At 46.0% G+C, this 143,727-nt stretch overlaps 4 protein-coding genes across 8 annotated transcripts; 2 read left to right on the top strand and 2 right to left on the bottom strand.

Annotated features, from left to right (window-relative positions):
• Positions 1 to 12,948: 12,948 nt before the first annotated feature.
• KCNE1 (potassium voltage-gated channel subfamily E regulatory subunit 1) lies at positions 12,949 to 22,764 on the top strand. The gene is made up of 2 exons (XM_054839917.1): positions 12,949 to 13,544; positions 20,108 to 22,764. The coding sequence occupies exon 2, from the start codon at positions 20,156 to 20,158 to the stop codon at positions 20,534 to 20,536; it is 381 nt and encodes a 126-aa protein (XP_054695892.1). The 5' UTR covers positions 12,949 to 13,544; positions 20,108 to 20,155; the 3' UTR covers positions 20,537 to 22,764.
• A 25,170-nt stretch (positions 22,765 to 47,934) lies between these two features.
• On the top strand, positions 47,935 to 48,683 carry C1H21orf140 (chromosome 1 C21orf140 homolog). Its single transcript, XM_054809354.1, is given in 3 exon segments — positions 47,935 to 48,071; positions 48,073 to 48,370; positions 48,372 to 48,683. Coding segments are annotated over 3 exon segments (747 nt in total).
• A 9,413-nt stretch (positions 48,684 to 58,096) lies between these two features.
• SMIM11 (small integral membrane protein 11) lies at positions 58,097 to 67,136 on the bottom strand. Of its 2 annotated transcripts, none has more exons than XM_054813007.1 (5): positions 67,086 to 67,136; positions 65,963 to 66,024; positions 61,888 to 62,003; positions 60,048 to 60,227; positions 58,097 to 58,276 (listed from the first exon to the last, which is right to left on the bottom strand). In XM_054813007.1, exons 3-4 carry the CDS (start codon positions 61,906 to 61,908, stop codon positions 60,060 to 60,062), a joined length of 189 nt encoding a protein of 62 aa, XP_054668982.1. In that variant the 5' UTR covers positions 61,909 to 62,003; positions 65,963 to 66,024; positions 67,086 to 67,136; the 3' UTR covers positions 58,097 to 58,276; positions 60,048 to 60,059. The 2 variants fall into 2 exon arrangements, with proteins under 2 accessions (XP_054668982.1, XP_054668981.1); XM_054813006.1 differs by lacking the exon at positions 67,086 to 67,136 and adding an exon at positions 66,476 to 66,984.
• Positions 67,137 to 68,958: 1,822 nt separating this feature from the next.
• On the bottom strand, positions 68,959 to 141,696 carry KCNE2 (potassium voltage-gated channel subfamily E regulatory subunit 2). 4 transcript variants are annotated; one of them, XM_054811984.1, is made up of 5 exons: positions 141,296 to 141,696; positions 140,704 to 140,750; positions 137,917 to 138,144; positions 72,872 to 72,972; positions 68,959 to 69,572 (listed from the first exon to the last, which is right to left on the bottom strand). In XM_054811984.1, exon 5 carries the CDS (start codon positions 69,552 to 69,554, stop codon positions 69,180 to 69,182), a length of 375 nt encoding a protein of 124 aa, XP_054667959.1. In that variant the 5' UTR covers positions 69,555 to 69,572; positions 72,872 to 72,972; positions 137,917 to 138,144; positions 140,704 to 140,750; positions 141,296 to 141,696; the 3' UTR covers positions 68,959 to 69,179. The 4 variants fall into 4 exon arrangements, 3 of the variants coding, with proteins under 3 accessions (XP_054667959.1, XP_054667964.1, XP_054667970.1); XM_054811989.1 differs by lacking the exons at positions 140,704 to 140,750; positions 141,296 to 141,696 and adding an exon at positions 138,293 to 138,422; XR_008575072.1 differs by lacking the exons at positions 68,959 to 69,572; positions 72,872 to 72,972 and adding an exon at positions 134,458 to 135,829.
• Positions 141,697 to 143,727: the final 2,031 nt, after the last annotated feature.

Raw genomic sequence — 143,727 nt, 5'->3', positions numbered from 1 at the left:
TCTTCCAAAGCGTTTTTGTCCAGATCTGAAACTTTACTTTTAGCTATCAGCTTTTCATTTATTGGTACCCTGTTTTCTGAGGAGATTTGCTTTTCAACCAGGAATTTTTAAAGGCAGAAAGACCGAGTAGTTTGTTAAAACATCTCAGTAATGAAGTCCAACCCCTCTACAAACATTGTGATTAAGGTCACCTCACCATTTGCTTGTGCTGGTGTTATGCCTCAACTGCGACTGAGTATGGCTTATCGCAGGCAAGGAGCAAAGTATGGGCAACAGAGGTTGCTTTTTCAGCCCTGACTGAGAACCAGCATGGGCTTCAGCCTTGCTTGTTGACCGAGAAAGAATGGAAATTATGAGTTTAGCAATAGTCCTTTATTTAAAGCAAGAGGAATGCGTGGCAGCCTCATTTAAGGAGGGACAGTTTCACTCCGTGTCTAGCCCATTGTTTTGAGTGGGAGGAAATTAAAAAAACTGGGAAGGCTTGTTTGCTTAGGAGGAAAAGAAATGCCTAAAGTAATGAAAATATGCTCTGTGTGGAGAAAATGTCCACGTGCGGGTATTTAAACGTGTGTGTACAAATATACACATAAAAAGCCCGGGTGAAGAGGAGGAGCGCCGAGGGAGGGATCTGGGCGAGTGGCAGCCCCGATGGGCAGGGCTGGTGAGCGTGGTGGCAAGCACGTCGGGGGCAGCACCTCGCCTGCTGACCCACAGCATCCACGCACGGCCGGCGGGCGCTGCAGAGGGGCAACATTTCTGTTCCCTGCATGCACGTCTTGACTTGGGTTTACTAGAATTTCTTTACAGAGCAAAATTTTATAGATGGTGCAAGCAGGACAGGGCTTTTATTGTCCAGCAGTTCCCCTCTTCAGAGATCATAGCACAAGAAGATTCTTGCTTTCTTGCCAGTCTAGCAGATGATGGTGTAGAATAAAAATGTTTCACAGCTCTCAGAAAGCCATCAGATTATGGGGGTGTGCCCTTCATGATCACAACTGTCAGCCGGTCTTCTGAACTTCAGAGAGCTGGTTCCTTCTCCTGAGCTTTCTGCTAAACTTGCATGACTGATATATCTCTGTTTCTCTTTCTTTCTTTTATATCTGCACACAAAAAACCCCAAACAAACAAACCCCAATATGCTGAGGGGCTGGGTTTTAAGGCTGGCAGTGAATCGTCAAGGCATTTATTTCAGTGGACTGGTATGAAACTCTTGGGCTAGGTTTCAATATTACTGTCCCCGTCACTGCCTTTGACTACTAGCCACGTGAGCCATTAGTTGATATGTGAGCCATTAGTTGATATATTCTCTACCTCTGCCTTGGGCTCATGTCTCCAGATGACTGACAATAAAAGTTTGACTGGAGCGCTGACAGCCTATCTACCACAATTAATCTCTTCCAGCATGCGTTTGAGGTTCGCTTTTAGCAATGTCATTAGGTGGAGCTACAGCCTCTGGCACTTCTCAGAGGCTCAGTCTCTGTCATTCATTCATTCAACGCACTGAAGATGGATGATAACTTCAAAATCAATTAATTATTATCATCATTGCCTCTAATTACATTACGCCTAAACTCTGTGAGAGGTTTTCTAGGTAAGCGAGAGACGAGGCCTCTGCCATGAGGAAGTTACAGTTAACACATGATGCTGATATAGATAAGGAAGAGAAGGACTTGCCTTGAAGAACGGAGCAGCCCAGCAGTGGACCCTATGTGTAAAGCTCTATTTCACTGCTCTCCTCCTCACCTTGGTGTTGCAGGCCCTGCTCTGAGGTAAGGAATTAAGTGCTGATCAACTGAATTTGCGTAACCTCAGCCCAAGGCAAGTAGTTAAGCCTTATGCTTGCAGGCAGGCTGCTTCCCCCCCCAGACCAGCACAGCCAGCTCCTAACCCCCACACATCGCTGGCACGCTCTTGTGCAGTCTGCAGGCAGCTAACTCCAGGTAGGTATTAAACAAGAGCCATTTTATTTGAAAGGGAGGAGAATTAGTTATTGATTTTTGGTAAAAATGGGATTTCTTGTCCACCAGTTGAGCAGAGACTTGCTGCTCAAGCCTCTGCAGCAAGCATTTCTCCTCCAGACCGGAGAACAAACTGGATAGCAGCTGTGTTAGTGCAGCAGACGGTGCTCACGTGCAGCAGGGACAGGATGCACGGCGTGAGATCCGGTATGGGATGGATCTGAACTCAGCACCAGCTGCAATAGCGGTGCTGCCGTACAAAAATCTGCGGTCACGATCTTCTCATTTTCAATGCATTTACAGTCCAGAGGTACTGCGTGATCTGAATGAGTGGGCTCAGCACCACGGCAAAGCAGAAACTCTCAACCAGAGTTATACTCATCCAATGCTACCTCTGTGTTTGCTTTTTTACACGTATTTTTGGTTAGGGAAATGCCTCAATCATTTTAATGTTTTCTTAATTCACATAGATCATCATTGTCTCTAATTTCAGCAGGACATCGGGAATTGTCTAAAAGCATGTGGTGCTGTGCAAGCAGCACCTGCTGCAGCCGTGGCTGCTGGTGGCTGAGAGGCTGTGCCAAAGGCGACTTAGCTTGATGCTGGTTTCTTTACCGGTGTTCGCTAAACGTGTGCTCTGGTCACCCAAAATATTGGGTTAAATGGAACCAACCGGTTATGGCTGTTTGCATGTAAGAGCTGGTCAATGTTTCCTGGAAGAAAAGAATCACAGCTTGTACCTCTGCTTCAAGGCGTTTCAGGTGCTGAGTGTCTTGTCTGATATTCACATCCTCTGAGTCAGCTCACGCACTTTTGCTTTTTCTCCCGTGAAATGTGTGTGTCAAAGCAAAGAGGAAGCTGGCAGAAAACGCTGGCTCCAGGTGGAGTAAAACCACTCTTAGGCTGACTTTTCTGTACTTTCTGTTCCCAAGCCTCAGGATTTAATTTCTTTCTGCTTGGTTGTGATCAGAGAAGAAAGATATCCTATGTGCGCTAACCTCATGTACTAACCAAGGAATGATCCTTGTGTACCTACCAAGGAAGGATCTTGCCCTTCAGTTTATAAAGCTCTAAGCAAGTATAGCCCGAGCAGCTGTCTAATATACAGGGCCCTGTGGCATCACTTCTGTTGAAGAAAATATAGGTGATGGGGCTCACGCTTGCCTTTGATATCTGGTTTAGTTTACAGACACAGAAAGTCTTTTGCTCCTTGACCCGCAGAAGGATTGAGCAGCAGGTAGTTTTCTTGCTCACCACTTCCAAATCACAGGGATGAGGAAGCCGGAGCTGCGTCGTGAGAGGTGCCAATGGGCGGCGGGGTGCCAGTATGGCCGGAGGGTCAGGCTGTGCCCAGCACTCACCCGAGGCGGGGGAGGGCAGGACAGATGCCAGAGAGCAGGCGCTATGTGTTTCTGCTGTGCAGACCCTTGCTGGGATGACGGCAGCCAGGTTCTGTGCTGGCCAGGCTGTTGGGGTGTGGTGGTGGAGACCAGCTTCACTGCCTTGTCCTTGTCGGGCTGATCTGGTTCCTCTGCTGCTGTTTGGGAAGGTATTTCGGGAGCAAATGCAAAAGCTCTGGCTGTGCCCTTGAGGCAATACATGAGGTCTGACTTCCCTTACACTGAACTGGGAGAAAATTTACTCATGCTAACAAGGTTAAATCCATGAAAAATTTGGAGATGAGATGCTCAGTACAGTGCAAATCTGTGCCAGGGCTTCAGCAAAGGCTGCAGGGGTGTAGCTGCATGTCCGGAGAAAGCGCATCCCAGGGGCAGCCCTGGCCCTCTTGCTCTGCCATGGGTCAGTGGACCAGAAACACAAAGGATCTCAGAGGTTTCTGAAGGGTAGAAATTTGCTCATACTGCTCACATCTGGTGTTTGCTCAAGGGGAAAAACAGCACAGCAGGAAGATATGTGCGGCTGCTTCTGGAGACAAGCTTGTCTGTACCTCACTGTAAAACGTGCGGCTTCTTTAGAAGAAGAAAAGGGGCCGGGGGGGGAATCAGGACTAGCGCTGCCTGTGAAAGACTTCCTTGATAACGCAGGCAAGGTTGGACCACACGTGATGTGCAAGTACGGGAAGCCGTGGGTTGTATGGGGAAGAGAGTGAGCATATAGCTTTCATTATCTTGCTAAATTAATGGAAAGGTGTTCTGTACTTTTGCTTCTCAGAATACAAGGTTTCCCTTCCCCCATGATCTGGCTCTTCTGAATGGGTGCATTTTTGAGAATATCCTTCTTAGTGCATGGAGGGCCCTCCTCTCCCAACATTACCTAGCAATTTAGTGCAAATTCCTGGGAGATTAGAGAGGGCATTTGGACAGTTTGCTGCTTCTGTACCATTAGGGGATGTTTGATCTTTCTTTCTTCCGGCAATACTGCCAGCGAAATTGGTTTCAGAGCATAAAACATCTCTGCTTCTTGGTGTATTGGGAGATCTGCTGATAAAAATGGGTATAAAACACTCTCTGAGGAGGTTGGATTCAGTGGAGGAAAAGCCAAATGTTCAATATTATTTTTGCCTAAGCAACATATTGCCAAAGGAGAACAATGCAAACCTGTCAAGTTTTCAATACTTTAAACACTGGGAGGATGACTAAACCTCCAAAAACGTGGTGATGCTGTGGTGGCTTCCAAAAGCCCTTTCTGCTTGACGCCATGGCTCTTAGTGGGTCATTGCGAGTACAAACCCTCTGCTGCCCACACAGGTTTTGGGGGATTGGGGTGGGGCTTTTTTGGAGATCCTATCCTTTAGTAGCTGTCTGCTCTTCAATACTGAGGGATCTAGTTTGATTAGACATACTTTGTGAATATAACCTTTGAGTTTTGCCACCTGAGTCGGGATTGTGGTTTGTCAGGCCCACGGGTTTTCCCCCGAGGGGAGGGGAGCTGGGTGCCACGGAGGGATGGAGTGGTGAAGGGGAGCATCGGCTGGGTACCCCTTGCTCAACCAGGGGTGCTGCCACGCCACAGGGAGAGGGGGCACAAACCACTGACCGCTATCGCGTAGCATGGATATGCTGTGTCCTTTTGGGTGCTAAGCTCAGGTTGTGATGTGTACGGCGCAATATCTGACAACCTCCAGCTTACGGCTGCAGCAGAGGTTGCACAGTGACTTGCAGATACAACCTTAGATGTAAGCAGGGAGCAGGGGGTCAGGGTTTTTTTTCGTACTGTCTTGTCCTTACGGGGTTGAGTGGAACAAGCGACAACGAAACCTGCTGAGTCATATGCTCTCATTTGGTACTTTGTACATCCTGAAACCTGCTTATCGAAGGTGTGTGCTGTCTGTGGAAAAATGCCATTCTGGTTTCTTAATGGAATCAGACACGGGTTTCGACTTCTGTATACTGCAAAGGAGGAGAAAGTTTACAGTATTTTCCACTCAATAATTAGTGTTATCATGACTCCAGCATCAAAGTATGGAGGGGTCTGTGGTGCTTTTCCACTGCACTGTTTTCATAGGCTTTTTTCTCATAATGTTTTATTTTTATAAGTATGTAGCTTTTGGGATTCCACCTGGTTTAAGTGAGATCTTCGGACAGTATCCTTAAATCCTCACTCAAAATATGTCTGAAGTGCTATTTTAGCCATACTTTGCTCAAGATTACCCTTCCTTTTGAAAGATGCATGCAGCCTCACCTTTTTGTAAACCATGACAGCAAACAAGTACCTAATCCCCCTTAGACAACCTGGGGAAAAAGTGTGGAGAGACTCTTGAGCAGATGACTCCTTTTGGCTGTGCACAAGCCATGCAGACCTCCACGATGCTCATCCTCACCTTCCTCCATTGAGGACATAGAGAACAGGACCTTCTAGTGACCTCAACCAAAATGTTGATCTAAGTGAGTTCTGCCCAGCTCCTGCCAAGCTCTGGAGGTGCCCAGCCATGCTCAGCGGCTTCCCAAGGAGATCTGCTGCTGCAGAGTGTGCCGGAGTGGGCCAGGAGATGTGCTCCTGGGGAGAATATGTCTGAGCTTGGGATCCAGAGTCTCATCCATTCTCCTTCTGCCTAAGTCCTGGAGGTACAAGTACAGTCCAGTAGGCATTTTCAGAATACACCTAACACAGGCCAGGTAGTACTGAACTTCTTGTAAAACGTATTTTTGGCTGCTTGCATTTAACTTGCTGGTGGTGGCATCAACAGCAAGTATACAGGAAATGAAAGACAAGGATTTGGTTGCATCCTCAAAAAGTTGCTGACCGTACCACCTGCTTCCCAGGGCAGTGCCTTGCAGCCTGATTTGGGTGTACCTCAGCAGCTCCATGCAAGCTCAGACTCAAGTCACCCTACTGAATGCAAATTTGAAGCAAATGCTAGAATTCAAGTCTCTCCCCTCCCAGGACAGGGTCCTCATCCACAGCTTGCAGAGTAGAAGACCCTCTTCACACCCCTGTGGAGCCAGGGGGATGATGTGACCCAGCCTCAGGAGGAGAGCATCCCACGCACATGGCGAGAGCAGAAGTCTTCTTTGTGGGGCTGTGTCTTAGGAGGTGGGTGGAGAAGGGTTCAAATGCTTTGGGCCAAGGAGACACTTGCCCTGGGGCCTCCCACATCTCTAAGGCTTTGAGTGATGGAGGTCAGGGCAGCAGTGTGACCAACTCTCCCAGGCATCCTCAAGCATGGTGGGCTAGTGGCCATGTGGAGGACATGGGTTGGGACCTCAGAGGCAAGCGTGGCTCCAAGGGGCACTGCCAGCCGGGTGACCCTCACCAGGAACACAGGTGGGGGGTGGCTGGGGGCTGGCAGGAGCAAGGCACCCAACTGCTGCAGGCCATTCTGGGTGTGCAGACATGCCTCTGCTATGGCATGAACAGATCTGGCACGAACAAGCAGGTTAGCCCGGGCACCTCAGTGGTTAAGTAACTTTTTTTTTGTTTAATTGCAATTTGAGTGGGTTTGGGCAACATGCAAAGATCACCTAGGAAACCTCTGGAGGGTTAAGGGGCTCTCAGTCCCAACCCAGTATTTTAAGGAGCAGAATATTCTGAAGGAGGTAGAACTGAATTATCTCTGCAAAGGACTTATTTTTTTTTGTCTCCCAAATGGGTGCAAGAGTGAAACAAAGAAATCCCTGCCTGCACATATGCGGTGGATGTGACAGTGGTGTCATCTTGGTGGTAGGAAGGGGTCCCTCGCCATTGGTACTTGCAAGGTCTAAGACCTGTGTTGAGACAAGGTGAGCTGAAAATGGAGGTTCTGCAAGAGGGGAGCCCCAGACATCTCCTCCAATGGATACATGCAGAGGGGAGATGAGTCAGACGCAGGCGACGCTATCTCGGCTGTTTCTGGCTTGCTGCTGTAATGCTCCTGATCGGTGAGGATCTGACAGTACGAGCAAAGGCAGGCTGGCCTGATCTCCGAATCACCCATGGAGCTGCTCTTTGCGAGGTACCACTGGGAAACACCTGCCTCCGCTCTGCCCCATATCTTCCCTCACCTCGGCACACGCACCTCTCCCGAGGAACAAGTGCCTCTGCGTCAGAAATGAATGGTCACGCCTTTGCAGACCTCTTAGGCAGCATCCATGCCTAACTGGAGTGGGGAACCAGCCCCTGGGCAGCGACCGCTTGCCGGTGTAAGGTGCCCTGTGACCGGCATGCACAGGACTTGTGCGGGCACAGGATGCGTGCCAGGGCAGGGATGCTGTTAGCCGTGCAGGTACCTCTGTTGGTGCAGCCCAGGGCAGCACACATGCCTGAGCCAGCTTCAGATGAGGGGGGAGATGCTCCAGAGCAAACTCAGCCCTTGGTTTATCCCTGCGCAGAACAAAGCTGGAGAAAAATGGAAAAAACAGTCCAAGCATACCTTAGAGCAAAAAAGCTGCCTGTTTCACTGTTCCCTCTCGAGGGAACACATGATAGTTATTCCTCCCCTTTGTTAATGCGCCTTTTTAATCCATGGAGACAGGGGCAGCAATGCACGCAGGTGGGCTCTGTCCTCCTGGGAGCAGGAAGGAAGAAATGCGATGGCTCTGTCATGAGCTGGGCTCCTGTTCCACTGCTTGGGGCAAAACTTGGTCTCCTCTCTTTGGGCTGGCTCCAGGGTGAGGGAAGGATTGGGAGATTGCTTCCCAAGTAAACATCATCTTTAAAAAAATCTTTTTCAGGACTGACTGTTTGTAGGGAATGTGGTGCCTTAAAAAAAAAAAAAAAATTCTCTGTTGTTTACTTAGCAGACTGTACCCATTTGAGGAAAAATATTACCCACCGTTTGTTAAAAAAGGGAATTGAATATTTTGTGAGCAATGCACCCGGCTGCTGGGTGCCAAAGGCCAGTGCTGCTGGTGGCTATTGAGCTGTGGCCACCTGCGTACCCAGCACCGACCTGAGACCATTTAACATGATGACTGTGCTCCTGTCCCAGGAAGTGCTCATTCCCTGGCAAGACGCAGGCAATTGTGAAATAACATTGCTAGCCAGTAGGAACGTGTCTGGGAATGTTATGGCCATCTCTGTGTACCCGTGGAGCATGACTGTGATTTTTTTTTTAAATGAGGTTCTGCTTATTGTTAGGTAACCGTGCTGCTTTCCACGTGTGTTTGCAGCAGTGCCCGGGGGAAACCGAGCGGTGAGGGCAGTAGAGCTGCCCTGCATGGTGCTGAGAAAAGGAGTTGGTCCTTTCCCCACAGGCACCGTGCCGTGCAGAGCACCTGAAACGAAAGGAGCAGGAGCCACAGAACAGGTACTGCGGGAGCTGATAACCGTGGCTTGCTCTCAGGAGACGTAGTGAGGAGTGGATATGAATTTGTAGCTAATGGTATAGCCTTCCCACAACACCCGGCGAACGGTCAGAAGAATAAACTGCAGCATCAGTCACTGTTAAACCGAATTTCCCCTGTCTGGTCATTAAAGCAATGAGTGCTTGCTGATTGCGGATGACTCATCTGAATCATCATAAAAGTATAACACTCCAGCTTTTGTGCCTCTGCCGGCATCTATGAATTACTCTTCAGTAAGGGAATTGCATTTAACCTTGTTATGGGGGTCAAAAGCATCTCCATTCAGTGTCTTTTCCAAATGCTGCAGGTGTCAGCACATTTTTAATTTAACATTGTGGTTTTTTACGGTCTAAATTGTATTTCACTGGCAGGCTGCAAATGGCAAGCCAATTTCCCCAGCTGGTGTCAATCCGCACAGCTCCGCTTACTTCGCTGCAGCTCCCCTGATTTGTGCCAGCTGCAGCTCTGACCTGTGGCATCGCTCCTGCTGCTGCAGCCAAGTGAACCTTTATTTTGCTGTTTCATAATAGCAGAGGTTGTGCAAATGTAGGGGAGCAGGTGGTGCACGTTCTTGCTTTTAGGAATTGGACGTGCTTGCGTTAGTGCTGGGATATCAGCAAGTGAATTAGTGTCACCCTCTTGGCCAGGTTTGCGAAATGTTACATATGATTCCAAGTACTTTTATTTTTTACTATCTGACTTAGGCTGCATTTGAAGAAAGCCAGTGCTGTGGTTTTCCTGAAAGCCCATCCTTTGTAAGATGATTTGGATAAGCCTCAAATCCAAAGTCACTTCTACAGCGTTTGGGCTGAATTGGAGGTCATGTCCCAAAGGGTCCAGCCGGGAGCTTTAGCAATAGAGCCATTTGGTGGGAAGTCATTCTTGAGATGGGGGACGGAGCTGGAGAAGGGTTTGAAGCCCCATTTGTTCCCTCTGCCCTCGGCTCGGCCGTAAGGAAGCAGAGGTGAGCAGGCAGCCCCAGCCTGGTGCCTGCTATAAGCTGAGCCCAGCTCAGGTCACTGTGGAACCAGAGGAGACCAAAGGCACCTTCCAAGTTATTTCTCCCTCCTCCTGGACTGCCCTGAGCAGCCCTTTCATTTCTTGCTCCAGAGCCCAGCAAAACTCTATAAGTAAGGGTTTGCATAACTTCCTGGTGATTTCCCCTGACTTTGAGGGACTAACATGATATCTATGGGAAAGTGCCAAAGATAATGATCTCCTGGACAGAAATATGTTAGACTTCATCTATTTATGTGCAAGAGCCATAGCAGTAATCTTTCTAAGAAAGAGCGATGATTCATTGAAAGAGTAAACTATATTTCCAACTCCCCATACCTACTTCAGTATTTCTTTCCTCAAAACAGCACTAAGACCAATTTAAAAACAAAAGACCTCCACACCTCCACCAGGAATATTGTTTCAAGAAATCTGCAAACTCTCACCTTCCAGAGAAAACCTGCATTTGCTTTCTGAGGGATCCCATCACTCTACATGTCATCATTGTACTGAAGAAAATTAAAACTTTGGCTACTGACAGATCCGGGAGGGCAAAGAAACTTCTTTCCCGGAATGGTATCGTAGCATTAAGCCTCGCCTTTGTATATTGACATTGCTATATAAAAAAAATAATCTCCCTGACAGATGTCCTTTCAGGTCACACCAAAGTCAAACAGAAGTTACACAGATGTTTCTAAAGCAAAACAGAATCTTCTCTCACGTCATGAGGACATAATCCTCCTCTCGGCTGCAATGGTGTGATGGCGGGGCAAGTGAGGTCCCATACAGACCCTGAAATCTCTTAAAAATAATCCTTGCTTTGGTTTGCCCAGCCCCATGGCTTAGCTCCCTCTGGAGCTGCATCAACTGGAGCAGCTTTGCCAGAGGATAGCCCAGCACTCAGTGGTGCGAGGAGGCTATGGGTGAGGGGTTAGTCACTGTATTCACACTTTTCTTCCCATTCACAGGATGTTAGCAGTGGGATCCTGTTCACAGATCTCCTGATTTTAGGAATATGACTGCATATGTCAATTTCCTGTGATATAACAAGAATAAAGTAAGCCCCAGAGGTGCAATGGTGTTTCTAAAGGGTTGCAAGGACGCTCGTTCCTTGTCCCCCTGCAGAAGGGGTTCATTCCCTGCCAGGTGGCCATTGCACTCCTTATCGGGTTGGTAACCTCCCTGCTGTGCTTGGGATGGCAGGTTGACACCCCACCCTTCACCGGCCTGGGTGGTGGCAGGGGACTCAGCCACCAGCTGCTGCTCCCCATGATGAGCTCCTGCCTTCCCCAGGGAAAGTCTGCTTGCCTCTTTCAGCGTGGGTTTGGCAATGCTGCCCCAACTTGAGTTTGGTGATACTGCCCAGCATGGCTCAGGTGCTCTCCATGGCCCATCGTCCTTCCTGCCAGAAGAGTGCCCTGCCTTGGGGACAGGTGACAAGAAATGGGGTCGTTGCCGCTCAGCCTTGGCTCAAAGTACCTTCCATGGGCGCTGTTGCCCAGCCTGCGGCATGTCCCAGCGGCTCCCTCCCCATGTCTGCCTCTCTCCCGAAGGGGGGTCACGGTCACCAGGTCCACACCAAAGTGATGCTCCTCTTTCCCAACACCATCCTGGGTACTCAGCCATGGGAAGAGGAAGGCTGGGCCAGGAAGTGATATGATCTAATTTGTCCCAAATTTCTCCCACAAGGAGGAAGCAGGGCCTGACTGTTCGCTCTCTGCTGTCAATGACCATGCACACTCTCCTTTTGACCTCTTCCTCTTCCTCCTCCTCCCTCATCCCCTCTTGGACCCTCTCCAGGCTCGAGGCCGTGCTTTTCAGCCTGCTCAAGCTGCCCCAAAGTGGAGTGGGGTGCAAGCCTTCATTGCCCTAGCCCTATTTTTGATCTTTCTGCATTTCCAGAAGATTTAATTTGATTTGATTTGATTTGTTTATCAAGCAGTGTACTGTTTTCCTAATTAGCTGCAGCCCATCCTTACAGCAGCATCTTTTCCCAGTAATGCTCCAGTGTTCAGTTAAACTCTTGGGACACCCTTCTGTAATTTGGATGAGATCACACACCCGGGCACGTGATTTCTTTTTATTCCAGTATTTTTGGTGGCCATGCTTGGCCTCAGGCTGGTGCCGCTGCTCTCCTGGGGAAGGGAAACACTTTCCCCAGTGCTGGGAGAGCAGTCCCATGCTGTCACCAACTCCTCCTCTGAACATGGGCCACCCCTTCAACTTCTCCACTTTTCTTGGCCCTACAAACACTGTGCCTCATGACAGGCATTAAAATGCAACTAAAAGATCTCAAAGGGGAATGCTATGTGGGTGCTAGGGGGTGCATGAAAGCATGAAATATCAGATCTGCCTCAAGACTTCCCAGAAGCAAATTGAAATTTAATTCTGCTACCCTGGAGGAGAGAAACTGAGCCCCAGCAGTGTGCAGGAGCTGGACCAGAAGCAAGCCAGATTTTTCCAGGGCTTTGGGCACAGCTCAGGACAGTCACCAGCACTGCCCACCCTCTCCTCCAGTGAAGTCTGCTGTACTCGTAGGCATCTCCCTGCCTATAGCCAGCCTGGGAAATTATCCCATCTTGTTAACAGCCTGCTCCTTCATTCGGATGCAGCAATGAAAACATTGGCTACATCCCCCACCCCACCAAAAACACAGAATAAAGCTCCTGAAAGCAGGCATGCAAGAAAATATCAAGATACTGCTTTCATTCATTCATTTCAATACCTCGATCATTGTCTAAGTTCTCCTCTCTGGCAGGCGTCCTAGCAACAGCCCCCGGTAAACCTGAGGAGCATCAGCCAAGGAAGGGCCGTCCCCACCCCTGCGTGCTGCAGGCTGTTGAGAGTCTCCAGGCAGGGAACTGCCAGGGGCCACACCACACACCAGTGTGGATCTGCCACAGCCCTGAGGATGCCAAGGTCACGTTATCCCACATCACCAGCATCCTCTGAATGAGTTTAAATGCAGCTGCTTTGCAAAGCTAAAAAACTCATTTTATAGGTTACAGATGGGCATTAATGAACCCTTCCTCTGGCTAACTGGTGACTACAGACACTTCTTTCTCTAATAGAAAATAGGGGTTTAGGTTTGGGGTGGAGGGTTTTTTTTATTTTTAGGTGATGGATAGGAGTTAGCCAGTGCTAACTGTAAGCTGTTTGTGTTGCGTTCAAGGAGCAACCCTGGAAATGGCTGCCTCCTTCTTCCTCACACCACAAAGGCTGTAATGTCACTGGAAGATGGACTTCACCTCACATCATAACAGCTCCTAATCTCTGGGGGATTTTGCTGACACTATTGCTGTTTCTAAAAATGCCTCTATATGTGCCTACCTACACAGCTGTGGTCCCTTGTCTAGACCCAAGAGCACACGGAGCACAGTGTGTTTGTGCGCGTGAGCGTGCAGGGTGGTGAGGAGGCGAGTGTCGGGGTGCGAGGGCAGCCATGTGGGGTGAGCAGGGGAAGCCAGCCGGGGCAGCAGGGCTGGCGATGCCCCGACACCCCCCGGCATCCTCCTCCCGCTCCCCTTGTGCTGCCCCCGTGCCCCCTCAGCACCTCCCACCTGTGCGCCCAGGGCTGGAGCCAGCACCTGAGCCTGCAGCGGGAGGGCGGCTGACGGCACCCACGCCACGGGCTCCTGCCCTCCCCCAGCCTGGTGAGTCCGGGTGTTTTCCTGTTTGCCTCTTACCTTTTGCACTGATCCCGGGGACAGGGGCAGTGAGAGCCAGGCTGCTGTCCCTGCAGGAGCCAGCCTCTGCCCGCTCACAGCCCCGGGGTATTACCACGGGGGCTTTCCAAGGCTGACATCTTCCTAATTCTCTTTCCCCAGGAGGGGCTGGAGCCCTGCACCCAGCCGTGCTTTGCTGCCAGGTCTGTACCGACGCTCGGCGCAGAGGGGCTGGGGACAAGAGCCGGGGGTGGTGGGGAACTGGGAGGCTGCAAGAGCCACGGAGCTGCTGAGCCGCAGAGCTGAACTGATGGAGGAGAAGAGGGAGCCGGGGCTCTGCCTGCCAGGTTTTGTTTGCTGTTACAGCCGTGCCAGTGTTTGCCTGCTCTTTTGGGCAGGGTGCGAGCCCAAGGCAGCTGCTTTATCCTCTGGGAGGATAAACTTGGTTGCCTATTGTTTGGGGAGGTTGCTGGGTTTTCCACTTCAAAATAGTATGATACATATTTAGTGTGTGTAAGAGGACTAGATTTCTATCTTGTGATCAGATAAAGCTGGTGCTTTTGGGAAGAAACAAGTGTACCCCACTGCATGAGTGTTGCTTTTTGAGGTGGCACGAGGACCTGAAGTGTTGCTCAGGTGGGTAGGGATGGATGGCCTTAGGACTGGTTGGGAGAGGCTTCAGATTTGCTAGAGAAAGGTGGAGACTGTGGAAGGTGCGTGCATCTTGTGCATAACTGCAAATCTATCCATAGAACCCTGCTTGCTTCTGGGCTGTGCTGTTGTCCCATCTCTGATAGGATCGCAGTGTCCTGGATGTTGCACTGTTGCAAAATTTCAAGGAGCCAGCGGGAGAAAATGGGTCTATCTTGTGCAATGCTCTGGCCACCAGAAAGTTGTCTGACTTACTCATCCCTGCAATGAACAGCCAGGGAAATGGGCCAGGGACATCAGTAGATCCATTGCTTTAAGGTGGTGGTGAAGCATGTCATTGGCAGAAAATGTGGGGATGTGGGCAAGGTGCTGTGCTAACTTTTGCTACTGGCATAGCACGGGCTTCTTTTGTGTGTCATCAGGTCAGTAGAAGTTGCTAGAGCTATGTATTTTCTGAAGGTATGTATTCTCCTAGACTCCCTTGGTTTCTGGTGCTTGGTTACCAATGCTTTTGGCAGCAATATGAGAGAGAGATTGCTGGAAATGTTTGCTTGGTATAAATTAGGTCCTTTGATTTGTGAGAGCCGAGAAAATTGTAGTAGGAGATGAGCATCTGTCATTTAACATCCACCTCTGTCTATGTGATAAATATCACATTTTAACCTCGGCAGGGAAGAAAAGTACAGCTAGCCAAAGCAAATCAGTTTGCCCATCTAAAGCTCGAGGACAAAATTCCCATCGAGCTCCAAAGCCAAGCATCACATCCTCTAGGTACATTACATGACAGAAAATCGCCTCTTTTCTTTTTAAACCTCAGCGGTCGGCTGGGACCCTACAACATCTCGCAGCATGTGCTTCACTGAAGCTCAGCTGTTGGAAACAAGCCCAACTGAGACAGGGTCAGAAAGGACCGTACCGGAGCTGGCAGCTCCAGCTGGGTTGGGTGCAGTCCCCTGGCAGCGGCATCCAGGCTCAGGGAGCAGCCTCCAGCCTGCCTTTGAGCAGACAGACCCATTCTGCTTTGCCTTTGCTGGGAACCAGCCAGGTGTAAGTCAGTTCTGACATTTATAATGTAGACAGAAGTTATATTAAATGCCAGATCTCCACAGCTGGAAATTGCTCTATTTGAACTTGAATGTCAATTTACAGCTCTGTAGTGATATCCCTGCCACAGTCCTACCTCCTAAGCAGCAGCGGTGTGGGTGCCTCAGCACCCAGACAGGCACAGCGTGCTCTCCAGCAGCTCAGCCTGGCCTGTCTTCAGATTCAAACAGGGGTCAGGCTCCACATCGCACAATCTCATGGACTTACATTTTTGCAGCTCTAGCACTCCATAGCTGTAAGCATCTCGATGTTCAAGAGATTAAGAGTATGTTTGTCATTGCATGGTCATACTGGAGAGACATGGCCTCAGCCACGTTCAGGGACAGTTTCGGAGATGGCAGACACGATGCACATGGAACCTATCCACACTTGCCTGTGCATCTCCATCCTCCAGTCCCACAGTCTGTCCTGCTTCATAGCTCCAGGAGTAACTGGTCTTCCCTGAGCTTGGCTGTCACAGCCCTCCATCACGTGCAGCCTTTTTAAACCAAGGGCCTTGGTGGCTTAAAGCTTTCTTCCCTAATTCCTCCTGTTACCTGTTAAAATGCAATCCTGGGAGATGGCCTCTGCCAGAGGCCCCTCAGCCCTCTCCGTCAGGAGGCAGCTCTCAGGGTCAGTGCTGGGCCAGTTTTCCTTCCACCCCTGGGGGAAGATGCCACCATGAACAAAGTGGCTGCCAGAGGTTTGGGGTTTTTTTCATTTTTCCTTCAAGAGAGCAGCTTTCCATCTCTAGTAGGTCTCCCATCCCTTTTGCCCAAGCCACAGAGATTTGGGGGAGCAGCAGGTGCTCCTATAGGGATGGTGGGAGGTGCTGAGGGGTTGAGCAGTGTGAACAGACTCTGGTGTGCTTGGGAATAATCAGAGTAGGACTCATTCTTCTCTATACAAGGACCTTTGGGGTGCATGAGGGAATGGGATGGGGGGTTTGGGTTGTTTTTTTTGCCCACCAGTGGAGTGTGACCACTGCAAGGAACAGCTCACCTGTGTAAGTACATCCCTGGGGAAACTTTTGCATAGAGCAATGTTCAGGTTAAAGGCATCCCAAGCAATATGGGCCAGCAGACTGAGAAAGCAAACATTGTCTAGGATCCTCAGATCTTCACTGAAGTTAGATCAAATGCATGGTTTTACACCTACTGAGAACCCATCCCATTCATTTATAAGCAATATTTTAAAATGCTTTGGAAGGTGTGATTAAGCTGCCTTCAGATGCTTTTCCTCCCTCCACTGACTGTAGAAACTGTAGGCTGTACCCATCTGGCCACACAGAGACATTTATGGTGTAGGTCTGTCTCCTAGAGTCCTGCTTTTGGCCATTCCCCAACTCTGGAAACCTGCCTGTGGCATCTTGCCTGTCATCCTAAACCCACCCTCTCCATGAAGACATCACTCAGAGGAGGTCCTTCTCTACCTCCCACTAGAAATCCATGGCATGAGAAGGAGAGGCCACGCGGCAGGTAGCAGAGAGGACAGGGATAAGTCTCAGTGAGCAAGGGCCAGCTCCAGTGGTGCTGCTCAGCACCACAGACCATGACCAAAGGGGCAGCAGTTCAGGTCATCGTTGACACCTAATGGAAGATGAGCTTGGGCAATGCCAGCAGAATGCCTGCACTGCTGGGAAACCCATGCATTGGGAAGCAACCTGCACTGAGCCCATTGCTTTTCTTTTGGAGATCTATGTCACCTGTATTCAGTGTAATGGACGGAGAAGCAGCAATGCACCTGAGAGCAGGATGTGGCCCAGGCTGCTGCCAACCTTAGGGAATTCCCTCTGAATCCCTGGCCAGCAAAAAAGTTGCTGAACTGTTAAATTTTGCCCCAGGTAATTTTTAACACAGGCAGTTCACTGCTCAGTGCTCGCCCTCTCGAAAGAAGTAGGAGGGGTGACCTCCCAGTACACAATGAAATCTCCTGTGGGATGGTGCGGGAAGGGGACCGCAACCCCAGGTGAGGTCCTGACTTATCAGGATGCAACTCAGGTAAACTGGGATGCTGATTTAGGGCTGGGCACGATTTAACTCAGAGGTCCTCAGGGGAGCCCCATGAGGGGACTGGGGCAGTGGTCGCGATCTGCAGCCCATCAGCAGTCGTCTGGGGAGAGCAGTGGGGAGCAGAAAACCACTTTGGTTGTGGTCAAAACAGAGTTTCTGGGACAGTGAGATGTGACCATCAGTCATGGAGCAGGCCAGTGACAGAGGCGGCTCTTCCCAGTCCTTTGTACTCCATGTCTAAACCAGTCCCGGTGTGGATTTCAGAGGAGTTGCACAGGGCTTCTGTAGTGGCAGATGAGGCCTTTAGGCTTGCTGAGATTTCAGGAGGAGATTTTCTGGGGAACAGGAGTGTGCTCTCTCCCTCCCTTAACCTCTCCTGTTATTGCCATCTGATGTGGTTACAGAGATGGGGCCACTCAGCTCCCTGCCCCCTTCCAGCCCCGCCAGCGTGCAAGCAACCCAGAAGTGGTCAACACTTTGGAACCCTCAGAAACCTCCCAAAAGAGTATAGGGAGATAGCTGAGGGTATTCAGCCTCAAAATGTCAGTTCGTCAGCACCAGAAGTGTTGTCAGTGCTACTGATAATTATTATGAGAAATGATTGCTTGTCGTTCCGGAAAAAGTTGAGAGATCCAGTGAAATTCTTCTTTGTTTTGTCTGAAAGTTATTGCAATGATTTGCAAATGGTTTTACATTTTACAGTGTCGACACGTTCTGTGCGCTTAGGAGGAGTAATCTCAGATAAAGGTTTAAACTTCTTTTTTTCTTCCTTTCCTTCTTAAAGGATCTGAACACAGCTGTGAAATGTGAATAGATTTTAACTATTAAGCCCAAACTGCCAAGATGTTATTTCCTGTAGCTTTGACTCATGCAACTGAAGAAATAAATTGGATCAGAATATTGTTTCATACAGGGGATTTTTGTCTCCCTCTGCCACCCCCAGGCTCAGCTCTATTTAAAGCCAAAATACCAAGGCATAACTCTCATGGGCGCTTATTTTTCCTGCTGGCAAGGCACCTCATGGAAGGAACTGCTTGCTCGCAGCAGGGTGGGTCTGAGCCCACAGGAGCCTGGTGTGGGTGACCATCAGTCACCCACTCACCAGGAGGAGTCTGATGTCATCTGGTGTGGGCTGGTGCCGCTCGTGTCCCTTGGGTTGCATGGGTGAGGAGGACAGGGCTTTCTCCATAGAACTTATCATCCTGGGCTGAGCATCTGACTTTCAGTGAGACCTGGCCCCAAATCCATGACTGCACAGCTGGGAAGTCTAGCAAAAGGGTTCGGACTAAAAATCAGCACATGCAGTTGCAGTAGCTATTAATTTGCATGTATATGTTTGATCATATTCATGTCTGCATTAATTCTGTACTTTATTCGGCCATAACAGCACCTGCTGGCACAGAACGCGCTGGGTAAATAACTGCTCTTCATACAAGGGACAGCGGGTCATAAGATCAGTGTCCTCTTCTTGCTTCCTCTGTCTCAGCATCTCCTTTTACAGCATTTATGCCATAATGAGGTGCAGACAATTCAAAGAAGCCTCCAGATACATCTCATCTACTGCAGTGTCATTACTGGCAGTGGGAGGCTGCGTGCACAGCTAAACTCCCTCCCGTTGCAGGGGTCCTGCACAACATCTATGCATCATTAATGTTGCCCTTCACGGAGGGGTGTAATTGCTGCCTAGGCCTTTCAGTGGCTTTCTGCCCAAGGGTTCATTTCATTCTTGATATATTATAAATTATTACAAAATAGGACCTCTTAAAAAAAATAAAACAACAGAAGGTAAGTATGCTGGAGAAGCTTTTGCTAACATGCTGGCCTGCTCTCACAGATTTAAAACTGTAGAAAGCACTAACAGCCATCTTACGTGATTACAAGATTGCTGTCACAGAAGTCACCTTGAATAACAGTACCTCATTCAGATGTGCTAAGGGCAAAAACAGAGGGAGACTGTTGTCTTAATTTTCTAGAGGCATTTAAATTAGGCATTGTAGTGAGATTGTCAGTCATGTTACCTGGCTGCTGAGGCTTTGGGAATGCAGTGCTAATAGGATTGCTCTTAATAAGTGATATACAGCTGACATTGGAAGGGGGAAAAGGACTCTTCAGCTTCTTGTGTAAGACTGTCAATGCAGAGCGTCAAAGTTAGGAAGCTTTGGACGTTCAGGTGCTTCTTGGTGTTACCATCTCCTGGCCTATTCCTGACCTGCAGGGATGCCAGTGGAAGTCCTCCTAACCAGGCAATGAAACATCGGTTGCATAGCAGTTTAGTTCGGAGGAGAAAGCAGTGAACCACCTGGGGGAGAACTGCCAGTCTGTAGGAGGGAGGATGAAGGGAGATGCTTTTCCTTTCCACCGCTGGGTAGGCAGTTGCTATAGAGTCCCTCTGTATCCGCTCCTTGGGCAAATGCCCACTGGGACGTTGCATTAAATTAGTGTGGGATACATTTCTGTCAGATGTTTGATTGCTTAGTTTTCCATGGTGTATATCATTATGAGAGCTCCAGAAGAAAGGTAAGACTCCTCAACAGGAGTGGACATGAGGAGCTTCCTGCAGGTACTGAGTGGTTTCAGGTACAGAAGTTTTGTTTCTGAATTCAATCCCTAGGCTGAAAGTAGAGGAAAGAGGACCAAGAGAAGCCATGATAACAGTCTTCAAAGCCAGAAGCAGTTGCTGCAGAGTGGGAGTGAGACACTCCTCATGCCTGTGGGGGCTGCCATGGGCTTTAAATAGCAGCATGGGAGCCCTGGATGAGGTATCCATGTGAGTGGCCAACAGCCGCGACAGACAGTGTGTGAGGACTGAGGAGGCTTTGCAAGGCAAGCGTTTATGGGGGGTGGACTCAGCTGAGCTGGCCTGGCTTGGAAACAGGAGGTGAAGAGATCCCTCCAGGCTGGTCCAGCTACCCCGAGGTAGTTTCCTTGCTGAGGAGGGGAACCAGTAAAGGGAGACAGAGAGAATCGCACCTTTATCCAACGATTTATCTGGCATGTCCCTGATTTTTATGCTTTTCTAGAAAAACTACAAATAAGGAAGAAATAAGTGCCAAGGACAGAAGAACAAGATGTTGGTGCTGTCTAACAACACAGCCCTGAATTCATTCCTCTCCAAGCTGCTTCAAGACTACCTGGAGCAGATGAATAGCTCTGCACCTTCCCAGGTCCAAAGTGCCAGCAGCAACCTGGAAATCGTCTACGTGCTGCTGCTGGTCGGCCTCTTTGGCTTCTTCACAGTGGGAGTCATGCTGACCAACATCCTCAGCAGGAGGCTGGAGGACTCCCACGACCCCTACAACACCTACATTGCCACAGACATTTGGCACAAGAAGGACAGGGAGTATTTTCAAGCCAAGCTCACAGAAAATTACAAGCTGTGCTGTGTCTTTGAAAACAGGCTGGCCGTGGAGCAGCCAAGCACGCAGATTCCTGAGGCGAAGTCTTCCTAGCAAAATGGGAGAAAGGATTGCACTTTGCACAGGGGCAACCTGAATGATACCCGGTATGAACCAGGCTAGCTGCTTGCCCGTCTGCAGAGCCGCAGGCAATGGCCTCGATCACGCTGAATAACTGCGAACTGATGGTAAAGCTGATGGGTCTCTGATGGCTCTGGTGATGCAAAAGTGCCCGGCCACTACTACCTTGTTGGAATCACTCTAAGGTCAAGAAGGGGGGACACAGCAGGTGTATCATGGATTCAACAGCTTCACCTGGTGAAAAAAGCAAATGTTGGCCTTCATTGCCAGTGTGAACGCTTGCAGTAGTCCATGTAATTAAAACCAAATTGGATCAAACATATGCTAGAGGCATTAACAGCCAAGTATGGTTTGGGCAATAATTTTCAAGTAAGACCAGTTTCTTCCAAGAAAAAGTAGCTGAAATATTTCATTTGCATTTTTGTCTAGCATAGAATAATAATTTTATAAAGTGTACAATGTTGTGGATGACCTGTTTCTTCCAGAATCATGTACCTCTTTGAGATTAAGTTTTAGAAAAAGATTACAGTTTTTTTGCTGAAAACCATTTCTGTGGAAAAATGCAGACTTTGGAGGGAAATTTTTCTGTGACTGTCCCAAATTCCTAGCAGGTATCCCAGACCGGTCTTGCTCCCTTTTGGTTTTCTTTCTCACGGATAGGGGTTCATTCTGGCAGCAAAACCCACCCTTGTACAAAGATTCAGCAGCCCACAGGGTCTATACCATGCAAGTGTGTAACATTTCAAGAGTTTCAATCACGTTTGATTATTGCACAAGACCCTTGGATGGAATGTGAATTTCCATTCTGTGAAGAGCAGTTCCACAAACTGTCTGATATTTAATCACCTTCATAGCTTATGTCTGTGCTTAACGTGAATCCTGTGAGCACTTGCTCCATCTCCCAGGAGCAGCCTCCTTCGGTACAGCTGTTCATCTATCGCGGTACCCAACGCGAGGTCCATGCCAGCAAGGTTTTCCTGTCCTTGGCCTCCTCGCTCCCTCCTTCGGCGGGGCAATGTCTGCCGAGCCGTGGGGGGACGGCGGCAGCCGAACTCGTCTTGTGTGGCGGCAGCTATCAGCCGTCTCTGTCAAAAGGGAGAAATATGGCTCCCTGGACATTGCGTTACTCAGAAAAGCAACCTTGCCAGCTTGAAGCCTGTTTTCTTGTTTGGGATCAAAGAAGAAATGGTCTGGGTGGGAGGGGGGTTTTATTTCTGCTCTGCAGATACACATCCCATTTTTAGTTTCTGGAGAGGAAAGAGGAGTGGGAAAGGCTTGAAAGAAAGTCATGCAGAGCAGCCGCTTCAAAGGCAAGGCGAGGGCAGAGCGGGGGCAGAGCGGGGGCAGATAGCTACCCACATATTTGGACGGACAAGCGATACAAGTCACGGAACATCCCCTTTCCATACATAAGTACTTTTTTAGCACTGCTCTTTCATTAAAGTAATATTCTAGCCATGTTTGTGCTCCCAGAATACTTAAGACAATTAAAAATGCAGGGTATTTTTTTTTAAAATACATTTATATGATGCCCACCATTAAGCTGAGGAGAAGATACATGTTTGCAGTGTCTTGAACAGCTTGGAAAATCTCCATCAGCTTAATTATCTGAGTCACTTTTTCCTCTAGAGGAATGTAAACCAAAGCCAGGCTTTGGAAAAATGTTGACTTCTCAGCTTGGGCACTGCTCTTTTGGGATCTCACTGTGTAGTCAGTTTATTACTTGCGTTTCCCTCCAGCTGTGAGAGTGCAAATGCTCTTGCTTGCTGGTTCTCCAGAGGCAGGCCTGTGCAGCATTGCTGACAATGTTTAAACTTGCATCAAAAATGGCTTTTAATTACATTAAAACCTTTGAACATTAAGCTTGTCAAAAAGGCTCCCTCCTGCAGCTTCCCCTCCACCCCAAGTGTTTTCAGGTATTTTGGGTCTAGGCACTTGCTGGTCACCTTATTTTAATAGCCTCAGTGTAGTTATTTGTGACAAGGGTGATTGCCAGCATTAGTTGGCTTGCACTTTTTTTTTTTTTTTTGAGCTCTGCTGTTTTATTTATTTAAAAAAGAGAGGAATCACTGTGTCTTAGTCGTAACGCTTTCCTGTGCCACCAGGCTACAAATCACTCTTCAGTGGCAGTTGTGGACTCCCACTGCGGCCTTTCACGTAACTTTTTAGTCCTGTAGTTCTCCTTTTTCCCCCTATATTTTCACTTGTACAAAGCAATAAAATATGAATTACAAACTGTGCTTTTGGCCTCAGATGTTTTTTTCTCTTAAACTCTTTCACAAGCTTGCAGAAAGAGTGCTGATACTCCCCGACAGGCACCCACTCACCTGTCCCCTTTCTAGTCTATTAACCAGGGCCAGGCCTGGGTGCTGGGATATCTCTTGGTATACCTACATCTGGAGAAATATCAAAATGTTAGGAACAAATTCCTCACCTCAAGTAAACTCCCAGGGTTTGCAATACCTCAGGCAAGCTTGGCTCCAGCGTTTGTTGCAGCGATCCCAGCTGCAGCCTTCGAGCACACATTGCACACAGCTTTCCACTGCAGCCCCAGCAGCACCTGTCCCATGGGGGCTCGGGTTTTGTTGCACCCGCCCAGAAATGACACTGAGCCTGGCAAAAGGGGAGAAGTAGCTGTGGGGTAGCAGTCCCCCCAGCAAAGGAAGAAGATCTTGTGCCCAGCTGGCGCCAGTGGCTCTGCACAAGGCATCGGTTGGGTAGCTAGCCTTCATGGGGTCCTCTGTTGATGAGATGTTTTTAAGGCTGGAAAGGATCATTCTGATCACAAGAGATGTAGGAGTACATATCATGAGATCTTAAGGTCAGCCAGGTCTCTTTGCATGCACTCCTTGAAAAAGACTCTGAAATCCATTTCTATATAGCTCTGGATTATGTAATAACAGTTTGGGAGATGTAAAGTGTGAGTCAAGCTGCAGCCTGCATTGCTGAGCATCCTCCAGGGCTTGTAAACACAGCTCCCATTTCCTCTGTCATTAGCACTGATTCATGCAGGATGGCTGACATGGGACCCATCTCTGACTTCATGTAATAGGAGAAAGAGCATTCACTGGCCAAGGAGTGCCTAGAAATGGGTGATTAGTTCACTCGCTCGTCATCTTTGCCATACACCAAAGGCCAGCAACAAACCTCTCATATAACTACCATCACACAGAGCTCACGTTTTCCGATTTCCTGCTTGTTGGGGAGATTGAAGAATCTTAAACTCATTAGGCAAGTGTTGGACTTTCTTTGGCCCAAACTTTAAAAGTCTTTTGCTCAGGAAACATAAAATAGCCAGGGAGACTGTCAGAGATTTATTTTTCTCTGTTCCCCAATAGCTAAAGTCCCTGGCTTCATCAGCTGTGGCTTATTCTAGTCCATAGCCTTGCTGCCAGTTGGCCTAATGTGCATACCTCCAGGCACAGGTATCGCTCTCTGGCTACTTATGTTTTTTATAATAGAAATCACATTATATATAGAAATGCCAGCATTATACAGAAATGACATTTTGAATTTAAGTCCTACATTGTTAACAGCCATATAGTAGTAATGCACAAAGGTCTCAAGCAAAATCAAAGCCCAATATAGCAGGTTTTCTCCTGTATATATTTTGAGAGGTTCTGTTTTGTACTAACCTGGAAGTTGTATGGTGCAAAGCCACACAGATAAAATATTTATAGGTAAATCAGCAAGTTTGCTGACAATAGAAAACTGGAAGGAGTGGCCAACACACCAGAAGGCTGTGCTGCCATTCAGCAAGACCTGGACAGACTAGAGTTGGGCAGAGAGGAACGTGATGAAATTCAACAAGGGCAAGCGTAGGGTCCTGCATCTAGGGAGGAGTAACCCCAAGCACCAGTACAGGTTAGGGGTTGACCTGCTGGGGAGCAGCTTTGCGGAGAAGGACCTGGGACTCCCGGTCAACAACAAGCTCTCCATGAGCCAGCAGTGTGCCCTCGTGGCCAAGAAGGCCAGTGGTATCCTGGGGGGCATTCAGAAGAGTGTGGCCAGCAGGTCCAGGGAGGTTATCCTCCCCCTCTACTCTGCCCTGGTGAGGCCACATCTGGAGTGCTGTGTCCAGTTCTGGGCTCCCCAGTTCAAGAAAGACAGGGAACTACTGGAGAGAGTCCAGCAGAGGGCTGCAGGGATGATGAGGGGACTGGAGCATCTCTCGTATGAGGAAAGGCTGAGAGAGCTGGGTCTGTTTAGCCTGGAGAAGAGAAGACTGAGAGGGGATCTCATCAACGCTTGTAAATATCTAAAGGGTGGATGTCTAGAGGATGGGGCCAGACTCTTTTCAGTGGTGCCCAGCGACAGGACAAGGGGCAATGGGCACAAGCTGGAACACAGGAAGTTCCATCTCAATATGAGGAAAATGTTCTTCGCTGTGAGGGTGACCGAGCACTGGGACAGGCTGCCCAGAGAGGCTGTGGAGTCTCCTTCTCTGGAGAGATTCAAAACCCACCCGGATGTGATCCTGTGCAACCTGCTCTAGGTGATCCTGCTCTAGCAGGGGGGTTGGACTAGATGATCTCCAGAGGTCCCTTCCAACCCCTATCGTTCTGTGATTCTGTGATTCTGTGAACTGTGGTACAGCACAAATGCAGACAAGATTCTGCATCGTACCTCTTGAAGGGGAAAGTCAGTCTTCACGCCTTGGGGGAAGAAGATCCAGCGAAGTTTTTCACTAGGTTATGTGGCCACTGACTCATGGGCAGATGAGGTCTCCCTCTTCTCCCCTTTCCTGCCTGCCCTGGAAACCTGTCTGGGTTGCCCGGACTCTGGGCAACTCTGTGACAGCTGCAGCTCCACAAACATAAAGCATGTCTTCTCGGGCCATGCCTGCAAAGCTGTTGCAGGAATGTCATCTGCAATGCTTCTACCGGAGAAGACTTCCCCAGCCATGTGTGGAGCAGGGTGCAGCATGCAGCAGGGCACAGCTACCCTTCTCTGGCAGCACGCAGTCATTTGCCAGAGTGGGAGAGTGTTTACCTGAGGATACCTCTGCATGGGCTCACACAGAGAGTGCATGGGTGGCCCAAGCTCAGCTTTAAGATGGCCAGATACCAGCTCTAGCTGTAAGAAAGCATGGGTGCAGTGCTGAGGTTCAGACCAATACGCCATAAGCAGCGGCTAGAAGTTGTTTACATCCAGGCAGCACAGAGCCCAGGGAAGCAAGTCTGTGCTGATCTGTAGCCGCTCTGTAGCCTGAAGTGCACAACCTTCCCGTAGGAAGCCCAAACCAAGGGCTCATCCTTTGCCTTCACTGCAGAGCCTTCCCTCCCCTCTCGCCAGCCTAGACAGCTTCAGGCCCTGGTTCTTATTTCCCATCTCATGGAGAACTTGCATCTGCAGCAGCTGGCTTTTCATTATACCCAGTAGAAATCCTTAGGGCTGCAGGTATGAGAGATCAAACCCCTAGTATTAAGTAGTCCATCTGGAAAATACTTTACAGTCAAAGGCAGCCCGAGTGTGCAAGTCTGAAGTGAGTTTTCCCCCCCTCCTCACTTTATAGTTATCAGTGTTATCTTTATTTGCAGTTGGTTGGGTCAGACCTGCTACACCGGGAAACGTGCACAAAGACAAGCAGAAGGAAACTGATAAAAATAGAAGATATGAGCAATCAGAAGCAAGCAGAACATTCTTTACAGGCGATAACTAGAATTATCTTATGTAATATTTCTATGGCATCCTGTTTCATTTTTACACGTTGTTATCACTATGCCAAACTCACTCCCTAATCTCCTTATCCAGCTGGAGCCATCAGCTACGCATGTGAAACCTCCATGAAGCCTTTCTCAAGAAATTGCTCAGGGGACCAGCACAAATACGATTGCTTGGCAGAGGAGGCTGTGAAAGGTCACGCTGTGTTTCACCGGTGAGGTGGGCAGGAGGCTGCTCCCTGAGAGCGGAGCTGCCCGTGCAGCTGGCTTCATGGTCACCTTCAAGCAGAGAAATGGTCCCTGTCAACCGCCTTCTAACGACAAGAAGCAAAGGCCCATACCATGCTGAAACAGGCAAGCAAAGTACTTAATTCTTGGTAGTTCTAGGTCGAGGCTTGCAAGGATAGCTGTTTTTAAAGCCAGCTTTCAACGGCACCCACGAGTGTTCTTCAGATCAAAGAAAAGGGAAGATGTATGTAAATATTGATGGAAAATGCATGGATGCTAAATCCAGAAGTGAACATTGTGACCATCTGAGCTGACTTAGCAGAAGACAGGCCAAAGACTCTAATGCAGGCCCAGAGGTTCTGCTTGGGCTACAGCACATTATTTTCAGAGCCACACTCAGGCTTGCCAGAATAATTCCTCTGCTCAGTCCACAAACTCCACGCACTGGACCAGGGGCCACCAACCTTCCAAGACCAAGAGCCAAGCAAAATAAAATGTGACACCTTAATGTGAGAGCACTTGCTCTAAAAAATGCTTAATTCAGTAGTGGTCTGATGAATGTGATCGCAGTTTTACAACAGGTACACCAAACAACCCGAAACACAGATGACCTTCACAGAAATACGCTGTATGACTTTGACCAACATTCAGTAAATGGATTCTCAGTATATGATAGCTCTGATTTTGTTTCTAGGTGCTGTAGCTTTCATACAAGAAAAGCGTAGCTCGTTAGCCCAGCTGTGAGCATTCATTCTGATTTAATCCCGAGGATCAGGGATTGATCGACAGCTGCTGTTCAGCCCCATCATCAGTACCTCTTCTGCCTCCCACCTCTGCAACAGTCACCCCTGCTCCAGGTTTCCCTCCAAACCACAACCTCTGGCCTTTGGACCCCCAGTCTCCCCCTCGGGTCCACAGGTCCTCGCTCAGGACAAAGGAGCATAACACCTCACCCGAAGGGGCCATATCAGCAGAGGATCTAACCCATTGTTCCCAAAGTCTGAGCTCCAATTTCCTTTTTCCTTGTGACCTCCAGCTTCAAGAGTCAGGGTAATTTGTCAGGGGAACAGTTGATTCAGCAGCCGTTCTGGTTCACTGTTGTGCACATAAGTCTCAAGCCTGTGGTCTTTATTCAGACCCATGGCAACAGCAGGCTTAGGGACCTCCAATCTGATGGGACTTTTTGTCCTGACGATATTTTCTCAAGCCTTTATTATCAGCTTCCCACCTAACAATGCAAAATGAATCTGGGAAAAGAGTGCAAACAATAATCTCATACCTACTCTGCACCTGCAGGCAAGATCCCTTCTCTGGGCTGCTCGAGCCCGAGCTCGCCCTGCAGGTGCCTCTGCAGCTTCACCCCCAGCAGTCCACTTCCCGGGGACTCGGGTGGATCTGACCCTGAGCTGCATGCAGAGAGCAGAGGAATAAAACATCAAATCCTCCCCATACTTTTATTTATTTTTCGCCTCAATATGGAAGAGTTACGGTGCAGGAATAGACAAACACACTCATCAATCAGGCACTCTCTGCCAAGGAGCTACAGAGATTTACCCTCAGGCAGCCCGTGGTAGGACTGACACCTAAAATTAACCCTCTGCTGTGCTTCTATTTATTTCCTCCCCGCAAAAAAAAAGTGAGATCTCTCTCTTTAACAGCAACAGCCCAATAGCCTTTCCATCCAAACCCTGACCTTGCGAAAGGGATTGTAACAGAATAAAATGCAATTTGAATAAAAATAAGCAAATGAGAAACATAGTGGTTCATGCTAATCCAAATTCCCAGTGGTGCTGGCCAGCTTGCTGCAGAATACAGGCAGTAGAAATAGGGCCTTTTTTGTTTACAACAAATTATTTAATCCAACATGTGCACATTAAACAGTCTCTTCTGGGTTTCTTTGTGTGCATGTTGCTCCTTATATCTGTTCATAGAAGCCACTGAAATGCAGAAATTGCCAGCCCCTTTGAATCTACCACCAGGTATCTCAAGGGCAGACTACCCCAGCTCAGATTTCTGACCTATTTTTCTGTCATTTCCCATGTCCCGCCAGGGGAACATGACTATGTCCACCCTGGCTATGTGGGGTAGCTCTTCTCCCTGGAGACCCCCCTGGCTAGGCTTGGGCAGGAGTGGAGGTAATGATAATTTCTCTGCTGATGGCAGTGCTGTCATTGACAGCAGTGGGAACGGGATCTCACCCTGATTTGGACTCACCATGGTCAAGGAAAAGGGCATCACCCTATAGTATAGGACATTACCACATCCCAGCATGTGGCCTGTGAGGGAAACGATCTGGTCTGGTCTGAAGAACAGTGTTATATGATGTAAACTGATACCTTGTGATCTGGCAGTGTAAAAAAATGAGCAAAACTACCTTGCCTTGGTGTGTTTGGCATTTTGTGGCATAGCATACGGAGGCCAAGGCATAACTGCAATAATAGCAGAAGGACTTGTTGGGCAAGTTAAATGGCAATGAATTCATCCAGTAGCTGCTCACAGGGGCCAGCAGCCATGCCAAAACCCCAGACCTGCTTCCCAGCTCTCCCATTAAGACACCCAGGAACTGGGGTACTGGGGACATCATAGCCACACTGGTGGCACCAGCTTTTCCTTCCTTCCTCCAGCTCCAGGTAGCTTTCCTCTTCCCTCCCAGACTTCCTTCAGTGGGAAATGACACAGGCAGTGCATTACCCCGCATCCGGCTTCTCCTCTTTATTTATCCACAGGAGCAGTTGACACTTTTGGGGATTTGCAGATAAGTAAGTAGTCCGTGAAATTTTAGAAAAGGAGAAAAGGGATATTGCAACCTGATGTGTTTATCAGCTGTGTTTCTGGTTTTATTTCACGTTACAGTTTCCATTCAACGAGGAGGACAAGCCTGCACCTACTGCAGGGACCAGATCAGTGCATACCAGTTGGTGGCCAGCTTCTGGCCTCTGAGGAAACACGTTAAACCCCAGCGCAGGTGGTTCAGGCTAACACATTTTATCTGGAAATCTTCAGGGGAGGGGGAAGAGGAAACAGGCAATTACAGCAGCGGGGACAACATGGGGCAACATGTCAATCTGCCTGGCCCGCTGCCATCGTGTGTGGCCGTACCCGGGTGCCTCCCTAGATCATGGCCCTACACAAATACTCCTCCTCTGCTGACATCTCCTTCTCCCATTTTTGGGACATCATGGGCAGATCCCAGACAGCTGTTCCCAGCTGCCCAGCCTATGGTTTTAGAAATGTCCAACTCATGGTCAATGTCTGAGAAGCTCATCACAGTGATGGTCCAGAAAAGCAACACCCTGAAGGGTAATCACCATGCCACAGCTGCATCTCTGCCACTGGCTGCAGTCGCAGGGCAGCAAACACGACTTCTCTTCCAATGCTGTTAGCCCTCTCGGTGCCCTCCTCTTCCCCTGCTCTGATGGCTGACTGCAATCAGGAGTGACACACAGGAGAAAAAAAAGGTCTTTGCGAAGTCTCACAGATGATGCCAGTCTTCAGTGTCCCACTGCACTTGGTTTTTCTGCTCTAGCTCACCTCCTCCTGCGGGGAGGGCACCGCTCGTCCTCTGGTGTCACCAACAGCCAGCAGCCACCGCCACGGGCTGGCTCAGGTTGTCCCAGGGTGATGTTGTCCTCAGCAAGATCTCCTTAATGTGTAGCCTGTGGTGGAAACAGGATGTGAAGCACAGGATGGGAGTGGCGATTACTTTTATTGCAGTCCTGAAGGTGATACTACTCAAATCGTATTACCATGTGTTTTGGACAGGAGCCAAAAACGTGAACATCGGACCACAATAAATGTGGATCTTTTTTGTTTCATAGCTACAATTAAAAGGCAATATCCAGAATTGTACTGTCAGTAGGTGAGTCACAAGTGGCAAAACCTGGATGTGGCTCTGAGACAACCACCTCCTGAAGCAGTTACATCTGTGCAGAGCCAGCACGTGAAATTAATCAAGTGATGAAGCATGGATGAGTCCACATTATTTGCCAATGCCTTTGTACGAAGCGCACTCTGTTGCGAGAGGATGAGCCCCGGCGCTGCCACAGCTGCCTCCTGGTGATGTGGGGTCGCAGCAGCACTCACACAGCATTAGAAAATGAAATTTCCTGGCAAAGGGAGATTCTGAGAATGGTGGGAAAGCAGCAAAAGCTGTGGAGGTCTGCTACACTGGAGTACTGAGAAAGCTAAATGCATTTAGAAGGATTAGTCAATAAAAGTTGAAAAAAACTAGAAAAAAAGCAAGAAAGTAAAGAAACAAAGAGGAGCCTAAGCTTAACTGCCTGAGACTTTTATCGTCAGAATCACTCATAAGACAATCTGTCTAATAACATCATTTTTGCCATCTGACTCACACTGTGTATCTCACAGAAGGCAGAAGCTCTTTTCTTTCATCTGATGTATATTCAGTGTGCAAGTAGCTATTCAGGGTTCACCCCTATTGTTGAGGAGGAGTATAGGGAATATCTAAAGGTCCTGTAGGAAAAAACGGTGAAGAAGGAGTGAGCCACGTGACTGAAGTGCAGTGCATGGGCACAGAGCAGAGACCCCTGAGCAGGTATGCCAGCACCATGCTGTTTCCACTTAGCCCCAGTATACAATCAGGGCTGCAATAATGTTTTGCATAAATACTCAAGGATTTAGATGAGCTTTTTCTCACACCTACACTTGAGCATGGAGAGAGAGAAACAGGTCACCAGATAACCAGGACTAGCCCAAGGCCTCTTATTGCAACAGCAGAATGAAAGCTCTGGCTTGTTCTCAGCCACAGAAACTTGGGCAATGCAATTCGTGACACGGTCTGACCTGTGCGAGAGGCAATGTGCACTGCCTTGCACTGCAGCCATTACCTACAGCCCTCATGCTCAGCCACTGCGAGTGAGTGTCCCTCCTCAGCCTCTTCCAGGAAGCCAAGATGACTCAGCCACCACCGAGAGGAAGCCGGGAGAAGAACACAGCAGATTATCGCCCTGCCCAACCAGGGTCCTAGGAAGGGTTTTTCTATATAAAATAGCCCTATACTCTAAGAAACTCTCCACAGCACTTGCCTAACTCTCTGCAAACTCAATATATTTCTCCTCCAGTGCTGGCTGCTCCAGTCCCCTGCAGAGCAGGTCTCCTGTTGGCGCTGCAGCAGCGTGCCAACCTCCTGGGCATCATGTCCCTGCCTCATGGGCAAGCCAGGCCTGCCTCTGAGATACCTCGGGGCTCTCCAGCCAACAGCAACACCCATGAGGATTGCTGGGGAAGGAGCAGCCCTCAGCATCCCTGTCTTGGGGATGGTTCATTCCTGGAGTAAATGCCTGTCAGGGCATGACCTAGATTTTTTTTGTGGAAGTCACAGGACTAGCATGCCAAGAACCACATGAGGTTGAGGTTCTCAGTACCCCACTGTCCCCAGTGACTGGTGTGGTCTGTTTGCAGGACTCGGCCACGTGAGGAATGCTCCGTCACTCATCTTAGATCCAGACATTCCTTCATCCCACTTCCTGCAAGGCAGGCAGGTCGCCCTGGCTCAACAGGAAAGATGGCTTGAAGACATCATCCATCCCATGGGGGTGAGAGCATGGAAAACAAGCTAGCACGCTGCAGAGGAAAGTGTGCATGGGAAATGTTTCAAGTCTGAAGCTCACCTGGGCTTGTCTAGGCACTTCAATAGCACGATGAATTTTCCATTCCTGGCTTATTATTTTAAAGACATGTCTGCCTGTCTTGGTCATGTCCTGCATGTGCTTCCAGGTGTCCTTGGCCCCGGAACAGGGGGAGCATGGAGACTAGTTCAATTTCCACCAGCCCCTAAACCCTCCTCCAGGGCTTTGAGTCTCACTATAGAGTTGGCAACACTCTAAAATCCAACATTTATGCAAAAATATGACTAAAATAGCCTTGCTGATGTGTATTGTTTCCTTATCTTATCTTTTTAAAAAAATGAAACTTCAGTAATAAGAGAATCAGATCCTCAGCTGATGTGTCCTGCCCTATCCCCTATGAAGCTAATGGAAACTTACTAGCTTATTCTGGGATTCATATGCCTTCATTGAAAGACTCTAAGAATTACTTCTTCTGGCCCTGCTGTTATGTTTGTGTTCCAAACCTGTTCCCTCATCCTTCATTCCTTTTTCAAAGAAAGGTGCCACCTGGCACTGGCACAGACTTCCAGGGCTGTGGGTGGAGGAAGGAGGCTGTCACCATTAGGCAGGTGCTGAGTGCTTGTTCCTGGACAAGGGACGTGGTTGTGGCTGCGTGCCTCTCTCCATCCACACTGCAATGGGATCTAGTCCTCTGACGCACTCCCGCAATTTCCGCCCTCCCCCTCACCTGGATATCTCACGGTACCCCGGCTCCTTCTTTCTCTTTATCAGGAATGGTATCTGGATGCTTCCTCTGGGTGATGTGGGAACTTGCTGTCCTGCCTTGGGAAGGACAAGTAGGAATCCTATATCTGTTGCTTCAGTATGAGTGAGGGGGGAGTCCATCTCACAGCACTTTTACTGTCATCAGGTTAGAGGCTGACGCTAATCACAGTCATTAGAAAGCAAGAGCCTCTGAGGGCATGGTGTGCTGAGAGATGGACTCATCACCGTTTGGGGTTACCTGTCTCTCCCCATTGAATATGGAAGCTCCCCACAGGGTCGCAGGCAGTGAAACAAATCCCACCTTTGGTGTATGCTTGAGCCTGCCCCACTCATACTCCCACATGCAGGGGATCAGATGGCCATCATCACCAATGGGTTTGCTAGCAGTGTTTATACATTTATGTTTCCACTTGATTTTGTTTCCAAGAAAAAGGACCATCAAATCTAGGGAAGAGATATGAAAACAGGTGGTTTTTTCCATCTCCACAGCTAGGTCAAGGGGTGGTGACAGGAGCCACAAAGGAGCTATACTTGATAGGGCAAAAGGAGAAGGTGTGAGCCTCACCTTTCCCTAGCTCCGACCACACTTCCTCTAAAACTGGAAACAAGACAGCAACTTCAGTATAATGCTGGGTCTAATCTGATGAGCCCTACAGAGAAGCCAGCTAATTAGCCATGCTGCAGGACCATGCTGACCCAGCTACGCCGCTCCCTGGCCCTCACCGGCATCTCCACCCAGCTCCGCGCCCCGTCCTGCTGGCTCAGTCGCAGCCAGCCCGGGTCTCCAGCTCTGCCCGGTGCAAGACCGGACAGACAGGCCTGCTGGCGTTTCATGCTCTCCGCTGGGATTTGGCTCTTAGAGGGATGGTGGCTTTAAACCAGTAGTAATCTTTAGCACCATGTTTTGCTCCAGGAGCTGGGGGTTAGCTGTAAAACAGCTCCGTCAGCCTGGCAGCAGTGGGGGTTATACACGAATGGGGAAGGTACATGCGGGAGGTTACCAAACCTCTCTTTCCCCATCGTCCTTGCTGCCTGGGAGACCTCAGGTCTCCTTTCCTCCAACCAGTAACTCCCTGCTTATGATTTTCTTCCTATTTCTGCGTTTGTTAGCCAAAGGTGCAGCAAGCCTAACGAGCTGCTGGTACTTTCAAAGCACTGTGTGTTATCCAGTGAAGATTAGACGTGAAAGAATGAGCAGTTTGAACCGAGTCCCACAGCAAGATTTATGAATCTGTCTGACCGCAATTTAATAGCAAGAGCTGCTGCTGCTGCTTCCCGAAGGCAGACATACCCTGCTGCTGTGGGGCCCTACTCACCCTCGCCTTTAACAGCCCTCCTCCCTCCTGCTTTCCACGGAAGGAAACCAGCTGGCTTTAGCATGAGCTCTCCTCCTCCCTCGGCTGCTTTCGGTTGTTCTGGTTGCATGAAGTGACCCCATGCCAGCAGTCGTCTGCGGCTCCCATGGCAAAGTCTGAGTTAAATTAGAGATGTTGCAAGCCATGGCTGGTGTTATGTGTTGATCCTGAAAGGGGACTTGGCTGTGAAGGGGCGTAACTTGTGCTGTTTTGCCATGGAGAGGGTGTATGAAGGGAATAAACCACCCATGCCCAGCTGGCAGAACAGGATATAAGAGGTTGGGGCAGGAGGATGCAAGATGAAAGATAGCAAGGTTGCTTCATCCAGCATCCTCTTTCCTATTCCTGTCTACTTTCTTTCCCCATCCTTTCACCAGAAGGGTAAAGCAGGACGAGCAGGGATGTAGGTGTGCACTGAACGAGGATGCACAATGGCGTAGCCTCTTTCCTCTGGCACGCCGAGGTGGCATCAGCCCAACGCATCTGGGGGGAACTAGGACACTGCTATTTTCTTTCCCACTTCTGAGAGTCGCTGACTTAAAAAATGGCAGATCTATGACGAATAACCAAAAATCACCCCAGGCCCACAATCTGCTCTTACACGGTCTCTGTCCAGCAGTGAGCACCCACCTGCCCAGAGCATTATGCTTTAATTTGCCCAGTATTGAGGCAACTGAGTCCTCATCCATGTTATTCTCATCCCCTGCACGATAAGGGGAGCCCCCACGTTGTACAAGCCTCACCGGCCCATAGTATCCTGTTACCACATTGCTTTGCTGACACTCCCTCACGCATAATGCGCCTGTGATTACTTGCTAGAGGCGAGAAGCAGAGGCCACTCCTCTCCTATGCTCCTTAAATAGTTAAATGCATTGGTCAGCTGGGAGCAAGCCTGACAGCTGAAAGAGGTGCTGCTCCCTGGACAGAGCCAAGTCTGCATGTAAGTAAGCTCTTTGATAGGTACAACATTTCATCGCTGTTGTTATGGTGCCTGGGGTGTCTGCAATTTCCTCTACATAGTGATAAGTAGGCACTGGTTTAAATTTTCATTCCAATTTTTCCATTACTTTGGATACATTTACTCTATTATTTTTTTCCCCCTAAAGTGCTGTTCTCTGAAAATCAGCTCTGTTTAACACTCAAGCGACTAGTCATTTTTTAAAAAATTAGCTAGATATGACATTATACATGTAGCTCTGTGCGTGTTTTTATATTTTAGCATGTGTTTGTGTGTAGGGAGAGGAGAAGTTTACGCACACATATCCGCATGCATGGACTTATGCCAGCTTATGAGACAGATGATAGTGATGTATATCTCTAGTTGATATGGGGGGGGGGGGGGCACACCTTTGCACACAGAAAATGGTCAAAATGGAAAAACAATCCTTAGGTTGTGGAAAAGCAGTGGAAAGGGGAGTTGTTAGAAAGGGGATGAATCATATCACAGAAAAAAAAGGCTGATTTTCAACCCGTGTATCTAATGTGATGATGGGGAAAAAGCGGCAATACAGATGTTGGAACCCTGGAGGAGCGCTGATGTGGCGTCCCAGTATCTTTCCATCATTGTCTCTGTGTGCGTGGGGGTGAGCGTGCACCTATACACAGACAAATGACACACAGCCTGATTTGTAGAAGCCCATCTGAAGCCTGTTTTCTCTCTCCTAGAGGCCTGGTGTGGCACAACAGCAGCCGCTAATTCTTCCCCTAGCTGCCAGTAAAGGCAGATCCTGCCCTAGACTTTTTCTTTCTCATTTTGGCGTGAATACTCAGATTCTGCCTTTCGGTGGTGTCGCACTTGTGCTTGGCCCCCTCAGCCTGCTGGTGAAAATCCCCAGTGTGCTGTGTGCCCGGACTAAGAAGAATTAGGCAGCCGTTAATGTTAACGGGCGATACTCTGCCCTTTTGGCTTGTTATGTCATTTGCCTCAAGCCTCTCATTATTGTTTTCTGGGAATTGGTACGTGTCATGTCATCTTTCTCTTGCATTTTGTACGGAAGGGAAAACTGTTAGAAAAGCATAAATGCGTATTCCCCCCCAAAAAAAATGTTTTCTGTGCAGACAGGATGTTAATGTAGTGAAGTGGCACATGTCTCAGTGATACCCACACTTGCAGATATTTTAAGTGCCAGTCCAAAGTTTCACTGTTCTAGAGCAGAAAACACTGTATTCCTTAGAAAGCAGTGTCTGAGGAAATGCACATCAAAACACTGTGCTTTTGTATTCAATTTTTAAAACCCAACAATTTGTACACATGGCTAAAGGAGCAGCCCCACTCCAGTGGTGGCAGGAGTCAGGGAGCCCATGCCAAGAGACTCCAAGGGCATCATGGACCTGTGGTTCCCAACCAGAGATCATCTTCCCAAATGTGATAGGGATGGTCAATCTAGCCACTATCCTGTCTCCAAACAGGGCCAACAGCAGAGGTCTGGAGAAAAACTTGAGGTGACCCATAAAGCAATACAATGGGTGCAGAAGAAGCCCCTCAACAATATGTGGGCAGCGGTAGGCACTGGGAGTAATAAACACGGATAAGAGCATTCAAAGCTTAGCCTCACTTTTATATGATAGCAAATTAACATAGTTGTGGCAACTAGGTACAGGATAGTCTGAGGATGGGCAGAGGGTGGGTTGTTTGGGGTTTTTTTGTGGTGGGATTGCAGAAAGTTAGGAAGTCCAGCTATCAAGAAGAGTAAGGACCATTGGTATATCCCTGAACTTTGGTCTTCCACGACATGTTGTAGCTCATCATGGCATTAGCCACAAATCCCAGGGCAGTCAGTAAAGCAGAACAGGCTGGAGAGGCAGGGAAGGGAAATGTGGGTTTGGGGAGCAACAGAGAAAATCTTGTTATCAGAAAGTCAATTTACTTTCAGTAAATCTTTCTCAGAATAAAACTTTCAGCTAGTGTCCAGCCAAGGCATAGATCATTTTTTTTCACATTGCGCCCTCTGAAAGGGGAACACCAAGACAGATTTCACTTCTGCAAATATTATAATCACTGATTTCTACTGCGGCCAAGTAGGTGTCGCCAGATTGGGCTGGAGTGGAGAGAGCAGCTTTGTAATCTACGTTCAGTTTACTTGGATCTGGCTTGGAATCTGGAAGGAATCTTGCCTTTCTATTTTTCTGTATAAAGCAGAAGTTCCTGGTTAGTTAAAATCTATGTTCTACCTGAACCGTGTGGTCCCACACACCCACTGTTGCTGCAATTCATTATATTCCCTGGTACATCTCCAGTTCCCTTGTTGCGGTTGTAAATCTCCGCATGCCTCTGCCAATGGGTCCCGCAGAAGCTCTGCACTCCACTCACGCAGCCTCCCGTCGTGGTTATTTGGCTATTAATAGATTCCAGGCAGACCAGTCACAACCCAGCCAGCAGGGTAAACACATTCATTAAAAGGTAATAGTTGCAAGAAGGAGGAAACCTAACCAGGAATAGCTAACCTTAATCATCCAGGATGTTCAGGCAATTTCAGACACCCGATCGGCACTTCAGTGGTCGGGTGATGGGCTCATCCTAGCTGGACCAGAGAGGAAATGCCTGACTTCCCTGAGTCAGGAGTAGTGAACATCCCAGTGCGAGGCATGAGGAGGGAAGATAAAACATCTCCTGCCGCCAGTGCCTGCAAGCAGGATGAGAAAGGGAAGGAGGCTGCCAGCTGGGAATGCTGGCTGCCCTGACCTAGGGTTCAGGCCACTATCTTTTTCCAAGGAAAACCTTCATTTTAGTACTGCCAAATGTCTCTGGGGTGACCGGCAGGCAGAGCTGCTCTGAGGGAGCTTTCTCTAGTCTCCATCAGAAATTTTTCAGAGCTTTTTATTCTGTTATTCATACCTAGCTCTTTAAATGGTTTCTTGTATAAGATTTAAGGGACCTGTCAAATCCTTAGGTATTGTAAATGACCGGAGCTCTTGCTCTGCAATACGTGGGGTTGCAGCCTCAGTTTGTACAGACCTTTTGCAACAGGAGAGCTACACGCATTAATCAGCGCTGGCTGAAAAGCAAGGAAAACTGCTACAAGGAATGTGAATGACTTTAAATTAGCAAAAGTTGCACATTTGGGATGAAAGTCTTGGCTTCTATTTACAGCTGGGCAAGACTTCATAGGCAGATTTGCACAAAGCTTTTCTAAGATTATCGTGTACTTCCCAAAGAAGGGGATTTCAGAAAACCAAAAATTACACATAAATTTGTATCAAAATTGGAAAATTATTGCTGCCAAAAGAAAAAGCTTATTTTTTGCATGTGGGATTGAGAGATGGAGTCAACACTTTTTGAGATTTTTCAGAATGGAAGGATTTAATGGCTTGCTTAGAGGCAATAATTTAAGTTTCTGTTATGCTAAAAATGCCTTTGAAAAAAAGCTCATAAACAAAAAGGAGACAACCTCAAGAACCATAATTTGGCAGAAAATAATTTCTCTCCCAAGTTTTCCTTCTCAACATGATTATCAACAAACTTACATCAGTTTGGATTCATTTAGTTCCTTCCCACAGCTCTTTTTCAATTCAGCAAGTTTTACTGTGGATGACTTAGCACAAGCGGCCCTTCGACTCCAGAGCCAGAGCTACAATACCAGTATTGTTCTCCTCTCCCCTTAGCGGTGTTATTGTTTGAATTATGCTGGTACCTAAGAACGAGTCATCCTGTTTCCATTGAGATAGTCGCTGCAATTGTCAGTGTTATTCCCACGTCCTGGTTCTGACGCTACGTCACCAGCAAAACAAAGTCAGCCTAAGGGAGTAGTCTGTGCCCCTGCATGTACATGCAGGTCCTTCACACAGAAAGCAACAGCTTCTGATTCTCTGAATTCTTGCACTAACTTGCCACTGACTTTCACCGTGGCTTCCTGCACGCAAGATGTGCAGCTAGAGGATAGCCGAGTGCAGTCAGCTACACAGCAGAGGAGAGGAAACAGTGGGAAGGACCTGAGCTAGAAGACACAAAATTACAGGTGTGCATTAACCAGCTAAGTTGGTTCTTTTGTTTTGCTTTGTTTTGCTTAGCTTTTGCAGCCAGAGTGGAAGCATAAGATGGCTTTCAGCAACCGCACAAACGGCAGTTTGGTCATGCCAAATTTACTCCACATGTTTGTGGAAAAAAAGAAGACCCTTCGGTTCAATAATTTCAGCAACCCAGCCTTGGAGATGCAAGAGGAGATAATGGCCTCATTTTACATCCTCATCATCGTTGGGTTTTTTGGCTTTCTTCTCTTTGTCATGATGCTCAGCAATATTGTTTCCAGCAAGCCTGAAAACTACATTGACTATCTGTATTCTGGGAAGCTTAACCCTCAGAGAAGCAAGGTGGAGCTTCCAGGAAAGGAGAGCAAAGACACTTTCATTATCAACAGCACTGCCTTACTGGAGCTGCAAAGGCAGGACGGCAAAAACAACCCTGGGTCTGAGGCACTGAGCACAGATGCAGTCCTGAGGAATGTATGAAAAAGATTTCTTTTTATTACCATTCTTGTGCTAAAGGAGCCTAAACAGGGATTTTTTTCATTCATAAAAGCAAGAAATGAAGAGCTGCGCCAGGACAGCTACAGACCGGTCTTGTGCAAGCTTCCCACGTGCAGCTGTGAAGGTACCCGAGTGAAACCTGTGTTATTTCAGCCCCAGGCCTTTGGAGAAGAGGCTGGAAATCAAGTCTTTGATGGCCTATCTCTTTCATGGCTGTTCCTATCATGTGTTTTTATAGCTTGCCTCTTGGGAGAATGGAAGGCCTCCCTTTGCATGCTGTTGCTTCAAGCAGGGCCGGTACGTTTCCAGCGGGGGCACTGCTGGTGTGCCTGTTTGCTGTTATTATTTATTCATTTATTTATTTATCTGGGGGGTCTGAGCTGCATGCGAGCCCATTGGGTGGGCACTCTGCAAGCAGAAACAGCCGTACAGCCTCTGCATCCACCCTCACTGCCATGCCGGGCACCCAGAAGTGGAGGCAAGCTGACCCACGTCTGGCCCTTCTGGAAGGAAGGTTATTTCAAGGGTCTGGAGGCACATGTCAGACTTGAACTCGTTTGTTTGCTTGGCAGGCTTGGTCTGCAGCGGGTTTTTGACAGTGGTCATGCATTTCTCAGCAGCTTTCTTACTGCATATCAGCCCTTTAGCAAAGCCCAGGACAATGAGGAGGACCACAACATCCTGACATCTCTCAGGGTTCCTCCCAGGGCCCACCTGGACAGCATTGGGGCTGAGAAGTCACAGCTGTAGCCCTCAGGGTTGTGCCACCGTCGTGTCAATAATCCCCAACAAATTCCTTCAGTGTTTAGTGCCAACCCCCTCATCATGAAATCCCACCAAGCCCTCAGTCCTTGCTTCTTCCTCAGGCGGTAGGCAGTAAGCAGAGGGGTTCCATGGTAGTCTTAGGGTGTCTTCTGCAGGCCACCAAGCCTCAGCAGATATAAGAAGGAGGGGTTTGCCCACCACACATCAAAGGGGTGTTCAATCCATGTCCTGTAGAGCCCTGGCATACAGGGGTCCAGGACAGGCAGCTATGGAGAGGCAAACGTTGGCAGTGGGCCTCAGCTTGCTATACTTGGTCCACACATTCATCGGAAAAAGCTCTGGAGTCTGCAAATCAAAATGATTGGAAACTGGTGGTGCAGATACTCCAAGAACTTTAAGGCATTTTGTTATAGAAGCAAAAATCCTATGAAATCCCATAAAATATTATGCCTGTGGGGTGGGTGTTGCTGGTTCCACTCAGCCTCCTTTATGTTGCTGTGTGTATTTGCTTTTTGTTAGTTAGGGAAAAAGTTCTCAACCATTTGGTACCCTAGGAAACATTCCTTCCTAACTTTTCTTAAACAGGTTTTTACTCCATCTGTAGCTTCATGTTTTGCTACTGCAATTTTGTTGGGTTTTTTTTTTTTTTTAATGTATTCTTTGCTGCTATGATATAGTAGTGTTATTATTATTATGGGGTTTTGCCACAGTTTGGTGTAAGTCAACTGCCTGGAAATGATTTACTTCATGTGGGCCATATCCTTAAAGGGAATTTCCACAGCCTGATCTTGTAAGACACGTTCCAAGGATGATACTTCCAGCTGATAGCCAAGATGAAATCCACACCGCTCTCTTGGCTTTCCACACTTCTTCCTTGAATTCCAGAGATTCAGCTTTCCAATACAGACATCTCCTTTTTTGGACAGGTGCATATTCCCCAGACACTGTCTCTAGCAGACGCCAATGAGACAGTTAAGTTAGTTTTGGACCCCACTGCCTTTGGCTTCGTTACCATGTCTGGTTTAATAACTGCTCGGTTTGAGCCAGGATCCACTATTTATGCTCACTGCTCCTGATGGCACTCAGTAGCCGCGCTCCCATTGCTGCAGCTCAGCTATTCAGATCTGAAAAATGAGAGGTGTTTTGAAGGTAGAAAAAACATTTGCAGTTCCAGGTTTGTTCCTTCTACCCGGTGTGGGTGTTTTCCAGAAGGTGGTGAGGATCACTGTCCATTTTGGAAAAGGATCAATTTCTGCCCAGTGCCAGCATTGAGGAGACTTTAGCCTGACTTCTAGCAGTACTGGCAATTCCTCCTGCTTTGCAGACCCAGTTTATCAATTTTCCCAGTCATGCAACAGTGTCAGGAAGCTGACTCAAATCTCTCTTTCCATCGTGAGTGTTAGATACAGGTTTCAGACATCCATCACCCACGACAGGTTCTGTGCAGTGAAATTTCACCTCCTGCAGCAGAGCTAAAACCAGACCTCGACCACTCAGGTGATGGACTTAATGCCTCTGTCCCCTTCCCAGACCCAGGCACACCCATCAGCTCTATGCCAATCCCTTGGCCTTGAAACATTCCCTTCTCTTTTTCCTTCCCCACCTCAGGGAGACACATACGTGTGTACGTACAGTTTCAACCACATCTGATTCTTTGATTCTACGATTCTATGATAAAAAGCTTCAACTCCTAAAGATGCCCCATTCCTAGGGAGTCCAGGCAATAGATGGCCAAGTATTTCCACCTGAAACAGTGGCCGGGCCGTGCTTAGGCAGAAGCCGTGACTGTGATGCCACCAAGGGGAAGGCTGATAAGCTCAACCTTGGCAGAGAGTCCCTAATGCTGGAAACCAAATTTCATCAGTTTTCACAAGGTATCTCGCCAGTCTTTGCGGGAAACCACCAACAGTTGTACTAGCTCTGTTCTGAGAAGTTTACGGATCTTACTTTAAGTATTGGCTTAATTTCTTCCTAAAGTTTCCACCTTTTTCTGTTTCCATCCTGAGGCTGCCTTTGATTTTTGGCAAGTGCTTCTCTTACTGGTTCCATCACGGATCGAGAGATAAAATTACACGCTTTTGGAAAGTCTCTGACACCAGAAATCCTACTTTGGCATGGGACTTCAGCTAGTGTTCAGGATTTTATCAGACAGCTAGGAGGGAAAATACATTATTTAAATTGGGTATGGTATTTGTTAGAAAAACAATCCTAATTTTTCTCACTCCATCTAAGATTGGAAGAGAATCAAATTCCCTGTAGAATAATGTTCTCAAGGGTTGGGTTTGGAAAAAAATTTTCAAACTTACAAATCATTTTATTTAGATAAAAATAAAATGTTAAATTTCAAAATTAGGAACTTAATTTTAGCTGCTACCTGTAATATAATACAGCAGTAAAAACATCCACTGTTTGCCTAACATCATGCCTACTGTTTATGTGTAATTTGTCATGTTCTGTATTTCATTATGTTTTTATTTGGCATTTTAAAATAAAAGGTTTGTGATGATTTTTAGGTTGCATATAGAATGTGGTGACTGGTAACCTAATAACATAATTACTACTGAAATGGGTAATTGGTATGTAACTGATAACTGGTATCCTAATTGCTTCATTAATAGGGACTTTGTTCATGAGTAATTGGTAAATTTGTTATTTAGCTAAGCGGTACAATGGACTTTGGTGAAGTACCAAAAAAGTGCATCAGGGTGGGGGGGGATGTCACTGCTCAGCCCCCACTTGTGTACCCAGGCAGTGATGGAGGAGCTGGCAGCCGGCAGAGGCCAGGCCTCCCACCACCTTCCCAGGGGAAGCAGGAAGCTGCTGAGCCTGGGCATCCCTGTGGGATGTTCCACGTGCCACTGAGCCCACCCTCCCACACCCACAGACACCTGGGGGGCAGGTACCACCCATGGCCGGTGCCCTGTGTGTGGGTGCTGGGTGCAATGGCTGCATGCACTGGGGGCGGTGGAGGCAGACGGGTGGTCCCAGCGCTGATGCCCAAACCCCAACCTTCGGGGCAATGCCTTATTGCCAGAGGCAGGTCTTGCTGGTAGGGCAGCAGGGTGAGAGCAGGAGACTCCGGTGCAATGGCTGAAGGATAAGAGAGCGATTGGAAGTGCCTTTTCCCAAATCCCAAATGCACTGGTGAGGCAGGGGCTATGCCCAGAGATTTTGTCTGGCCTTGCTAAGGAATGTCAGAAGTCTAAAATTACAGAAGGAGGAAAAGTCGCTGCCCCAAAGTGCTCCCTGGCTATATAGATATGAGGTGGGAGGGAAAAGAGAGACATGTAATACAGTAATAAAGGTAACGTGGGAAATACAATACATATTTCTGCCTCTCAGCCCAGTGCCTTATGTGTGCTGCCCAAGTTTTTTAAATGATATTGAGATGTTTAATATGAATATTTGGTTTTAAAGCAGGTTAACAGGTGGTTTTATGTCATTCATATATCTATATATATATGGTTGCACTCAAAGAGTTGCAGTCAATGGCTTGATGTCCAAGTGGAGATCAGTGACGAGTAGTTGTTCCTCAGGGGTCAGTACTGGGAACGTCACCGTTTAACATCTTTGTCAGTGACACGGACAGTGGGATCGAGTGCACCCTCAGCAAGTTTGCCAATGACACCAAGCTGTGTGGTGTGGTCGACACGCTGGAGGGAAGGGATGCCATCCAGAGGGACCTTGACAGGCTGGAGAGGTGGGCCCGTGCGAATTTCATGAAGTTCAACAAGGCCAAGTGCAAGGTCCTGCACGTGGGTCGGCACAATCCCAAGCATGACTATAGGCTGGGCAAGGAATGGATTGAGAGCAGCCCCGAGGAGAAGGACTTGGGGGTGCTGGTGGACAAGAAGCTCAACATGAGCCGGCAGTGTGCGCTTGCAGCCCAGAAAGCCAACCGTGTCCTGGGCTGCATCAAAAGCAGTGTGACCAGCAGGTCGAGGGAGGGGATCCTGCCCCTCTACTCCGCTCTCGTGAGACCCCACCTGGAGTACTGCGTCCAGCTCTGGGGGCCCCAACATAAGAAGGACGTGGAGCTGTTGGAGCGAGTCCAGAGGAGGGACACGAAGCTGATCAGAGGGCTGGAGCACCTCTCCTATGAGGACAGGCTGAGAGAGTTGGAGTTGTTCAGCCTGGAGAAGAGAAGGCTCCGGGGAGACCTTACAGCAGCCTTCCGGTACCTGAAGGAGGCATGCAGGAAAGCTGGTGAGAGACTGTCTATCAGGGAGTGTAGTGATGGGACAAGGGGTAATGGGTTTAAGCTAAAGGAGGGTCGATTTAGATTAGATATTAGGAAGAAATTCTTTACTGTGAGGGAGGTGAGGCACTGGAACACGTTGCCCAGAGAGGTTGTAGATGCCCCCTCCCTGGAAGTGTTCAAGGCCAGGCTGGATGGGGCTTTGGGCAACCTGGTCTAGTGGAGGGTGTCCCTGCCCATGGGACCTTCCAACTCAAACCATTCTATGATTCTATAAAAATGGGATAGAGGAGAAACCACTTCTCAAATAGTTAATTGGAAAAAGGCATGAAAGCAGTCCATCCCTCCTCTCTCACTACGTATTAGCTGCATTTTCATTACTATTTTCATAACCAGTTAGGCTCAGACCAGTTCATGGGTTTTGAAGGAGCCACGTCCAGGTGGAGACAGCCTGACAGGCTAAAAGTGTCACCATATCCTTCCAGGACAGCACCACAATACAGTGACACAGACCTTGCCCATGCCTAAGGCCTCGCAAGCAGAAAGGCTGGTTTGTACCTCCTTCATCCACCTTGCTAAGTCCCTTCATCAGCACATGAAAGCACAGACAAGCACTCAGCCTACAGCGTCGGGTTGTCTGTCACTCACCATTTCACTTGATGCTGCAAAACCACAAAAGCCTGGAGAGATAGAGGAACAGTTTCAGGATTGTTCCTTTTAGGGGGTCCAAATGAGGAATATCAAACCTAGTTTTCCTGGGCAACCCCAGCTGTACCTACATGTGTGGTCCAGTTCAGATGAGGACTGGGCTTTTGAAGTGCATCTCCTGACTGCTGCTGCTGTGCTTTGGGTTGCCTCATGGAGCAGTCTCAGAGCGCACAATGGGCTGAGCACCACGGCTTTTCAGCACGGAGCTGCTGCTTGCCACCGGTGACTGTGGCAGGAGCAGGTCTGAGAGGGACAAGGCAGACAGCGCTAGAGCCATCCTTAGCCTGCCATGGCTGGGACACCTCGGGGACCAGCCTGGTGAGAGAGGAGAGGATGGGAAACAGGAGGGTTATCCCTGCCTCAGTCTTGTACCCAGGGACCCTGATGCTACCACAGTTATTCCCCTACCCCGTTTCCTACTGGTATCCACTCACAATTAGAAGATAGCTAAAAAGGAAGAGTAACAAAAGCGACATGCCCTTTTTGTGTCTATCTCAAGGATGGCATGCTCCAACTCTTGCACAATTTAGTAAATCCTCTCTGGAGAGGAGAGAGGGAAATGACACCTTCAATTTAGGTAACGGGGAATACGATCTGCCGTTCCAGTGGGTGTCACGGATGGGATGCTGATCACAGGCACCAAGGAAAATTTGGGAATAAGATTTCTTTACAAGTAGCTCTTTCAACACTTTACATCCACTTGCGGAACAGTGAGGTTCCTAAATAAGCATTTTTGGGGACCTCAGGCCCTAACCAGGCCTCTAAACATGTGTGCTTTTCAGAACTAATAAGCACCCAATAACTCCAGTAGGACTATTTATGTCAGCTTATGCTCCTGGTGTATATTTATTAAGGACAAAAGCTAACACTAAAAGAGAAAGGTATACCACAGTGTGAAATGCTAATAAAGACGATGTATTCTCATATGAATATGTACTGCATATCCAAGAGTTTTTCTTATGTGTTCAGTCTGAATTTGCCATCATTTTTCACCTGGCTAATGGTTAAACCATAAAGGCTTCTGTTTCTGGGGGTATACCCTTCTTCTTATATCCAGTTTCCAAGTTTCTGCTCTCCGTGTGACGCTGCTAACATGACGTGCCCCATCACTCATCTGCCTCAGCAAGGAAAGCATCCAGACAGCTGAGTTAGATACCACTGGCCATATTCCTCTTCAGACATCTTTTGACTTCAGTTTCCCACTGTGTTAGGGGGAAGGAAAACTGTTCCAGAGGGGATGACAGGGACTGTGGGGTATCTCAATTTCAAAGGTGGGCAAGGAAATGCATGCCCTCATCAGAGACCAACATGTTTGTCCTGTTCAGCTCCATCTGGCAAGCTGATGATGCTGTCAGCATTTCCTCCCAGCCTTGTAGGTACAGCTAAGTGTGAGCAATTTAACAGTCTTGTACTGACAAGCTGGTTCCTGTGGTAAAATTCTGTGTGTGCATCTGCAGGGAGGAGGAGGGACAGGTAAGAAACCAGATGGGTCAAAAGAGTAATCACTTTCTGCTGCTCCACAACCTTCCCTGGCCGAACACTGGCTGCCCTCACTGCGCCTGTGCACACTTGCACACTTGCATACATGCTTGCACACATCTTCCCCTGACTGTTCCCGTCTCCCCAGGCCCGCTGCAGCCCTCACTTTGCCACGTGCTCCTGTGCCCCCATTTGCCTTGCCGTGGCAGCACGGTGGTACCTGTCCAGCCTTCTGCTCTGAGCTTCATTTCAGCCTGTGTGTTCACATAACACCACACAAGCAATTTTCTTTTTCCCTCATAATCCCTTCCATTTCTCTGAAGCTGTTTCTCACCCTTGGAGGGGGTGATGGTGTTGGTCTTGGGCTCAACGCAGAACCCTCAGGTGTTCATGAGTAGGGCCAGCACAAAATGGGAGACGTGGGTGCACAAAGTGGGAAGCTACAGGAACTCTAGAAAACAGATTACTCCTAAAAATACCTCATCCTGAAGTGACATTTGAGGCATCACTTATTCCTTTCCTCCTCCAAGGCCTGGAGCTGGGCAGGCTGAGCATGGTGGACCTCACACCATGGGTGCCATGCACCAGGCAGCACCTTGCACACTACCGGGATTGGGCCTGCCCATCAGAGAGGCTCATGTGGGGGTCCAGAGGTCCTCCTTCCCCACATAACCAGACACCTCGGGTTCAGCCCCCTCCTCCACCCGGGGGATTTGAAGTCCACCTCTTCCATGAGGCCACACGCTTCCAGGGAGGGGGGGAATGGTTTCTACCCCTGGTCTCAAAGCTCAGGCAGTGGCTCACTCTCCATGCTGACTCTAGGCAGCTCCTTCCTCCACATCCCCATCCCTCTGGACCCCTTTCAGCAGTGCCTGGATGGCCCACACATACACACAGTGCCCAAGCACGCACTCAGTGCTTTGAGAGAAGGAACCATGATATTCAAGATGAGCAACATCCTGATGAGCAGCCACTAGTTGCACAGTTGCAGCCTACCCAGCCTGATGGGACCTTTGTTTTCCATGATGCCTTTTGATCAGCCACCTGGAAGCCCCTGCTGGTGCTGCCGCTGGCTGGGTGTGATATCACAGAGTAACACCGGGGCAACAGGCACGTTGTGAGCTCTGCAAGGATCCTTCATGAGTCTTGAGACACCAGCATGCAATGCTTTGCAAATCCACCTCTCAGGCACATAATTCGCAGGAGCTTCTTTGCTGCTGCTTCAAAGAGGCAGTGCCTGCAGTATTTAAGAGCTCTGAGGACACTGCATCTTAACATCCTTTTTTTAGGGGAAACATATTACAGAAAGTCTTACAACAGGAGAAAAAATAGCCAAGGAGACCAGCCTATGCTGGCCGGTATGGACACTTTTCTACACTGGCAGCAGACAAAGGCGGGTGCCCTGGAGGTACAAACTGCTATTAAGAGGTGATCTGCCCATCCACCAGCAGAATGGTATCTTTCAGGGGTTGTGTGATTCTCTGACCACCTCCTGTGGGAAGTGCGTAATTGTGGTGAGGGACAAAAAGCAGACAATGCATGTAGGGGCAAAAGATGGCAAGGAGCTGGACACGGGATCTGCCACCAGTCCCACCAGCGATCTACATGTCCGACATTGAGTGTTGCCCTGAAGTTGCTAGAGCCAATGGCCATGACCTTCTTGTTGTGACTTTGTCTGACAACTATCTCTATCCTATGGACATTGCCAGGTCTTCTTTGAAATGGTGTACTATGAACAACAGGAAGGACTTTACTCTGAGGTCTGTTGAGAGGACCTGCTCCTATAGGTGTATCCTCTCCAGTGACTTGATTGTTAAAGGAATAGAGAAGATGACCCCAAGCAAATGGAAGGTAGCAATTAACAGAATGAAGAGATGGAAGAACTGCTACCTTGACACAATTTCTTAAATAGTTCTTCCAGCTGTCAGGCTTCAAATGTGTTTTGATTCATGTTGCATGAGTTACCCTGCTCCAGCTCTGCTGAGCCCTTTCCTTCAAAGGGTGTGAACCTGAGAAACCATGTGTCAATAGCACTAATAAAAGAGATAATTTTAAATCCAAATGTTTCTTTTTAGGTGTATTGCAAGACTAGGTTGATATGCGCTATGCTTGCTCTGGGAAGGGATAATTTGCCTTTTCACAAAAATGGGCCAAAGCACACCTGATATCCAGTTTAGCCCGCCTTCTGCACAAATTCCTCTGTTATGGGAGTCGTGAGACCATGCCTCAGATGTAAATGCCCTCAATTTTGAGAAAGACTGAGCTGCAAAATGAATTCTGTTGGTCAGGCCTGTCTTTGACCCCAATAGGAGATCTGCTGCTGAGCAGGGAATATGCTGGACCGTGACTGACACCAGAGTCCACAGCTTAAAGAAGGCTGAAGAATTTAATGTGACATTCCCATCATATATGCATTAACATCTGATATCAGCTCAGTAGTTCATCATACTGAGTACCTCACTTCCAACTGTGGTCTGAAATAAACATTCCAGTGACAGGTAAAACAAATCTTTCTAAAAGGGAAGTTCCTTTCTGAAGCCTAACAATTAGTAGTTGGTTCAGGCTTTAAATCATGAAGAGTTCAGTCTCTCAGGATAAAATATGTCACTCATCATTGGAGATGTTCTTTATCCATGACATCCATTACTGAGATGTAATGATTTCTCACAGAATTGAGTTCAAAAGATTATTTATGAGTGATGCAAGGTAGTATTTCTTAACAGCAGTTTTAAATGTGCACCTTTCCAAGTTCATTGAACACTTTTTTTTTTAAAGCGGCTCCCAATTTACATTCTCTGTGTTGCTCATGACTGTGTATGTGTTTATTGTGTACTTCTAAGACAGAGAACTAAACCCATAAAAACATAAAAGAATTAAGTTATGATTCACAAGCTTACTAAAACACTTCAATACACTGAGGCAAATCTGCAGTTTTTCTCCTGTGTGTGGAAACCATCTAAACGAGCATTGTAATTTGGTGTGGCAGAGAGATACCTAAAAAACGGAGTCTCATCTACCTTCAGAAGAATCCATGCATGTAATTCTCTAGAGCTGAGTTGTGAATATACAGAGAAAAATAACCCTCTTTTCTCAGCTTCATATTCATCAGCAAAAACATCTGCTCGTTTTTTGCAAATATGGATGTAGCAGAGAATGAAAAATTAGGTGCTTCAAATGCAAGGCAGAAAGAGTAGCGGGGGGGAAAGGGGAGAGACTGGAGAGGGGCAGGAATGTTTTTATTGTCCTGATATCATGTCCCTGAAGATAATTTCCCATTGGCTTGAAGCAACAATTGCTCCACTAAATATTGATGAATATGAAGTGGTGTGAAATCAGCATGAGGAAAGAGATAGTTCCAGTGGCTCTTTACTGCAAGGATAGGCAGTAATTGCACACTAGCTTGGTTTTCTTAGGAAAGAAATGATGCACACCCAATTTTCCCAATGACTGTTTACCTTCACCCGATGACACTGCACCATACTATTGGGGAGAAGTAACAGTGCGCTATAGTCAAACCAGCACAAACCCGATGACTTCATTGCTGTGTTCTGGATTCACGTGAAGAAGAACGAGACCAAACCTGAACGGAGCAGAGTCCTGGACTGCTGCCTCACCACAGCTCAGCTTTACCGGTCTCTGCTGCCATGGCTTACGCAGCTGTGGGTTTATGCCCACGTTGCAACACTTCTTCATCGGTTGGGTGTGTCTTCTGCCATCCCTGGTGCGCAGTGGAGTCCATGGGACCAGGTATAGAATCACCTGCTTTCCATCCATTTTAGCAATGAGGAAGTATCAAAAGGAAGTAATTTGTGTCACAGGAATTTATCAGTCTCTCGTGGTTGGTATTCTTTGGTAAAACAAGGGTGAAGCCTCCATGAGGGTTTTCATGGAAACAAGCATGAGGAAAGAGGAAGTGTTTGGTGCCACATCTCCCAGAGAGTGAGGGAAAAACATCCTTTCCCTGTAAAGGGCTGGGAAAGCCTCGCTAAACACCTTCACTCTTCCCAGCCTGGGAGGTTGAGGCCTGGTGAAACTTTTCTACCCAGTCCTATTTCATGTGTATGGAAACCTGTGGGCAGGAAAAAGAATGGAGTCTGAATTCAAATGTACTTTGGTATTTTATATAAAATCCTCTGAGATGAGTCGTCATCTTTCTTCCTCCCTCCCCGTTTGCTGCTGCATAAGGGTAATTACAACCCATGTTTTCTACAAAACGTTGTAACCCTTTGTACCAAAGAAAAATATTGTGGCTCATACAGTTCTGACTCAACTGGTAATTTAAGATGACAAGCAATTCCTTTAACATATGACTAAACAAGCTAATAGGACGATGTTACCAAATAGCACGCACCTTATTCAAGAGCACTTGAAATAGCATGGATGAGTCCAGTATCTTCTTGGTAGGACTTTAAATACTCATTATTTTATTAGGTTCGCTAGCAGTAGCTCTTGTAGTGAGGCTCAGTACACTTGACCATTGCAGGATGTCAAAGCAAATCTCTTTGTTCCCACTCACAACTCTCTCTATGTGACTGAAATGCACCACTAGAATAAAATGATTAAAGTATCTTTGCATAAAGAGGAGAGGCAGATGCAAATGCATATGTTGATGAAGAAGCTATAACAGATGTCTCTCTGCTCTAAGCTAGCTGGAATGCAAATCACCTGAATTTTCATGATGTCTCATTGACTAATTACTTCTAAGTGCTTTTCCAAGCCTTGTCTTCATGGAAAAAGAAACCCATTTATTTTCCTCCAGCTTATGAAGAAGGCCTGTAATGATTGGCTCAACATATTTTTTCCCCCTATTTTCAAGTCTGCTGTCCTAATAGCATGCTGCAACCCAGGGTACAGATGGGACAAATGCACTTGGGGCAAGAGCCTACAGAGACCCAAGCCAGGGATGAAATGATGGGACAGGAGGTGTGAACTTCGGGGACTGAGCAGGCAGAGCGGGGCCCATTTTGTGCTGTGCCTGAGAACTGGGAGAAGGCTGGCCAGGTAGTGGAAAGGCAACCAACATTGCTCAAAGCCCAGCCTCTGTCTCTGTGAACTTGTTCCTTGATAGGAGCAGCCTCACGCTCACAAGCCCTGGTCCTTATGGGGGACTTCAACCACCCCGACATCTGCTGGAGGGACAACGCAGCAGAGCGCGAGCAATCCAGGAAGTTCCTGGAATGTATTGATGACAACTTTCTCCTCTAAGTGATAGAGGAGCCCATGAGGAGAGGCGCCATGTTGGATCTTATTCCCTCCAATAAGGAGGGCCTGGTACGGGGCGTCAAGCTCAAGGGCAGCCTTGACCACAAAATGGTGGAATTCAGGATCCTCAGGGCAGCGAGGAGGGTGCGCAGCAAGCTCACTACCCTGGACTTCAGGAGAGCAGACTCTGGCCTCTTCAGGGATCTGCTTGGTAGAAAACCATGGGACAAAGCCCCAGAAGGAAGAGGGGCCCAAGACAGCTGGCTAATATTCAAGGGTCACCTCCTCCAAGCTCAGGAGTGCTGCATCCCAACAAAGAGGAAGTCAAGCAAAAACACCAAGAGGCCCCCATGGATGAACAAGGAGCTCCTGGGCAAAGTCAAACACAAAAAGGAAGCCTACAGAGGGTGGAAGCAAGGGCAGGTAGCCTGGGAAGAATACAGAGAAACTGTCCGAGCAGCCAGGGATCAGGTTAGGAAAGCCAAAGCCCTGATAGAAATTAGTCTGGTCAGGGACATCAAGGACAACAAGAAAAGCTTCTATAGGTATGTTAGTGAGAAAAGGAAGACGAGGGAAAATGTGGGTCCCCTCTGGAATGAAACGAGTGACCTGGTTACCCAGGATATGGAGAAGGCTGAGGTGCTCAACGACTTCTTTGCCTCAGTCTTCACTGGCAAATGCTTGAGCCACACTGCCCAGGTCACAGAAGGCAGGGACTGGGAGAATGCAGAACCGCGCACTGTAGAAGAAGATCAGGTTCGAGAATATCTAAGGAACCTGAAGGTGCACAAGTCCATGGGACCTGATGAGTTGCATCCACAGGTCTTAAGGGAACTGGCGGATGAAGTGGCCAGGCCACTCTCCATCGTATTTGAGAAGTCCTGGCAGTCTGGCAAAGTTCCCAGCAACTGGAAGAGGGGGAACATAACCCCCATTTTTAAGAAGGGTAAAAAGGAAGACCCAGGGAACTACAGGCTGGTCAGTCTCACCTCTGTGCCTGGCAAGATTATGGAGCAGACCCTCCTGGAGACTATGCTCAGGCACAGGGAAAACAAGGAGGTGATTGGTGACAGCCAACACGGCTTCACGAAGGGCAGATCATGCCTGACAAATTTGGTGGCCTTCTATGATGGGGTTACAGCGTCAGTGGATAAGGGAAGGGCAGCTGACGTCATCTACCTGGACTTGTGCAAGGCACTTGACACTGTCCCGCACGACATCCTTGTCTCTAAATTGGAGAGACATGGATTCGATGGATGGACCACTCGGTGGATAAGGAATTGGCTGGATGGTCGCACTCAAAGAGTTGTGGTCAACGGCTCAATGTCCAAATGGAGAATGGTGATGAGTGGCGTTCCTCAGGGGTCAGTACTGTGACCGGCGCTGTTTAACATCTTTGTCGGCAACATGGACAGCGGGATCGAGTGCACCCTCAGCAAGTTTGCCGATGACACCAAGCTGTGTAGTGTGGTCAATATGCTGGAGGGAAGGGATGCCATCCAGAGGGACCTTGACAGGCTGGAGAGGTGGGCCCGTGCGAATTTCATGAAGTTCAACAAGGCCAAGTGCAAGGTCCTGCACGTGGGTCGGCACAATCCCAAGCATGACTATAGGCTGGGCAAGGAATGGATTGAGAGCAGCCCCGAGGAGAAGGACTTGGGGGTGCTGGTGGACAAGAAGCTCAACATGAGCCGGCAGTGTGCGCTTGCAGCCCAGAAAGCCAACCGTGTCCTGGGCTGCATCAAAAGCAGTGTGACCAGCAGGTCGAGGGAGGGGATCCTGCCCCTCTACTCCCCTCTCGTGAGACCCCACCTGGAGTACTGCATCCAGCTCTGGGGGCCCCAGTACAGGAGAGACATGGAGCTGTTGGAGCGAGTCCAGAGGAGGGCCACGAAGCTGATCAGAGGGCTGGAGCACCTCTCCTCTGAGGACAGGCTGAGAGAGTTGGAGTTGTTCAGCCTGGAGAAGAGAAGGCTCCGGGGAGACCTTACAGCAGCCTTCCGGTACCTGAAGGAGGCCTGCAGGAAAGCTGGTGGGAGACTGTCTATCAGGGAGTGTAGTGATGGGACAAGGGGTAATGGGTTTAAGCTGAAGGAAGGTCGATTTAGATTAGATGTTAGAAAGAAATTCTTTACTGTTAGAGTGGTGAGGCACTGGAACAGGTTGCCCAGAGAAGCTGTGGCTTCCCCCTCCCTGGAAGTGTTCAAGGCCAGGCTGGATGGGGCTTTGGGCAACGTGGTCTAGTGGAGGGTGTCCCTGCCTGCAGCGGCGGGGGGGTTGGAACTAGATGATCTTTAAGGTCCCTTCCAACCCAAACCATTCTATGATTCTATGATTCTATGATTTCCTTCTCCTCCATGTGGAGGAGGTATGGAAAGAAATGCACAGAGGAGAGAAGGAGGGATATGGGAACAATGTTCTATGTAAGAAGTGCAAAAGAAGAAAACTGTTTTAGAAAACAAATACATGTAAGGGCCAGACTCATTTATATGACTTAAACTGCACTTAACTGTCAGTTGGCTAGCTCTAAGCCTCCCAGGGAGGGGGGCAAACATAAACTCAGGTTTCAGAAATTTTACCTGATCTGTCTCCACACACTCATGCGGGTTGTACATTTGTTTGTTTTGCACGTGATCAGGAGGATGTCAGACACAAGACTGTCACAGGGTAGTCAGCGCCTTCACGTGAGATCTATCAGTTCCTCATTAAACTTGATTTGAAGGCTGAGGTTAGTACACAGTTAATAACTAGGGAGACGATGCAACAAGTTGATGGATCCTCGGAAGCAGTTTTGCAAGGACTGCGAAGAACTGGTGAAGACTGAAACAAGTGCAGTTTGTTGTAGCTTAGTCTACTGGTTTCTCCCATGGAAGAGCTGGAAAGAGGGCTATGAGAGTTTGCCGCAGTGCTCCTCTTTGGCCAGAGCTGAGGCCAGGGGGGGTCACAGTCAGCAAATAGGCAGAGATGCTCACTGAGTGTCACAGGTTCGAGCTGGGATCTAGGAGAACAGTGAAGGACTGTACCCCAGACAGCATTTGCAGGGCCTCTACTGAGAAGAGCAAGAAAAAAACAGCTGGAATTGCTGATCCCCAAGAGGAAAAGTGAGGAAGGAAGTGTTGGAAATAGTTGTTTGCATGTGAGGCACTTGGAAGAGCTGAAAAATATTTATCTCCCTGACTTGCAGCACAACTGCTTGAGAGCAATCTCTCCTGCCCTGGGGCACTGCTCGGGGAGCTCTGCCTTCCTCCAGCACCAGTGTCGCTGTGTTTCTGCTGAAAGTCTCGTGGCCTTCACATTTTAAAAGCATTCAGTAGTACGAAAATCAAGCTGAGTTCATTTCAGCCAAAGTCTAAAATGGGTAATGAGAAAACAGTCCCGTTGAATGCTTCTTCACTTATTTTTCACTTTAAGGATCATGGATACCCCACAGCCACTGAGCTCCTTCAGGCTGGAAGAGCCCTATTCCAGCAACCACTTAAGTTGTCTGCGAGAGTTTATTTTTTTCCCTTAAAATCCCAACAGCTCGTTTCTTTATTATTACATAAGGATTTTGGCTTTTGTTTAAAAACACACGGCCTTCATGTCAGTAAAAGAAAGCCTAACACTAGAAGTTTAAAAGCCAGTAATCCTTTTATTTCCTCAGTCTTCAACACTTGGCACTGGTGATAACGACAACATCTGATAGTGAAAGACCTGTGCATGTGAGGTACTGCGTGAGGTTAAGCTGCCCATCTATATAGCATGAATGGTCTTTTTGAAAAGAGTAATTTTACAGAACGTATGAGAAGGAGAGACTTTGTAGTTCTGTATGCACCAGAAGAGTGTGACCTGGCTCACTTTCTGGGATGGGAACATCTACAAGAGGATCCTGTGTAGATCCCCTGCTGTCTAACAAGCTGCACGCTCATACACACTGAGCACTTCAAGGCTCTCTTCCCTCGCTGCCTCCTCTCACTTGCAGAAATTCAACAGAATTGAATTCTCTATTCCTCTTTTAAATTTGCCAGGACTAATTGTATAACCTTTCTTTCAGTAAGAAACCAGACTTGGAGGTCCCCAGCTGTTTTCTGAACAAGAAACTAAAACAAATCTGAGCTCCTGTCTCCCCCCAGTGTCAGCATATTTTCTTGTTTAAGGCTGCAACTGCGGCACATTGGATGCCCAAGGTTAAAAAAAACACAAAACAAACCTGCCGTAACCTATCCAGTGATAGCATACATCAAAACTCTACCCTGGTATGTAAGAGAGCAGATGTTGGTTCACATTTGGGAATGGATAAGATCTCTTCTTATTTTGGAAACTCTAGGATCTCAGCCGGCTGTGACACCCATCACAGGCTCTAGGGGTTATCTATGCTGTAGTGCTACTCCGAAGTTAAGGAAAAAGGCAGCCAGTGTGGACCAGGTTTGAAGTCTTACACGTACAAAAAGGTGTTCTGATTTGGCCTTAGAGGCAAAAAGGTGGTGATGTGGAGGACTTCTGAGGAGACTCCTCACAGCTGCTTTCTCCCCTGTCCAAGCCAGGGACAAAAAGAGGCTCGTTCTGTTAATTCCCTTCTTCTACATGTTTGGCATGGTAGGGCGCCCAGGTTTTAAAGCCAGTCTTGATTGCTTTGGGTGCTAAATGGTGCCCATCGCTTTGATGCTGAATGACTTGCTGTAAAGCGAGATTGTGTACCTTTTGATTGTGCTTACAGAGGAACTGTATTGATGTGGAGAATACCTTTGTTAAAAACAAACAAAAAAAGCTCATTATTACTATTGGTCTGGAAACATCCACTCTTGGTTGAGTCTCAACAAATCTAGATTGGGACCAATATTCAAAGGCAACCAGTGATTACACGGACCCAAGACATGGGCATGTGGCTTAGCTAAGTACCTCGGTACGTTCTCCTCAATAGCTGTTTAATGGAGGTGGTTAGCAGAGTCTGTTCTCATTGAACACCGCAGAGCCATTTAGTTAAATTACCATTCAATTCCACCTTTGCATAGACAGATGACTGCTGAGACCATAGAGGGAAACTGCTGCTTTACCAGTGGCACTATGAATTCCCTGGCCTGGCAGTCCTGGGGCTGCCATAGCAAGGATATTGCTCTATCCTGGGCATGGGTTTCTGCAATACTTATATTCCCGTCACCAAGGTGACCGCACGAACAGCGACATTTTAAAAATCACTGCAGTTCCTGGTGAGTAACTCCACCACAGTGAGAGCATCGCTGAGCTTCAGCCCTATCAGCTGCACACAAACTTAGTCCAATAACGCTTGAGAGGGATACTGCAGAAGCGCACTGCTGGCACAACCAGAGCAGACACCTCAGCCTGCAGCTGCAGGGAGAGGGCAGGAGCGAGCCATCCCAGGGGCCTCCCACATCCTGTTGAGCTCCCACAGTTTCTCCAAGGGCCTTCTACCTCTCTTCTTCCCTCCTGTCCCCTCTCCACTGTCACATTTCAGCTTCACCTTGACTTCCAGAAGATACAAGGATGTAGGAAGTGCTTTCTAATGGAAGCATGAAGGCAAACGTACCTGTTGGTACTGCTACATATGCCTAGCCCTATATTTCTGTGAAAAAACCCTACCATGACCAGGTTAGCTGATCCCCCAGGATTTGGTGTTACTGCATATGCAGGAATAGCTAGTAATGGTAATGAAAGCCCTCTCTGCTTCATAGGCCGAGTATTAGAGAGCCACACACAGTTCTCAGATACCATGCATAGCAAAATAACGTAATAAACCTCCTAGCATGAGACTTCCTCAAAGGTGACGCTGATTTGCATTAATCTAAGGAAGTCCTAGGTAGGTTCAGAAAGTGGTTTGAGAAAGGCTGACTGGAACAGCTCCTCTCCTGGGTTTCCTCCTCTGGATTCAGCAAAGGGCCGACAAGTCTCAGATTTACACCCTTGCAGGAAGCAGTGGCTCTGAAGAAGCTGCACAGAGCCCTCTCCATTTCCTTCTGTCTATCCATGAACTTTGTACACACCCATGACGGATTCAGAGTGTTTTTCTCTTTAAAACCAGCCACCTCCTTACAGCTAATCTTTAAAAACTGCCTCCCCTGCAGATCTAACTGTAGCATTTGAGTAAGCAGCAACCAAGACCAGTACTTTTTTTTTTTATACAAAGGATTTTTTATTGCATAAATAGAGGCTTAGATATTTTGCTGTAAGTATAAAAAGTTGAGATACAGTTTAAGCGAATGTTACTCTTGAGGGTATTATTCCTTTGACACATCCTCCATCTACAGGAAGTCTTCGTTCTCCCAGGAAAGGAATCGAACGCAAGCTGCCAAGTGTCAGAAAATCTGCAGGGTGGGGAAACAGCAGTGAGAACAGCAGGCATGATATGCTGGCAGCACATGGGCTAAATCTGCCTGCCCACGTGGCACGCTGCAATCGCAGCTAATCACAGCTCTGCGGTGCTGACACTGGAGAGCGTTTTTAGGGTAGGAGAATTCATCCCTTCTCGCAATCCCATTATAGAAAGACACGGCTGACAGTCCGAGAGATGGCAGAATTTAGGAAGGACTGGGCCTCTGGTGGGCAACACTGGGTGATTGGGCAACCAGGGTATTTTCTGTGAAATCAGAGATGCTTTAATCCCAGTCATTCCACAAGGTCAACGTCAGATGCTGGACACAGAGGCCTGGTGGGATGAGCTCGTTACCCTGGTGCAGCAATCCCCTGGGCTATGGACCCTGCCAGGCAGAACTCCCTGCGTCCAGCACTGCACACAAGCACAGTGTGGTCTGCTCATTACAAGTAGGAGGCTTGCTCACTTGCAGGGCAGCCCATTTCTCATTTGTTTAGCAATAAAACTCCATATAAGTTTGTCTCACTTATTCTGTAAAAACGGAAAGAAGTGTTCTCACAGCATTTTCCAGAGGCTAGCTAAACTGATTTAAAACAAGAGTTAAAAATGGCACAAGTCTTCCCAGAGACAAGTCCTCAATCTGACGTAAACAGGAGACTGAAAAACACCTTTGGTTGTTGTTGTTTTCCCTATGCGAATGAACCACTTCATTCCCATGGTTATTTCCAGGGCCCCATTTCTAGTCACAATTTCCAAACCCTGTTGCACAAAATAAAACATTGATAGGTTTCAAATCGAAACTAGCAAAGGTTTCTAAAAACTGAAACTCTCTTCGTATGTGAGGTGAAGACCTCAAAAAGGGAAAGTAAGTTTTTTTAGTTTAATAAAGAGTAACATTACATCAAACTCCCACTGAGCTTACAAAGGGCAGGCAGGAATAGAATTCCCATTTTGCTGCAGAACAGAGAGATGTGAAACAAACTGATACAAAAATCATATACCAAACAAGTCAGGGAATATAATCTCAGCGCTAGTCAGCACTCATTTTGCTAATGGACTTGATCCAATAAGGCAATGATTGCTTAAACTTTGAAAACACTGGGAAGGAATTCAGCACACAGGGAATGAAAACACAAAACTTTAAGAACTTTTGTAATGTTCATTTTGCTCTTTTACGCAGAAAGATGTCCATTTTTCTCAGCAAGGTATATATGGTGGATGTTACATAGCATAACCTGTAGTATTTCTGTTACCTTGGGAAGCTCCATGGAATGAGATTTGGCACTTCCAGCTAAACTATCTACAACTTGTCAAGTATTTAACTAATATGGAATGGCTGATTCTTTTATATCTTAATTATGTGATTTAAGGCCAAGAAGTCTGACTGCATCATCCTGTCTGTCATGCCTCTCATGCATTTTTTGCTCATTTAACCATCTCTTTGTGTATCAGGACTTCCTGTGTAATTGACTGGGCGTAAAAATTCAGGGAGATTAAAAGCAGAGAAGGAATACTGTGCTGTGATCTCCTAAATCATGAAATATGGCTGCCAAATTTTCTGGTGGCTACCACAGTTCATACAAAGAATGGGCATGATACGGGTGTGCAAATACGCTGAAGCATCGCAGGAGACAAGTATTACAAGAACTCAGATAATGGTGATAGTTCTAATTGCACAATCCAAATGTATCCAAGCCAAAACATAATGGGATTAATATGTCAATGCCATTATCAAACATCAGGATGTCGAATAAATTCTATACCTGAGAGACTCTTCAATCATCCTTCTTCTCTACTTCTGTTTTAAATTTCTCTTCACGTTCCCTCTTCAGTTTTTCTTCAATTTTTTTGCTCTGGTACATTTTTACTCCAGCAAATGCTAAGCAAAGAATCAATGTTTTAGCTGCCAAAATGTACATCAGCAATGGGAAATTCTCCAAAGCCTGCAATGCAAAACAATATATTTAAGCAGTTACTGGAACACTTGGACAATTAAAAATGAATCTACAGGGATGCTATACAGCTTCCTACAGCAACAGCATTATTTAAAGCAATGATAATGCTCCTCTGTTCATGCTGGTTTTTTTTCTGCAGGAAACTTTAAACTAGGCAGAACAACATCTGGGGGGAAAGGATAAAAACAAGTTCACTTCACTCAAGTTTGTATATGAAGCCCCTTTGAACAGGTCTTCATTGCTTTTGCTTGCTTTAGAGCAAATGGAATACTGGCACGATCTAGAGCTGAGAAAGGGGAAGAACTGAATATCTTAGGATAATTGTAAAAGTGGAAATGATTCTGAACATTCTCATATGAGTGATGAATCCATGCATATCAGCTATCAGATGTGATCCCCAAAGACACTTTTGTGCTCCTAGAAATTTTAATCCATGGTAGTTTTGCAATTAACTTGCCCAGATCTAGAAGGTATAGATAAAGGCCTTTAAACTGGAAGAAAAGTAAAAAAACACCACAGCCTCCAATGATTCAGTTTCAGGAGTATTTAATGCCTAGACCCACCGAAACTGCACAACATATTTCAATGTTACGACAGCATGCTACTGTAAACGTACATGAAGTGGAAAATAAAAGGCAAATAGGTAGCACTGTGAACTCAGAATACAAATATAACAAGAGCAGCTCAGGCACTCAGTGAAAGATGTCAATTCCAGAAGGATATTGAAGGTTTCAAAGAGCCCCCTGGCCAGCAGGATCACTCTGGTGGTGTACAGTAGGCTCACAGTGCCAGCTCCGCCATTATCGAGCCTCCCAGTACACCCCTGTACCCTTAGCAGGCCTTCCAGCACCTCATAAAGATGTTTGGCCATTGTCAAACTACTGAATTTTAAAAAAAGTTTTGTATCCATACACCATTAGTGTGTCCCCTTAAAGTCCACAAATTAGAGGCTCAGGTGGGGTCTTTTATAATGCTGATCTCTACAAGCTGCACGATACCTTTGACATCAGCAGGCCACTCCCCTCTAATTGTGCAAAAAACCATCATACTCTGTCAATCTTCCCACGTATTAAAAGTGGCAATCTCTTTAAACCACAGCAACACCAGAAAGTAAAGCCAAGGCTTGGGGTTAGCATTGCTGTCTTGACAAATGGTTTGATTTAACATGTTAAAATTGTCAATGCATGAGGTACTTGCTCAAACATTTCTGTACCTTACACACATACCCTGCAGAGTGTTTATGGCCCCAATACACTAAAAGACATAGTGGAGGAAATACCCTCTGGTAACAAAAGGAGCAGTGGAAAAAGCAGCCGGAGAAAAGCCTTGAAAGAGCAAAGCCAGGAGGAGCAGAGGCAAGCAGAGCAGAGCAGAGCTTGCCTACCAGTGCTGTGCTCAGGTCTAAAGTGTAAGGCCCCAACAGCAAGTACTGGGACCAGCCCACAAGGTGCAAGCAGGTATGGCAAAGAAGGTCAACAACAACAACAACGAGTCCTCTGTCCCTGGGGTGCAGAGAGTGTGGTGGTTAAACAACCTTCACCTAGGCAAGGATGCCATCTTTAAACACAGGATCCACCCAACCACATCTTACATACATCTGCCTGCAAGAGCAGAAATTCGCTGCTTTATGAATGTGAAACATCCTCACCTTCCAGTTAAATGCCACCATCTTGGCTGCGTGATGATATTGTCCGTCCTGCAGCAGGCTGTGCCCAGCACCAACGAGCGTCACACTTCTAAAGGCACTGACTGGGACAGGATCATCTTGAAGAAATGGAAATTAAAAAAGAATTAGCCAAGCTGTTTCTACTCAGCATGTCCACCCTGCACCTCTCTGACAAGCTCATCTGCTGCACAGCGCCTGGCAGTGTACCAGTGCCACACAGTTCAGGAATGACCTACATGGGCCTTTTTGTAGTTGAGTGACAGGAGCAACATCCGTGCTGCTGAAGGACAGGAGTTTGACAGGCCCCGGGCAGGTGCCAAGCTTGTGCAGAGCAGAGGCTGCGCTTCCACCGCACACAGCACATCCCAGCAGCTGCCCAACTGAAAACACAACGCTGGCTGCTTTCAAAAGCTTGACTCGTGTGCACATCACACCACCTCACTGATGTTTGAGATGCAGTGGACAGAAGCACACCCAGAAGTGCTGTCTTGTGGTTTTTAAGCTCACTTGCCCTGTTCAGAGCCTGAATGCCTAATGAATCCTAGTATCTAATATCATTTACCAGATCCCTCTGATTTACTAATAAATTAAATTCCCCACGCAGCCCATAATAACACAGATGCGAACCAGCCACTCACTGGAACCCTTGAGTGGTCAACGTACATTTCAGAGCTGAACTTTGGGGCTAAGAAATGCCCAAGGGGATGCTGAAGGCTGCAGCACACAGCCACAACACTGCCCTCCGGTCTCTCCTTGCTGCTCCACCAGTCCTAACACGGTTTCAGCTGCTGGATTTCAAATTAAGCACATTTCCCTGCCTGACCCCCTGAAGGTGTTTCCTGTATGAGTAACAACAGTCACTATCAAAAAGCAGGAGGAAGTCCTACAGCTTAGTCCAAATTTTCACCAGCAGCTGGGCTGAATAAATCACCACCATGCCACAATAGCTGCTGCTGACCTTTCTTCAGAAACAGGGAGTCAAGTAAATGTTCTTGTAGCTCCTGCGCTGCTCATCCAGCTTCTTCACAGATGCCCTTATTTCTCCAGCTAGGGCGTCCTGTTCTCTCCTCTTCCCCCAGCTGCAAAATCCTCACCCTGCAGAGACCATCCTGGAAACATCCTCACAGAGAGACACCACCAGAGATCTCTGTTACCAAGATCAAACTATACCAAAGCAGTGGCGTGGCCAACTCATTTGTCATTTGGTATTTACTGTGTTGATACTGAGTTGTGCAGCTCCCTTCTCCAGTTGATAAAATGTCAGGGCAGCTGTGAACTAATGAATCAGTAGTATTTCACCTCCAGAAAAACAAGCATTTTAACTTCTGAGGTTTCCTCCAGAATTTCAGAACCACTAAGATTTGAAGTCCCCTGCCAGATGGTCACAGGAAAAATCCTGCATCACAGCAGAATCTGGTTCTCAGCGCATGGTTCAGATGGCTACACGGCTCCCAATGAAACCCAAGCTACACAAGCCTGGCCTGATCAGAAGGGACTGCACTGCCCCACTGAGGTGTCCTCATCTCAGAACGCTGACTTGGGTGGGGCCTTCATCAGAGTCTTCACTCTTCTCCTAAATTGCTGTAAATTCTGTGCTTCAGTCAGAATCAATTTTGCAACATGTTGTAAAAAGTCAAGAATTCAGCCATTCAAAGACAGGCTAGCATCTGGCATATGATGCTGAAAATGGGGTTTTAGTAATTTTTTACGTACAGAAAAAGTTTTAGACTCAGCAAATGTTCTGCGAGCCCATCTGTGGGGTCTGATTGCAGGGTACTGTCCCACCAGCAAGAAGCAGCAGTGTATAATCTGTATCACAGTGTGCACTCCTGTGAATGCTCTTTGCTGCAAGTCGATTATTTAAGCATTCAGCGCAACACTTCTGTAATACTTCCGCTCTGCTGAGACACAAGCCTGAATCTGCCTGAATTGTGTATCCACCAGGAGTAGCTGCACTGAAGTCACAAAGGATGGGAAGTAAAGAAATTCTCCCTTTGTTCTGAAGAGTGAGATTTTTATCCAAAATGTTTCCTGTGAGAGCTGACACTTTTGATGGTCTGTCCTCACAGTGCCTTCTGCGGTTGGAACTGAGCAGGGAAGTGGGGAAGCCACCACTCTCTCCATGTTGCATCTTGCATCCCCTGTGCCACCAGCCTCCAGTGGTCAAGCACTTCTCCCCATTTTGTCTTTTGACTCTTCTAGTCTCCATCTTAAATTATTAAGAGCAGTTGAAACCCCAGGACAGAAAAAAATGGGTGGAGCTGGGGTACGGGGCAGGGAGAAGAAGGTGGGAAGAGGAGAGAAAAAGGTAAGATTCACTTCACATTTGAAAAAAAAGCATTTGTTAGCACTGAGGTCATCAATTCAAAAGCAAAAAGCTCGGACACTGTACTTTCAAGGTTGTGATATCTTAAAAGCATGCAGGCAAATAAACAGCTGAAGTTTCATGTTTGCCTTTTCAGAGGCAGATAAGGCACAGATAGGAGTTCAGAACACATCTACAGTCAGGCATTGTTCGTTCCCCAGGAAAATGCAAGCTCCCTTAACAAACACAGCGCTACTGGGAACCGAGACTGGGCCCCACAGAAGGTCACTATTACCTTCACTCACAAGCAAGGAGGTCTTGTGTTGAGCCACGTGAGAAAGAAACAGGAGCACCAGGCTCTGCCTGAAGCCCTGCCAGAGACTCTGTGACAGACACTCCATAAGCTATCCATCACGTACTTATAGACTCCTATGCAGGGTAGGGATAAAATGGTATCACTCTCACACGTATCGGTGGCCTTCTTCACTGTGATTGCAAGGTGCCTATTTACACTCAGACCGCCTCTGTGAAGCAGATCAAACTAATGCAGATAGGAAAGGATGAGAGGGTCTGCCCATACCACGCACCTCAGCACTGTATTAGCAATCCTCCGTTAGCTCCAAATGCTGTGAGGTCTTCTGGGTCCAGAGCAGGCGGACAGACTCACCAATGCAGCCCTCGAGGCTCATGTCCTCAGCAGGGCTAAAGAGCTCTCAGGGAGGGCTGCACCAAGTCCCAGAGCTAGACTTCGGCTGATACCAGCCCCAGGATCTCCGCACAACGCTGTGTTGTGCAACACAGACCACCCCAGACAAAGGAGCTGGGCCTCAGTCAGATGGGAAGTCTGTGGTGGAGTACAGAATTGAATCCAGGTCTCTCAGCCACTGAATTACAGCTCCAGTCCACCACATCAACCACATCGCAGCCCAGCCACTCACACCATTGTTTGCTTATGCAGTGGCAGAGTATCGACTGGCCTGCACGCACCAGCAAACATCCACACAGGCATCTGTGCACTCACAAACCCACTTGAGTTGTCTTGGCTGAAAGTCTTACTCAGCCTGCCAATAACGCCATCAACAAAATAGGACTCGAGATATTCTTTTATCTACTGGGGATTTCTGAGCATCTCCATTTTATCCACTTTGTGAAAAGCTATAAAAACCACCAGCCTTGGAAAGTAGCGACCTACTAGGGTGATATGACTGCATTTAAAATGGACTGATGGCTGAGCTAGAAAAGGGTTTCATTCCACCTGTCTCTTGTTGCTGCTTTCTTTAATGCACATATTTCAGGAAGCAAAACACACACTTCCCACCTGGACAGTCACTGGAGGAAGGACTCACTGCTGCACGTGACCTGCTGTGCCATGCCTCAGGCTTAGCATGTGCAAGACAAGCCTCCTCAAAAAAAAAAGACTACTAGGTCATGGTAATAACAAAGCAAAAACATAGTAATATGGCAAAGCCCAAAGGCTGCAGAGAAACACAGTGGAAGCAACTGTGAGCCAGAGCTGCTGCAGTAAGAATCCATTACAAACCACTGCCACAAGATGCAGTGGTTATATTAAGACATAAGTACTCAGGCCTATATACATTTACAGCCTTTATATGTAGGTAGGTCAAGATATCACTCCATAAAAACACTTGTGTAATCACTCAGTTTATATCAGTGTAACTGAAAAAGAAATTCGTAAACTAAAACCAACTCAAGGAACATAAAAACCCATAATGCCATATAGATTCTTCATACCTGAAGAAGCAGAAGTGAAAATATTAGTGATTCTTCTGGCAGCTCCTCACACGCTCCAAACTCTGGAAAACAAGAACAGAGCAGATGGGATGCATCAATCATGGCGGCTGGATTAAAATCAAATCAAATCAAAACCAAAAATGTCAGTGGCACATCAGACTGTTCTACCATGGGTCCCAGGGACATCATTTCAGCCACATCCCAGGGTCCTTGCAAGCTGCAGGTCCTCGCTGCCACCACCTTGCCCTAGGAGGGTCTGCTGGGCTGGCAGCCTCCGCTGCCCCCATTCCGACCCCAGCTCTGCCCTGGTCACCCTTCCTGCTCCCTGCAGCACCAGCGCCCAGCCCAGCCAGCAACCCACACACGCACTTGAGGAAACCAAATTTTTTCAACAAATAATAACTTCAGATCCTTCTTTCTTACTTATTTGCTTCATTTTTTCTTAAAAAACCCAACAAAACTCGGCACATTCATACACAGCAAAGCCCACTTCCAGGCGGCTGTGCATCGTACCCTGCAGCACTACGCCAGCAGACGGCCGAATCAGCCTGCCCGTGGTTTATAGCCAGCGAGCGTGTCTCCAGCAGCTTTTAAACTGCACCTCGGCCGAGAGACCGCAGGTCATTGCGACGGAGCTTCTGCTGCCGCCTCGCACTCCCGCGGCGCCAGGGCCCAGGGCGGGAACAGGGCCTGTGCGGAGGTCAGGCAGGCAGGGCGGTGGGCAGGGTGGCGGGCAGGCAGCCAGGGGAGGGCAGGACGACAGGCAAGCGGGGTGGGCAGGCAGGAGAGCAAGGAACGGGGGCGGGAGAACGGGCAAAGGAAGTATGCTGGTCAGGAGCGGGCAGGCAGGAGGACAGGCAGGGGAGGCAGGAAGACAGGCAGAAAGGCAGGAGGGCAGGAAAAGGCTGAGGGGAGCTGAAGGTCCTGTGGCTGGCAGGCAGGGGAGCAGGCCGGAGGGCAGGCAGCAATGTAGGCAGAGCAGGCCGGGTCGGGGGGAAAAGGGGGTGCCCCGCTCCTGCCCGATCTCGCCCCCGCCTCCCCTGTCAGCTGCCTCCCCCCCGGCGCCGCGGTCGGCCGCGCCAAGGGGGAGTGTGGGGGAAGGCCCAGGAAACGCGTCTCCTACCTCACGGGGCGGCCATGGCTCTGGGCGGGAGGGCGCGACAAACTACATCTCCCAGGAGCGGCAGCGGCAGCGCCCGGCGGGGCAGGGACCGGCACAGCGGCCGGGTTCCCCCGCCTGGCCTTGCCTCGGGCGCCTCTCCCGGAGGCCCGCCGTGCCCCGGCCGCTGCTTGAGGCCGGAGTAGAAAGTAGCCTCCTAAAAAAATAATAATTCTGAGGTAAAACAATTCCCACATGTCCCAGGGGTGCAGATCCGAGGGCAAAGCAGGCCAGGTCCCCATCCTCAGCTTTGCAGTGCAGCCAGCCTCCCAGCCGTCTGCCCGCCACCGGGAGCAGGGCCGGGCCAGAGGCAGGAGCCGCTGCCTGGTTCTGGCGAGGAGCAGGGCCTGAGCGGGCCGGTCAGCTGCTGGGGATGCTGCTGCACCTGGATAAGTTCTCCAGGGGTGCTCCTTGCGCTGTACCTTGCCCAAAGGGGCTCTCCGTGACTGCAGCACGGCTGTAGCGCCGGGCCCAGGTGGCCCCAGGGACCCTCCACCCGCTCCGTGCAGCACATTACCTGGGCCCCCGGGGTAAGGGAAGTCCTGCGGCCTTGGCCTGGAGCACACCCACAGCAGGAGCGGGGGAACTGGCTGATACCCACGGGCCACCCGGGGAGGTGGGGGGGAAAGGGACATGCTGGGTGGGGAGAGGCTCACCAGAAGGCTGTGCTGCGACCTGGCAAGCCTTCCCCAGCGCTCACGGCCTGAGGTTATTCAAAGGCTTATTACTGTGCCAGCAAAAGGCGCATCTGGAGCATGACAGCAGCTGCTGTGCCAAATCTCTAGACCAGTCTCCAAAAGAAGCCAAAGCTTCCCAACAAAAGAAGCCCTTTTTCATTTCTTTTTAACATGAGCAAAACAAAATTGTCGGAAATGCAGCGCCAGACATGGCTGAAGTGTTTCAGCCAAAACTTTCTAAAAACAAACAACAAGCCCACACGATAGACAGCCAGCATGGGAACTTTTAGCTTAAGCAATATATGTCTGGCAACATGAATAGGAGCTAAACCCAGAGCCTTACAAAATGAAGCACGTTTTAATACTAAAAGTGTCACCAGTTCTGCTTCTAATTATTCCCTGAGAGCCAGCGTTGTGATACTTCAGCAGCACAGGAGAAGATAAACCATCTTGAAAACCCATTTCCCAGCCAGTGGAAACCAGTACCCACCATGGGAATCCCTTAGGAAGCATAGCAATGGGACAGCTTTGATAGCTGAGTATAGAAATCCCTCCTCTGAAAGCCAGAAAGCAGGATCTCAGTGGTTTACGCTGAGCCCTGGCTGATGGGCTATAACCTGCACCTCCATCACCTAGCTTGCATCCCAGGTCAACAGATTGCTCTAGAGAACCAAGAAACAGCAGAAGAGACAGCTTGGCCAGCTATGGACTTGAAAACAGATGATGAACCTCTGGAAGCTGCCCTGGACAACCAGGACATGCTCCTAGATGAGACTGCTAGTTTAGCAGCTCTTCTGCTATAGAACAGGCCTTGTCAGAAGGCCATGAATCAATCTTTGCTGCCAATGAATAATGAAATCAAAATGGGAGCCAGATCATTAAAAAAAAGCAGTTTGGAATGAATGTGTGTAGGTATAGGTTACCTCCTGTGATTCATATCATAACACATTCAGTCAATAGATGGAGATTTTGATATTTTACTGTACATTTTCAAGTTATTTTTAAGATGGGCTTAAGTCATACAGTTTGCATCTAAATCAGCACTTTTGACCACTAATTCACAGTTATTCTGAGGTGGGAGCATCCAGATCTGCTTCTGGATTTAAAAAACACTTAAAAAGATCAAGTTACTCATTCTATTGGTTTTATTTTCCTGAAGAACAGAATATCAATGCAAAGCACAATCATGCATTTTTCTTGGGTGTTCTCCGAGCAGCTGTGCCGAAGTCCTCATGAGAAACAGTAATGTTGATTTCCTCAGCACTCCATTCCACATTGACCTGTCTGTTAATTTAATGAACAGTTTCACAGCTATTTGTAATTCCAGCGAGTTCCCTACACATGGCTTTGTGATTTCCTCATTGCTGGTGTTTCCAAAAAGTCAAGGTGATCCAGGGGTTTTGTCCCTTGCACCCAAGTTTTCATGGATCACACACTTGAGGTCTTCTCGATTCAGAACCTGGCTTTTATACTTCTCGCCCCAGTCCTCAACGATGTACTGATGATAGGGGTCATTGGAGTGCTCTCGCCTCTTTGATTTCACAGTACTCACCAAGATCGCCACGATAATGAAGGAGAACATCCCAATCATCACCATCAAATAAAGGATAACATAGTCAAAGTTTTCAGCATCAACCTTGGCTTGCAGTTTATCTGCTGCTTCCGTCATGTTTTTTCTCCAGCCATTCATGTAAGTGAGAAAAGTTTCCTTGAAAATATCTTCCACCGCCCAAGTAAAGTTTCGCATTTCAGCCATCCTTGTAAGTTACAGCTACTAAAGACAACACGATACTTGTTTTAATCAAATATCTATACTAAAACAGTTACATTGGTTTATAACAATTAAATAATAACACCTGCCACTTGCCAGTGAAAATGTATTACAAATTTTAGATCCCCATCTCTGAGTGGTTCAGTATGTTCAGAAACCCAAGGAGGTCTTACTCCTCAGTCTGGTCACTTTTGGTCTGTGGGAAGCCAAATACCCTTTGGTGAAATCCAGTGAGCGTGGGCCCTCAGGACCTGCGTAACAGGGGTCGAGGCACACTGCCTTCCCTACTGAGGCAGTAGCTCTCAAGAAACTCAGAGAAAAAACACTGTCCTTTTTTGCTTTTCCTATGTAAAGGGGAGGGTGTGACCGCATTGCAGCCTGCTAGCCTGCAAAAAGCAAAGAGTCTGGTACAGGATTTCAGTCTGATGTTCCTGTACAACACCTGTTCTTCAGTGGTTCGGGTCAACCAAGCCCTACAACATGTGGCAAAGCTTGCACAAAAAGTGACTCAATCTTAGTGCAGTCTTCAAGCAGTGATGAGCTCACTGCAGCCTATGGTAAGAGGTGGTGAATTTTCATCGCTAAGAAGAAATTGCGGTGACTTTCGAACTCGAGTTCAGCAATCTGTTTTCCTCTGCTTGTTGGACTAGCCTTGCGATATCAGTGTGCACAGAACAGGCATACACGCACAGAAGGACACAGGTACACATGCATGTAGGTCTCTGCAATTATATATTCACACACACTCAATCATAGGGGAGAAAGGTAATCTAATGAAAGTAAGCGAGCTATAAGCAAATCCAAATGCAAACTGCCATGAAACTTCTTTTGTGTGTAAAATCTCTCTGCTTTTTCTTTGATTCAGAACAAAAAGTACTATGCTTTTTCAATAGGAAATAAAGAAATACCAGCAGAAACTTACCTTTCCTGTGCCCTTCTCTAATGAGAGTCACGATAATACTCAGGATTTTAAAACTCCACTGGATAATATGATGATACTCTCAAAAGGAGCAGAGATACCTTAAAGTTTAAGTAGCCTCCAGCCTGCCCAAAGCTATAAGCAATTGTCTGTTAAATAAGTGACTTGTACTGCACGCTTTATGTTTATATTAAATTAAATGCTAAATCTAATCTCACCTGGAAAGTCAAATATTGGCTGACAGCTTACATCAGTCATCCTGTCAGATGCTGAGTACTACTCTTTGTGCTTATTACTGCATTTTCATATATTGTAAAAGAGTGCTGCTGTGCTTTCCTAGAGGTAAACATTGATGCAGCTCGATCTTTGTTGACCCAGACAGAGGAAGAGTAAAGATGAGCTCTTGAAAATGATGTTGATAATAATAACAATAACAATAACAATAACAATAACAATAATAATAATAATAATAATTCCTTTGACTGATATGGGCACGAGAGGCTGAGCACTGAGCAGGCAGTGTGAAAGGCCTGCCAGCCTGTCAGGCTGCTTAGTGCCCATGGTTTGCCTTTCCTTTTCTTCCCCCAGGATCATGCTTGTTAGTGACCAACCCCTCCATGAAGCCCTTGCTGTGAGAAGCAGGTCCTCATACACAGCCAGGACCAGCCTCTCCGAGCTCTGCTCTGTGTGCACCTCACTCGTGATCTGGAACAGGGAAAGACAAAAACTTATTAAAAAAAAAAAAAGCAGAATTAATTAATGTTGATTTTATTTCTAGCAAATAGCACATGCTGACACCTAACTGAAAGGCTCTGAGTCACACCTTAGAAAATAGCAGCGTGCTCAGTGAAATGAGACAACTTTGGTTTTAGTCAGCAGCGGTTCCTGGCCATGATGGAGGCATCGAAGGGAGGGGGATTAGGGTGGGATTGCGGTGCAAAGTGCTGTGCAAGCACATGGGCTGGGACACGCTTTTTGTAAAAAATACTTTCATTTTACAGGCAGTCCTGCCTAAGCAATCTACAGAGAAAGCAATTTCTCAGGTAGCTCTGCTTTGAGGAAGATAAAGCAAACATGGACTACCACTGAATCAACAGCGCACGTCAGAAAAAGATACGCTTTTGGTACGCAACAGTGTTAATCCCTGAGGAAGCCCTGCTAGTGGCATGCTGCTGACATTGTCATGGTTACTGGTATCATTTCTTCTGGATGATTTTCTGTGCATGAACACCTCCCAGCATGGGGGCGAGCTGCTGGCAGCATTTCCTCTATGATCCCCCGCTTCTCTCTGGCAGTTTCCCACATGCCCTTGGCTCGACCCCTTGAAGTCGAGGTATCTGGCAAGCTGCTTCTCTTTGCATTGATGAAAGCTGTAAGGCAGAGGGACCATGGCAAAATCCAGCCTCCTGCACTGGGCAGCCAGAGGTGCACCCCGGTTGGTCCTGGCTGGATGCAGTCAGTTGGAGCCACCAGCATGCTCTTAGCAGAACTCCCAAATGCGGGGCTGTAAGCCTGGCTATGGAAATAAGAGAGGAGCCATAGCCCTGGAGGTTCCCAAGCAGAGCCGCTTGGGAACTGCTGCCCTGGACTGCCAGTTACCAGGTGAAAGGACTTATCCCTCCTTCAACCAACCTCTTCTACCATCTGTTCCTGGCCAGTCCTGTTTGGCCAATACTTGCAGGCATATACTCATGCACACGTGCGGGCAGACCTACATATATAAAAGATGTATATGTTGTCAAGCAGACATGAAATTTAACTGCCGACTCTGGTCTCAACCACACCAGAAGAGTCCTTGAATAATCCTGTTCTGCCACGTGTCCCCCTGAAGGTCACGTTTGCCCAAGGTTTGCTTAGTCTTTATAGCAATAAAGTGATCAAGGCAGCGTGGAACTGGTTAAAAAGAAGGAGGGGCAGCCAGATGTCTTGGGCAGGAAAGATGACTGCATTAATATTTGCTGCATTAATATTTTTCTTAATATTAGTCTCTCAAATGGAGAGCAAAATGCTCCTGATCTCAATGGACAGAGGTAGGAATGGCTGGTTGAGCCTCCTGTCTCTACCCCAAGAATGGCTAGGTCATGGCAATCAGGAAGAGTCCCTGGTGACTGGAAAAAAGTAAATGTCATGCTCATCCTTGAGAAAGGCAATGCAGACCCAGGGAGCTCAAGGATGGTCAACCACGCCTCAAACCATGTGATGATTAAGGGACAAATCCTTCCGGAAGCCATTATCAGGCATGTGAAGAACAAAAGGTGATTGGAAACAGCCAGCATAGATTTACCAAGGGCAAACTGTGCCTGATCAAGCTGATTGCTTTCTATTGCAAGGTGGTGGGAGGACTGTTTCAGTGGATGAAGGCAGAGTAGTAGTGGTGGTTTACCTTCGCTTTGGCATGGTTTCAGCATGATCTCTCATAATATCCTTGCAGACAGATTGGGGAGATACGGACCAGATGTGTGGACTCCAGAACTAGTTGGACCACTGTCAAGGACAAGAGAGTAAATGAGAACCCGTAGCAGCTCTGGATGCTGGCCTTTATGTAAGAACCAAGGAGATCAGTGCTTTTACACCCATCTGCCAGCTTCATCGCAGTGACTGACCATTCGCTGATGAGGCAGTGCTATGGCAACATCTGCTCTGGCCTCCCAGATGTTGTGGAGCATGTGGGTCTATCCTGTGACAGGGTATTGTCATCAGCAGGAGGTACACCACGTGTAAACGTGCACAGCATTTAACAATTAGTATAAACATTACAATGGGAGGTATTTTCACATGTCGCAGCCCTGTGGTCTTGAAGGCGTCATTCAAGGAAAACATTTTCTTTTTAGATGTACAATAGGCTCAGAACTGAATGATACTCGATTGTTCATAACCTTCATGACTGATAACCCTTCAGTGACTGTTTAGTGATGTTTTCATTTGTTGACTATTTTACAAATCCCTTGTTAGTCTTACTGATGAGATGGTGAAGAAGGTAGCAGACATACTGAAGATCTTGTGACTAGACCCAGAGCTCATAGGAGGGTTTACGTGAGTTCATTAGTAATTCATTTCTTCCAACATTTTGCAATATCTACTGTAAACTCATAAAAGGATACTCATAAATAAACACAAATATGCATACACATAGCATACATAGATCAGTATCTATAGGATTGGAATGGGGTGCTCAGTTTTCTGTCTTTCCTGTAGAAGATACAATTAACAGAAGATTGTTATTGATAGTGATCTTTGTTCCCCAGACATTTCCCTTCATAGGAGCTTCCACCATACTCGGTCTTTTTTTTTTTTTTTTTCAATCCTCCATCAGTTATTTCCTCATATTCTCTACAATAAACAGACAATCTTTACACTTTATTTTAAACCACAAGCTGATATATTTATACACAGCTTTTGCCATCTTCTTTTTTTTTTTCTTTAAAGTAAGGAAGTTAACCATACATAATTCATTAATTATATGGTTCATTACTTAGGATCATTAATTTTATAGGATCAGTTCTTAGAAACAAAAGAATATAGCTGTTAAGTCCGATTATTGGAAAGGTATGAGTATCCTCTGATATGTACCTGTGTAATTTTCTTTCAATGTTTCTTCTGTTCTCGTTAAAACATGATATTGTACTATTCACTGTGCCTTTCAGACCTCAAACCTTTGTATATACAGACTTAACCCACAATCTTCTCAGCCTTTAACTACTGATATGCTATACTGCTAACTACTGATATTTAGAGTGCTGATAGCATTTAATTAGTTTCCCCACTGCTTTAAACTTTTTACCTTCTTGATAGCCCTCCTAGATTCCTTCTGGTATTTATACATTTGCTTAAAAGAACATTAGTGAAATCGACAGTTCTGTCCCTGGGTCTGGCTGCCACCTTTCAACTTGTTGTGTGTTAGTGGATCACCCTGTAAAACAAAAAGACCTACCATCCAAGGCCACTAGGTTTTTATAGTTTGGCTTTAACTGCAACTGCTGAAAACTTTCCTCTTAAGATTACTTAAGATTACGTCCATTAACTAAGTTTGAACTGTTTCTTTATGTTGATTTTTCTTTATAATCCAATTTTTACTGCATCTCGGGACATTTTCCAGCTCCTTCTGGTTTCTCATAACAGTGTTGGTAATTAAAGATGCTGCCTCTTTATTTTTTGTTTTGCAGCTGTGCTTCTAGCCTTGTCTTTTACCTGTTTCTTGCATTCTTGCGCCAAGCCTCTGCAGTGGGTGAGCATGTGTAAGCTGCCACCTCTCCAGGAGCTTTGACTTCCACCTCTCGAACATTTAACTTTTCTGCCTCTATTTGCCATTCCTCTAAGCAAATCATCATGGTTTCATTTTCTTTCTGCATTCACCCTATACATGATGAATGTTATTTTCTTTCCCAGGATTAGGGAGTTAGGATTTGTACCTCGTTTCCTCTCAAGGGTATGGTTTTCAGCACAACTGGGAGTTTTGATGTCTTGCTCTATACAGGTTGGGTTTTCTTTTTAAGTGAGGAAATCCTTTTGCAACTGTTTATTTCTTATTTAACTGTCCTTCCATCTGTCAGGGAGCAGCGTTTAGGGGTTTCATTCTTAGCCTATTTTCTTGAGCCTCTGTCTGCTCAATGGTAAATACATTTGGTGGTTCAACGGTTGGGGTATTCTGTTTTTCTGACAGACCCTGAGACTTAATTGCATGTTGTACAGTTTGATCACCTATTGTAACACGGGGTACGTTTGTGAAAGAATTAACGCCCATCCTTTCCCATAGGATCTGGTATGGGTGCCAGCCAAGAGGAACAGCTGATCTGCTGGAAGGTTGGCTGCTATTCAGAGGGATTTTGATGGGCTGTCCCCAACATGTTCATAGCTGGTAAAAACCTATCTCTAAATATTAGAGTAACTCCCTGTCTGAGGATCCCTCCCTCATCACGTCAGAAACCCACATCAGGATGCACTGTCCTTAATACCTCATATTAAAACAATGAAAACAGTGCAGGCAGTGGAGAGGAACACCTGGAATGGACCTTTTTGACTAAAAATATGTTTGACAAAGCAACATTTTCCGGTTGTCTCTGAAATGAGCGAAAAAGCATTCAGAAGGAAAGCAAATTTTAACCATATTTTGTTAAGCAGTACAAGCATAAGCAAGGTTGTGAGGAAGACCCTTTGTGGCTATGAGAAAAGAGTGTATCTATGCATTTGGCAGTGAGGGACTCCAGCCTAAGCAGTTTCTCAACCCTGAGTGCTTGAAAAAAAACAACCAGGCAGAACAAGTCAGGTCCCAGACTCTGTCACTGCAGTCACTCAGCTTTGTTGCTATGGTTTTATGTGTTGCTGTTGCAAAAGCTTTAGAGGATAAATAAGGGTGTTGCCTGCACATAGCGTTTAAATGAAAAAGCGAACACTAATATTTCACCATGTCCGATGCTTAGCTTCTAGTGACTTAAGGAAATTCACTCCTCAGCCTCTTTGAGATCTCCCTTCTGAAAGCAAGATGGAAAATAAACACCTTTCCAAACAATGACCACAGGGACAGCTTTTGCTGGGGACAGATAGCTCTGAGGGAAGCGTTGTCCAACACGCTGCAGGTAAAGGGCATCCCCACATCAGCCCTGGAGAACATGAGCTGCTGAGTGACCTCCCCTCCCAGCACGGGCAACAGTGATGGTGCCCACACGCACTGCTGGTGAACTGTGCAGCAGCAGGCAGCACTGTGCCCCTCCTGTCTCCTGACACCAGGGTAAGGCTAACAAGGGCTACCTGTTAGGCCGTTGACACCTCAGCGTGTGCCTGGGCACAGGCTGGTCACCTGGACATGGAAACCCCGTCCTCACTGCAGCCCAGGCAGCCAAAAGGGGTCTTGAAAGGCAGATTGGGCTGTCAGCTCCCAGCCTGACCTCTTCACACCGCCACAGCCTGAGGACAGCGTCCTTCTGGCTGGGAAGATAAGATGTGGCATGTATGTGTGTCCCTTGGAGAAGAAAAGAAATCTGAAGTGCCCACACAGGTTCCCTCCTAAATATCGAGTGGATTTTCCCCATACTTTCAGCTGTAATTAAAATATTGCAGTCTGCAGCTAAAGTGCAGTGCACCGCCTGCAGTTATCTGAAGGCAAGGTCCTGCTCAAGGCCAGTGTCATGAAAGGCAAAGTTAATGGTAATAACTGACAGCCGCAGTTTTGCTCCTAACAGAGTAAGGTGAATCTGTCCCTTGGATGGGAAGCTACAGGTCAGTTGCTTGCTGGGTTGTAGGTAGGAACCACAAAGCTCTGCAGACACACACACACACCCCTCCTGCATGCACAAGCACACTTGGTACTACCCAACATCACTGCCCTCTGCTCCTCACCCACACTCTCCAGGCCCTTACGGAGAAATACAATCAGTAGCTCAGCCAGAGCAGTTAAAGAGTTGAAGAGATGCTAGTAAAGAGTTGGATGGGGAGTACAAATGTCACCCAGGGCAGCGCACACAGCGAGGAACTGGCTGTGCCCACCTGTCCTCTGCTTCCATAGAATATCTCTGAAAACCACAGACCATTTGCCATCAGTGGTTTGAACTAGCACCAATGGTGATATTGAGGTACCACTGCCCCTCGTGCCAGGCCCTCTGCCCTGGGAGTCCCTGTACAGCTCTGATGCTTATACACTTGACAGCTACACTCCTTGTCCTGGAAATAAAATTGCATCATGGTCCATCAGCCTCAAATGTTGGGGGTTTTTGTCCTGGCATTTGCACTTATAAACACTCTCTGTGTAGCTAAAGACTGACTGAAGAGGCGTGTGCCATGCACTTCAGTTAACAGGCAGAATAAGACCTTCTGAGACGTTAAGGGTAGCGACTGCTGTTCTCACATAGAAATGCTTGCCCTGTGCAGAGAGCCAGTCCGGCACGAGACATAGCTGTCATCTATACCTGCACCTCAGCGTGACTTCCAGTGATGTCCACATCTCAACATGATGACAGATGAGTGTTTCTTCCTTCTGAGTGTGTTGGCTCTTTAGGTGCCTGGGCTGGGGAAGTGAAACAGCTCTTTATATGTTCTCTCCACTTCCCCGCGAGGCATCCAGAGACAGGCAAGGCAGACCCTAGGTGATGTGAGAGGGCTGGCGGTATGTGCTTTGGCCCCAAGCTGACATGAGGTTTTGTTTGGGATTGCATTGGGTAACAGTTCACAGACATTGCAGCGCAGATGTACGATGGTAGCAGGCATCATGCCACACCTGCTTGCTAGCAAAAAGCCATTTCTCACAACCAGACTCACTGCACCCTGGGGTCTCCTTGAGAGTGAGCTGCTAATGTCGAGGAGTTTCTGGGGAATGGAAAATGGGAGAGGAAACCACATTTTATTGCAAAGTCCTGTCCTCATAAAGCAGAGGGGAGAGGAGTAGTTACAGCAACAGGCCGTGGGTTTGGCAGGAGATCGTCGCGCTGACAGAGGTCACTGATTGCAACAGCTCCTCTGGGCAGGGGCAGCTCTGATGGGGCCGAACGCCCACAGTAACATGGGTGGCTTCACGTCTTGTTCCTTCGCCTTTCATATCCTAACCGCTGAAGGTTGCTTGTAAGCTGGATCCAAATCCTGACTCTGAATCTTTACAAAAGCACCTTGGCCCCTTCTTTCTTCACACAGCGCACTGCTAAGCTGTGGGCCTTCTTGCCACAGGATGCTGTAGATGCGAGTTGCTGGCAAGCCTTCAAAAGCGATTAGATTGATTCAGAGAAGGAAAATGTATCAAGAATGTTTGAGTAAAAAGACATCATGCCTGTCACAGCAGGCTGCTGAGGATTTTTCTGGGGAAGCGTGACTACATGTTTGCCCCAGTTTTATGTTCTTTCTTAGGCTTCCAGGTTTGTCCATTCCCTTGACTGATTTCTTCACAAAACCTCCTCACCTTGTCTGGTAAAGGGAAGGGAGAGGCAGGAAAGAGGACGGTGGGAAAAGAAAAAAAAGCCTGTAGGAATCAACCTGTCCAGTGGACACCAGAGAAAACAAAGGAAAGGATGTAAAGATCGCCAGGATGCTTCCATCAAACCTCCCTCCCACTCTGGGGGCAAGGGTGCCATGACTTGATGGAGCTTCAGATGGGACAAGGTAAATAAAAAGGGCAGGGCAGGGGAGCAGCCGGAGCCTTTCTAGGAGGCTCTGCAGGGGTCAGAAGAGAGATCACAACCTGCCACCCTCAGCGTGCTTGTGTGCCAGGGTGTCCTTCTTGCCACAGAAGGCTAGACTGACTTGTGACTGACCCAGGATAGACACATCTTTATGCTGTTGTAGCCCACTGATGTTCCAGAGTGAGCTTCAGCCCCAAGTTTGATGGCAGCAACGTAGAGTGACAGCTGAGAGGTAGATCAGGACAGAGGTGCAGGGGTACTTCAGCCAGCTTTGGTACCAGCCCTCCCATGGGCTATCCCTCCAGCACGGCTCAGATCGTAAGCGAGCTATTTCTGCACTCTTGGCTCAAGTGAAGTCCAGGGAAGCTGGTGGGGAATTTGGATGAATCAGAGCAAGGAGAGCCTTGAACTGGAGCTGGAGTCACTACCAATACCCATTTTCGCAGGGCTTGATGTTGTTAGCTCACATGTCTGCAGATTTATGGACTTGTTGCTGAAAAGTGGCACGTATGAGTGAATCATCTGTGTTCATAACTCCTCAGCAAAACAAGTGGTCTGATTCACACGGGCAGGAGAGTTCAACCATTTCTCTAGGAGGGCTGCTGCGACTCCTTAGCAAGGATGCATTTAAAGACACATTTTAAAGCACTGCTGTTTAGAAGACAAAGAACTGAAGTCAGAGATTAAATTCTAGCCCCACTGGTCTCTGAAAAATTACAAGACACATTTCCTCATATTACCGAGCGCTGCAGATCCTGACAGCAGATCCGTTACTCGTCCAGTGGATATATCTACACAGAAAACTTCACCTGCTCCAGAACAACAAGCCATGTGTTAAACCAGCTTGCAGCCATGTGTGAAAGACTTTGCCTTTCCTCACACTTGATCTCTCCCCTACCAGATGCATTTAGCCAGTGATCAAGACCTGCCTCCTGCATGGCTGCGAGATGCTTCTGCTCAGGACAGGCCCCCTTTGAAAGTCTGGCAGGTAGCTGGCTACCACCGCTACATTTCTCAGAGGCTGTGAGAGGAAGCACTTTCAGAGCAGCATGTCTTCCCAGCAGGTACCCTTGGGAATCGATGACTGGCAGAAGCTGGGAATTAGAGTGCTTGCCAAAGAGCTGCTTGCCTCCTTCTATCCAGAGCCTAGTGCAAACCAGTCCATTTTGCACAGGAGCCAAATGACAGTGCCTGCAAACAGCACAGTCTCACGTTAAGCAACTTTGTGTTTAAAACTCCACCTTTGTCCATATGCCTATGTGCAAATGCATGCCTATGTACAACATACATGTTTATATATTTTAATCTCTTCCATTAGTAAAGGCTATATGAGTGCTTTACTAATGAGCCGGGGAGGAGAAATGGACTGGAGGCCCCAAGATACAGCCTGAGGCTTGCAGAGACTGAGCTTAAGCTGGAAAGTCTGATAAGAGAGCAAGTCAGGGTGCAAATCTGTGATATTTAATGCAGGGGCAGAACAGAGCTTAACTCACTGCTTCATCCACACCTGTGCAGATGCAGCCCTCAGTGCGAGCTCAGCTTTCACTGCACTTCTTCCAGGAGTGCACCAAGGCCTCTTCTTAGCCAGGTACTTGGTGGGCAAATGCTGCTGGTCTGCTGGAGCTGCCGCTGGACCTGAATCTCACAACGGAGGAAGGCTGCTAGCCCGCTGTGTGCTACCTGGTAGGGCTCCGCGTTCAAAACCTTGGTGCTAGTGAGCAAGTGCATTGCTTGAGCATACCAGCTGCCCCTCAGCCACACAAGCCCATGTGGCTCTGCCCCCTGTATTGGGAAAGAAGAGATGTGAGAGATGCTGCTCTTGTCTTGTGGTACTTGAGCAGCTTTGTTACTGGTGGGGTCCAGGCACCGGCAACCCATGCGGAGAGTCTGCACCACGTTACGCTGCACAGGTGGGAAGAGGAGGTGACCACTCAGCACAGGTCATGCCAGTATTAGCTGGTATGAGTGCATGGTCACTGTGGCTGGGTGAACCTGCTGATAAGCTCAGTGTTTTGCAGAAATCTCAAGTTAGGTCTAGAGCTGCTATATATTTTGGGTTTAATGCACTCCATTGTTGCATATTAAAAAAAAAAAGTGCTGTTTATTTTTCCCAACCTGTAGACCTGGATACAGCCTAGTAGAGATGCTCATTGCTCATACTTGGGACTTTTATGGAGTTCTGTGATCGGGGAACCAGTTGATACTGCTCACACACTGATAGTGAAAGGGGAAGCAAAGGCCAGGTCAGGACATTTTCTTGAAATAGAAAACCAGAGCGAGCACCCTACACAACCTCATGCAATGGCATCTTCTGAGCCCAAACTCCACTGTCAGAGAAAGTTATATTACACTGAGATTTATTTTGGTGGAAAAAAATCTATGTTTTACACACAACAACCCATAGAGGTCATTGAGGCCAAAATATATCCCGAGGCTGCACATAACCCCGAGAGTTCTAAAAAGTAAAGACAACTGATCATTTCAAGCCCACTGACAAGGAAGGAAAACAAGTGTGTCAGCACATGAGTTAAGAAATAATTGCTCATTTAACCTGGTATATATTGCGTAAGCACAGGCACATTTCTTATTTCCTCAGCCTTCCTTGACCTTGGGCCCATTGGCTTATATGGCCGCAATCCAGTTGCGCAAACTGGCCTTGCAATCTGCCCGCGTTCAGCTCCCACTTCAAGCAGAAAACCCTCACCTCCGGAGTGGCAGACAGAGGCTGCCCACACGTGCACGCCTTCCCCATGCCAGCGTCTTTCCTGCGCCTTCCCTGATACCCGGCCTCGGCGCCACGCTGCAGCCGCTGGCTCGGGGTGTGGGGCTGGTGGCGTGCAGGGAGTCCCAGCACCCCAGCACCAGCCTGCTCAGGATCCCGTGCTGACCCCACTCTGAGCAGAGCTGTCTCCCCGCCATCCCCCATCCAGCACCAGCTCTCCCAGGAAGGCGCTGAGAGCCAAGGCAAGCTCCTCGTGCTGATCCGCTGGGCCACACATCTTCACACACCCCCGGGACGGCTCCCAGGCTCGAAAAAATGTGTGATTTTTAGACAGACGATGCACTGTGTAACGTCGTGAGTATTCCCATGGTCAAGAAGTGCAGTGAGTCTGTGGAGATGACAGCAGCCTCCTCCCAGCTTTCCGAAATCAGCTGGAATCTTCCCATTGACATTAATCTCAATTTAGGAAGGCAGCTAGGGTGCAATTAAGTACAGCCTTGTTGGAAGTGGCTCTTACATACATGCCTAACTTTAAGCAAATGCTTAAGTGCTGTTCTGAATAAAGATGATTTCCTGAACTAGAGCCTCTGCTGGGAGCTGGAGTGGATCCAGAAGAAGGTTATTCTGGGTAAGCTGCCTGAGGGATTTCAACAGATAATTTTGTGCATCTATATAGCACCCTATCTGAAGAACAGGGGGTAATCTTTTAATTGGATTCCAACCGCTTAATTACCCTCCTGGATCTGCTAATGTCCAGCGCTCTAGAAACCATATTCTGGCATCTTCTTCAGAGGCTCCAGTAAAAGCTACAGTAAAGAGCCATGGACTGTCGATTCATCCTAGATTTCAAAAACACTGTGAATGTGGTGGCCAGGAACATGTGCTGCAAGCATTGTGGCATGGCATGAACATTTATCCCACCAAAGTCATGGAAGTACATTTTGGTCCTGCTTTCTTTCAGTTCCAGGACTGTCGAATGTGTGGTTCCTCAAAGTGCCTTCTTTGAGAAGGATGAGTTTAGCATTTCTGCTGCTGCTTTTCACTGGCCATTTCTGAGATGTAAGAAAGAGGAGAAATTACCATCTTCATAAAAATTCAGTCACTTTTAAAATAAATCAGATTTTTCATAGTGCCCAAGAATGTCTGTGGACCTGCACGATTGGAGTACACACAACTTTTTGTGTGTATTAAGTATGTGATTGTTGTGGTTCACGTAAGAATATGTTCACAAAATTTCCATCTCGCGTTGGTACCTTACCCTGCTTTTGCATTGACCCAGATCATGCAGAGGTCTCATCGGCTCAGTGGGATGACCACAGTCCCCATGCTGGTATCTTCTGGATGGGGATGAAGCTGCCCAGAGCAGCATGGAAGGCACCAGAGTACAGCAGTCAGCGTGCAGACTGCCGAGGGCAGGTCAGGGCTCAATACCGTGAGCTCTCTAGGACAAGGGGTAGTTTCATATTCCAGTCTAACGTGTTGAATGAAACTCCTGTTTTGTGCTCTTCTGCAGGGATTGCCATACCCTTGCAGTGCAGAGATTTACTATTTACCATCACTCCTCCATCACCAGAGCTAGCTACAAGCCCAGTGTTAAATGCAGCCCTCCGGCCGAAAAGCAGCACTGCACCTGAGCTTGGACCCCGGGACATTCAACAACACGCCAGGCCCACACAGTGGCCTGTGAACTAAGGGACTAGATGTGTCAACCACCGAGGTATCTATGCTGGAAGAGAGGAGTCTTAAGACACTTGGGTGCAGTGTGACTATGCATTATCTAACTCTGGGGGGGTGATCCTGGGTCTTCATTTGAAAGTACTTACTGCTATTGTAATGGCAGAAAAAAACCCAGTACAAAGTTCCTAATGCATATTACCTACAATAGACACAATCAGAGTCCAGCTAAAAGTTAGCAGTTTGGTCCCACAAACATTAAAGAGAATAGTCTGGAGTCAAATGGGTGTTTGTCTGTTTGTCTCCTCCTCATCTGCTCCAGATGCTTTCAGAGCCAATGAACTTCAGCTTGCTGTTCTTGGGGAGATGGGAATCAGTAGATCAGGGTAGACCGCTTGTCTAGTTTTGCGTGTATTTGTGTCTGCTGAAATTAGCCTGAAAGATATCCCAAGTAAAGAAACATCACTAATATCTCTTTTTCCTATCACTGAAGCTCTTCAGCCTGGAATTACATCTGCTAAACAAGGACCTTCTATGGGATATTTTTTAAAAGGGAAGTTGTCCATTTACTCAAAGGTGCTTTAAAGAAAAGCAGCACTGGAGGTAAGAGAAGAGCAGAGAGAAAGGCATACATAGGACCTATCTAAAATATGGAATCCATACAACATAATGGACAATGTTTTGCCTTGTAAAGTATCTTTTATAGTAACAATGCGAGAAGCTGTATCTTTCAATGGCGATGAAAGAAAACAATTCTCAGGCAGAAGCACCATCTGCTGGTGGACACCAATTCTATTACTTCGCTTAGAAAGTCTACAGTGAAACTAGCTTAAGCAACTGCCTCAGAGACTGTCAGAGGTGCTTAAGAGGCATCTTTGAGGCCTTAATCCACATCCTAAATGTGATATTTACTCATTTTTCACACCAAATGCCTCATGGCACTGTGTTACTCCAGCCCCTAGCTAAGTAGTTTCACAAGCAGATATTTGCTTTGACAGAAGCAAAAGGTTCCTTACGTTTAGAAAAGGATCAGGCTTTCAGCCTCCTCTCACTAAAGTCAATAGAAGAACTTTCACCGCCTCCCAAGTATCACAAGTGTTTCTTCAGTGACAGCAGGAGATGCTTCTCAGCACTGGGCTACAAAGGCTGTGTGTCTCCATTTTGTCTATGGAGGTCTTGGCTTTCAGCAAATGGAGATTTCTCTCTCCCCAGAAACATGGATTAAGGGCAATGTATCCTGCAAGCTTTCAAGAATAGGTTAAGATACAGGACTGCGAGGGTGACTACATTTCACCCAGTGGATACGCTGAATGATTAAAAATTTCCTTGGGTTTCAATCTGAAGGGAAGGTAAAAAATGCCGTGCTATATATTATCCAGGAAATGGTTAATGAGCTTACAAATGCACTACGTTGAGTAAGTTTCCTATGTTCCTTCATTAAAAATGTACTCCAGTGACATAATTCAGGAGCTTTGCTTGACGAGGATACAAAGCTGACCTTTCTGACCTCAATTCCCTCAACCCAGGCAGGGTTCAAAACATGAATCCAGACATGGATTCAAATGCTGCAGACCATTCATACATCTGTATGTCTGTATAAGCTGAACTTCAACTATGCATATTCTTCCATGTTAATACATTTACGTTTGACCTGAGATCTCGGTGCTGTGTCACGAGCTCACCTCTGATCCCAGCCTGTAGTGAAAAACGGAGACGTTCCTTATAGCAAACTGATCCTCCTCCAGAAGGACTCCAAACATTCAAAATCCAAATGTAATAATGTGTATGGGATGGCTGAAGAAAAAGAGGCTTGAATTGGAGGGGTCCCTATCTCTGGGGTTTGATTTTGCCAGCCCAAATTCAGAATTATCATAATCTGCACACTTAAAATAAAACCACAATTTCTATAGCTCAGGGCTCACATAGAGTAATTTCATCTTCTCAGAAGAGAAGTCTCAAACCTCTCATCAAAGACAGACTTACTCTTGAAACTGATCTGTAAAACTTACTTAATTTTTTCTGCTTTCTCTATTCAGATTTTACTTTGATAAGTATTCCCCTCATTGCTGAGAATTACCGTAAAGCTAATAAACCAGTGAAGTGCTCAAGAATGGGTTGAAAAGTGATGTGTCAGTTGTGTACGCACTTATCAGAGGGACCAAACCTGTGGGGAGGAGATTGCTCACATTTCTTATTTCAAAGGCTCCATATCAGTCTGCATTTGACACACAGCACAAAGCCAGTTGTTTGACCTACAACCCTGGCTAAACATCATGATAAATGAAAAGGAACCTGATTAGATATAAAAATATCTGGGTCACTTTTTCCAGTGGAGCAAAAGTAGATTTAATTCCTTCCAGAGACATATTTTTCCATAAATCAGGACAATGGGATGTCCCTTGCTTTTTCTCTTGGAGCACATGGGACACCAGTGAGGATGCATGTCCCACCAGCTCCAGCTGGCATCATTGCTCTAAATGCCATTTCCTATTTGAAGATCCAACTGAGGTCTTATTAAAGAAGCGAAATGTTTATCTTTCCCTTCAGATATCAGTCCCGTAACTCAAGTCTGGGTCAGCACTCTATGGTGACCCCCCCATGGGTTCCTCCTGGTTTTTTATGTATGCAGCTGAAAACTATGAGACAAACGGGCAGGCCGTGAAGAAATGGCCAAATAGGAGGAAGTGATGCTCTAACCCATTCAGTTGCCGGCAGTTTGCTTATTTGGCTTGTATGATAGATACACTTCTGTCTGGAAGTCTCAAAGGTGCTTTAACCACACCAGCTCGGTCTTACAGTGACCACTCTTTTTGCTGGCATCTTTTGACAACCTTAGTGTATTTTAAAGCTTACATGTTTTTAGAAGATATTTGCTGAAAACACAGATACAGTTTTGCTCATGTAACTCTAAACAATCTGGAAGCTTCCAGACGCGCTGCATGTGGTGTGAGATTTTCTTTAACAAGTTGGAACTTTGAAGGAAGCCTTATCTCGCCAGGCGAGAACAGCATGAGCCATACCCTGCAGCATCCCGCAGCTGATAGGAGTCTAAGAAAGGGTAAGAACATTGTTTCTGAAGGACACAGACGCATATCGCCCAGAGATAGAGCCTGGCTGCTGGCACGGAGCCGTCTCTAGGTATGCCATCCCAGGAGGTCTGCGTTTGCAGGACTGCATGCAGTGCTCCGTCCTAGTATCCGTGGGCCTTTTTCCGGTAACAGGACCACCATGGACTTGAGCAGTTGAAATGAAAACATTGATTTGCTGACTCTCTTTCAGGAAAGCAACTGAAAGCATAGACCTTCAAGGATACTGAGGTGAGTAATATCTGTTAAAATCAGTGGGAGCTAGGAACCAAAATAGGTTTGAGAAGCTGAGTGGTTTGTCCAGTCACTGAATGACTCTGTGATGGGACAAGAGGCTGAATCTCGATCTTCTGAGCTGTGGCTGTCTCTGCTGACCCACTGACTCCTGCTACCTCTGATATAAATACTGATTTATGAACCCCATCCTGCACAAATCAGGCATCAAAATTCTCATTCTTATACAAATCCCTACGTTACACCTAACATTCATGCTACCTGCATGATGGAAGTCTGCTTGAGAGTCCCCACAAATCTGACAGTGTCCTAGAACACTTGCTCTTTTAAACAAGGATCCCTATTATTAATTCATAGATGAGCAGTATTTTTAATTGGTCATTAATATCACATCATAGGTGGCTGAAGCTCACATAATGAGATGAGTAAGGACCAAAGGCTCATCTGAACAGTCCTGCACTTTGTGGAACTGCAGATCAGATACTGTGTCAGGAATCATTAATAATGGATTGAAACCAACTATCCCGTTTAACAGGAGGAATTCAGGAGCTCAGAGCCATCTTTAGAATAGAACCTGGCTCTTCCTAGGTTAACCAGAACCCCAGAACAACATTCCTGGTAAATTTTATGGCATCTTCAACTCCAATCAGGGAAACAAATGAAATGCGTGTGCAGGACTGAGATCAAGATTCACAGCCTGCACGGCATCACAGCGAGAACTAGGCAGGAAACAGTAATCCCCTTATGAAATGTAGTCACTTTCCACCCCAGACTAAAACTCAAACTTCGTATCTTCCTCTTGGAAAGGGAATGGAGTCTCAGGCAGGTGGGTGGGGGGGAGGAGGAGGAAGCCCAGGGGCAGTCTGCACGGTTCCACAGAGTTGTGAGATGGGTCTGTCAAACCCTCGTCCAAACCTAAAACTTTTGACAAGACGGTGAACTCCTTGTTTTGTAGCTGTTTCTTCAGCCAGCTGTCATGGTGATGGATCTGGTCCACAGAGAGGGTGCTAACAAAGTACTGCTGTTGTATTCTGGAGAGCACTGCACGCTCCAGCACAGCACTCTCCCTCTGCCCGTACCACTGGTTTGACAGGAGCGCCTGGGTGTGCATATGAACAAGTTCAGAGACAGACTAATCCAGAGGTTAGCCCATGGACATCAAAACCATGTCCCTCCTCAGGGCTTGCTCTAATTCAGAAATTAGGATAGCAGCACCTGCAGCAGATGAGCACACATCTGAGCTTGGCTCAGTTGAGTTAATGAATAATTATTTGCTGACACAGTAACACATGAGCATCCCTCCAGCTGGGTGATAAACTGTAGGCAACAAGGAATCAGTTGTCGAACTTCAGTTTTGATGTATGTATTATCTATCAATGAGTGATCTATTGAAGATGTGGCCTGAATCTAGGAGAGTCCAATGGACTGAAGAAGTTCCCCTGGAAGGGCAACTGCAGCTGCACAAGCCTGCTGGTTACACTGCAGTGTATGGAGAGGAGCAGCTTGCACGGGAATAACTTTCCCAGTTAGGTTAACGCTCACAGAGAGATGCTTACACATGTGGGATTGCTCTGGAGGCAAACGCCAAGCCTAGGCTGGTATCATTTACGGACAGAGGCAGGCAGAATGAGGCATGATTTACGCTGAGACGGACTTAGCCTTTCCTCTGAATCCAGCTGAGCAGATCGAGGGTACAGTTACCAGGATTCAAAGTGCAGAAAACTGAATCAATATTTTTTCTCTTCACAAGCTGGTCAGCGTCAGAGCTTGGCCACCCAAAAGACTGGCGGCAAGGGTCACGTAACCCTATGAGTTGGCACTTTGATTTACTCGCCCACAGTGACACGCAGATTGGTCTTCAATCTTGCTCTCTGCCTACATCCAGCTAAGGAGAAAGCAAGCCAAAAGCTCAGCTCATCCACGCCGGGTGCCGTTTTCGGAAGCGACCACACCGTGTCCCCACAGAGCTGTACTTCCATCCCTCCACCTACCAGCAGAAGTGCATCCAAATGGTAGCTCATCTGCATGCCCATAAATATACCCCCCTCCAGCGCTGCTCTAACTCCTACTTACATGGTTAGAGCTGGCAGGAAAATGATTCTGACCTTCAATTGCGACCAGTCCACTCAGTTCAGGCCTGGTGAGGCAAGTACAGAGAGTCATAAAAAAAAACCCCACCCAACAAAAAAACCCCAACAACATGTAAAGGTCAAAATTCAAGGTCTGCTGCTCATTACTAGAAATAACACCAGAAACCTTCCTTGTTTGCATAATACATTTCATGCTGAGACCTGAAACGTCCTGAAAATAAAGCTAAGCACTGCCAGCCCCATTTCACAGATGGGCAAGCCGGTTGCCAAGCCCACGCAGAGGCATGCAGCAGACCTGAACCCAATTAGGCTCCTGTCTGTTCAGCCTCACCCCACTGGACCACACTCCCAAACCTGTGTGATTAGGTGACAACGTGGGGTTTTGTTTCCCTCTGCCCTTAAACGTAATGCCTCCCTGGCTGAGGGATGGAGGTGAGGCAGCTCCCACCTTGCCACAAGCCGTGCTGCTGTGCCCTGTCCAGCTGCCTCTGCAGGGTGGGAGCGAGCTGCCTCCCTCACCTGCCCGGGTGCACACACCTGTGAGCACCCCAGCACATACAGAATCAGGCGTTTCAGAAGCACCCAGCCCACTACAGCAACCTTTAGGACACCTCCATATCTGTGTGATGAGTCGTGCACATGGCGACAGCACTTCTGGAAGGCCAGAGTTTGCAAACATGTATCTGGAAGGGCAGAGCGATGTGGGCCATGACACCTTACCCCCACCCCTTGTCCCTTCAAACACAGCGTGTCTCTTCAAATGCTGGGCACTGCAGGAAGGACGTGGAGTCCTACCATCTACATGTCCACAGCCAGGTGTGCCAACCATCTGACACCCAAAGGTGGGACATCTGGGCCCACATAGTCCTCCCTAAATAGGGAGGAATGGTTGAGGGGAATGGGGGAAAGAAATACGTGCAGGGCTATGATTTCACAGAGGGAAGCTGCAGTGGCCATGGGATACACAGAGATCCCTGGCCAGACCAGCTGCTTAGGGAAATGCAATATGGAGGGCTGTGCCGGAAAAAGGGGAAAAAGTTAAAGGACACCTTCAAGACCAAGAGCAGGAGCAACCACTTGAGATGGGGAACGATACTTCTGCCTCAAGTATGAAGACTTTCAGGAAGCCCACAGACAGGAAAGCCATTGGATAATGCCTCCTTCACCATGTGCAGGCATTTTGTCTCACACAGTTTTACCACTGATGGCGCAGTCTGCTCGCTGTGGGCAGTACACGTTCATCCAGGCCTGAATTGTGTAGAAACCCAGCATCCTACCCTCCCCAGCAGACCGGCAGGCAAAAGCTTGACCGCCAGAAGGTCTACAACTGCGTTAAGGGAGGTCATGGAGTAAATTAGGTGGAGCAAGTGGTCCTGAGGTCAAGTGGTACCTCATGCAGCAACAATGACCATACAGAGCTGGAGAACAGATATCATAGGAAATGCCTGCCAGAAGCTGAATAGCAGCACTGAAATTCCTCCCTGTAGAAGGCAAGGAGTGGGCTCTAGCTACCAAATACAATGGGATTTTTTCTTTCAGGTCACCCCACTCCTCCACAGATCAGCCTATTTCTGCTTTGATTATGTCAGTCCAATAGCATGCTCCTTGAAAGCCCATAGCTCCAGGAAGTCAGCCAGGCGAAGTGGTAGGAGGCTCAACCCTATGTCCTCAACATCAAAGCTGAGCCCTTAAACCAGAGGCAGTCAGGCCATCAGGGTCAGGGATCTCCTTGAAATGGGGCCAGCAGGGTAACTGAGGGCCATGGGGCTCTGTTTCAGCTCTATTTTTTTCTCAGTCCTCTTGATTTTTATCATCTTTAGGGGGGGATGCCTCATGTACCCTCTTTTACAGGCTCTGATACCACAGACTTTAGAAGTGGAAGAGCGAATAGCCCTTAGGCCGGAGTCGCTGCCATGAATAGCTGACAGAGGGATCTGAGCTCTGACTTACAACTTGTTTAAGAAAAAAGGCCAGGACAGCATGTGGCTTGTGATAATACTCCCAGCCTTTCTCCCAGTATGGTGACCCATCTCTTCTGCGTACAGTGAATATGAATGACCTCCAAGATTGCACATTGCCCCAGCGATCAGTGAGGAGCTTTCTTCTCTGCGTGGTGCCCCATGTGAGCTGCCTTGGCCCCTTCCCTTCTGGTTAAGCAAGACCTGCGTGGTGTGTGTGATGTGGGGGGATCTCTATGGCAAGCCTGTCGCTGCTGTCGGTCCTCTCTGCACTTTCTCCCTCCCCATACCAAGCCTGGACTACTATTCTTGCAGCTGGAGTTTCTCACCACTGTGAGCTGGTCCTCAGCATAAGGGGAGGTGTAGTGGGGAGAGGGCTGACCAGTCTGCATATCTTCCCTGGGGTTGTGCTCCCAGACGTGTGATATAATTTGAGCTGGCTTTCAGGAATGACTTCTCGTCAGAAGCTTCTCTGTGTGAGGCTGATGCAGATTGCTGGCCCTTGACCACAGGAAAAGGCTTTACACTTGTCAACCAGAAAGTATTTTTACAACACTTGCCTTCCTCTGGACTCGTTGACCTATAGGAGCGTCCTTACCTCTGTCCCTTGGTGTCTCACCCCATGGACAAAGCATCCCCACCACGTCCCATCCCTGTCTCCAGCTGAGCAGGACCAGCTGCTCACCCCTGGGGCAGGCTGGTGAGGAAGCTGCCCCAAGTTTGCACTCAGCTGATCTCCCAGGCAGCTCTCAGGCACCCAAAGACATGTTTGGCAGGAGCTCAGGATGTGACTGAACTCCCCATGGTCATTTCGGTGGGGGCTGCGGAGGGTCACACAGCACTGATAAAGATGAAAGTGGAGATAATTACATCATGGAGACTGATATCTCGTGTCAACAGTCTAGAGAGTAAACACTTGGCATGGGTGGCAGGCAGAGGGCTTCCAGGAAGCACAGGCACAACACGCACAGTCGGCGCTTCTGATCAGGGTGCGTGAGGGCCACCTGCGGTGATCAGAGAGGCCCAGGTACAACCAAACTTTTTGTGATTGCCGTATTTGGGGGACACCATGGGGCAACATACATCTTGCCTATGAGCTCAAAAAGTGGGAGATGCTTTGCCGTGTCCTGGACAGCAGGAACAGAAGGGTAATCCATCCAGTATATGGCCCTGCTGACCTCCACAGTGACAGTGGCACGGTGCAGTGACCTGCTGCGCCACACGGATGTGGCAGCATCACTCTCCTTACCAAGCTGCATGGCAAAATCAGACAGCAGGCCTGCTCTGCAGTGTGGGCATGGGATCACAGGGTAATTCAGGTTGGAGGTGACCTCAGGAGGTAATCTAGTCTAGCCTCACACTCAAGCATGGTCAGCTAAAAGGGTGTGCCTGGGGCAGGTAAATTGAGACCGAGGGTAACTATTAAGGAGGGCTTGACAGAAATGCTGCGGGGATTTGTGGGAGAAATGCCATACACTATGGATTTTCATAGAGGGAGACAGATAGGGTGCTCTAGTCCTTCACCAGAGCACCTCAGAGAGCAATGCAGATGCAGCCAGGAATACCTACATTTGTTCATTCACGGGTTCTGCTCTGGAATTACTGCTGGAATGACTTACCCTATTTGAAAGCATGTGGCTTCATGGCTGCAGGACCACTTTCCTCTCCAATCTCACCAAGCACATGCCTAGTGTCAAGCCTCCTACCAGAGCTCCTAGCTACAACTTCTTAGCACTTCCGCTGCTGCTGGAAGCTACTAATTTCTAATTGCTTATGACTGTTCATTAATGCAGGTGACCTAGAAGTGTCCTCTCAGCAGTAGAAGCATGATACTTAATTTTAAAGCTTTAAACATTCTCCATGCATGTCTGCCACCCCAAAATCATGAAAAAAACTGCACCTTTATCTCACCTACAACTTGTAATCGCTCTTGGTCCTCAGCAAGCCTAGCTTCCTCCACCTCCCGTGTGGTGTCCGCCAGTGAGGTCTCTGTGACTGCAGCCTGCACTTTCACCAACGATGGTAATCTTCCTGGCTTTTTTGACTTGCACATTGTGTGGACGTAGCCTCTGTACAGCTCATAGGTCAGGAGTTATTTCTTAAGGGTTCCTGATATGTCAGCTAATAAGTTGCTTTTGTGGAACTATTGTATTTCTTTCCTTCTGTTTTTTTCTTAATGGCTTGGCTATTAAACTAAGACAACTTCTTCATGTCGGTAATAATCCAATAACCAGATGTAGTCACACAATAATTATCTCTATAGCCAGACTTCAGTAGGATTCATAAGCTACTACAGGCCAGCTCCAAGCCCTTCACACAGATCAAGTAGATGTTTTAAGCAGGAAAAAGAAAAGTAATGACAGAATAAAGATACCAACTCTTTTAATAGCACTCAGTTCTCCTTGTTTAACTGGACAAACAACTCCCTTACACACAAACTTATTATACACATTTCGAGAGACTGAGTTAACATGATTAGAAATTTAACTTCAGCATTTTCGGACCCTTGGGTACAGGGCTGTTAATACAGCTCCTAATTTTGTGCTGACATGGGATAAAAGGGACAGAAATTAGTTGCTAGCAGTTGGGGTGACTGGTCAGTCGTGCTGTGATCCTGCAGGCTGTTGAATGTGAATAGTGCCCTAAGACACCAGGAGACATAGAGATGGGTTCAGAAAGCAGGGTAACATATGATTGGGCTCTCCACTGATTGTGCCTGTCAAATTTCAACCCTCAGCAGATTTGCTGTCACCCTTCTTAGAAACGTGGTTAGACATTTTTCTTCCCAAGCTGGAAAAAATGTGGTTTTTTTCCACTCTCCCCTAATGTAAAAGTCTTTGCTAAAACTTCCACTCACACACGCGAATTTAACCTCCAGGCAAATGCCAACCATGGAAAACTCCATCTCCAAAGGTGAGTGTTTTGGAAAGTTAGGAGAGTGTGAAATATAGGGGCCATAATGGAAACTATTCCTGCAATAGTAGGCAAATGATTGTATTACCATATTGGTTTCCTTCTCCACAGTGTTTTGTGTTTCAAGCCAACCCTGTAACGCACAGTGCACCGAAGACAAACAAAGCCAATAATGAACTGACCAAAATTCAATGTTATTCCAAGAAACATAGTTGAGGTGAAGTAAGTTATGTGGAATGGAAGTTGAGGTTAAGTGAACACAAAGACAAAGGAATTTGTGCAGTTTGGGGTATGTGTAGTAAATATCTTTGCCTATGCATCTGGTACAAATTGGAGATTGCCATGCAGAAAGTGCCTACCCTGGGCCAAAACAGTGGTCGGTCTTAAAAATATTTCAATTGTCTTCGAAAACTAAATATTGTTTCTCTAGGATTTGTGTTTGTGTAGCTTCAAGATATTCCATAGGGAACTCTACAGAGTGCCAATGTTAAAATAAAATTACCCTGCTATCTGAGGCAGAGCTGAAAAGTTTAAATGAAAACCTCCTGTACCTCTGAGCCAAGGTCCCTGATGAGACTTACGGAGATGGCACTTCCAGAGAGAGGTGTTGGTTGAAGAGCAGTAAGTGCTCCCCATTCCACCTTTGCAGCAGACTCTCTTTCTTCTTGTTAGCTGTCTGCTTCATGGCCTTTCTTTATAAACCATGCTCTCTGCAATTTGTTAGTTTGCCCTTCCCTATACACTCCTTCACTGAAGGGAAGAGAAAGGACAGACAAGGACTGCAGAGATCCACAAGCAATGGCCAAAATGCTCTTACAAATCGCAGATCCCTGTTAGGTGCAAAGCTGAGCTGAGTAACTTTTTCTTCCCTTGGGCTGAGCACTCCTGACTCTGCTGTTAGTTGTCCTTCCCAATTTTGCAATATTTTTTACTTCACAGCATGAGCTGCTTTATGATCACCAGCCAAAGAGATACTTGGAGCCAACCATTCTGGGCTCGTACTTGAGACAGCAGCATGGGGAGATTGATCCTGTTAGCTTTAGTAAATACAGTATGGACACCTGCATTAAACTGCTCACACTAGGCAAGAACGAAACAAGTGGTTTTGGGGTGTGACTCATCTGGCCTAAAGTAGATGATCGATTTAGGATAAGATGAAACATGCTCCACAAGTGCTTATTTGTCTTTATTGACTATGAAGGGTATGCAGGGTGACTAGTCCTGCTGGAAATGCCCTCATTGTCAATATCTGCACGTGACCAGATGGATCCTAGTGCTGCTTTCTGGTGGAAGTCAGGACACTGACCGCATCTAACAGACAATGTCCTGATTGTCGGTGTTACCAACCAGCGTGTTACCATTACTGACTTCTGTTCTTTGTTCGAATGCTGGAAAAACTTTGAAGCAAAGGGAGGCTGTGACAGCTGGGTAATGTCTACTGGCTTCTAAATGAAACTGTGGGGCATTTCAAAGTCATCATTTCTTGATGATTTCTTCAGCAAGACAAGTATCAGCATAACCTGTTAAAATGACCACTTTCATTGCTGTAGGAACCTGAGCTGTCAGTGAGACAGGAAAATCTAAGCCCAGTAAGGAAAAAGAGAACATGTATGGTACGAGAGCATGAAAAAAGAGAGACGGGAGGAGGAAAAAAGAGATATATGGGAACAAATAAATCAGGAGAAGCAAGAAGGAGAAAGGAAACCACAGAGAAACATGAAAGGACTCTCTCTGCCTAATCCTTCCCTAGTCCCACACATCTGGTGTTTCCAGGAGTAACCTCACAGCCTGTATGAAGAAAATGGCAGTGTGCTCCTAAAATGTAGCAGGGTCGTCAGAGATCAGAGGGTTCCCCATTTGCTACTGGTCCTCACTGTCTTTATCAGACACATGGGATGTCAATGTTCTCTGAGATCCAGATGATCTTCTCTCCTTTTCACCCTGTCCCTTACAGCTCTTTCTTCCTATTTTATCTGATTTTGCAATTTCCCTCTGCAATTCATGGGTCCCAAAAGCCACCAGATTTGAAACCCCAAACCCTCCTTGAGAGAAGGTGAGGCCATGCTTCCTTTCTCACCCTCACAGAAAGTTTCCTTGCACCCTCACAGGTCCGGGCATCAGGCTTACAGCTACTGTGCATCCACTGAGTCTTGTTTCTCTCAGTCTCCAAGAATTAAGGAGTCTCCCCCATTGCTAAAGAATTGGGTGAGGGATGAAGCGTCTCCCCACAGTCTGGGGATCCTGGATAGTAAAGGATGAAAATGCTTCTTTGTCTCACATTAACTTCACAGCTGTTTATTTCTAGGCCATTACAGACCCTTACGTGTCCTGTTCCCTTCTTCAGCTGCTCTGTTGTTCTGCCTTTGGTTTCCACATCTCTCTGTGGTGAGATCTGCTAACACAGAGGTCCCACCTGTTCAGACACTCTCAAGCCTTCAGCCCATGCTGCAGCTCCCTGAGGTGGGTGTACATCAGTGCAGCTGTTCAAACTGTGTGTCACCACCCCAAGGATGGGAACAATGAGGTTTGGGGAAACCAGAAAAGGTTTGGGAGTCTGTAGGAAGCTTGTGAGATCTCTTCTCTCTCTCTGTCTTCTCACTAATTCCTCTGCCCTCTCTTCATGGCATGTCTGATTTTCTTGAGTGACCTGCACAGGAGGGACTCCACTGTGCAAGGATGGCACAAATCACTGCTGGCCTGGGTCCCATTGTAGCAGAAGGATGGGACATGGAGCACAAGAAAAGGGTCACTTGGGCATCTTCATTTGCAATTGCCCATTTCCACTCCCTCCTCCTTCAGTTCCCTGGGAACACGGGACCCTGTCCCCAGGCTGCTCCCCTTTTGACACATTTACCCCACATGTGCACACCCTGACATTTTCTGGGCTAATCATACTCCTCTGCACAGATTGTTGTCACTCACCAGAGTCTAGTTCAGGATGATCTTTTCCCATCTGCAGTCACTGTATTTTCTGTCAGGGTTGCTGCTGCTCCTTTCGTACGAGGTGTCTGCCATTTCAGTGGTGGAAAAACCTTTTTTCCTGGTTCCTGGAGCACAGCACGGGGGTAATAAGGGCCAAGAGGAGCTGACATTTTCTTCTCTAGTCTTCAGCTGGGTCTAAGATGTGTGATTTTCCCTTGCAAAGGCCAAAGAGATCTTGCCTTACAATTGAGTGTGGCTGTAACAGGTCACTGTCCTTCAGGTCAGTGGACTGGCTGTACAGAAGAGAAACCAGGATAAGATACTATATATGGGTTGTCTCACACCTTTTCCCTCTCTTGGACCCAAGCTCTGGTGTTGTGACTAGCTGCCAACTGCACGTTTGCATTCCCTACATCCCTCAAGGAACCTGGCCCCTTGTTTCCACCAGCAGATAACATCCCAAGGCCTCAGGAAAGCCGTGCTGGCTGGATGAGGAGCAGAACAGCAGAAGCCATCCCGTGGACAAAGTTGTGAAGGACTGGAAGGAAAAAGGGCTGATTCAGCTTCACAGTTTGTTGGTCAAGGCCAAATTCTGCCTACTCACATCCATGCAAGTTTGTGGGATCCATGAAATTCAGCACGGCGCTCTGCTTCAGTGAGGCGCAGGATATAAATATCTTGGTTTAGGACTGGAAAGACAGACAGACAGATAGAGGGTTTCAGCTTAGTTTCAGTGCTGCAACATGAGCTTCCCCAAGGAGCCCGTCTGAACCTAGAAGAGTTGTTGGCTACTGCACTGAAAGATAAAACAGTGAAGAGCTAACATGGCTTATAATGATTTGACTGAACCCAGATGAGAATTTAAATGCTAGTTTCCTGTGAGCCCAGCTGCAGGGGACTGCTGGGATGCAGCACATCAACTTTGGCCCGTCAACACTGAAGTTCTTCTGAGGCTATCTGGCCCATGTTCACTCACTGGTTAGCTCAGCCATTTCTGAGCCCAGGAAAATGCCAACCCACCTCTGCTTCCAATTCTCAGAAATGTTAGCTAAACAAGACTCAGAGAGCATTCAATTGAGAGTAAAATGAAAACAGAACAGGGCAGGGAAAGGAGTTTGTTGTTGCAAACAGACTACAAGGCAGATTTTTATAAGTGTCTACATTTATTGTAAAAACTACGTGATAGATACTGTATGAACTTTAATGCGTATCCTTCCAGTAGATAAGAAAAAGAAAATATAGGCCCTGCTTCTGACACAGTGACTCATGATGCCAATTGCATGTCACTGGAGTCCAGAGAAAGACTTGCACATCATAAGAAACAGCAATGGAAATAGCGCCGTCATAAGAAACCCGGCATGCGAGAGTACTGGGCCCACTGAGTTCAAGTTTGGTCACTTGCAGTCAAATCCAGTGATGCTGTACGTGCTGATCAGTCCCACATGAATCCTCCTTTACAACTTTACATTGTGAGTATCGACAACCACTACTGTTCTACCTACCATACAGTTAAAATTATACTGATGCTACACCTACCATGAGCAAAAATATAGATAAAATCATGGCAGCCATGATATGGTAACACCTTCTGGGGAGATTTTCATTGCCACAACTGTCAGGTAAACATTTAATTCCCTCTCATTTTTTTGATAGCTATGCAGCTAAACATCTCTTTGTGCCTTTGAGAATCATCACTGACACTGCTACTACCACAAGAAGATAAATTAAGAAGACAAAAACAGGCAGACATCTTTGCACATGCATCTTTACCTTCACACATCTACCTTATGTTGATAGCCAGAAGAGTGTGTTGGAAGTATAAAGGTCTGAGATGCATATGGAATGCACTTTATGTTTACCTTCTGGAAATCTCAACTGTCCTGGACCAAAAATCATTACTTTCCTGCTTCTTTCCCACCATTTTTATTACACTTACAGTGGCTCTACCACTGGCACAATTTAAAATAATACCATTTCCAAGGCATGACAATGGTTGTGGCGGTTCATTGCTGCATTTCTAATCATCTCATTTTGCCCTGCATCTACATGATTTAGAATTCTTTATGGTGCTCTATAAATGCATCTCCATTAAGTAAGCCATAAAAATCTTTTAACCTAAGGTCAATGTTTGGCTTACAGTGACTATATTTAAATATGATTAGTGGAACTCTGATTAAGCAATTCCATATAAAGTAAACTCGCTGTAATTGAATTTATTTTAAACTGCAGGCAGAGTATGAGATTCACATTTCTTTAGTAAAACTGAGGGGGTGGGAATTTGATTTGATTACAAGAGTAAATATAAGATCATATGATTGAAAAATTAATAGCTTCCCTTATTCAACTTTAATATGTTAAAATAACTTTAGAAAAGGCTCAAGGCCTGAAATATTTGACTACTATTCAGTAAACCAGCCAAACAGCTTAGCAGAGTCCCCCCTGTGGAAAATCCTTGATTGATGTTCTGCATGATAACTGAGTACTTAGGTTTTCAACCAATACCTTTATGCAGCTTTTTCTTGCACATTCTTAGGCATTTTGAACAGCTGAGAATTTATTGGGCTTTTTCCTGTTGAAAAAAATCTTGTGGATATTTCAATGGAGTGTTTATTGTTAAGTGAGTTCAGACTCCAGAGAAAACTAATATTTTCTATCCTAGATAAATCCACACTGAGAATTGGACAATGTCACAACTGAGTCCCATCAAATAGATCACAATGGGTCATTTACATTTGGTGAGGAAAGATTTGTCTAAGGAAGTCCTGAGTTAAAAAAATGTAACTCTATTACATCTAGTGAAAAATATAAAGTACATTTTCCCCAAAAAGTAATATGTGCAAGATCCATTGGAAACTTGGCCTGAAAATCCTTGTTGTGTGGGTGCAGAACATCTGAATTAGTCAGTGTTTGCTGGTGGGAGATGGAGTGCCATTCCACTGAGATACCAAATAAAAACCGTTCCAGGTCACTCCTGAAAATTACTCCCCACTAAAAGAGCTGAAGGACAGAGTTCAAAAGAGCCAATAGTTTGAAGTTTAATTGCCTCAAGTCCTATACGTCTCTCTGTACTCCTTCACATATTGTTACCATCTAGGTAATAATGATAATGCATCCTATTGCAGGAGACTGAGTTGAGTTTTTAATAATTTCTTCTGGTAGATCCTCATGCCTCAAAAGGTCATGGGCAATGCAGTACTCTGGATTGCTTTGGGTCAGAGCTGAACACTCTGAAGGGCTGTGGAGAAGCAAAAACACGCCTGTTTGAAGAAAGTCTCCAATATTATCAGCCAAACACTTCCTCTTACCTTTAAATGCACTTTAACAAATTACCAGAAATTCCAAGGTGTTTCTCTGAAGTCTTTACGCATTTAAGCCCTGGCGACTATAATAATAGCGTTCAGCGTAAAGGCAACAAGCCACTGTCAGAGAACGAGGATATGTCCAGAGTTAGGTTAGGATCTCCCCCACACTGTAGAGGACAGAAACACCCAGAAGCAAACACAAAACCTCCAGTCATCATTCAACCTCATTATTGTCATTTCTTAAGGATTCTTTAGCATCTAGCAGCTAATAATCTGTGCTACCCCAAGCTGAGGTACAGCTCCTTCTGGACACAGACATTTCTTTGATACAAAGAAAAATGACAGCATGAGCAGGTATTGTCAGAAAATCTTGTACAATACACACTGTAGTTAAATCTTTGATGAGGTCTTAATGCTAGTCTCATTGTCATGAGGGCTACCTCCATAGTAGCAATGACAATCTGTGTTTGTCCTATCAGAGGGGTTCAAGTACAATCCCTTCTCCTTTTGCAAGACCTCCAGATGTACTTCCTATAAAGTAAGTAGATAAACCTTTAGTTAATGTTCAACTTGTCCGGTACCAAAACTGGAAAAGGATTGTGATTATTGCTCCATTTACTCCGTGCTGATTTCATGCAAGCCACAGATGGCAAAGCAGTGATCTTCCCTGCTACACAGCCCAGGACACAGGTTATGGATATAGGTTTACCTGTTCTAAGATGATCAAAAACGGAATCCAAGAAACCTGCAGACACATACACAACCCCTCAAACAATGGCAGAGCCCTCAAGAATGGCAGGTTTGCCTCAGGGATTGACCTGAACCTTCCTTTCAAACACCTACCTTTCAAATGCAGAGCCTGCTCCCTCTTAGGAAGCTGCCATGCCACAGTTTGCCGAGGGTGGGGCTCAAGATCCATTTCCCCACTAGATATCCACAGCCAGAGGATGGCGTTGGGAAACTATCCCTTCCCAAGAAGCTGAAAACCTTTGCTTGTGACTTGCAGCTACTTTTTTGTGACGCACACATTATTCAGAGTTGCCATCCCAGAAGGTCTCTCCATGGCTGGAGCCGGCGCTACGCCAGGATGGTAGAGATTCGGACTACTTGCAGCTACTGAAACAGTCATTAATCTCCTGCTTCAGTTGCAAATATCTTCCAAGTAATTTATACAGAAGGTCAAATAGATGTCTGTAAGAGCTGGAGAAGGAAAATATCACCTCTTAAAACTCTCTTACGCTGACCACTTCTCTTCTTTACACCAAATTGAATTCAAACAGAATAGATATGTTTTGCTGGATCTGAGCAGCTTGCTACCTCCAACAGTGTCAGAGGTTCATCTGTGGAAAGAGTGTAAGAAACAGGGCATATAACACCTTCTGCATTTCTGGCAATCAGTGATTTACCATTTGGGTTGGATTGTGTAGCCAGTGTTTATTAACTACAAACCAACCTATCCTACATGAATTTGTCTAATCTGTCTTCTAACTGATTTAAACCTTTGGCCTCCACAATATGTTGTGATTAAAAGTTTCATGACTTAATTACACACTGAATTAAAAAAAGTCCTTCCTTTGGTCTGTTTTAAAACCTCTGCCTGATACTTTTATTAGCTTTTCCTTACTTATTTTATTACCAGAAACGATGAGTAAACCTTCCCTGTTCCTCATTCTTCATGATTTTATGGACCTATATTACCATTCATCTCTTTTCCAATCTATTAGTCTCTTCTGCAGAAACTATTCTGTATTTCTCACCAGCTTTATTTCCCTCCCTTCTGTCTTATTCTAGCTGTGGGAACCAGAACTGCATATAATGGATTTGAACAGAGGCATAATCTAAATTTCAGTTTTTTGGTTTAGTTCCTTTCTAATCATTGCTACCTGTCTTTCTCTCTTTTTGACCATCACTGCACACTGAGCTGGCTTTTCAGGGAACTATCCAGTGACTCCCAGACCAATTTTCTGAATAGCAGCTGCTAGGGTGGCTTTTTTCCCCCATATGTATTATCTGCCATGTGTGAATATTGTAATTCATATGCCATTTTATCAGTTGGTCATGCAGTATTGTCAGTGCCTTCTGAAACTCTTTGCAGTTCACTTTAGTCTTTAAAGCCATACATGACTTTTGTACTATTTGTGTAGGAACGGCTGTGGAATTTCACTAGCGGTCACTGCTAAGCATGATGAGCAGCACCAGTCCCAACTGACATCCCAGAGGGATCCCACTGATCAGCTCCTTCCATTTTTCCTTCTTTCCATTTTATCCAATGACTCCTTTGTTTATTTAACAGCCTGTGCTGAGTGGCCTCGTCAAAAGGTTTTCAGAAATCACTGTTATCCGCATGGTTCTCTATTCCACCAGGTGTGGTGGCTGATGTAGGTGACAGAGAGCACATTGTAAGCATCAGTTCGACTGTATCCACTTGGTTTCCCTTTGTACTCTAGGGTCTAAGCCACCTAGTCCTGAAAATTCATTACTAATCGTTTAATAAGCTGGTTGTTCAGCTCCTTCTCCTGACATTTCACCTTCATACAGTTCCTCAGGTTGTCCACTGTAAAAATATTCTCCTGGGTGGGAACTTCTATATGATCCACTATAGAAAATGCTATCATGATAAAGTTCAGTGCTACAGCTGTTGCAAAGTACCCCTCCCCATTTTTTCAGCTAGTCATATACATTGGTTCTCAAAGTCCACCTCTTGCCACTGGAACCATACAGGCAACAGCAAAAGGATTGCTGTCCCTACAGCCACTCGTTCCTCACAAGACACTCAAGCCTGTTCTTCTCTGTCCCTGCATTCGCAGACAATCTGATGTGCAACCTTTCTCTCTTGCACTGGCTTTTCCTCAAAAGAACAGTCAGAAATTTATTTAAGCACTGTACTTCTGTTATCATCTGCCCAAGCTGCAAGGAACGCATTTTTTTTTCAGGGAATCTTTTAAGAGTTTTCCAAGCCTTAGCCTTGAAGAAATAGTTACCCCCTACCTGTTGGCCAAACAGCTGCTATGATTTGATTCCTGCTCTTTTCTTTTTGGTTCCTATTCTCCTGGAGAATTGCTAGCTATTGCTGAAATTTGTATTGTGCCTGTTTTTATTAATTCATCAAATGCCAATGAACTGGTTCCTCATTCTGCTTGACCAGCTGTTTCATATAATCTGTTGTTACAATTGGCTTTAGAAATCTCCCAGGAGGAGCACAATAACTCAAATTTGTCAGATCTGCAGTAATTCATGAAAGATGGCTAGTATGTGGAAATCCACATTTCTTAAATGCAAGTATCAAGATACCAGTCCTATTGTTGAAACCAAGATGGGACTTCCAATATAACCCACTTGTCACTTGCAATTCCCCCACCCCCCTTCATATTACTGCGTAGCCTGAAATTTTCAGTGTTTGGTCTTAGTCCAGAGTTCAATGTATTTCCTTTTGAGAGAGAAGAAAATCTGTTCAGATTAGCACCAAGCAATCTGACCAATTAAGAAAATCACTCAGATGTGCCTTATACTCGGGTAACTCAAGAAACGTTTTCTTTAAAGGCTCACATTTGGCATGTGTCTAAGAGGAATGTGCGGTTTGCCTTGATAGAAGAAATATGGTAATGAATGTTCAAACATTTTCTACTGTGTAATTTGTAATTGTCCTTACTGGTTTAGCAATAAGTATATAAGTATAATGTTCAGAGAGTTTTTAGTTATTATTATTTGACTGCAACACAGACCTTTTTGTTATCTTATTTGACTCAGGAGTTACATAAGATGTCATTTGGAAACCACTGTCTGGCATTATACAATGTCAAATGCATATATCCTGAAGAGAGTCTCAACATTTTCTTTACAAAAACCATGTCTCAATGCTTTTTTCCTGCAGCACCTTCTCACCTGCACAACAGTGCCTTATAAAACAGTTCAAGCTCATGGGCATAAACTCCAACGTGAAATAACAGGTTTTTAAATCCATTCTGGTATTTATGGGAAGTGTAGTTAAATGCAATTAGAGAGGCAGCAACCAGTTCTTTCATAAATCTTGGATTCCATGATAGCATAAAGCAATATAGCATCTATGAACAGTTAGTTATATCAGTTTAGACCTCGTCTTCAGATTTAAGTGGTCTAAATATGTTTGATTTCATCCAGCACATGCAGCCTGGTAGCATGACAGCGGTTATGTCTGTGTGGAGATCTCCTAAAGGCAGCCTAAGGTCATCCCTACACAGTAAAGTACAGTGGACATCTCTACAAAGTAAGGAGGACACACAAGCTGGCTTCAAACACACTTCTCATCCACACTACATGGCCTACACATCCGTGCCCGCCTTGGAGGAACCCCACTTGAGCTGCCCATTGGACACTTGTTTTCATCCATCCTTCCTGCATGCAGCCCGCTGACAGAAGAACCTGGGCTCCAGATCTGGCCACTGAACTTCAAACTCCTCTGCTTTAGAGCCAGAAGTCCGCCTGGCCACCAGTCCTCTGGCACGTGCATGCAAATAGTGTTGGGGGGGAGGCCAAGTCTAGATTTCAGAGCAGGTTCGGAGCCAGAGTATGACACAGAAGCTGACGTTGGCTCCACAGCCTTATGGGCGATGGCAGGTAGGGGTCAGGAGTGATGTATCCAAGGTGAGGACTGGCACGAGTAGTCTTAGACTGCCCACCTCACGTGGCTGAGAAGTAGCATGTTAACAGCTGGCAATGGAAACAAAAGATCATCTGTGGGCAGAGGAGCTTCTGCCCTGCTGGGTACCCCAGAAGCACCTTATTAAAGGAACTAAAGGGCATGTCCCACCTCTCCCCTCTACACCTGCAACAGCTCTTCCAATCTGCACAGTTTCAGCCTGTGCAGCAGCCTGAAACGCAGAAGATGCAGAAGCGGGCGTACTGCCCTTTAGCTCTGATGTCTAATCCTATGTGTCCTAAGGAGACAGGCTCTTCACCCAGCTGCTGCTCCAGGGTGTTGCACATCACTTACTTGCTCAGAGAATAAGGAACATCTTTTAGCCTCATTACCAGTAGGTAACCCTGCTGACTTTAGATGCAGTGAGATCCCTGGTTTAGCTTCCTTGTGGGAATGACTGCTGACAAATAAAACATAGCCAACTTGCGGTTAAAGCACAGGATCTTTGCTCTATTCCTGGAATTGCAGCAGATTTCCTGTGTGGCTTTGGACAAGTCACGTAAGCCAAAGTATTCAAACCTGGGGCCAAGCCACTGGGTGCTCAGCAGCTTGAAAATCAGGTGTTTGTTTATTTGTCTAAGTTTAGATTTAGGACCCTTATTTTTGGCATCCTTTTTTTTAAAATCTTTGGCCTACGTGTCTCAGATTCAACACCTATATGGTCATGTTACACAGCCAGCCAAACCTCCCATCGAGTTCGGGGGGAGCACTGTGTTCCCTGGATGTCATGCCAATTATCTACGTACAAATTTACGTGCCTCTCTTTAGTTTACAAGGCTGATCATGTGGGGATTCATCTCTCTGAGCCAACAGCTTCCACCTATGAATGAAGAGGACCCAGGAGCACACTTCTATCTCTTCAGGCATTTCAGAGGCTCAGCATGTTATAGGTGGAAATGCTCTAATCCCTTATCCAAACAGAGAAATGCAAAAATGATCGTTTGTCCTGATGTTTATTATACCTCTGTAATTACACTTGATTTGGACAGTCATTGAATATCCCTTTTGTATTCTCAGTGGGGAAAAACTCAACACTTGCTGGGCAGAAAGGTCTAGCAGTTGTTCTCATCCTGAAAATGAACTAGATTTTTTTTTTTTTCTAAAAAATGAACCCCAGGATTTACCTGCTAGTTTTTTGTTCCCACTCTTCCCCAAGATATAAGCCTTCTGTCAGGATGCAACCACCAGAAAATATAATATAAGACCTTTTTAAACAGAAAAATGCAAGGTAGAAGTCCAAAACCACTAATTATTTTTCATTCCTTGTTTTAAATAACCTGTCAAAATAAACAAATACCTTCTAAGCTGAGACTTTCTACAGCAATTTTTAGTCCTGGCTAAATTTTAACAGCCAGCTTATAACAACAATACACTCTTATTGGTAGCGGCATGTATGCTACCACGGTAAAAAATATTTTCAATGTGCAGACACTGTATGGCATTTAAATAGAAATATCCTTTTTATTTTTGCTGACAGACTCCTCAGGCAAAGCTGGCTGATTGGAGAAGCAGAACTTTTATTAGCATACCCAGGGGCCGGCTGGCTGGATGCTAAGTTCAACATGCTGCTCTCACATAGGAGGGGCTTATCAGGAAGGAGGAATAGGGTATCTAATCTTAGTGCACATTAAGACCTGCATAGTAGAGCCTAACAGAAGACACCAGTGATGTATTTCATACCCCAGAGGATGGAGGACAGGGTTTTTCTTTCCAATACACAGTAGACCTGGCAGATATATGGCAAGAAGCAGGTACAAAAGCAGGGAAAGTCTCTAAAAATACTGGTGGCAACTGAGATTTCCTAGCAAAGTGGATTAAAAATCCAAGGGAATCTTTAAACCAAATATTGGCTTTTGTAGAACAACAAAACCAGGATAGTGTTTCCACTCAGCCATAAAAGTTACTGCGGTTGTGTAATCATGTTGAGTTGTGGCCTTAGGAGAAGTTATAAAGCAGCTGCAGCAAATTAACTTTTCAAAAGTTATTATGGATTGGATGGAATCTGGAAAATTCCCCCATGTTATTTTTTTTAATAGAACTGTAAAATGAACAACCGTGGATGAGATCTCATCTCAAGCCTCTCTCCCTGTGCACGCACAAACCTGAAGACTTCAGAGGGAAATGTAAAGCCAACAGCTCCCCTCCCTTCAAAACAGACACCCCCCCCATCCCAAAAATGGATGAACATCTGTTTTCCTCTCTAAGGGCCTGATCCATACCCCACAGAATTCAGCCAAAGGAATCCCACTATGGGGGCCTGGCAGACCTTAAACAAGGCATAAATTTGTGGGGTTATCTCAAATGAATGGCTTCTTGCAAAACAGGTGGGGATCCTCATGCCTGAGAAAGGGGTGTGCAACACCAGAGGAAAACTCATGGGATGGTTGCCACAGCTGGCACAGGGGCAAATTCTGGATTCAGTGGGATGCTGTAAATGGGAAGTCACTGGTTCTCAGGTTAAAAGACAGCACTCCATCTCCTGGGTTCCAGCAAGCCCAGAGCTCAGCCAGAGTAACACCCACTGACCTCATCTGGGAAGAAGTTACAGTCACTCAACTAATAGGAGGCACCTTGACTCTCTAGGAGGAAGGAGCTGCCGACCTTATCCAAAATGTACTTTGGGAAAGAACAACACAGCCTTGCAGACCACCTTGAGGCTGCTGAGCCTGGGGAGTAAGTAGAAAGCAAAGGTCCAGGCAACAGCAGGAAAAGAAGCTTCTTACACGATACTGTGTAAGAAGATGTGAAGTAAAACAAAAGAAGACGTTGGCGTCATGGTCACCACAGTCACAAGTATTTGTACTAGAAAATTTGTCATTTGGGAGATGAACAGGCTTGAAAACTCCTGGACTGAGCTGTGAGAAAACCGCACAGTAATAGTCAGAAACATGTGGGGTAGGGGGAAGCAGGCATAGTAGAAAAGAACAGCATGTCTTGATGTTTGAAATGAAACCCATACTGCAACTGTTTTAGGACAAATGCCTTACATCTTAACCCATAAAAGCTCTTGAATGAGATCTTAAAGAAGCAAGTCACTAGAAATGCATTATCTCTGACTTTTTTCTGTATTCTCTTGCCCAGTCAGTCGTCAGAAATGTACATACCTGTCCTTTGACTCATCATGTGTAACAAAATGTGAAGCACTGGAGCAATTCTAGGACCTGGAGTTCCAGGTTCTTGTGGCTACACGAGGGGACAGTCTCAGAGCACTTGGGTTCATATTTGGTCTAAACACAATTGCAAGAGGTCAGTGCTTCCAATGTATGCACCTGAATTAACAATGCCTATAGTACCCTTAAGAACAGGCTGCACGTCACTTCCATGTCTATTCAAAGCTAGGTAGTGTAACAAATCTGAAGGATCTGGCCCATTATAATAATAATAATAATAATATGTGACATGCACAATGTTTCAGACCTTCAAAGTGTTCTCTCAGTATAAATTAATGACTTCTCACCAACACTCACATGAGATAGGTAAGTATTTACACAAATAGGGAAACTAGGATCCCATTCAGAATATATTTATAGAGTGACCTAGTTACATTTGGGCATGTTAGACCACGTTCTTGCCTGAGGACAGTTTTCAGATATGACACAATTTGCAAGTCACTGAACTACAGATGCAGTGTTGTGGATGGCCAGACGGTCAAGCTCTCCCATGATCGTCTTTCCTGCATTCAGTCAGAAGGGTTGCTTCAAATACTTTCAAGTATTTACCCCAACCATTCTGGAAGGAGGAAGAAGCTGGGTTTATCTACCAAAGAACTTGAAACAGAGCACACAGATGCCTTGCATACAGAAAAAAGCTTTTGCATACAAAAAAGCTTTTGACAAAATGTGGACTATTTTTAATATCTGCAGATGAGCCTCCCTAGAGGCAAGTAAAGATAGAGGTGCACTGAGAGACTAACAGAAACTAGTGGCACTGCTTTTTGCAAATTAGTTTTTAAAAAATGTCAATTTTCAGGCAATCAGTAGAAAGTAAAAGAGTTCAAAGTCCCTTCCCTCTTTGTGTTTCAGAACTCAGATCTTGCCTGTTTAACTTCCCACTTGTCTCCAGCAATGGTTGTCTCTTTACACTGCCTAAGGGCAAAAGCCTTAAAAGAGCCTCTGAATTAGCGATGGCCATCCTCTGGCCTGCAGGCCCATGGTAGCATGTGAACTACTTACAAGGGATCTGGGAAAAGTGACTGAGGAGAAGAGTTGTCACTGTATTTATGCTACGCTTCACCTCTGTTAATAATTTCGTAGGGGTCGACTAATTGGGAGACACTGCAAAACACTGCTCAAAATGAGCTTGTAATGCCATTTATCAAAATATCAGCTGACCTATTAAAGGATACAAGATCTCCTCACGGGCGTTGTTGCTCATAACGCAAATGAAATTACTATGAAAATAATAGTTTCCTGGTAGACTTATGAGTTATGGATAGCTAATATCTAAAGTACTAAAAAAGCAGGAGGTAAAAAAAGATTATTGTAGTGTGATCTGAATGACTTTAACCCAAATTGGAAGATAAGGACAAATAAACCTGAAGGATGGGTGGATCATCCCCACATGGCATGACAGCCCCTTTAAAATCAGCATGTGACTATTCTGCACTTCTGCTGGAAGGAGATCCTAAAATACACCCACCACACACCTCCCCACCCCATCATTTCCAGATTCTTCACTTGGTTGCACACACTTCCTATTGCTTCTGGCCCAGAAATGGGGACAGAAATGAGTTCAACTGCAGGATCTGGTTTGCATTGTTTGCTCTTGATTCGTTTGGTGTGCAGAGGGCAGTGTTTTCAAAAAGCCTCCATGACACTACAACTGTTCTCTAATGAAATGTCAGTGGGAACTTTACCACTGACTTCATTGGGAACAGCTTTAGGTCAATGCTAGGCTCTTTCTGGAAAAAAAAAGAATAAAAAAAAAAAGGAAAAAAAAGGAAAAAAAAGAAAAAAAAAGAAAAAAAAGAAAAAAGAGTAGCCCAACAGAAAACAGCAAAAAGCCCTCAATCTTTGTTTTCCTTAAAATGATGTCTTGTGAGTGCATTACAGAGTGATGCCAGTCCAAGGGGGGCAGGAAAGAATGCTGAGAGACAAAATGCAGAGTCTCCTCTAAATATCAAGCGCAGAAAGCAGCCAGTGACTTGCCATTTTTACAGTGTATAATCGGCAGGAAGCTGTCACAGATGCCCTACATTCTCCAAACAATGTTTTGGTTTCTCTTTCCCTTCGGAATATTTTCTGAGAGCCCCCCTTGCCAGCTATCTCATCAGTCCTCTGGTATTTTCTCCTGAGGCCTTCAGTTCCTCATCTAATCATGCCCTCTTACATATATCCCTTTTCACACATCAAGGTCTCCTTTCACCTTTCTCTCTTTCCTTCATACCGTCACAGTTTTAATTTAGGTCACTTCGTTTTTCCATCTCAGTGTAAGCATGTGATTGTGTTTAGGAATCTGTACTATCCTTATTGGTATGAATGATGGTTCTCATTTCTACACTAGTCCAGTAAGGATGAAATCTTTCCAATAAAGAGTCTTCCCTAAAGTGAACACCAGTTCCCAATCGCTTTATTGAAAGAAAATTATGATCCCATTGCTAGGACCTGGATTGCCTGTAATGTTAAGTTTGTACTTGCTATAGGCCCCAAACCTTATTCAGAATCAGTGGAAGTTTTTGCATCACGTCCAAAGGACTTAGGATTGCATTATAGCTTGTTATGGGATAATTTTGTTTTCTCCTACATGAACAGTCTTGTTCCCACTTACTCCTGCATATTTCTGCTGGGTATTGTATCCTCACAAGGGGTGTTGCACAGTGACAAGAATTTTCACCCTCAAATATACCTTCCTTAAAGCCCACTTATTGTTTTTGGAAAGTGCTCAGTTCCTTCAATTGTTTTCCTATCAATAAACTTTCACTCATGAATATGTTCTCCATGCTAGTGGCAGGTTTTACCTTTAGACTAGGGAAACAGAAAGGTAGTTGGACCATGTGAACGCAACTGCTGCTTAGCTTTGTGCTAGCATGAATGATTTTATGGGTGCCACACTGTTCACTTCTGGCACTGAATGGCTCAGTAGCTGAGATCATATGCAAACCAGCTGCTCTTCCAGGTGACATATTCATTGTCCCTATAGGCACACTCCACATCCAAACCCTATGCAAACATTCTACAGGGAACAAAGCTGGCTCATCTCCATAAAACATTCATAGGATTGGAACAGGAAGCTAATGCATTGTGTGCTATATTTTTTCCTCTATGTTCCAGAGAAAAATATCAGAAAAGAAGGAAGATACGGGCCATTAAGTCTGCAGTGCAACCAGGTTGCAGTCATGAACTGAGAACAGGAGCTGGTCACCAGCTTCTCAAAGACCTAGCAATAAATGGGAAAAATAAAAAAAATCAATGGATATGGCCTCAGTCTTCATAGCCACATTTCTATCCAGTATGAATTTGGGCTGCTCCAGCAGAATCAGTGTAGATCACTGAGGGTCTGTCTGGCGATAGGCCTCCTAAGTCCAGACTTGCTCCAGGTCATTTTAGTAAATAACAGTGTACACAGGCCACCATTTTCCAGGTGACTTATGGCTGCCCGATACCTGAATTGATCTGAAAATCCTAGCCTGGATATCTTCAGTGGCAGCAGAAAATTACTCTCTGCTTTAATAGAGTTCCTACAAAAGAAACCTCTTGTGTCTCCAAAGAAAATCCATACACTTTTCTAAGGTGACTTTGTTGTTCATGAATGGTACCTGTGTGCAGCCAGAGTTCTCTGCTTGTTACAAATAGCTCCTAAGCTACATACATTAAAAAGCAGTTTTAGAGCAAGAAAATAGCTTGAAAGGAATGAATGCTTAAACGGAACACCATCTAAAGAATCATTCATGCCAGCTCAACAGCTTTATTACCCCTTGGTCTACTTTATTGCAGGCTCAGAGGAGTAGAAGATATGGATAATAGCCACTCATACCTTACATTTCACCCTCAATCAAAAAGCTTCTTTTTCTGTTTTCCACTTTTCATAGAACAGCCACTTACGTACTTGCTGAAGGCAACTGCCCACTTCTTACAGAAACCCTAAAAAGACGCAGTGGTGATGCAGTCATACTTAAACAATAGCTTGTTTTACAGAAGAACTGTTCATTATATACTGTTTATAAACGAGTCCCAGACGTCTTTTCTTACACATACATCTGCATATAGTCATCAGTTTTGGCAAGGACAGTATGGAGTGTGGTAAATCAGCATCAATCGGGCTCACAGACTATGCTGGAATTTGTCATTGCAGAGGGCTATATGGCTTTGACCAATAAAAGTAGTGAAGCAATGCTTCTGCTATTTAAGAAGTTTAGTCCATTTTGAAGAAAGCCAACTAGGCCCCTGGCTTCTGCGGTCTAGCTCTTCAAAGGAGGTGTTTTCAACCTGCTTACCAAAGACCAGTGATAAAGTCTCAAAAAGTGAGTGCAACAGGCTTGTAATTAGTCTTTTCTTTAATGTACCTCACCCACAGAAGCAAAAGAACCAACAAAATGGAGGGAGAGTGGATCAAAACTGCAAGAGTTTTTTAATTTCATTTTAAATTGATTGCAAGTGTAAACCATCATCAATAATACACCAGAAGATGCTGCTCCTTAAAGAAAGGGATGGTGACCTTCAGTGAACCAGGTTGACAGGCATTGTCCTGGCATCTCCTGGTTATCTTGGCCTTGCAGAATAATTAGTACCTCAGACATGTCCTTCTCATTCTCTTGCACTTTCCCATCATCAGGCCAATTTAAGTAATGGTTCTTCCAACCAGTTTGCTGACCATTTAGTTTCCTAGATACTTCCACTGCCTCACATGCAGAAAGAGGACTGAATGTATAGCGGTAGCAGCTTGACTCTCAGCACAGGTCCCTTTCTTCTTCCGGTGCAGTACTTGACTCACAAATGATCCTGATGCATCATTCCTCTGCTGGGAAATGTCTGGATTTGTTACTGCTGTTACCCATGGGACGTTATTACTTACTATCGTACCATGTTGCCTAAGAAACTCAGTCTTCAGGTTAGTATCTCATTGTGCTAGGAACAGCAAACTCCCTGACTAAACTCTGGTCCAGAGACTTTATGGAGAGTGACTTAAGACAATAAATGGATGTAGGTTAGGGATGCCAGGAAGCAAGGAGAAAATACGTCAGAGCACAGTTGGCAGCAGTCATAGTGTACTGCTGTTGTCACAGCCAAGCTGCTCTCACAGAAGCCCAGGGAAGGGGAATCTGAAACCAAATAATGAAGTCACTTTGCAGGTTTTCCTGGGAAGGTCCCTCACCAAAGATGCACTGTGTAAGAGAGCAGGAAGAACTCAGATTAATCTCTAACATTGACATCAGATTCTGGCAACAAGGCAGGTAAGAGATGACTTACCACCAAACATGATGCTACAAGAATGAGGGAGAGAGGCATCTCTTCATCAGGACAGTGTGGACAAGAAGGTTACATGTAACAGGGAATAAGATCCAGTGTACGGGTTGAACAGAGAGAATTGGCACAGTGAGCACAATATTCTGTAGACTACGTTCTCAATAGAAAGTTACTGGGTAGGGTGGTGGGTAGAGTAAGGCCAGAAAAAGGGTGTTGTGGCACTTTGTGGGGTGGAAGTGCAGGAATTGGGCTAGCAGATTTTGGCCTCATCTCCTAAGGAAAGAATTTCAATATGGTCATGCTATCCAGGTGTTAGTGTCAGTCTCTTGTCCTATTTCATAATTTTTGCGTCCATTAAGTTCAGCCACATCTGGCAGGTAAACAGGCATCTCAAAATACAAAAGTCCTACACAGTTCATTAAAATAGAGGGCAGGGAGAAGACAGAGACCCTAGAAGAGTCTTTGCCTTGAGCGGACCATCCACGGGCTGCAGTATGAATTCACTCCATATAATATGGGAGAGAAAGAGGGCATATAAATGATCCCAATGATATAAGAGCTTCCATTGGATGCTGCATCTTCCTACATACCAAAGTCAGCCTCCAGATACAAATCCATCAAAAAACAGGATACTTAAGTTCAAATATTCATGGAACAGGGTAGCAACGTCTGTACATTAAAGGTGGCTTATATTAAAGATGGCTTTGTTCCCATGTGCTCATGTTTTCCTGAACCCATGCTCTTCTTCCACCTGGAAATTCTGCCTATTTTTAGGATATTTCATTTTCAGGACTTCCTATGTTTGTTTGGATTTCTGGACCTCTGGCAGATGCAGGGAGACCTGGGCAGCAGAGCTGACAGGCTTTTGTACATCCCAGATACTCCCACTATATGAGTACACCCTACCACACAACAACAGTGCCTGACTAGCATCTATCATTGTACAAGACAGCTGGCAGGTAGATCTCGGTTTTCTAAGCCATATCAGAGATGCCTGAACAAGTGTTTTATAGCTGGTCTTCACACTTAATAAAAGTCCCACGTGTTTTGGAAATGTTGACTTTGCTGAGCATGTGCAGAAGAACATCCTGTGTATCTTGTGCCTCCATGCTCTCATTCTGTAACCATAATGTCCATATTATCATGCCCAGAAAACCTCAAGAGAAAACATGGAAAAGCTGTATATAGCTAACAAGGACATTCTAGAAGATTTTTACATAATCCAGAAATGAAAAAAATTATGCAGAGACTTAAGCAATAGATGAGTAGAGGCAGAAAGTGATGAAGGCAGAGATGAGGGGGCAGGAGGGCTATAGGAGTTGTGATGAGGGCAGTAAGAGTCAGTGATGCTGAAGGCAAGGTGGAAGAGGCACCAGCAAGGCAGGCAGAAAATTAGTTTGGGCAGAAGGAGTTGGCCTACTGTTGAATCTCCATTTCCTGCAGGGAACATGTTTTATGCACCATGTAAAGCAATAAGGGAAAACCAAAGAGGGGTTATGTCATCTAAGCCACTTTTGAAAGCCTTTTTAATAAAAGGTTTGAGCTGCAGGGCCTTGCAGAGCCTCTGCACCACGGTGCTGGCATTTCCACCTAGCAGCAGCACTCCCAGCCACCGCCAGCCAAGCAAACAAACAAACAAACAAACAGCTGCCATGTTGTGTGCATTGTAGATGAACTCAGAAGAAAATACAGCTGCAATTAGTTGGCATGCAGCTGTTGAATTAAATCCTTTACTGCCCCGCTAGTAGAGCACTGAACTGTGGCTTAAGCTGCAGTAGCTGGATTCAAAGCAAGGGGCGTCAAAGAAGGGGTTAACCCTACACCTGTGTGCATGTTCATAATGCATATTTTTTCCTGAACACATTATTAGTCTGTTAGCTCATTTAGAGACCATAATGAAGTCATTATGATGCCACCAGTATATTTTGCCAGAAAGCTGGCAATCTTTAATCTGCTTCCTCTACAGAATCTCACAAAGGAAGGGAGAAACCAAAACACTGATTTCAACTAACAATGCATTATTTGCAGTGCTGGGTCCCAGCACATGCTGAGAAGAAAATTCTTTTGTTTATTCCACCCTCCTTCTGATGGATTTTACATAACAAGCAAGGCATAGAAGATCCCTCAATGCAGCACAAAGCCACTCCACCTTTTACATGCTTTTCATTTTCTCTGCACCTTCCTTTGACCTTTCCTTCAGCTGAGGCAAGCAAAGACAAAGTTAAAAATTCTTTGAAAAAATCCCTGGCTAATGAGTTGCCGTGTATACATGCATTGCCTGTAACTGCGCGCTGCCGCACTCGTACCTTCTTGGGGAGACAACAATATACACTTAGCAGGGATTTCTAGGAGAAGTGTGCTAGGAAACAATGGTTGGCATGCCAACAAAGAGGACTTTCTGTGGGAGTCAGGGGAAGGTAAGGGATCTGGACGAGGACAAAGACAAAGAGGAGATAATCCGCCCCAGTCCAGTTTCACACTCGCCAATGCATCTGCATTTACAAACAGCAGTAAAAATAACTTTTGTCAATCCCTGCTTTTGTTCCCCGATTAAACAATCTCACTGATGTTTCAAGCTCACCTGGGTAGCATTCAAGGCAGATGCCCCAAGGGACTGAATGAGCTGAGTTTTCCCATTAGCAATGGCTGGGATGTGACTGGGTCACACTACAGGGGAAGAGCTGAGCCACATCTATCCAGCCCTCCATGCGTGAGGGAATGTACGTCTTATATAAAAAACAGAGAGGTGAGCAGCTCAGGAAGCTGAGTCTAAGGGCAGATGGCTACTATGACCATTGTCTTTTCTAGGTGCCCGATCCAAAGTCCAGTGAAGCTTCCCACTATTTTCATCACCTAAAAAGATTACCAGAGGGAAGTAATTTTACTAGTACCAACAAAATGCTGAAAAACTGCACAAGAAATCCTTCCCTGATGCAGAGTTAGTAAATTCAATGACTTGGTCACAGTTAATTGCCAGATGTTCTGCTCACTAGTGAGTCCTCCTGAAGCTTCAGTTCAAACTTTTTTCTTCAGACAATGGTAACTTCCTGAGTTACTAGATCATACTGCACAAGGGTGACTTCTCACAGGAGCTCCCATCAGCCGCACCCAAGGACTGATAACAGCACAGCAAGATTAGCAAAAAGTTGGGACACCAGTATACCTGAGCCCACCATCCTGCCTCAGGTGGCAAAAAACTGCAGCACAACGGATATCTTCCTGCGACTAAAGCCTGCAAACCACCATTTTGTCATGATACCCTTGTGTTAAAGCACTAGCAGCACAGCTGAATGCCAGCAGAGCTACTTGCTTTTGGTAGATGGTGCACAGCTGCCAACAGCGTGCTGGCATGCCACAGTGATCTATCTGAGCATCCCCTCCCAGTGCACCGCTGCATCACAGCCCTGAATTACTGCTCCTGTGCTCTCTTCCAGTGCGTTGATGGTGCACTGGTGAGAGAGTTATTAGTGGGCCCTAAAGTGGGATAAAAATGAAGATGCATGCGCATGCTGAGGGAGCGGAAAGCACTGAGGGGCAAGGAGAGCACTGTGAGCAAGTGCGGATTGAAAGAGGAAGAGGCAATGAATATATTGTGGGTTGCTTTTCAACAAAGCAAATTATTTATGTTCTCTGAATTTATATGTGGCACATACTGCACAGCTGGGGAACTGTGATCAGATAAGAGGAAGAAGAATAGCCTTGGACTTAAAGCATATGAGCAGAACCAGACAATGTGACTCTCGTAAATGGCTTTGACCACCCAGCTCACTTGTGGGGAACCTTCGGGAGGGCTACTTGAAGCTGTAGCCTCCAAGATAAATGGGCACTCCAGTGCAGAGGAAAGGAGAAAGCCAAGGATGGTGAAATTTTCATCCTTGATCTCTAGGGACAGTCAGCAGAGTGTGTGCATGTTGCCTATATGGAAAAACTCTGGCTTTTTGCCACTCCCTGTGGTCACATCTAGCCCTGAGAGGCCCTGACAGCTTGTGGGCTCCCTCCTGCTGTGACCGCAGTGCCTGCGCATACAAGCTCCTTGCAGAGAGCCTGGGGACACTTAGATGGCTCTGGGAGATGGCCTTGAAAGCAAATGAACTGAGACTCAGAGGAGTGCCTGGCCCCGAGCAGCTGAGCAGGACATGAGTAGGACATCTGCACTCCCACCCTAGATGTTTTTCATGTTCTGTGCTTTGAACATGGTCCCAGAGCCACTGACCAATTCTAGAGCTATCAACGTTACTCTGGAGATGCCTTAACATCCACTCTGTGCCTGACAGCAGGGAGTGCTGAACTTAGCACTTACATGCAGGACATAAGCACTAGATCATCCATTGCATCCTGAAGTGATGCAGATACACTACACAGCTTCCACGGAGTTGGTACAGAAGGAAACCCAAAACATAACCATGATTTCAACACAAGAAGTTTTTGTGCTGGTCTATCCTACGACCTTATAGTCAAAATGAAGTAGCATCTTCTGGCTGTCAGGCCTGACAACCAGGCAACTGGAAGCTCTCAAGAAAACTTAGAACCTGCCAAGTCACCATTTCCAGGTGGGAAAAGGGCCATACCCAGGAGGAAATTGAATGACAAATAATAACAAAAATAACAGATGTATAGCAGCCCTTTAGAGTAGTGAAACTGAGACTCCAACTGAGGAACTTTGGCTTGGGCTGGGGAGTGGAGCTGCCCCCAGCCGCAGCATAGGAGAGATGCACAGCATCTTGGTGCATCTACAATGGTCAGGCGGTGGTGGAGGGGTAGCTGGGAGAAAGAGTTGGTGGCAAGGTGGCTTTTTTGTTACCAGTGCTGAAAGCATAGATTTAGGTGCTTGAAGACCAGGAGCATCAACTTCTCTGGGCTAAATGCTCCATAGTTACATCAGCTCACAGTGTTGGAGAACCACTTGAATATTCTTCACTCCTGCACTCCCTGGCAACACCCTCAGACATTGCCTTTCATTGATTTTAACAAGTCAAATACTCAAATACTGAATTGATACTATCAGCAGTCAGTCAAGAAGAGTCTAACAGTGCAGGGAAATGAAGAGAGAGCGTCTGAGGTCCAGGTTAATCCCCTGATGCCTAAGTCACTATTTCCACTATTGATATGTATTTATTACATTAATCATTATTTCCTAGCACTGTTGATTAAGAAGAAAATTTGCACCAATTTCTTGCTAATCTTGATGATGATGAGGCAGGTTATTACTAGAAACACTCTTAAATGCACTTATTTTTAATTTTATATATGCTATGTATATATCATATAGTTTGCAAATATCCAATATGTAAATTACACTTTAATTTTGTATCTATATATATCCCTTTCACTCAACATCACCTGAGTCTATGACATAGCAAAATGCCTCAGTTACTGCATCATCTGCAATATTTCTAATGCTAGTATCTCCTGGGCTTGAAGCCAGGCAGTTATATGTGTACACATGTAGCAGCAAAAACATACAGAAAAAAGCTATCTCTATACCAAGACTGTGTATGTTGAAAAGATTAAACTTCAGTCTTCTCATGCTGCAAACTTGGCTAAGAAAACTCTACATTTAAAAGAAGTAAAAAATGCTGCTTGAAGAATTACTGAAATGTCAAGCAGCATATGAAAGGGCTCTGTTTTCAAGTCGTCTCCATGCCCTAACTCCTTTCACATCCCTCAGGATTATATTTTTTTTTAATTGTATTAAAAAAAAAAGGCTCAGCCATCTCAAGTGTATAATTTAAACGTCAAGTTCCTGCCTGGATTCACATTTTCTAGCTCAGTTTTAAATCATTGAAAACAGATTGAATGGGGTGCCTTATTTGGCAAGCATTGCTGTTCACCTACCAATAGAACTTCAGTGTGGTCCTCTTCTGCAGACATTTACCCATTGGCTTGATGGGGCCTACTCAGGAGAGGAAGGACCTTTCAGGCCTGCTGCGTATCCTTTTGTCTCATCCTGCTATTAAATCTCTCTGGAAAAGAAACATCAGCATTCTGAAACCTGATACTGTAGAAAATTCTGTAGTGCTTTGGACCCTGGAAGTGCCAATTCATGCTTTGCTTACAGAAGCGAGGCAAATGGCTTTTTCCCCTCAAATAACATAATAATTGCTTTCTCCTTCTTGCACACAGGACATTAAACAGTTGGGCTTGTTTGTCATACAAAATCAAATTAAAGAGAGCATGACAAGTTAGTTCGTGTCTTCTCTAAAGAATGAGAAAGAACTGATGCTCACGTTCCTGCCAGCACCACCCACTTGTCTACCCTGGAAGGGCCAAATGCCTTTTCCCAAGGTGAGAGCAGCTCACAGGTGCTCTCCAGTCCCAGGTGTGGAGCCATGATTTACCTCCCTGCTATGGTGAGCTAACCCTGGCCATGCATTTCAAGGGTGGAAAAGTCCTCCACCAGCATTCCTGCATCTCCCTGTTCCCGTGTCTCTGTGCGTCCTCCCACACCACACTCCCTGCAAGCTGGATCCGCTTATAGTTTCCTGTTTGGAATTGGAAAGCAAATATTCCCCTTGGTCTGCTCCCAGCATAACCACTACCAGCTCCAAAAGTCCTAGTTAACTTCTGCTCTGTCCAAGCAGGATGTTCTTCCAAACATGCAGCCGCTGATCCAGGGGGCACAGCCATATCCTGCTGAAGAGGAAAAAAACAAACGCCAGAGTTTCAGCTGCATCAATACAGGTAGTCGTGGTTGCAACACCATCACAAGCCCTCCAGGTTTGAGCACCTCCACAACAGACTCGTAGTACCTGGGGAGGCCCCAGCACCTTGAAGAGCCATGGCTAGCTGCACACTGGAAGTCCAGCAGCATCCCAGCTGTATGTCCCAGTTACACGGAGCTCCATGAGGCATTTCCCAGCACTCTGAGCCACTGCCTCATCCTTCTCCCAGAAAGACTGTTATGACGGCATTGTCCTGCCCCAGATGGAGGAAAAGAGAAAGGCTGGCGGGAAGCAGTGGTGATGAAGAACGGAGCAGATAGTAATATCCATGATGATGTCTACATTTTATTTTCCCTTTTAATTTACAGCCTGGCACTTCATCTGCAGTTGCCGTTTTCCAGATTGCACCTGGTTTGGGAGTTAAAAAAAAATATACTTTTTGTTGCTATTGGCCCATAGGTCAGACTAGCTTGTTCTACTTGTCATGTATGTACATGTGAGTTTAATAAAGTTTGTTGTCTGTTTAAGCTCTGTTTTTGTCTACACAATTGTAGGGAAGTGGGAAGCTGTCACTATGCCAGAATTTGTCTTACTGAAGTTCAACAAAACAGTAAGCGATCTAGACAAACCAATAACATGGCACCCTGTGTCCCCAAACCAGCACGCACTAAGAGCTTCATTAAAATTGATCTTGAATTCAGCAAGTAAATCAACACTCACCCAAGACAATACATTAAATTAATCAGGCACAAAATACCCCGTACAGATCAGCAGGCCAAAAGTTTTTTAAAAATAAGCACAACAGAAACTTTCCGTTCTTGATCAATATCAAAAAGTACCATGATGTTTCACCACAAAGCAGCACATGTAATTAGCAATCAATTACTCATTAAAATTGCCCCATGAAGCAAGCATGTGAGCACATAGAACAACATCTCTAATTCCCTTTGGCTCACTGGGCTCTGGCCTTACTTCATTATAAAAGCGCTTCCAGGGTGTGCAAAAAGGCAAAAGAGCTCCTTCAGGCCCCTGGCCCGCTCCCTTGGCAGGCTGCGGTGGGTACAGCAGACCATGACCAGGAGAGTTGGCTTCCTCACACTGCTGGAGGACGAGCCCTCTCACTGTTGGCAAAACTGCCTTTTCTGCACAAACCCCAGACTTTTTGGGTGCAGCTCCAGATGCCACATCAGAAAGAGAGAAGATGGCAAGGTCCTCCCTAGACTGTCCCATGCTACCAGTGACTGTGTCACTGGAATACAGCCCAACTTCTCCTCATCTGTAGGTCTCTGATCTCCCCAGACCTTAGTGCCATCTGTAACACCATGCAGGAGCACGGCCATGTTGCCCAAGAAATCCTCCCCAACAAAGAAGCAGTGAGTAATGTTGCGAGTAATGTATCTTCAAGGTTTGCAAACCCTTGAAGGGAAAATGATGGCACTGCTGTGGCTTGAGACCGCCATCCTCTGGCATTATTTCCAGTACGCCCCTGCTCCTGCCTGGCTTGTTGGGCCATGACCTTCAATTACCATCTGTCATGGTCAGCCTGACACTTGATTTTCCAACACCAGATGGGCCATCCATATTTCTAAGGTAAGATTTCCAGGACAGCCACACATTACGTACCCCACTTCTGTGGTGCCAGGGGCTTTTACCAGGAAAGGGCTCCTCTAGGTGTGGAGATGCCAGGCAAAGACAGCAGCTGCCCAGAATCCCTGCAGACAGGAATTAACTGAGGGCAACACATGAGGGGCTGTAAAATAGACACAGATAAAATAGCCTGATCACTAAAAAAAAATTTAAAAAAAAGAGGAAAAAAGAAGATTTGCTGGGACCCCTGAAATGTGAACCCCTATCTCCATGATGCTCAGTGACAGGAACTCTATGGGAAAAGACTACTCTTGCCGTGCAGTATGCTGCCCACAATTATGGAGCCTCATCGATACAGAGATTTAGAAATTTCCTTCCAAAGTCCACACGGCCCTAGAGAGTTAAACCAAGAGTACCCAGGAGATAATGTTTCAGAAAGGGTGAGTTTTAGCTCCAGGGGGAGATTTGGATGGTTGAGCAGAGTTCTTGGTAAAGTGGACTGTAAGGTCCCATTTCTGAGAAATTACAACAAACAAGGTGTCAGTAACTGGGAATTAAGACCGTAGGCATCCTTCTTAGCAAATCTTGCTGTCTTAAGAAGTGTTGCTGGTCCTTAGTGTGACACACCAGCTGGGCAATGGCAGCAGGGCTCTCCTGCTTCTGAGGGCTGAGCTCATGGGTTTGGAGCCAGTGCAGGCACCTCTGCAGAGTGGTGGGCTGGGCAGGTGAGCCCCAAGGTGTCAGAAAGCCTGCTCAGACCCGGGGCTGGTAATATGGGTTGAAACACAGCTGCCCAGGGAGCATTCAGGAAAGGGAGCTCAGCCAGCTGACTCATAGTCTTTTTTTATGCCACTGGCTTTCAGATAGACACCAAAAGAAAAAAAAAATCTTGGCACCTCATTTGCTAGGAGAACAGCCTAGAAGTATTTATTATTAAAAGGAGTGATTGAGCAGTGACATTCAGTGTTTCCATTTTTCAATCATTTCTGGGTTTTTTCTTCTTTTTTTCCTTGTGGTCTTTGTAAAAACACCAGAATAATAGCAATTTATTAAGAACTGGCATTCACTCAAAATAGTTTCTCTTAATGTGAATGCTCTTACTGACATTGTAAAATTTATTTACAGTTTCTCTTTTTTCTTCTGTTCATTGTTTGGATGTACCATAGGACACCAATAAAAAAAAAGTTATTTATGCTAAACAGATGTACTGTGAAAAGCCAGATGCAACATGGATGATAACTAGCAGCTGGGCAAGCCCTAGCTGATAAGCTGTCTTTGACTATGGATTTCCTTCATGCCCACAGTTGTTATAGCAGTTTTCTCTGTCACTCACTTCACTTGCAAGTACACAGAGATGCTTACAATGGAGATCTAAGTCCCCGTTACTTCCAAAGGCTGAAAAATAAAGTGTGAGCGTCACCTCCAAAGTGCTTTCTCAGCCTCCCCATGCCTCCTGATGCCTTTCCAACTTGAAAAAAAAAAAAAATCCACAAAACCCCAAGGAGGGTTTAAAAGAAACCAACATGAAAAACCCTAATATAGTGTGCAGAAAGTTGAAGTGCTGCCTGGATTTACCTCAGACACGTTAATCTCCAGAGCTGGTCCCTCCAGGCCAGGTGGAGATTGTCCTCACACTGCCTAATGCTTGTAGGTAAAGCATACACATCATCTAGTCCTATTCAGAAATGGCAAGGCAAACCACAAACACAGCGTGCTCATAGCAAGATGTATGTCAAACTGCATCCTAGGGTGCCTCAGATGGATGCAGGCCCATACTTATAGCATTTAAGATCAAGAATGGGACAAACACATGAAACTACATAGTGCCCAGGGCTGCCAAATGCCTGCTGCCTGTACAGTCAGTGAAGAAGGAGGCAGGAGGCACGCTACAGGTGTGCTGTACCGGGTTCATCATTTCTTCTCCCCTTTGACCACCTAGGGAGCCAGGGCCTGGAAAGTAGGTGGTCTGAATCACGTGTCACTCTCTCAGCCAAAGACATCAAAGTAGGCAAGCAGGATACAGCTGGATATTCCTGCGTTCTCCTGAATATGACCCGTGCCTGTGGCTCTCCCGCACAATTCATTCCATTGACGTCGTCCAGTTCTCATCCTAGAAAGCATTCATTTAACTCAGAGGGGAAGAAAAAGTCAATTAAAAGAAAAAAAAGTGCAACAATGAATTTTTAACATATTGTCCCAAACAGAAATCTGGACCAGGTGCAGACCTATGATTAGGATCAAGCGATGGGAAGATGTCCAAAGCGTTCAGCTGAGCTGATTGCAGAGGCCTGGCTTTGAAGGCGGTATACAATGAAGCAACTCATTAATAGTTGGACTTTCACCTTCCTGGCAATAGATGAGTCATGCATTTGTGAAGGTCAGTGCCTTGGATTTTAAGAATGGAAGAGAAGATCGGGATCGTTTACCCTGTAGTACACAGGCCATACAATATTCTTTCAGCATTAGACTGCATGAGGCTAATACCCCCATCTACCTAGTGCCTTAATTACTTCTGCATGATTGGGCCAGGAGGGAACTGCTGACCCAATTTGCAGCTAAGCATGCCAACCTCAGTAGCAGCAGCAGTTTGCTAAGACCTAGGTATTTGTTACTTTTCTTATGTTTCTCAATTTCTTCATCTGCAGCCAACCTCTCCAGTTCATAAATGAGATTCCATTAGAGCAATCTGATCCCTTGTTTACAGGATAGCCCATGTCTCCGCGTTATGACTAAAGCCCCAGGTCAGCAAAATGATTAACCTTTTGAAAAATGCTCTCAAAAGCACAAGTAGTCTTACTCTTTTTCAGCACATCACTTGGTGTCACACTCAGAGCATCAACAAAGGAAGAGTTCTTTACAGTATGAGGTAGTTTGAGCCTGTTAGGGGAGCAGTCACAAGGACATTTTGGCTCCTATTTTCAAAGCAGAGGGAAGCAATGGTTTCATTGCCTGATAAGCCAGGGCAAGAGAACCACCTGGCTGCAAAGCTGGGCTTTCTGAAGAGCTTCGCACAGCGTAAGATGGGGAGAGCAATGAGTGCACATGGTATCAGGCTTTTGAGGGAGATACTTGTAAAAACAAGAATTCTGGTGTGTGCTGACATGTCTGACATGAGATGCACAAGAGGGGTTTGTTGGGAATACCGGAGTAGCGTGAAAAGAGCCTAAAACTGAGAGCTATGGAAAGTTTCTGTGTCCTACCTGCCAGCAAGTACCAGCCTGCCCTCAGAACAGAACTGGTTTTGAGTATGTGTTAGCACACTGCTTGGACAGAAATGGTTGATAAATCTTATTGAGGGCAATTAATGAGGGGAAAAAAAAAATTATAGGACCAAACAGTTCTAGGTCTTTCCTCCCCCCCCCAGCCCCCCCACCCCAGGAAAGCAAGAAGCATACAGAGAAACTTCCAAATAATACATTTAATTTTCACATACGTCTTCCACCCACTCAGCGTGGGTACACTGGAATGATTTCGCTAGCTTCTAATATTTCACTTGCAAGAAAGATCCCTGCAAAGGAAAGAAAGTGTCCAGGTGACAGAGTTCCAGATATTCACAGCTTCATATCTTCTCCTTCAAAAAGCTTTGGAAAGAGAAAATGCAGACCAGCCTCCCAAGTTGTATCATCTTTCCTGAGGTAGTCCTTTGGCCTTTTTTCCCAATGCTAGGTTTGGAAGACATCTCTACCCCCTTGGGAGAGAAATTAAAACCATCGGCTTTCCCAGAATAACCACATTTATACAAGCTTCCCTTCCCTAGAGAAGGAAAAGGACTCAAAACCTCGAAGATTGTTTTAGAACAATCTTTTATGGTGCTTAGCCAGAAATTTCAAAAAGGGTTCATGTGGCCATAAATCAGCCGAACTGGTCAACGTGCAGAGACAACTGACCAAAAGACTCACCCAATGCTAGATGATTCGCATTTCTGAGAAAGCCATGAAACAAAAGATTTTGCCTTAAAAAGCAATGGGTTCCTTAACTTTTCTCAGAGTCATAACACACTGCATGAACTTTCATGATTACAAGGACCAACATAACTGAATTAATGAAGAAGTATATCCAGAGATTTCTTTCAGTGCTAACAAAATGACTACTACACACACCAGGTGACCAAAACCTCAACATCCTACACAGCCATAAAATTCTTGCCCAAATATTCTCACAAACATCTCTGTCCTGCTGAAAGACAACGACTAGCATCTTTTTGTCTGGGATATCTTCTATTCACGTAGATTTTTATGTCAGGAAACTGTATATTTTTCTCCTTTCAAGATGAGTTCCTCTTCTCATGGCTACAGAGGTCATTTTTCTGGAGGAGGAACTAATGATTCTGCCTGTCTCCATTTATATTTTACATGCAATTGACTTTTAGAGTGAGCAAAGCCCTTCTGAAAAATCAGTAGTCTTGAAGACATATTCACTCGAGATGAATACACAATGGGGTTTTTTTTGGAATAGGGAAAGTAGCTTATCCCCTCTGGTTTTAGGAGTAAATATAGATACCAGCAACAAGTACTAGGGACTTTCAAAAATTCTGAAGAATCATATTCTGACTGGATTCTTCACTGCTTCTAGATATGCTGTGAATTGGGAAGAGGAGCATCTCACACCGTTTTCCAAATGGGTTTTGGTGCCCTCCGCTGATACAAAAGAAGCAAGGGGAGTCCTTTGTGTTATCCTTGCCTCTTCTGTCCTGGGTTAGAGTACCTAGTGCTTTATTTGAAACTCTTCTTGAGGAAAATATCCTTATGCTTCTGTCTCCGTTGATGGATGGCAGACTCAAGTTTCCAGACAATGTTCAGAAATAGATCACTTATAATGTCAGTGGTCCAAAGACTACAACAGCTTTTACTGCAGTGTTAACTAGGAAGTAGAGGTGTTGGTAAATGTCCTGGGCAGATCTCCCTTAAGGAAGTGACTGCATTACCTAAGCAGTCAAAGACACCATCCTCAAAGCATCCACAACAGGATTTATCATGGCCACAGTGAGTGATAAGATCTGGAGAGCTCACAGGTAAGTGGAAAACCAGAACATATACATATACTCCCCTTGTCCCCACAGCTCAACATCACTTCTCAGTGGTGTAGCTCACAGTGTCCCGTGACTGGAGATGTTCACAGAGTTTGCAAGGCACCTTTTCTTCTGTGGCTGCATTGCAGAGTAAATTGTGTGAAAAGAGGATGCCCACTAAACAGGGCACAGTTCAGGCCCACACCATATGACATGTGACCATAAGGTATGTGAATGTCACTCAGGGCTAATGGCTGGCAAATTACATTGTTTCGAGGTGCTCCTTCTTCTGGTAGATCCATACCTGGATCATCCTGGTTCATGGCAACTGAAATGTCTTCAAAAAGGCTATTATTGGTTCTTCCTGGGTTCTGTCTTGGACTTGATGATCTTAAAGGTCTTTTCCAACCTAAATGATTCCATGATTCTATTTTATGATTCTACAAGACAACCACACAGAGACCCCAGCCAATGAAAGCTGCATCCTCCACTGGGTCATCAAAACCCATGTGAGGCAACTTTGCAAACACAGCACTTTATTTCTGGCTTTTGGGTCATATCATTACATACCACCTTGGCTTATGGGCAGATTAACTGATTAATTCATAGACTGACTGATAGAAGACTGACAACCTTCATGCAAGGCTTCATGCAAGGGTGATGCAGGACTCTGTGAGATAACTTGAATGCCTCTACTTGTTTTAAACATCCTGTTCAACCTCTGGTTACTATGCTTAGGGAGACAGCAATGCAAATGTATAGGTAAAGCAGCAAGGACTTCTGCAAAGCCACGCAGTAAGAGCCGGAGCTGCACATATCAGCTTCATAAGAGTTATGTTGATTTCTAGGAGATGGCCCACATGTATCTGATGCAATCTACTGTCCAGGAAGGAGATCATATGAGGTGATTGCTCAAGATAGCAGAGCACTGGGAGTCAGTGACCCAACAGGGACCTTCCAGTTTAATATTCCAAAATTCTTTGAAGCTTCACATAGGACCTGGGGCAGAATGCTTAAACTTTGCAAAGATGGTTCATGCTCAGGTGGTTGCTGTAATAGATAGACACTTTGGAGCACTTTTATTTTTAAACGTTGCCCTCCACCATGAAGCTAACTGGTTTGTAAGGATCAACAAGTCAGAGCAAGCATCTCCCTCTTCATGAACAATGCGGTTAGTTCTGCATTACAAGGTTTCACCAGTGCTTTTTAACTACTGGGTGCTTTTCTAAATTGAAGACCAGGCACACTGGTCAGCAAAATGAAAAGACAGAGCCCCAGGCAGTATTCAGTTCATAAGTACCTGCCAATTTGTTTTGCAATTGCACTGTTATTTAAAAATGACAGTGTTGAATTAAAAAAAGTTTCAGCTGGGTATGGAACTTTGCAGCTCCACGGCAAATCTGCCAGGGCGCTTTATCTGCCAGCCCATAAAACATTTTGCGATCGAGCATGCCAACCTAAATTAACTGGATTTGAGGTCAAGCGGCATTCACAGCTGAATGCTCTGCAGACACCCTGAGAAGGAGCAGCAGCAATACCCCCTTACCTGTAAAGAATATTGTAAATAAATAAATAAACAAACAAACAAAAAAGGAAAAATTCACTCACTGTTCTCATGCTTTTTTTTATGAGGTTGAGCAATATTTATTTGAAAGCTGTAAAACCACAAGTACTTGGCATCTGCCCTCTTTGATCACAGCATAGTTTAATGTAGGGCAGGGGCATCATTTAGCTGCTTTTAGCAAAGTTAAAATTGGCCCTTTGAGTCATTACATTTTTCTCTAAAACCCGCCTGTATATGGATATGCTGAGCCACCATTTTATATATAAATATATAAGTACAATATATATACACACACCTCCTCATGTTTTTTTTCCTTGGCTCATCAATATTGAGGCAAGTCAATTGAAGCCAATAGACCAACCACTGGCAAAAGTGACTGAAAAGTTGTCAGCACACGACATGACCACAGATGCAGCCCTTAGCTTCCTTCTGCCTTAGCTTGCAAAAACATCCACTTGCCATCCAGCTCACACACAGGTACTGAAGCCTGATTAACATCTTCTAAACAGATTGAGGTTATCATATAAACAGATCTTGTAAAACACAGAGAATTATCATTATTTTACCAGGCCAAATCCTGACATCATTGCCATTTTCCACTGAGAGAAGAAAATTATCGTGGCTTCAACAGTGGTTTTGCCTCACTAAAAGCTGAACAAAAACAGACTGAGAGAGGACTTCAGGATCTGTCCAGACATGATTTATTGTTAGAACAGACGACTCATACTAATGAATTTCACCACAAAATAGCGTGGCTTCAGATTGATCTATCTGCCACTTAGTAGGCCACCTATATCAGGTTGGCCAGTCTGCAAAGCTATAAAAGATGAGGTGGTCTGTTCCTTTGCACAAAGGAAGGACTGTGTTAATGCACTGGACCAAGGGACAGATGATCAATTGACTTGCAGTTGCTCGGTGTTTCTCCTCTTAAAAATTGTCCTGGGCTATGGATGATCTCAGGGGTCAAGAGCTCTTCCCACCTGGTTCTTCACTGACTCTTCCCAGCTTCCAACAGGTCATTTGTATTTCAGCTAGCACCAGGCCCAGAACGGCTCTATTCTGAAGAAAGTAATTCCATCTAAGAAATTACCTTCATCAATGAACACCATTTCATCTAAGTAGGTCGCTTTGTCAGCAATGCCAGGGTTTTAATGGTAGTGTTTCCATTTCAAGACAAATGCTCCATACACTGATGGTTGTAGTGTCAAATTTGGCAAGTGGAGTCCTAAATTCAAATCACCCAGATTGAAGCACAGTTTGGCATGAAAAACATCAAGTCTGCTTTGGGCAAAGCAGGAACTTGAAACCAAATTTCCTATGTGCCAAGCCAGTAACTCAACCATCAGGCTTTGGATCACATAGGCCTTGTCCATGGGCCAACCAACCCTGAAAGCAACTGTGGGAGGAATCTTCCAGTCTAGTTCTAATCACTGTAAGAGGAAGCAAACTGACTTTTGATTTCATGATACCTGACTTTACAACCTTGGTTCTTTAAGAGCTGTCCCAATGCAAGCTTCAACAGTTGAAGGTCTGGGTCAGTTAAGTGCTTTCTCCTCTCCCATCCTGACAGACGTGGGGAGTATTAGGGGTTATTCTTATCTTACAAAATGTTCACATGATTTCCATTAGATTAACTTGGACCACCGAGGTGGAACCAAGGTTCTTTTGGTTTTGTTGTTCAAGCTGGGTGCCCACCTCGTTGCATTTCAGTAATATAAGAACTATTTCAATATACTTAAAATTTACCATTTTTCAAATATTCAAAAAACACTGGAATAATTCCAGTAATATTGGAAAACCTAGTATTGGAAAAGTACAGCCATTAGAACTGGCAAAAATTACTTCTTATAGAGATAAATCTGTGTTTTCCAGGTTTGTGTTTTCTAGCAGAAAGTAGATCCTGCACAGCATGAACAGAAAATCATCACTGTGTCTGGGTGACTCATGTTTAAAAATGCTTCCATCCTAAGTCCTTTCATCCTTCTGGCTGAAGAATTAATCAGAGTGACACACAAATTTATCACCTCCAGCTGCATTGCAACAGTCCACTGCATCTAATCTTGGAATAGGAGAGATCAGGAAAGTCACCCAGCTGATCTCTTGCATGAGATTTCCAGGTACCAATAATTTTAGAGAAGCCAACACTTCCACTGCATACAGATCTGGAGAACAGAAGTGAAGCCAGTTTTCACATACTTCTTTTTCACTGTTTAGCACCGCATGCGTTTGCTTACATACATGCTCCTTTAAGGGCTGAACTTTAAAAGCATGAGAGACTCACATTCATGCATAGTTAGTGGCAACTGAGCATATTTAACACCACTGAAATTCTCAATGTGCGTCTCATTAACAAAGGCCTAAAGTACAAGAAATTTAAGCAAAAGAATAAAAAGCTTAGTTTATTGCCAGCAATATCCATTTTTCATAGTAAACCCTGCTGATAAGAGCAAACATTTATCTCCTGTGAGAGTTTTTGCATAGCAGGATAAGCAGAAATATCCCTTTGCCATCTAAGAATGAACAGCATTAGGTGAGGTATTATAGTGCTTGTCATCCTCAGTGCTATGTTAGAGTGGGAAAGATGGACAAATACTTTGTGCCTAAGGGAGTATCGCTACACAGTTATTTCCTGCTTATCTGCCAGACCAGCTAAACAACCAACTAATACACAAATGAAACAAGAAACTATAAATGATTCACAAGCTAGCTGGCTAGTGAAAACTTAGTGCTGGTTCACCTAACCCCTTCTAGTGGCAGCAGCTGAAGCATCCCAACAGCCTCTCTACAGGAGAGTTGGGGGGCAATTTGACTGGGCCCACTGGGATATGAGGCACCTGCCAGAGCCCATTTGGTCCTTGCTTGCTGCACGCTTTCGGTACAATGCGTAGGACACGGGGAAGTGGGCAGTGCTGTGAGCAGTACATTAATGGATCACTTCTGCTGATTTTGCAAGGTGGCTCACTAGAGATTCCCAATCCCACCTATAGTCTTATGGAAGCTCTACAGCAGAGTAGTCAACCAATACCACTTTTGAGGTGAAAATTAAGTCCTTGGAGTTTCAAACTTATCTGGGATGTGGGAGAGGGAGTTTTTCTGCTGAGATCCTTTTGCTGAGACAACCTGACCCTCTTCTATTTAAACCCTTCCTCCCCTTGAGTCCCTGGGCAACAGCTTGGGAAATGGGGGTGGGCATCATGTCCAGCTGGACATGTCATGATCTCCATGGGATCTCCCCAGCCCAGAGTTACCTCCAGGCTTTTGAAAACATCTCTCCTTCTCGCAAGCTTGTGAACAGGTCTTCACATTGCTGAAAGGTTCATAAACTGCCTAGGCTTTTCTTACACAAAACAGGGTTATTCTACTCATTCCCAATGGCCCCTCCAATTCTGTAATACAAGCCATACTCTCAAAGACAGCAGAAGGCGGCCCCAGAACCACCTGATAGTCTCAAACAGCTCTAAGGCTGAGTTGGCCAATATGGTTCTATGTCCACATTAACAGATAGTACAGTGGTCTTGTTTTTCCTCTGATAGCCGATCGTCTTGATTTCAAAGGTCAATTGCCTCCCCACACTCTCTGCCACATGTAGGCCCACATACCTATGAGAAGATATCCACTGACATGCCTGAAATATCAGCAGGCAGCACAGATGAACAATTAAACAAAATATTTCCTCTCCCATGCAAGACAACTATCATCAGAGACAACTCCCCTGCCACCCACCTACTTCAGGTTCTCCTGCCTGTCCCCTTCCCCCTGCACGTCCTTCTTGTCACCCCCATTCCTGCTTCTGTCTCTCAGTCCTTTGCAGAGAACACTTTAAAAGTCCCTATCAATCAGGGCTGGAGAGTTGCACAGGGCTGACTGGCAACTGGCAGAGTCAGACTAGAAAGAATTAGCTGCAATGGAAAGCAACAATATCAGCAAAGGCTAGAATACCCTAAAAGTTATAATAATATTTAAGGCTCCCCAAAGCTTGGAGCATACTTGGTCTGGTTTTATAATGAGCAGCTCTCAATGTGAAAAGAAAAATTGCACTAGAAATTGAAAGGGTGACCAGTAGCCAAGTAAGAATACAGAATTACAGAATCACACAGAACAGCAGGGGTTGGAAGGGACCTCTGGAGATCATCTAGTCCAACTCCCCTGCTACAGCAGGATCACCCAGAGCAGGTTGCACAGGATCACGTCCAGGTGGGTTCTGAATAACTCCAGAGAAGGAGACTCCACAACCTCTCTGGGCAGCTTGTTCCAGTGCTTGGTCACCCTCACAGTGAAGAAGTTTTTCCTCATATTGAGATGGAACTTCCTGTGTTCCAGCTTGTGCCCGTTGCCCCTTGTCCTGTCGCTGGGCACCACTGAAAAGAGTCTGGCCCCATCCTCTTGACATCCGCCCTTTAGATATTTATAAGCATTGATGAGATCCCCTCTCAGTCTTCTCTTCTCCAGGCTAAACAGACCCAGCTCTCTCAGCCTTTCCTACTATGAGAGATGCTCCAGTCCCCTAATCATCCTCATAGCCCTCCGCTGGACTGTCTCCAGTTGTTGCCCATCTTTTTTGAACTGAGGAGCCCAGAACTGGACACAGTACTCCAGGTGTGGCCTCACCAGTGCTGAGTAGAGGGGGAGGATAACCTCCCTCGGCCTCCTGGCCACACTCTTCTGAATGCCCCCCAGGATACTGTTGGCCTTCCTGGCCACAATACACAGACACTTAACACTTCTCCATTAACAGCAAGGGCAGCAAAACTATAAAACAGTTATTGCTAGTTCAGTGGATTTACAGCACAGAGAAAGCTGTTGCTTTTCTGTCAGAAAATGGCTGTTGAACAAAGGAGGATGATGGAGTGATGTATGGATTTTCCTGAGTCCACAGCAGCACGCCTGTAAGGCACTAAGATGGAGTGGCACTGCACAGGGTCCAGGCTGTGCTAGGACACCTGCAGTGCTCCCTCAGAGACCACCTCTTCTCCTGGGCGGGGAGCAGGGGAGAGAAAACAAAACAGCGCTGCACGGCAGGGGAGGTGAGGAAGGCAGACAGTGGTCTGAGTGGGAGGAAACCAAGGGAAGTCAGCTGCCTTGGACACAGGAGAAACAGAAGAGGCTGAGGATGTCAATGCAGATGAGGTGCTGGTGAAGAAGAGAGGGGGTGGGAGGAAGGAAGGCTCAGCCCAGTGGCAGATCTTCACAGCTGGCCAAGAAACAAATCCCAGCCACATGAGCCTCGCATGGGGACAAGGCGCAGGAACCAGGGAAAATCATGGTCCCAAAAATACTGAGGGGGACGTGCACAGGAATAGTTACCACGATGTAAACTAGGGCGTGCGTTTCCAGCCAGCCAGCTGCTCTCTGATTAGGGCTTGCACACACACGCTGAGCCTTTCCCACAACCACCACAGGTTAGCTGGCCCCATCTCCACTGAGAGGCAGGGAAACCACCCCCGCTTATCACAGGGTAAGAAAGTGCACATGAGCAGCGCTTGAGGAATCGTTCCACACGTTAAGTAATTAATTTGTCTGTGTTTCTGTATCTTGGGCTGAGTCACCTGTAAAAGATTTTGTCAAAGGGGTATAGCACCCTAGAAGAAAGAGACTGAACTCTGGAATCTTCAGCTACAGTCAGACAGGTTTAGAAACATTTAATAAAAAATTTAAACCCCACCCCCCCATGAACAAACCAAAAAACAGGACAGAAAAAATCCTTACAGTTTTCAGCTGCTTTTAGAGTCCTGGAAAAATAGCAGGTAATCTGAGAAATGAGAAGAAATGTTAAAAACCACTGAAAGTACAAAGCCAGGCAAACAGTAGATGAACCAGAGTGGGATTCCTGTCAAGAAAGCAAGCTACAATTTCATTATGTGATTTTACAATAATTTCAGTTGATTTTAATAGGCAGATGACCTCTCAATTATATTTGTCATATCCTTGCAATGTCCCAATTAGCTGCTGCTGCCAATGTCTAGCCACGGTGGCTAAATGTATAAATCAGCTCTTGACTTAATCACCAATTATTTGAAAATCTTTTGTATAAGAACTCTATGTGCACAGACTGGGTGACTAAATAAAATAAAAGGTCTAGAATACTTCTAAACATTTTGTTGTGCTTCCAGGTCAAAAATATTTTTTTAAAAAAGGAGAAAGAAAGAATGAAAAGGAGAGAGAATTAAAAACTAACATTAGTCCAAACCCTTAGAGAGCAACATTTAACAGCTTGAGACAAGTAAAGCATGCAGCCTTTGGCACTGAGCAGCGCACTACAAAACAGGGAACGTACACTTGAACACATTTCCAGATCTCCTAGTAAGAAAAAATACCTACTGCCCAGAGAGGGTCAGCTGAAAGGATTCCAGGCTGTTAGGCACATTTCCTAGAGAAAGCTATTAGCCAACACCAGCTCTTTGAAAATGCAAGAGGTAACCCCACTTTCAACAGTACAGCAGGAATGATACCTAAATGCTCACAGACCATGTCAGAGGCAAAATAGCAGAAATCAAGTCCCATTTCAAAAGTTACATGTGGATACTCCCCTGTGATCAATGTTTTCAGGTCCTGGAATAAACAGAGTAATACCCTTTCACTTACTTACACTTTTAATATTCCCTGCTGTCGTTTTTGACCCCTGCTAGTTGAGATTCAACTCTGCTGCTCATGGGCACTGGGAATCTGTTCACAGCTCTTTCACCAAAATGAGCACCTCAGCCAGACTCTCCGAAAATGCAAGCTACCACCCACCTGAGTCCGATAACGAACAGCAGCTTTTCTTAGCCCTGGGATTCAGCCAGTCTGATTTATGGTCCTGACAACAACACAGGGAAGTGGTCCATCTTAGCTTTTGAATACCGGCCTGACTTAGAGGCAAATCCCACATATTTCTGAGGTCTGACACGCGGTTTCATACTTTTCGTAAGAAATAATGCTGGTATCCTTGGGTTCCATGTCAGAAAAATGAACGTTTCAGTCATTAGCAGATAATATAACAAATTATGTGGTAGGAACAGACATCTTAATTACGGATGCAAAACCACCACTGAGAAGTTGTGGGGAACAAAACTTGTGCTGCTACATGACTGCACCGCTTCTTGTGTGAAATTTACAGATGTAGAAAATACATTTCTTGGACCACAAGAAACTCTTAGTACTAGGTTCCTTTCACAAAAAGAAACTTGAGAAGATTCATACTGTTTAACCCAGCCATCTTGTTTAACATGGTTAATAGAGTTACTAGACATGATTTCAAGTCAAGAGATTTTTCAGACTCTTCAACTGCCATGCCAGAGTGAGCTTAATGTTGGGTCAAACTGCATGAGCAATGATAGACACTTTACGGAAGGAGTTTGCTACGTTGCCTCCAAGGAAATTGCCTCAGGAATGAAATATCAAGACAGCCATTAGCTTTTGGTGATGGTCCCACTGGCAATTACATAGCCAAGCAATAGTCAACACACACCAGATTTATTCAGGAGGAGTATTTTTTTGCCCACATTGTTGGCATTGTGGGTTTGAAATCTATGGCAACCAGGGGTATCAGTACAGGAATATGAAGATCTACAGCCCACCAGAACAATTCTGAGCATTTGCAGCCAGCTCCTGGGAGATTTACATGGCTCCTTTCTGGGATATTTGCTAGCCTCTCCCATCACTTCCTCCTAGGGACACATGGGGCACAGATCCTCTAAGAAATCTCTTGAGTTACCACCGCTGCCAGAGAAATTCATCTGGCTCACAATGTACCCAGGTGCTGACTCCAAGAAGCTCTCAAGAGAAACAGGGAAGCCAACACAGGCCTCTTCCATGAGAATACTTCTTCTAGTCTGCTTCAGCAGAAGCAGACCGAAGGCAGTTATTTCAAGCAGCCGCATGCTGATAGCTTCCTACTTTCCTAGGTGTCCCTCAGGACACACAGACTTGCCCGGATGCATGGGCTGAGTAATGCATGAGCTACCCAAGAGCTGTCCATGAGTATTAAGAATTGTTCTGGTTATTGCAAGGTACAGCTTAGTGAGTAGCTTAAGGTTATTGTGGCCTGCAAGGCTGAAAAGGTTGGGCACCACTGACAGAACTAAAAGAGCAATCATCAAAAGGAGCGAGTGTGAAGCTCTGTGGGCCGGCAGCAAAGCTAAGTTGTCCGCATGGTATTCATGCCAAGTCTGGGCAAACTGGCATCTCCCATTGTGCAGTTGACTAGGGAGTCACAATCTGGAGCTCCTTCCTCTGCATCTCAAAATGGGTTATAGCTTTAAAACATGAGTTTAAGAGAAAAAGACAGCAGTATCTTTACTCCAAAGGGCTCCACCATGGGATCGTGAGGTCCTAGCTCTACATTAAGGCACTGAGGGTCACAGTGAAACAACTCCACTTGTATGTGTCACAGGTAGTTGCTCAGGGTCCAGTTTAGTTCCCAGTTGTGGTCATCTGGAGATGTTCCTCAGGTGACACAAGCAGCCTATGGAAGTGGCATAACATCAGGCAAAAACAAAGGCAAAAGTAAAGAGAGGTCAAAGGGTGTTGTCCTGGTTTCGGCAGGGATAGAGTTAATTTTCTTCCTAGCAGCTGGTATAGTGCTGGGTTTTGGATTTAGGATGAGAATATTGATAAGACACTAATATTTTAATTGTTGCCAAGCAGTGAAGGACTTTTCAGCTTCTCATACTGGCCTGCCAAGGAGAAGGCGGGGGTGCCCAAGAAGCTGAAAGAGGACACAGCCAGGACAGTTGACCCAAACTGACCAAAGGATATTCTATACCATATGACGTCATGCTCAGTATATAACTGGGTAGCGGGGCAGCTCGGGGTCTTGGGGAGCGTCGTTTCCGGGTTGTAAGTAATTGTGCTGTTCATCACTTTTGTATATTCTATTTATTCATTTTATGATCATCTTCCTTTTCTGCCCTATTAAACTGTCTTCATCTCAACTCATGAGTTTTACTTTTTTTTTTTTTCTCCCCGATTATCTCCCGTATCCTACTGGGGACAGGAGGACGGGGGCGGGGGAGTAACTGGACAGCTGTGTGGTTGGTTTAGCTGCCAGCTGGATTAAACCACGACAAGAGTAGCTGCCCTGCAGTTCACAAATAGCTGCAGTGGTGCCTGAGTAACCTTATAAACAACCAGGTTTGGGCCCGGCAGAACAAAGCCCAGCCAGAGATAACTTCGGTGTTTCACTGCCATTTATTTGTTACCATCACCCTGTGCCTCACAACTAAACCAACTCTGTTCTCCTTCAGCGCCCTCCATTTCAAGCTTTTAGATCGCCTCAAATGAGCTGTCAGAAATAAGGTCCCCTCACTATGCTGTTGAAGCTAGTGAAGTCAGAGGCAAAGAGAAAAACTGACAACTTGAGCGAGGTAAAGACATACTGCAGCAAATACACTACCAGCAGTTGAGGGGGTAGGTTTGTGTTCACAAAGCCTCCAAAAAGGTGCTTATCCCCTTTCTAACATTCATACTTAAGTAGAAACATTAAGAAAATCCTTTTATATGCTCACCAATCAGTACAAACTATTGCGAAATAATGTGAGAGGGATTATCTGAGATACAAATACATTTTCTTAGCTGCATGGTGTTCATGGTAGTGTATCAAAGGAGTTACTCAATGAATTTGCCATGTCAATAATTCTTCTTTCATTGTGAGGGACTTGGAGAACTACAGTACTAGAGGAAAACAAAATACTCATTTTCAATAAAAGGGGAGGTTGTATTATTATACTGGGCTGCTTAATCTTGTCTCCTCCTAAATATACACATTGTGCTTTGCACAATGGGCCCTGATCAGTGATGGAGCTTTTAGATGCTTTGATAATAATAACAAAAATGAGTAGCAATTAACGAGAAATTGAATGGTCCCAGAAATTACCCCCCATAAGTCTGACTGCTGTATCTAGTAGTAATGGTACAAATATTAAGAAAAATAAATTACTGAACATCTGGAAAATAAGAGACTATTGAGCAATAAGCAGCACAATAAATCTGGTCAAAAAAGATATGGCTGCCTTTTTTGACACAATTTAAAAAATGGCTGCAGTATACTCAAAGCAATACATGCATTACAGCTACATTAGCCTCTCAATAAAACATTTGTTCCGGTGCCAAATAAAATCTTTCCTTTAAAAAAAAATAATGAGTCAAAGTAACTTTTTTTGGCAATAAATAATATGAAGATCAGAGCTGCTAAAGGATAGGAAAGAAAAATACTAGCCAGCATCATTTAAAATACAGGGCTAGTGATACCTAAGAGGTCAGTGTTAGACCATGTGTTTTTTAATAGAGTATTTCATTCTATGCCATTTAGATATTTCCTTCACTCTCCTTGTAATACCATATGAGATTTCACAGAAATATATTGTTCTGTGTTGATATTTTCATTGTCTGGAGCTGAGGATCAGGAGGGAGGAAGGGAATGAGGGAGCTATTTATTCTCTCACCCTATAAATTCAAATAGCTTCTGAATTTTTGCATAATACTTAACACTTTTTAATCATGACCTGGAAGGAGAAATTCACAGATGAGGAATTCAAGTTGGTACTACCTTACCTCCCACTTACAGTGCCTTCCTCAAATTACCAGCAATAAATCCATCCAGAGCAAGTCCACAGCACAGCAAAACACGAGCATACGTTCAACTATTGGCACAGCCAGTAGTCACTGAACTTAAGTAACTGCAATTACTCTTGGAGGCCGCCTTATATCATCAGGTTGCATTAGCTGCTGAGAACTCTTTCCACTATGCAAGGATGCAAAAGGTCCTAAGACATCTGTCACCTGCAAGAGCAAGAAAATTCTGCTGTGGATTTTGCAAGTAACCAAGAGGAGGAATTAGCACAAGTTCCTACTAATTGAAGCATTTAAAAATAAGTGAAACAAAACTCTAGTAATTGCACTGTAAAGAACAAACCATCTTCACACAGACCTGGAATGGGCATCCTCAAAGATCGGGACAGTGTGTGAGCAGGGCAGAGCTATCCCTTACAACGTGGACTTGAGGAAGAAAACTTTCCCCAAAAGGCTCCACCAAACCCCAGTGTCTTCGCTCCCTGAAGGGAAGATGCGGTATGTGAATCCCACTGTGATAAAACTTTTTTTTTTTTTTTAAAAGAAGCTGTGTCTGTCTTCCCTCTATTTATTAATAATTTGATTTATGGGAGTTTCTAAAAATAAAGAAAGTACCAAAACACATGACTGACCAGTGCCCTATGGCTTTCTTCCTCATGTGGAAACTTGAAAGTATTTATTTAATTATTCTGTATTATGTGAAATTCATATGACTATTGGCACTAACATAACAGTTCCAGCCAGGATAGTTACTTGCTTTTAACCAAACTAAGATGGGTAAACTGGTGAAAAAGAAAAATGTAAGATCATTTGGTAGCAACATAGAAAATACAATATATTTTCTGTAAACTTAAAGAGATAATGTTTGGATGGCTAGGAATGTTAGGCTGCTTTGGCAGTTGACTGAAATAAAGGGGATTTTTTTCTTAGTTCCTTATGACCATGCAGTTCCTCATCCTCTGGGACTCCAAGCCAGAATGGCAGCACATTCTTGACACTTCAGTTAACTAGCGGATCATAATAAAATCCTCATATTGCTTCGAATCAATCTGAAATAGTAACCTTTTGCTTTATTTATTTGTAGTAAACCAAAATACTGAGGATGGAAAACATTGTAGGGCAAATGAGGTGTTTAATTTGATCAAAAGGGAAACAACTCCATTTTCTTTTAAATAAAATTCAGGCACACTGTGAACTGTTTGTTGCTATGAATTTTAAAAATGGGAATGTTTCGCTTTAGGACAGAGTGAAATGTTCCCTTTTTTCCTCTCCCCCCCCCCCTCCCTTTGGGGTTTGTTTGTGTTTTTTGTTAAAGGAATTGGGTGAATTTGACATGACAGTTCATGAAGGATGTGGGAATGCTAAACAGAAGTAAAAAGAGGACCTGAGAATGATTCAGTGGTTGGCAAATTGCTCTTGCAATGGCAGGCTTTGGGACCTCATGCTATCCAGCTCCTAGGAAGGGAAGACTGATAGGCAATAGAAAATATACCAGCCTTTTAATCCCTGTTGCCAAACAAATAGAAGGATCCAATGGCTAGGAAGTAATTTGGGATGGTCAGGAGTGGTTCAGGAAGAACCAAGACACACAGCAGATCCTGGGAAGACCCAGGACTCAGAGAGCCCCAGGCAGGCATAACAAAATGGCCCGAGCCAGGGCTTGGCTGGCAGCAGCTTGAGTCGCTCAGCCCCAGCACCAGGGCAGCTTCTGCCTGTCCACAGCATGCTGGCACTTGCTCTGCCTGGGTCCCTGCCCAAGTTCACCAGCATCCCTTCATCCGTGTTGGTGTGACCCTTGCAGAAGAAAGGATGAAATCCTGCACCTGTTGGAACAGCTTGTATTGCAGATTTATTCCTAGTTAGACATGGCCAGGATTTGTATGGTTCAGGAATACATTTAAGCATCTGCCCAGTTTCTAGTACAGGATTATTCCTATAGCCACTTGCCATGTACCTGACTATTTTGCTGAATGGAGTCCTACATCGTGATCTTCCTCCGATGTCAGACTGAGTAAATTCACTTTCCTTCTTTTGGAACCCATGTGAGTGCTCTGGTGTTAAGTGAGGAACTTGAATGTTATTGAGTTTGTGTTTTGCTGGAAGAAAGTGAGGAGAAATAGAAAGCCAGTGGAAAAAAGAAAGCATGCTGAAAATGGAACAAGAGGTGGGTATAACAAAAATCAATACATATGAAAGAAAAGAAGATGAGGGGGCAAGAGACAGAACTTCCCATCTGAAAACACAGCGTACCTGCCATGTGTAGGGTGTACCTTTCTGCCAGCATAGCTCTGGGGAAGACTTTTCTTCCTCACACATAGGGCTCGCCTTAGCCACAGAGTTTTTAATTCACCACTCCCTTGCAGAAATAAATGGGTGAATACCACAGTGGTAAAAGGTTCACTATTCACAAATGCCAAATTAGTTTGTGATTTGCAAAACCTCAAACTCCTCAAGGTTCACTTCTTACTGCATAGTGACTCACTTCATATAATGAAGTCTCAGTATAATAAAATCTGGATTAAGCTATTGTAACTTGTAGCTGAGCCAAATCATTTTGCCAAGTTGCTCTTAATACTTTTTAGATGAAAACACATTAAACAAACCCCCAACACAACTAGAACAAGGGTCAGTACAACATCGTAAAGCAGAGCAATGTCCTGGTGATGTAAAGGAAATTGTGGTGCCTCATTGCCATTGAGAACTCAGGCACTGAACTAACGATGTAAACTGGTACTTGCTGCTTTGAAAAGGATTCTTGGAGGGAGTTACCTGTCTGATTCAGACATTACACTGCTGGATCTCATCAGGAAGATGTCCTAAATTCAAAAAAATAAAAGCAGTTGTTTAGAGGTAACAGCACATTCAGATTGACAGAAAACATAATTCCATATATCCCCCGATTGCATCTGAATCAGCCTGAAATGTTTTTTCTGATTTACTCCTGTCCAGACTCAAGCCCTGTTCCAGCCCACATCAAGTCCAGCAAGTTCCTGCACAGACCCGTGGCAGCACCCAGCTGCTCACACCCACAGGCCACCAAACCCAAACCCCTCACCCCACCCAGGGTACTTTGTGCTTTGCTGCAAGAAATGTCTCATTAGGCAGATAAACCATCACCAGAGAAGCTTTCTCTTATTCATAAAGCACGTTGAGGTCAGCTAAGAGTCTCACACTGGACACTTTATAAGACCTCTTCTAATTTTTTTTTCCCTTTTTCTTTTTCCTTTCTCCTGTGGGCACATGCTGTCCCAACTCCGGATAAGATTAGAGGCAGGAACCTGGAACATGCAGCTGAAACTGCTGAACCTTCATTTTCTATGTGAAGAACGTGTAAAGCTTTCACAGAAATAATGATTCTTACCTTTGGAAGTACCCTGGCTCCTGCTGTAGTGTAGGGATGGAGTTCTTTTGGACTTACAGGGGATTGCTGGGAGTGCACGCAGAGCTGCAGCCAGGCCACCTGCAATGCTGGGGTTGTTTTGTTGGCTTGTTTGCCAAAATAATTCTTTGTATTTCTTTAATCTCCCTCAGAAGTTCTCCATTTTTCAGGGAACGTAAGTCCACTTTAAAGTTTTCATAGATCTCTTTTTCTGTTACACCAAAGGGACCGTTATGACCACGAATTAAAAATCAGTAACAGAAACAGGTAAACTTCTATCTACCATAGAAATCACCTGCATAGTAGACGGGATAATTCCATTCCAAATTTATCCATGGATAGAAGCTCTATTTTGAGCTAATGCCTTGCGCTTCCCAGGAAGATCCTTCGGACCAAACAGGGTCGGCATTCAAAGCGTGAACACCAGAATTGGGTGCTTAAGTGAAGCAAGCCTCACTCTTCTAAAGTCTGTCCTTCACTGACAGCATCCACTCTTTCCTACCAGAAGGACTGGTCAGCAGGTAAGGAAAGGACTTTAAAATAAACTTTAGAGCTGGAAGGCTATTCGTTCCCCTAAATCATCATGCAATAGAGATGCCACAAAAATGTTGCCTTGATGTCTATACAGCAAGGCCCCAGCTGTCAGTCAGCTTGCAGTTAGCCCTGCACAAGCACTTCTATGCAAATACAGCAGGCCAATACTTAGCATCAAATGTACAATCTCAGTTTTTCATTTTTTTAATTTGCTGCAAAGAAGCCTGAGGTGACCAGCCAGATGGTAAATTATTACAAGCTTGGCACCAAAGTCTGGTTTGGTCTGCTAATAGAGCATTTGTCATGGTTACATATTGTATCATGTTCTAATTTATAATGCAGTTACACCCATCTGCGAGGCCAAATTCTGCTCTGAGTTACACAAGAGTAACTCCACTACAGCAGGGATAAAGGCACAGGAATGAGCAGAATCTACCCCTGGTTCACCTACACTTCAAAAAGCTTTTTGAAATACCTAGTAAACAAGCCTATATACACTTGCTCAGAGTCTAGACACTCTGAATGGGAAATAGACGGAAACCCTTTACAGTCTTAATTGGTACAATCAGAATTCAACAACAACAAAAAGTCTTTGTTTCCAAAGAAGGTGTTTTATCAGCAATGATATGAGCAGATCTTCCAACAGAACTCCATCTTCCAATACAACTCAATGAAAAGGGAATCTGCAGTTGCAGGATAATGTCTCTTCTGCATACAAAACAAATAGTGATAAAGCTTAGTCTTAATAAACCAGTCCCTGCCAAAGAGACACAGTAAAAAACCTTTCCTCCAGGGAGTCAACATGTCCTCCTAGGGAAGCACTGAGGGCTGCACATCACAGAATCATAGAATGGTTTGGGTTGGAAGGGACCTTAAAGATCATCTAGTTCCAACCCTCCTGCCACGGGCAGGGACACCCTCCACTAGACCACATTGCCCAAAGCCTCATCCAACCTGGCCTTGAACACTTCCAGGGATGGGGCAGCCACAACCTCTCTGGGCAACCTGTGCCAGTACCTCACCACCCTCACAGTGAAGAATTTCTTTCTAATATCTAATCTAAATCGACCTTCCTTCAGCTTAAACCCATTACCCCTTGTCCTGTCACTACACTCCCTGATAACCAGTCCCTCTCCGGCTTTCCTGTAGGCCTCTTCAGATACTGGAAGGCCGCAATTAGATCTCCCCAGAGCCTTCTTTTCTCCAGGCTGAACAACCCCAACTTTCTCAGCCTGTCCTCATAGGAGAGGTGCTCCAGCCCTCTGATCAGCTTCGTGTCCCTCCTCTGGACTCGCTCCAACAGCTCCATGTCTCTCCTGTACTGGGGCCCCCAGAGCTGGACGCAGTACTCCAGGTGGGGTCTCACAAGAGGGGAGTAGAGGGGCAGGATCACCTCCCTCGACCTGCTGGTCACACTGCTTTTGATGCAGCCCAGGACACGGTTGGCTTTCTGGACTGCAAGCGCACACTGCTGGCTCATGCTGAGCTTCTCATCAATCAGTACCCCCAAGTCCTTCTCCTCGGGGCTGCTTTCAATCCATTCCTTGCCCAGCCTACAGTTGTGCTTGGGATTGTGCCGACCCACGTGCAGGACCTTGCACTTGGCCTTGCTGAACATCATGAAATTTGCACGGGCCCACCTCTCCAGCCTGTCAAGGTCCCTCTGGATGGCATCCCTTCCCTCCAGCATATTGACCACACTACACAGCTTGGTGTCATCGGCAAACTTGCTGAGGGTGCACTCGATCCCACTGTCCATGTCGCCGACAAAGATGTTAAACAGCGCCGCTCCCTGTACCGACCCCTGAGGAATGCCACTCGTCACCATTCTCCATTTGGACATTGAGCCGTTGACCACAACTCTTTGAGTGCGACCATCC

This window comes from Grus americana, chromosome 1 (assembly GCF_028858705.1).
Source record: "Grus americana isolate bGruAme1 chromosome 1, bGruAme1.mat, whole genome shotgun sequence".
In the NCBI taxonomy this organism is placed as follows: Eukaryota; Metazoa; Chordata; class Aves; order Gruiformes; family Gruidae; genus Grus; species Grus americana.
Note: the sequence above shows the minus strand (reverse complement) of the source record. Positions and strands in the feature narration are given on the sequence as shown.

Excerpts from the sequence above, each read along its gene's own strand:
- KCNE1 (XM_054839917.1), top strand. The coding sequence starts at position 20,156 with ATGTTGGTGCTGTCTAACAACACAGCCCTGAATTCATTCCTCTCCAAG.
- SMIM11 (XM_054813007.1), bottom strand. The coding sequence starts at position 61,908 with ATGGTGGCATTTAACTGGAAG. Across the intron at positions 60,228-61,887 it reads TGGTGGCATTTAACTGGAAG|GCTTTGGAGAATTTCCCATT; the intron begins GTGAGGATGTTT and ends TTTGCATTGCAG.
- KCNE2 (XM_054811984.1), bottom strand. The coding sequence starts at position 69,554 with ATGGCTGAAATGCGAAACTTTACTTGGGCGGTGGAAGATATTTTCAAG.